Source organism: Pecten maximus, chromosome 7 (genome assembly GCF_902652985.1).
Source record: "Pecten maximus chromosome 7, xPecMax1.1, whole genome shotgun sequence".
Lineage (NCBI taxonomy): Eukaryota > Metazoa > Mollusca > Bivalvia > Pectinida > Pectinidae > Pecten > Pecten maximus.
The window spans coordinates 20,333,047-20,470,152 of record NC_047021.1 but is presented as its reverse complement, the minus strand read 5'-3'; the positions used below and the strand labels follow the sequence as shown (position 1 = coordinate 20,470,152).

The 137,106-nt window shown below is 36.2% G+C and overlaps 3 protein-coding genes and 1 pseudogene across 9 annotated transcripts; 3 read left to right on the top strand and 1 right to left on the bottom strand.

Annotated features, from left to right (window-relative positions):
- Window positions 1–6,331: 6,331 nt before the first annotated feature.
- Window positions 6,332–24,881, bottom strand: LOC117331858. Its single transcript, XM_033890812.1, has 13 exons — window positions 23,815–24,881; window positions 21,452–22,120; window positions 20,735–20,838; window positions 14,448–15,198; window positions 13,474–13,632; window positions 13,057–13,171; window positions 12,583–12,789; window positions 11,957–12,128; window positions 11,380–11,517; window positions 10,773–10,984; window positions 9,935–10,084; window positions 9,282–9,482; window positions 6,332–9,101 (listed from the first exon to the last, which is right to left on the bottom strand). Exons 2-13 carry the CDS (start codon window positions 22,087–22,089, stop codon window positions 8,931–8,933), a joined length of 3,018 nt encoding a protein of 1,005 aa, XP_033746703.1. The 5' UTR covers window positions 22,090–22,120; window positions 23,815–24,881; the 3' UTR covers window positions 6,332–8,930.
- A 1,060-nt stretch (window positions 24,882–25,941) lies between these two features.
- Window positions 25,942–33,712, top strand: LOC117331857 (annotated as a pseudogene).
- A 9,749-nt stretch (window positions 33,713–43,461) lies between these two features.
- On the top strand, window positions 43,462–86,299 carry LOC117331856 (zinc finger CCCH domain-containing protein 13-like). Of its 6 annotated transcripts, none has more exons than XM_033890808.1 (20): window positions 43,462–43,614; window positions 44,704–44,756; window positions 45,032–45,054; window positions 45,264–45,552; window positions 45,796–46,045; window positions 48,365–48,886; window positions 50,642–51,297; window positions 51,763–51,863; window positions 64,442–64,600; window positions 65,086–65,158; window positions 65,599–65,830; window positions 66,972–67,059; window positions 67,352–67,513; window positions 68,054–68,198; window positions 71,754–71,822; window positions 72,710–72,727; window positions 75,552–75,770; window positions 77,374–78,293; window positions 79,767–79,853; window positions 82,936–86,299. In XM_033890808.1, exons 1-20 carry the CDS (start codon window positions 43,604–43,606, stop codon window positions 82,990–82,992), a joined length of 4,134 nt encoding a protein of 1,377 aa, XP_033746699.1. In that variant the 5' UTR covers window positions 43,462–43,603; the 3' UTR covers window positions 82,993–86,299. The 6 variants fall into 6 exon arrangements, with proteins under 6 accessions (XP_033746699.1, XP_033746696.1, XP_033746702.1 ...); XM_033890805.1 differs by having other exon boundaries at window positions 75,552–75,842; XM_033890811.1 differs by lacking the exon at window positions 48,365–48,886 and having other exon boundaries at window positions 75,552–75,842.
- Window positions 86,300–97,128: 10,829 nt separating this feature from the next.
- On the top strand, window positions 97,129–123,446 carry LOC117331854 (coadhesin-like). 2 transcript variants are annotated; one of them, XM_033890803.1, is made up of 12 exons: window positions 97,129–97,785; window positions 107,546–107,682; window positions 107,849–107,927; window positions 108,294–108,440; window positions 108,903–109,073; window positions 111,069–111,239; window positions 111,530–111,703; window positions 112,010–112,186; window positions 113,013–113,144; window positions 121,718–121,789; window positions 122,107–122,183; window positions 122,436–123,446. In XM_033890803.1, the coding sequence occupies exons 1-12, from the start codon at window positions 97,713–97,715 to the stop codon at window positions 122,469–122,471; spliced, it is 1,446 nt and encodes a 481-aa protein (XP_033746694.1). In that variant the 5' UTR covers window positions 97,129–97,712; the 3' UTR covers window positions 122,472–123,446. The 2 variants fall into 2 exon arrangements, with proteins under 2 accessions (XP_033746694.1, XP_033746695.1); XM_033890804.1 differs by lacking the exon at window positions 113,013–113,144 and having other exon boundaries at window positions 97,133–97,785.
- The last annotated feature ends 13,660 nt before the right edge of the window (window positions 123,447–137,106 follow it).

The window sequence follows — 137,106 nt, the reverse complement described above, 5'->3', positions numbered from 1 at the left end:
TGGCTGCCGTGGCCACCATGATGAAGTTATTACGAGTGTGAAAACGTACAGACACCTTGTCGGCTCGCCTTAACATCCCTACCAATTTTCAGCTCCACAGCACCAGTTAAGAAGAGTTATAAAATATGTGATCATGATTGCGGTCACGGCGGTCATCATGGATTTCGGATCGACCCGAAAAGTAACAACTCTTGGTCAGGACCATTTCAGGATCATTGAGGCAAGATTGAGCTAAACCCCATTACATGTATGGTGGAGAAAATTAGGTTTCTATGTATTGTCAGCATTTCAAAAAAAAAATTGAAGGAAATTTTCAAAATGGCGTACCGTGGAAACGGAGGGAGCAAGTCGGTTGATTTTGATCGGGCCAAAATACTGTTAGACTGTCAAGGTACAAACCTTTGGCGGGGGGAAATGTTCGCGGCGTGGAAATTTTCGCTTATTTTGCGATCATTAAATCTCCGCGAAAGTATTTACACACGAACAAATGAACACGTGGACATATTGACATGCGAACCTTTCCATCAAATAAACTAAATACACCAAGAAAGAAGTTTCTGTTGGTAAAGCGTGTCGATATTAAAGCGTCGTGTCCTCCTGTACATAACCGGAAGTACAAAAAAGTACGCGTCGGTGTATGGTATGAACTTTATCATGATGTCAACTGTGCGAAATATCAGGACAAGGGAGATAACTCATACTCGGGAAAATATATTTTCAGCATAATATCTACACCGTTAACAGTTTGGAAGCTGACTAAGCGAAAAATACAGTAAACGAAGTCTAACTGCCATAAAATAACATGTTAAAGCAGACATAAACCTTAATAACATCGACAACTTCCAGTGAAAGGGCATGCAGTACGAAAATTTAAATCTTAATACTCAAATTATATCGCTTTACGAAGTGTATAAGCATTAGATATATAAAATAAGGAATAATGATATCAACGTGGACATCATATCAGGCCAACGTTTTGGAGTAAACCGCGGTCTACACATAGGACAACACGAAACAGTTAGAAGAAACAGAAAATACAGGATATTTCAAAAACAAAATGGCAATATATCCCCTCAACTGATGATAATCGCAACATGGGGTCGTTGCTTGGCTGATGTTTTTACAAGTGTAAAACAGTGTTGATTAAATCTGACTGAAACGGTTCATTCACCCTTATTTAGCCAACAGGTTGTTTTGCTATAGAAACATTATGCAAATTTAGGTAGCACACTACAGTAGGACAGCCTGGCCATGGGCGATTTTTTTTTGTTAAGCAAATAGCTCCTGAATTATAATATGCATAAAAAATAAAATAAATAAACAAATGTACACTATAATTGGTATATTCATTATGAAGTAGTACATACAGGCTTCACATTTGTTAAAACTAAAATAAATGAATTGGTTCCGGATTATAAATTTCCGGATTTTCCGAAAGTGTGTTTACACGGGAAATTTATTTTTGCCTACAGCGAAAAATGGAGGCTCATAATCAAGGTAAGATAGCTGGAAAACTAAATGTACAACAAATGTCAAAACAAGATTAATTGTCTTTGGTCTGTCTTTGGGATAGAGATATTTTATTTTAAATTGGTTTCGGAAAAAAAAATTGTGCAGAGAATTGTGTCATTTTCGGTCAAATATAATAATATTTTGTTAAGTTGTTACCATGGTATTCACAGCTCTAAAAAAAACATAGAAAAAAATAAGTTTACTTATCCTTCAGAGCTGTATTAAAATTGCAAATGTTGTATAGATTACAAATATATGTACTTTACTAGAGGTAATATGTAAGGTTAACTGGCCATGTTTACATATCTAAAACATGTGCCATATTTTTCAGAATTTGGCATTTTTACTGTACACTGCTAGCTTAGATATAGTCTGTTTCATTATACATGGAACTCAAATGTGACTAAGCCTAAAATAAGATTGAAAAATATTTTAGAATACTTAAAAAAGATGTATATTTATATGTATTTACATAGTATTAATATAGTACACATATATATATCTATAATGATATTACAAATATGAATTGCATACATATATTGAACTTTTAAAATAAAAAGATGAAACTATTTTCTGATTAAAAGTGTAGGCTTACAATATATCTATTATATGTATTTATTTTTTTTGTCATTTTTGTTCTTTACAGTATCTCTCAATATATCAATTAGATATGATTACTATATTATGAAGTATCAATATTGTTACAAAATATATTATTGTTTTAACAAAATAAAGGTGAATTTTGTTATGATCACAAATCTAAGAGTTACCGGCACAAACTTCAATAATAATAATATATAGTCAAAACTGTTTATGCGAGTATGTGTATATAACCAATAAAAAACAATTTTATTCCCTCAAAAATAGAGCAAGAAATATTTTGCACCATTTTTACCAATTCCATTAGTTATTTCATATTGAACACTCGCTCAACGTTCCTGCAAATAGATTGTAAAGGCAAACAGTCAGATTAGGGTTGATGTTTTGGCGAATGGTAGAGGGGGATCTTACTTGGTCCAAGATGGATTACTTCAAATACTCGGTGAAGACAAGGTGAAATGATAAATGCTATTGGAGATGTGTAGATTGTCAGTGTCCAGCTACAGTCACAACGCTGAATAACATTCCTGTCCATTACCATTCTGGAGATATAGTTTGTCTGGTTGCATATGCTTTCCTGAATGTAAGAAGCGATGTCGGGAGGAGACCGATCTGATCCCATCATTGCTTGATGAAGAACTTGCTTGGCAAACTCTGCAACCGAGAATTCTATGTTGAGGATGTTGATGAAATGATAAGAAAGATTCAAATATCTATTGGCTGTAAATCCAAACTGTACAGAAATCGTGCCAAGATAATATCCAGGCTTCCACCAAGACAATGAGATATAGACCTACAAGGAGACTGGACGGAGACAACATCAGGAGAACGGTTTCTTATGTCGGATGATACCAATCTACAAGGTGAAAGGATTATTATCATTACTACTGAAGATTAGTTGCATCAGCGACAACTCTTGGAGACCGATCATTATATTCTTGTCGAGGATTATTTTGTCAACATAACCATCCATGGTTATGGGGAAAACAGCGTTTTCCCTTTAGTGTTTACACTGCTCCCAAACAAACGTGAACACACAAACGTTAGATTGCTCCTGAAGGAGATGACACAACGGAACTTAATGTTCAACCTAGAGTGTATGCTTTTGAACTTTGAAGTGGCTGCAAAAAAACGCTTTGAGAGCTGTTTTCCAGGAGTGAATATCAGAGGATGTTTTTTTTTTCACTTTACTCAGTGCATATGGAGGAAAGTACAGGCACGTGGTCTCGCCATCAGGTATAGAGATGACGACAATCTCAATTAACTTGTTCATCGCGCAGCTGTTCTACCTTTGGTTACACTGGATAAAGTTGAGGATGTGTGGTCTGAAGCTCTCGAGGACAATGGTGATGTTGGTAATGTTGTGACCAACTTCACAGACTATGTTACTGAGATTATGGTAGAAGTTGAAAGGCAACGCTGGCATCATGATGGATCACGATGGACCACAGTCCACAAACAATATAAAGGGCTGGCACAGCAAGCTGAGCAAATTAGGTCAGCGTTCGCATCCCAACATGTTCGTCATAGTAAAACTGTTGCAGGGAATCCAAGCTACCAATAATGCGGACATCAAACAGTATCAAGCTAGAGGTAAACCTTGTGCAAATAAGAGGAAATATCGTCAGCTTGAATCCATACTTCAGACTCTCAAGATGAGACTTCAGACAACATCATGGATGTAACAGCATACGCTGATGCAGCTTTACATCTTATCCACTTTAATGTACTTTATGCAAGATCATGACAATTTCATACCCGTGTATCCTGTACTCGTGTTTCGTTAACTTAACTAATAGCAATTATATACCGATGTATCCTGTACTCGTGTTTCGTGAACTAATGACAATTATATACCAGTGCATCGTGTACTCATGTTTTGTGAACATTTTCAATTTTATGAAGTGACTGAGGGATTATGGTAAACTTTTGGATCTTAAACTTGTGTATTCTGAACATATAGAATCAAAGAAAGTGTTGTTATATATTTGCTGTGTAATAAAAAGGAACTCTATATTACTTTAATAATTTTGTATATATACTGACTTTGCATATATGTTGATATCAAAGAGACTTCGATGAAACGTTGACCTTTATCTGTGATTTCTAAGGTAAAACTATGATTAGTGTTCTATTATTCAATAAGTTTAAATGATAATGATCATGCATGGAGTGTTCTAATTGAACTATTAAAATGACATTTAAAGTATTTTGTTTACATTATATATTGTATACAGTATATGTATATAACAATTAATTAGCTGACTTTAAATTATTGATAATGTGTCATTTTGATTTAAAATTTATGTAATAAAGTTTGAATTTTAACACCAGAAAATACAGCATATTTAAGTAAGCAATAAGAAAATGAACAATAGTATTTCTTTTTTCAATTATTAAAAAGTAAACAAAGAAATGGTAATAAAAGAAACATGCAGCACAGGTAATAAAGGTAACCGGAAAATCTATAACTTCTCCCAAACAGACTATAGCCTTAGTGCCTATTATTCTCTATTGTTCCTACCCACAATGTTAAACTAGGATATGTTGGCTAAGTGGGAGGACATCGACTGAAACAAGAGTGTAATTACTGTCGAAGTGTTCAGGTACGTCTGTATCGGATAACACGCCAACTCAGTCACATTGTTTGCACATGCGCAGCTCGACTTCCTATGGTAATACACATGTAAATGGCGTGGTTAAATAAGACACAAACTATGGGGTTCGAATATCGATATATTCTCAGGAAAACCCTACAATTACAAATAAGTATATAATAGTCCAATTGGCATGGTCATTGTAGGTATATGATATAATAACGCGCGTTATAAAAAGAATATACACAATTCTATAATATATTATGTTATACGTGCATTACGCAATTAATATACAAGTCTTCTTACCAGATTCCAGCTAGCAGGTTGACACGTGTGTCATGCTCCATGCCATAGCTCTGAATGCAGGTGCGAGGGATTTGGGTGTATGGGGAGATGTGGCTGCGCATGCGCCTACGTGAGATGCATGCAAAGTCACAGGTGAATTCCAATATCACTCGGGTGACATACATATGTTCAGGTGACAGACTAGGCCGGGATTAATATTTAGAAATACCCATTATGCACACTATCTACACGTAAGTAGGCCTTTGAAACAGTATTTTATATGTCAGTGTAAGGTTATTAATCTGTTGCGTTTTATAATGTGTGATAAAATCAAACTATTATTTGATTTAACGTTAATAAATTAGTATTCGGTTGAATTCCGTTTTGTCGTTATTCTTTTTGCAAACATTACATTTACATTATATCGTTATTGAAGTGACAAAGTGAAAGAAACTCTATCGCAGTGACTGTATATCGACAAAATTACACCAAACTACGAGTGACACGTACATGTGTTGATCAGCCTTTGCACTAAACTTATGAGTGACAGAGCGGAGTTATAATAATATCATGTCGAGTTAACGAAATTCCTCTGTACTATTATAAAGAACCGGAAAATAACGAAGGGCGAAACGTTGAAAACGAAAGCACAAAGATACAGGCCATTAATTAGTCTTCTGAAAATAAGTCTGTAGGCAGCGTCAATACGCTATATCAGCCGTATATTAAAGCGGATAGTAAATTAGGCTTAATTAAACTGACTAAAACAACAGCGAACGCCGACATCAAAACAACATCGTAATTCTAGCGCATAGTACAAACAGAAAAACCATATTCACACGCAACCCTTGCAAAAGAACAAGGAGATGAAGGCCAGGTGTTTGGAGAGATTAAGCGTCTTCGGCTTGATAAAGTTTGGGTCACATTCTCAAACTGATAACTAGAGTGGTGACCACGAAATCACTAGGCGTATCGACAATTATTGAACACGTCCGACATCACATCGCACAAGGAAAAAATGAGGTCATGATAGACTAGAATTCGACAAGGTAGTACATGTACATGATAAATGCTATAAAAGAATGGACAAATGCTTCTTTCTACTTCTTTTAATTAATGTTAGCAGGTCTGCACTGAGTGCAAGTGTATAACGGTGAGTGAAAAAAATATCTACTCTGATAAACATTCATCACACATAGTGGTGTTAATATACGGGGAAGCTTGTCCACATTGAGCCACATTGTTAAAGACTGCCAAGAAACCTTAAACGGTTTTCGCTTGTTTATACCTAGGGTAGGGTAGCTATATATAAAAAAAAATTACAATACATTTCCCTCTTGCTTCATCGTATTTAATGAGAAGCCTGTGTCGATAACCTGCAGGCATTTCCATTTATGGTTAGGTATATCGAATTGATTGACCATCTTGATGACGGAACAGGAATGATTGTTGTCCGTGTTGATTGTATTTGTAACGGTCACTCTCATATACTGCATATTTCATTTTTGTTTGTAATTGTTTTTTTTTTTTTTATGTCATCAGGTAAACTGCATTGGTTGAAGTACATGTCAAAGGTTGTTTATAATGCAATGTTTAATTACTTTGGTAGTTGTCCATTCCAAGCGTAAATGTTTCAGTTGTTTATGTTAACACACTTATTTGTTGCGTGTCATAAATGAGCCGTTCGTAGATATATATTTAACTGCAGCGTGTGCACATGTAGGTAACTAGCCCGAGTTTCCTCTGGCCCTGACACCATATCTGGTGTAGGGCCAGGGCGCACTACTATGAATGCTCCGACACCGTTTAGTCTCGCTAAGATTTTGGTGCAAATACAATAAAATCGGTCGTGACACAACACCTACTTTACATATATGGATAAATGAGATATTCATTTACCCCAGAACACCCATTTAGTCCTATCTAGTTGCTTTATTCCGTCAGTATAGACCCTCGCTTTACACTAAATTATTATTTATCACGATGTCACATATATGGTTTTTTTCTGCGATATTCCGACATAAGAGACTCACTGGGTACCTTTCTCAGCTTAGCGGTGTGTGTGTGGAGTGGAAATAGGAGCTTTTGGGGTGAAACGTGATGTTCACTCACGATAACCTGTGTTACAGATCAGCGGCTATGTTTTCATATAGACCAGTCTTCTCCATTACAATTACTTTTTATATTGCCTGTTTGATATTCCAGTGAGAGATTAAGCTTGTAGAGTGTGGAAAGACGGGGGGGGGGGGGGGGGGGGAGAAAATCTCCTTGAAAACAAGCCAGTCTCAAAAGAATAAAGAAGAAATAAGTACCATGTGCTCAACCAGTATCTACAGCTTAACATTGTTATGTGAACAATGTAATTAGGCAATATATATATATATATATATCAGGAGTCTGTTAAGTTATCAATGCATTACGTATATAGCTTATATTTAATAACATTAAAGATATAAGTTTGATACGTATGGTGAACCCCACACACACTCAATCGGATTCATCGGATAACGACGCAATGAATACGTGTTGAGGTTTTTGATTTGTTAAGCTTATGATTTCAATGACCGATCTACCATGGGTTGAGATAGACAATTTTATTTCTTCGTTAACTTAAACGATAAAATGAATTGTAATATGACTATGCATTTCGTATTTAGAAGATTAGACACTCATTTCTTACTACAATAGGGATCTGGGGAACTTTTGCTGACTTGCTCGAGTTAATATAATGCTCGCAGTTATACGCTACCATTAATTCTTTATTTTACATCTCTTTTGTTGGGGGGAAGGAAATATTTCTTATTCATATCTTATTATTTAATTTGTCTAGGTTTACTGTCTGTAACATCTGATGGGCATAACTAGTACCCCAATCCTGTCACCTCACTAACACGGCTTTCATATATGGGATTTGTTGTGTTGAATCATTGATGAAGATTTGTTAAATCCCATAGTTATGAATAATCAGCAAAACAATATACATACATGTATGTTAGATGCGTTAAGCATGATTCAGCATCATAAATTGTATTTCTTACAGTAAGAAAAGAAGTCAAAATACTACTTACAACATTCGCGCATTTTATATTTGTCGCATGACACGCTTGTCATGAATTACCAAAAATAACGACTTTACACGTGAAAGTAAAAACCCCATTATAAGTACAAATAAAAAAAATGCTTTTGAGAAATAACGAGAAAACGTAAGCTATTATGAATGATAAGAACTCTTTTGGCATACACATACGAATGTCTCCTCCTGATGACAAGTTGTATGTTATTTTATGCTATTACATAATGCGTTTGATTTTCCCTAACTATAAACATAAAGTATATTTTGAACTATTGCACGGCTTAAATGTCTATAACACGGTCACGTGCGAACTATTGAGCACCTGTGACGTTTCGGAATGTCGCCTTACCCTTTCAACCGTCTAAGTCACTCAGATGTCAACACTGCCGTCGACAGTCATGGTGACTTCTAGGCCTACAGAAAATTCGAGATGACAGAGATTCTAAGTGTGTTTTAGTGATTATGTAATAAAACAAGTATATCATAGGTGTCTGTGCAATAGTCCAGAATATTTGACCGTCGGTACTGGTAATCGACCGATGTTCTATTGCACGAGGCCTGCAATAGAGCATCGGTCGATTACCAGTCACCCATGATATATTTGTATCTTATTGTCATTTGCCGACAGGGTTATCAAATGACCGATTAAATGTTTCATAAGACTGCAAATTCCAAATTCGAAAAATAGTTTTCAAATACTTTTTTTACAACATTTAACCAGGTATATATCTGGAATCATAAATCCGAATCACTTGATCTTCAATTCCCTCTAAACTAATGTCCCTGTGTTACAGTATGAGGCTTCGAGGATTATTGTCCTGTGCAAAAAGGCAGAAGTTTAAGTTTTGGCAGCATGTTTACGCTTAGCAAACATCTTTGGTGTGGGGATTGATGCCTCTTGCGTTGGCTCTTTGAATTGCAGACTGGATGAAAGAAGCGAGGTGGGGGAGTATCCGCAAGCTTCTTCCTACAGATGTACGTAGCCCATATGCCCTCCGGACGTCGTCCTTACATAGACTAGGCTGGTCCAGTATCTGTGTAAAACGACAAGTTTACGGTAAAATGTGCGTATATGCCTTTTCAGCAGTAAATAAAGAAATGTTTATAAATAGTAAATACGTCTTTTTAACATATTTTCCCAATTTTCTTTTTTTTTTTTTTCCCCTTCCTTTTTTTTCGTAAATATCGTTTTAAGAAGATAAAATGTTGCATACATGTTCCATTCTGGAGGTACAAAACTCGATATGTTCCAGAAGTCCCCGATAACGATGGATCCGTCGTGTCGTATGTGACAGCATCACGTAAATGTTCTCCAATAGTACGTGTACCTCTCTGATGAAGTCAAAGCTGGATCTGAGATCTAAGATTGCTGATGGTCCTATCGTTTCCTTCGAATTTGTCCTTAAATTCTTCATCTGAAGTCAGAAATTTATTTAAACACGTTATATCAATTGTGTTATGAGAAGGTCATGATTGTATTTATAGAACAAAATACACTCGATCGCTGTCCTGTGAAATCTGCTGAAAATTGTAAAGTTTCAGAACATATATATATTTAAATTCAATCTCTAGGAATATGCCATAAGGTAGAACATTAACTCTGGTAGGTCCGGAATATTTTCTGTTGTTACTTTGTCATTTCAACACATTGTCAGCTATATAACTACACTTGTATACCAACGGGCATCATGATAAAATAAATTAGGCCTATCTAACTCATTTCTCGACAATTAACGGTTTATAGAAACTGAAAATATCGCAATCTGTTTTCTGTCGATAACAAAAGAAGCAATATATTATTTACAAATTGTAATTTAATCCTTCTATGAGAATATTTCGCGAAAAATACAAAGATAGGTATTTGTACCTTGTAGGATATTGAATTTTCAAAGAATTTAACTCGTTGTTCAATGGCACGATTTGAAAATGTCCTTTTCCATTTGTAACGATGTACAACACATTTCTTATATAATCTTGTGTGCATCTTGAGGGATGTTGTATCGTCCAGAGACATGGTCTGAAAATATAAAAATATATTTATATATATTCATTAAAATTTGAACTACACGTATGTTATAATAATATAATATAATAATATGTAAAATAAACGTGAATTTCGCTTGAGGAAATTTTGCCTGTGTATTCATCCATTAGAATACTATACTGCCTCATGACCCCGCCCCTCTCGTATCGAGCTGTTCACCCCTTTTCAAATATTTCTTTTCAAAACCGCCGCAGAGTATTAATAAGCGTTGCCTGAATATCGTTGACACGATTTATACCTTCATTAGTTCTTGATATAGGTTGTATAACTAAGTGGTAGAAGTTTCTAGATGAACGAATCGGCAGTAAGACGAGTGTTATCCTTATTGAGGATATACGGTATCTATCGTCAAAAGTTGTTATTCACTTGTGCATCATCACTTGTCTTATCATACTGTATAATTATTAATTTTCGCTGGCCTTATATATCACGGTTGTCCCAGTTAAAACTAGTTCTTGGTTATCAAATTTCGCTTGTAAACGTTTTGCAGAGAACACTTCTATACGTTTCTGTGCATAAATATCCGCTTTGTATATCTATTTTCGCGCTTTATTTGATAATAAACTCGAGTAAGCAAAATTAAATCCCTGCGAATATTACCAACGTTGTTGTAACAGCTGTTTCCTTGTTCAAAATACCTAATAATACAGAGTAAACGTACTATAAGTCTGGTAGTAAGGTCTTTACACTCCACTCCGTCGACATGGCTGGCCCTATCACGAAGACATTCCCAACAAAAACTATGGGAACATCTGCAAATCATCTGAGGACAGCCGCCATTTTTCTCGATAGGGTGATTACAATTTGGGCATTTTTTGACGTCGACGTAATATACAGGGGGTTCAGCTGGATATCCTCCTCCATCGGTGTGGCCTATAAAGTAAGTAACGACACAAAAAAGTATGGTATCATTCATATTTCTGACGAAACACAAGATATATAATAATACAGTCACTTTCAACATGATATATAATAATACAGTTACTTTCAACATGATATATAATAATACAGTCACTTTCAACATGATATATAATAATACAGTCACTTTCAACAAACGACTTAATTATATTAAAGGAACCATGGATATTCAAATTAACGTTAATAGATCAATAACTAAACAAATACACAAGCTTTTAAGTCATCTTAAAAGAACAATAATTAGCTTCATAAAAATTATTTTACGCTGAAATCAAAAGTCATGCTATATTTGACGTATGGTCTAGTCACTTAGCAAATACAATGAGTATTGTGTACTATAATGTAGGTACCATTTTGAGCAAGTTGCTTCCTGTAGATAGAATACTGTTCACATGTGGCAGGCCAGTGTATGTCATACTGACATGCGAAACACCACGTCCTGTCACAGACACAAAGGATTGGGAAGTTGTCGTCAGTGAATCTACCGCCTGCAATTATGATATAATTATTATTGTATGTCCGATATAAGATGAGATCGTACATAATTGAAAATGAAAAATAGATTTTCAAATTAAATGAAATACAAAAACCTACCTATAAACTGCATCTATCAAGATATTTGCTTTATGACTGGTATAAATTTGGTTTGGTTTATTTTGTTTCACGTCCTATTAACAGCCAGTGTCATGTAAGGACGTGCCTGGTTTTAGAGGTGGAGGAAAGCCGGAGAACGCGAAGAAAAAAACAAAGACCTACGGTCAGTACCAGACAACTGACCAACTCGGGTTTCGAACTCTCAACTCGGAGGTGGAGGGCTAGTGACAATGTGTCGGTACACCTTAAACCACTTGGCCAACGTGGTTCGTATTAAATGGTATTAAATGCTGCAGCTTAACATTACGATGTAAGTAGTACACTGGAACTTACTGACACTTGTTACCCTGACTACTCTATCACATGACACTGACGGACACCAATGCCAGTGGTGGGAACTCTCCAACATTCGTTCTTTTTTCCTGTTCATCCATTTGTTTATCAGGTCACATGACGCAACAGTATGGATCATCACGTCATCGATGTATTCTTTACATTTGAATGCCTTTTCAGGAATAGAAAAAGAAACTTTTATAATATGATAATTTAGATACATATGTACATTTATATATTAATTTCCTTTTCATATTATAATGTAGATATATATTTTTCGTTCTAGTTTCATTCAATATCAGCACATCTTTCACTATTTGGCAACGAATACCGTATATCGGTTTAATATCGTGTGCTAATATTTCGTGAGGGACCGAGTCGGAACTAATTTACGGGAATTAAATTTTGCATAACACGGTCTAATTACTAACTACATTTTTGTATATATCAATATTCGCTGAGTATTTCTTCTTTCTTTCGCTAAAATTTGCATATTTTGATTATCACTAACGTAGCGAAATTAAATATTCATTGAATATTAAATAAAAAGGATTGGGTTTTTTTTTTTGTTAAATGCGAAGATGCTGACTTTCTTCAAAATATCGTGTATTACCAAGTCACATTACCTGACAAGGTATATCGACTGTCCCCTCTTTTATCTTTATAGTGATATGACTCCGCCAACAGTAGATGCAAAAGTAGTGCTGACAGGGGAGTATGGTACAGCCATCAGCCCGAGGATCGTCAGATCCTGATAGACAGGTTTCACAAACCCCACTTTCTGATGAAATTGGTACCATATTGACTAGTTCAAATGATTGTAAGATGTCCTCCTTTAAAGAATACGAACAGGATGACAACAATTTAATGATTATACGAAGATGAAAAGTAGTAGGTTTATATAATCATATGAATCAATAATGGACAAACTGTTTCATAAGCACAGAAATGTCTTGAAACGAAGCATTGCTTTAGGATGAATGATCAAGTTAATTCTTGAGAAAAGCCATTTGTTAAAAATATGTGAAGCCAAAGTTCCACAAAATGCTATTGCAAAACTGCAATCAATCAAATCGTACATTTAATACATGGGCACTGACCTTTTCTGTAAGTAGAGTTTGATATGCTTCGTGTACAGTCTTAACATCATAAGAAGGGTGGGCAATGGTTGTGGTCAAATGGCCGTTAGGTAGGGCACTATCTCCACCTCCATGTCTGAAAGATAAATACAATGTTATGCATCTTTTACAGAAGTGTACCGACATAATAGTAAGTCTAACTCGAAATTGACGAACCGAAACCAACATACAGATATACATGGGTATACTTGAAAGCACAAAGATGATACAACCAGGCGCTCCGGAAGGATAAGCTTTATTGTTTCATCGGTGACACCCATCATGTAATTACAACGTCATATCATATTGTTTTATACATGAGTTTCTGTTAAAACACATACAACGTTCACAAAAACGTATTTATAGGCGATCTAGCAATTTTATGAAAACACTATGTACCTGCGGAATTCCACAGTTCTGTTTGCAGCTTCTTTCTCCACTGTTGCTATTATCTGGTTCAATGATAGTGTGGTACCTTTCTCCTCGGTAAGTTTGGACTTTAAATCTTCGGTTGACATTTCAGTAACTGTCCCATTACACTCGAATTGCACTTTCGCCCTAGATTGATAAGTATTGGGATTAGATTTTATATTTCAATAGTAAATGATAAGTTACTGAGTGATATTCTATGATTTATCATAGATATTTTTCCCCGATCAAAATTTTCCTGAAACACTAATGATTGGTTAAAGCGACTATGGTGTTAAGAATTACTAGGAGAAAAAGAAATAAACAATGTTTTCCTAGAGTTTGGTTTGTATTATATTTATTCCTAAAATTGAGAGTGACTACAACAGTTTTTTGGTTGATATCTAAAATTTGAGAATTATAAGCAGAATGGTCTTGATCTAATTCATACATAAACGATCGTACCCAATCGGAAAACCACTCGGGCCTTTCCGTTATATCTTCGGGGGAAAACACTTTTTTTTCTTTTCTCCGAAGTAAATTACCTCGTTACGTGACGAACCAACTGACTTTTTCTGCTTTCTTCGTAAGAAATCGAGCATGATCATGTTTACAAGCAGCAGGACAGTGAGCAATGTTTTAATCCCGTAAAATATGTATAAAAACAGCCAAGTTGACGGTATAGGATCGTGAATCGCTTTATTATGGGTATATTCAATTATTTATTGGCCGAACTCTTCGTTTCCTGAGGGCGAAATACACACATATTTATCAATATTCACTTTTACAGAGAAAAAATCAGGTACGAATTCAGGTATATCAGTTTCGAAACAAAACATGTAACAGCTTCTGAGTGATTTGAAATTTTGATGGTCGTGAGATGGTTTGAAACACATTCGCGTATATAACATTACAAAATAGCACTTGGTGAACTGTAGATAATAATGATTTTAAAGATACAATACCAGTATTTCGCCTGATCAGAAGATGGTGACCATCCAGACCTTTGCCATAGTATCACAAGAGCACAGTGTGTTTCCCCTTTGATAGTTATACAGACTTGCTGAGGAACACAGTTGCTAACTTGAACGTCATAGTCACTGGAAGAAACTATCATGTCTTGAACGCTTTCCTTATCAATGGTACACTGACAGTATTGACTTTCGAAGTCAAAGTCACTCCAGGATAGCTCTGCCATGGCATGCTCACCGAATACACTGCTAGTGACGTCATCACCCACGTCATCCATTGATGGCACAGAATGTTGCTGATGACTGCACTCTTTTTGAACGTTTACTGGAGTATCAATATAAATGACATTGCTCTTCCTATTGTTTTGCCCTATATGAGTTTCTGTTAAAGCGTTATGTTTTGTTTGAAGGCATGCATTTGTTTTCCTTTTGTTGCTACTGGATTTAAAATTCTGCTTATATTTAGAAGACTCATTCATGGTAACGAAAAAATCACCAAAAGTGACTGATCGTCGTTGAACATCGACGTCTTTCTCGGTTTTGATCATATTGTCGTTCTTTGTATCCGTATCACTGATGTCGACGTCCAGCTCTAATTCAGTGGTATAACAAGAGGCATACATACGTTTCTCAATGCTGTCGATCCCTCGGAAATTTTTCTGAGCCCGTGGCTTTGATCGACCATTCTTCGTTTTCCATCGTTTTATTTCTTTCTTTGTATTCCCAGGAAAGTACCGACTGTGGCCTAAAATGACAAATACATGTCGATTATTTATCTATGTCATATATACATTATATAAAAAGTACCTATGTTAGGTGTGTGAAATGACACGATATAGTTTAAGACTTCTGTAGTGAGTAGTTTTGGTAGATAACCCTGTATTTTGGACATTAGTACTAATGTTTTGGTAGATAACCCTGTATTTTGGACATCAGTACTAATGTTTTGGTAGATAACCCTGTATTTTGGACACCAGTACTAATGTTTTGGCAGATAACCCTGTATTTTGGACATCAGTACTAATGTTTTGGTAGATAACCCTGTATTTTGGACATCAGTACTAATGCTTTTGTAGATAACCCTGTATTTCGGACATCAGTACTAATGTTTTGGTAGATAACCCTGTATTTTGGACATCAGTACTAATGTTTTGGTAGATAACCCTGTATTTTGGACATCAGTACTAATGTTTTGGTAGATACCCTGTATTTTGGACATCAGTACTAATGTTTTGGTAGATAACCCTGTATTTTGGACATCAGTACTAATGTTTTGGTAGATAACCCTGTATTTTGGACATTAGCACTAATGTTTTGGTAGATAACCCTGTATTTTGGACATCAGTACTAATGTTTTGGTAGATAACCCTGTATTTTGGACATCAGTACTAATGTTTTAGTAGATAACCCTGTATTTCGGACATCAGTACTAATGTTTTGGTAGATAACCCTGTATTTTGGACATCAGTACTAATGTTTTGGTAGATAACCCTGTATTTTGGACATCAGTACTAATGTTTTGGTAGATAACCCTGTATTTTGGACATCAGTACTAATGTTTTGGTAGATAACCCTGTATTTTGGACACCAGTACTAATGTTTTGGCAGATAACCCTGTATTTTGGACATCAGTACTAATGTTTTGGTAGATAACCCTGTATTTTGGACATCAGTACTAATGTTTTGGTAGATAACCCTGTATTTTGGACATTAGTACTAATGTTTTGGTAGATAACCCTGTATTTTGGACATCAGTACTAATGTTTTGGTAGATACCCTGTATTTTGGACATCAGTACTAATGTTTTGGTAGATAACCCTGTATTTTGGACATCAGTACTAATGTTTTGGTAGATAACCCTGTATTTCGGACATGAGTACTAATGTTTTGGTAGATAACCCTGTATTTCGGACATCAGTACTAATGTTTTGGTAGATAACCCTGTATTTTGGACATCAGTACTAATGTTTTGGTAGATAACCCTGTATTTCGGACATCAGTACTAATGTTTTGGTAGATAACCCTGTATTTTGGACATCAGTACTAATGTTTTGGTAGATAACCCTGTATTTCGGACATCAGTACTAATGTTTTGGTAGATAACCCTGTATTTCGGACATCAGTACTAATGTTTTGGTAGATAACCCTGTATTTCGGACATCAGTACTAATGTTTTGGTAGATACCTCTGTATTTCGGACATCAGTACTAATGTTTTGGTAGATAACCCTGTATTTTGGACATCAGTACTAATGTTTTAGTACATACCTCTATATTTCGGACATCAGTACTAATGTTTTGGTAGATAACCCTGTATTTCGGACATCAGTACTAATGTTTTGGTAGATAACCCTGTATTTCGGACATCAGTACTAATGTTTTGGTAGATAACCCTGTATTTTGGACATCAGTACTAATGTTTTGGTAGATAACCCTGTATTTTGGACATCAGTACTAATGTTTTGGTAGATAACCCTGTATTTCGGACATCAGTACTATTTTTTTGGCAGATAACCCTGAATTTTGGACATCAGTACTAATGTTTTGGTAGATAACCCTGTATTTTGGACATCAGTACTAATGTTTTGGTAGATAACCCTGTATTTCGGACATCAGTACTAATGTTTTAGGTAGATAGCCCTGTATTTCGGACATCAGTACTAATGTTTTGGTAGATAACCCTGTATTTCGGACATCAGTACTAATATTTTGGTAGATAACCCTGTATTTTGGACATCAGTACTAATGTTTTGGTAGATAACCCTGTATTTTGGACATCAGTACTAATGTTTTGGTAGATAACCCTGTATTTCGGACATCAGTACTAATGTTTTGGTAGATAACCCTGTATTTTGGACATCAGTACTAATGTTTTGGTAGATAACCCTGTATTTTGGACATCAGTACTAATGTTTAGGTAGATAACCCTGTATTTCGGACATCAGTACTAATGTTTTGGTAGATACCTCTGTATTTCGGACATCAGTACTAATGTTTTGGTAGATAACCCTGTATTTTGGACATCAGTACTAATGTTTTGGTAGATAACCCTGTATTTTGGACATCAGTACTAATGTTTTGGTAGATAACTCTGTATTTTGGACATCAGTACTAATGTTTTGGTAGATAACTCTGTATTTTGGACATCAGTACTAATGTTTTGGTAGATAACCCTGTATTTTGGACATCAGTACTAATGTTTGGTAGATAACCCTGTATTTTGGACATCAGTACTAATGTTTAGGTAGATAACCCTGTATTTCGGACATCAGTACTAATGTTTTGGTAGATACCTCTGTATTTCGGACATCAGTACTAATGTTTTGGTAGATAACTCTGTATTTCGGACATCAGTACTAATGTTTTGGTAGATAACCCTGTATTTTGGACTTCAGTACTAATGTTTTGGTAGATAACCCTGTATTTTGGACATCAGTACTAATGTTTGGTAGATAACCCTGTATTTTGGACATCAGTACTAATGTTTTGGTAGATAACCCTGTATTTTGGACATCAGTACTAATGTTTTGGTAGATAACCCTGTATTTTGGACATCAGTACTAATGTTTTGGTAGATAACCCTGTATTTCGGACATCAGTACTAATGTTTTGGTAGATAACCCTGTATTTCGGACATCAGTACTAATGTTTTGGTAGATAACCCTGTATTTCGGACATCAGTACTAATGTTTTGGTAGATAACCCTGTATTTTGGACATTAGTACTAATGTTTTGGTAGATAACCCTGTATTTTGGACATCAGTACTAATGTTTTGGTAGATACCTCTGTATTTTGGACATCAGTACTAATGTTTTGGTAGATAACCCTGTATTTTGGACATCAGTACTAATGTTTGGTAGATAACCCTGTATTTTGGACATCAGTACTAATGTTTTGGTAGATACCTCTGTATTTTGGACATCAGTACTAATGTTTTGGTAGATAACCCTGTATTTCGGACATCAGTACTAATGTTTTGGTAGATAACCCTGTATTTTGGACATCAGTACTAATGTTTTGGTAGATAACCCTGTATTTTGGACATCAGTTCTAATGTTTTGGTAGATACCTCTGTATTTCGGACATCAGTACTAATGTTTTGGTAGATAACCCTGTATTTCGGACATCAGTACTAATGTTTTGGTAGATACCTCTGTATTGCGGACATCAGTACTAATGTTTTGGTAGATAACCCTGTATTTCGGACATCAGTACTAATGTTTTGGTAGATACCTCTGTATTGCGGACATCAGTACTAATGTTTTGGTAGATAACCCTGTATTTCGGACATCAGTACTAATGTTTTGGTAGATACCTCTGTATTGCGGACATCAGTACTAATGTTTTGGTAGATAACCCTGTATTTCGGACATCAGTACTAATGTTTTGGTAGATACCTCTGTATTGCGGACATCAGTACTAATGTTTTGGTAGATACCTCTGTATTGCGGACATCAGTACTAATGTTTTGGTAGATACCTCTGTATTGCGGACATCAGTACTAATGTTTTGGTAGATAACCCTGTATTTCGGACATCAGTACTAATGTTTTGGTAGATACCTCTGTATTTCGGACATCAGTACTAATGTTTTGGTAGATACCTCTGTATTGCGGACATCAGTACTAATGTTTTGGTAGATACCTCTGTATTTTGGACATCAGTACTAATGTTTAGGTAGATACTTCTGTATTTTGGACATCAGTACTAATGTTTTGGTAGATAACCCTGTATTTTGGACATCAGTACTAATGTTTTGGTAGATAACCCTGTATTTTGGACATCAGTACTAATGTTTAGGTAGATAACCCTGTATTTCGGACATCAGTACTAATGTTTTGGTAGATACCTCTGTATTTCGGACATCAGTACTAATGTTTTGGTAGATACCTCTGTATTTCGGACATCAGTACTAATGTTTTGGTAGATAACCCTGTATTTCGGACATCAGTACTAATGTTTTGGTAGATACCTCTGTATTTAGGACATCAGTACTAATGTTTTGGTAGATACCTCTGTATTTTGGACATCAGTACTAATGTTTTGGTAGATAACCCTGTATTTCGGACATCAGTACTAATGTTTTGGTAGATAACCCTGTATTTAGGACATCAGTACTAATGTTTTGGTAGATAACCCTGTATTTTGGACATCAGTACTAATGTTTTGGTAGATAACCCTGTATTTCGGACATCAGTACTAATGTTTTGGTAGATAACCCTGTATTTTGGACATCAGTACTAATGTTTTGGTAGATAACCCTGTATTTTGGACATTAGCACTAATGTTTTGGTAGATACCCTGTATTTTGGACATCAGTACTAATGTTTTGGTAGATAACCCTGTATTTTGGACATCAGTACTAATGTTTTGGTAGATAACCCTGTATTTTGGACATCAGTACTAATGTTTTGGTAGATAACCCTGTATTTTGGACATCAGCACTAATGTTTTGGTAGATACCCTGTATTTTGGACATCAGTACTAATGTTTTGGTAGATAACCCTGTATTTTGGACATCAGTACTAATGTTTTGGTAGATAACCCTGTATTTTGGACATCAGTACTAATGTTTAGGTAGATAACCCTGTATTTCGGACATCAGTACTAATGTTTTGGTAGATACCTCTGTATTTCGGACATCAGTACTAATGTTTTGGTAGATAACTCTGTATTTTGGACATCAGTACTAATGTTTAGGTAGATAACCCTGTATTTTGGACATCAGTACTAATGTTTTGGTAGATACCTCTGTATTTTGGACATCAGTACTAATGTTTAGGTAGATACTTCTGTATTGCGGACATCAGTACTAATGTTTAGGTAGATAACCCTGTATTTCGGACATCAGTACTAATGTTTTGGTAGATACCTCTGTATTTTGGACATCAGTTATAATGTTTTGGTAGATAACCCTGTATTTCGGACATCAGTACTAATGTTTAGGTAGATAACCCTGTATTTTGGACATCAGTACTAATGTTTAGGTAGATAACCCTGTATTTCGGACATCAGTACTAATGTTTTGGTAGATAACCCGGTATTTCGGACATCAGTACTAATGTTTAGGTAGATAACCCTGTATTTCGGACATCAGTACTAATGTTTTGGTAGATACCTCTATATTTCGGACATCAGTACTAATGTTTTGGTAGATAACCCTGTATTTCGGACATCAGTACTAATGTTTTGGTAGATAACCCTGTATTTCGGACATCAGTACTAATGTTTTGGTAGATACCCCTGTATTTTGGACATCAGTACTAATGTTTTGGTAGATACCTCTGTATTTCGGACATTTACAGTATCTATTGAAGACATCAGGATAGTGAATCTCATAGCGGACCTCGGGAACTTTGACGTGGTGGAAGGTGGCCTCCATGACACTGAAACATAGGTTGTATTTTCAATAATATGTTCTCGTTACAAATTAGAAGATATGTATTGCATCAAGTTATCGCTAAAGATGTATTATAGTCTTGATTATTGATAACTTGAATCGTTCCTATATATGGGACAGTAATTATAGCTGGTTCAAACGTTCAGAGTGACTCACATAGGAAGTAAACTAATGAACTTGTCGGCTTTACATTGCTTTTTCTAATGATCAAGACACGGGTGTTTGACTAATGAATATTATGTTATCAGTACAAAACCAACATAGAAAACCGACATAGTAACAAAACCGTAATTATAAGGGCAAATTAGGAACAAAAATTCAGATTTGTGTGGAGACTCTTGACCAAGTAAAGGGGGATAAGACTTGGTGTTCAGGGAGGATGAGCGTCTTCTGCCACGTGGAAGACATGCGTCGTACAAATTTAAATCAAATGCGAAGTAGATTGTTAACAGCGGAACCACTAGACATATAGATATAATCACCGTGTCTGACATCATTACAATCTAATCATGATTATGCACGTTAATGACATTATTTCAGTCTTCGTGAAAATCATATCCACATAGCTGAGGCCCGTTCTCTGATACTCCGATACTTACTCCCTGAAGAAGTATGCATTTCGCCTCCAATAGTAATTGTGATCAGGATCAGGAGGTGGTATTTTCCTCTGTATCCCTCTGGTATGACACTTTCGGGATCGCCTGGACGAGCCCCTGGCTGAAGTAGGATCTGACTTTGGTGCGCCGTGTTTCAGATGACAATTTAATTTGAGGTCGGTCAGAGATGACACCCTACTTTTAGAGTTAGGATACATATGATGTAATGTATATTTGCTATCATGGTACGACAATGTACTGGCCTTGATTTCAGAGTCGGGATCTATCCATCCATGTCGAAACGGAACGCCAGATCGTTCGTGCATCACCAGCCTGAAATCTAAGTCTTCTAACTCTTCACTGTCGATTGCTTCAATAATTCTTGTGGGCAACGTCCATCTTTTCCTCTTGTTGAGAGAATATGTCTCGCTTGCAATGTAAAAATTTCTGTTGTTCTGCATTCCACCATCTTGTAAATACTGTTCTAGAGTTTCAATGACTTTTATTTGTTTGTCTTCATCGTGTCCATTACCAGACATAAATTTGTATATCTTTCCGGTTTCTTTAGCATTTTTATTTCGGCACAGACGGCAAAATGTGCTTCCTCTGTTGTAGTCATATCTACTTTTCTTTAGTACCATTTTGTTTGTCGCTATGGATCAGGAACAAAACCTGAAAATGATCAGAAATATGTCGTGAATCATTGTCAATAGGTCTCTGATTTAAAACATACAATGCTAACTGTTAAAGGCAATGGAATATAGACTGGTTCAAAATTACCTTTTATATCACTAAAGTTTGTACTCGTTAAACTGTTTAACGGTCCATCTATAAGGATTATAAGAACAACTTGATCCCAACAATCACCACTCCTGAGATTCAAATGGTGTTTTATATTGTACCAGTAGTTTACTAGCGAATAAAGAATTGATATGTAACAAATTATCGAAATTAATTAATATACGTTACATTTTTATTAAAAAACGTAGTTATATTCGTGTATTTGTTTGACAATTCCCTCTATGAAGTAGTAGTATTCAGAGTGGAAGAGGTAGTATTCAGAGTGGAAGAGGTAGTATTCAGAGTGGAAGAGGTAGTATTCAGAGTGGAAGAGGTAGTATTCAGAGTGGAAGAGGTAGTATTCAGAGTGGAAGAGGTAGTATTCAGAGTGGAAGAGGTAGTATTCAGAGTGGAAGAGGTAGTATTCAGAGTGGAAGAGGTAGTATTCAGAGTGGAAGAGGTAGTATTCAGAGTGGAAGAGGTAGTATTCAGAGTGGAAGAGGTAGTATTCAGAGTGGAAGAGGTAGTATTCAAAGTTGAAGTAGCAGTATCCAATGTGCAAGTAGCAAGTAGCTGTGCTCAAAGTGTATTTTTCCTAATATTTTTTTTTTTAGAACTTAGATACATTCTCACGTTTAAACCTTTCGATAGCTTCAGATTCGATTTACCAACATGATTTCTATGATCAACTAGAGGTAAAAAAAAAAAACGTTATATCAAGAATAGTTTTACAAATATTTTATATAAAATAATATTTTGTAGTTTAGAAGGAAAATCCTACTTACTGAGAAAATATCAGTGAGATGTTCTGTAACAAACACAGCATCTACTTCTATTGCTGTCATGGGTACTGTGTATTGTGCAAATCTTATTAATTATTCTATTCAGGCCATTGCAATTTCGAAAAAAAAAACCTAAAAATCCATAAAAACAAAATGTGCATTGTTTTTCTTAGCTGCAATGAAAATGTATTAACTGGGGTAAAGATATTTATAAAAATTTCCATATTTAATTGATATATCTATTAACTATATTTAATACGTCATTTTAGTTTTCATGTACATGTACATGTATGTAGTATGTATGGATGGATGGATGGATGGATGTGTTACAGGTTTACTGTAGTTAGAATACCCGTGCGCACTTATTTACAATCAAACATATACAATAAGATCATTTATCAGCTAGCAAAAACTTCAAACTTTAACTTGATATAAATTTCATATCATTTGAACTTAAAATGAGCGAATGAGTGGATGGGGTCACTAGTAATAACCTATAGTACAATATTTTGTTGTGTGAGCCCTATAAAATAACATTCCAGCATTATAGGCCCTTTAGATTTGAACCATTGGTTGAAGAAAGAGTACAGACTAGGTAGTAAATAATGTGTGATACAAACAAGATGGTCCGTTATAATGACTCGTTTATCTTCATTTAAAATGTAAATTAAGGCCCCTTAATTGAACGCCTTCTCTCGTACTTCAATAACGTATGTGGTACCATTATATCAACATATTCTATAGATACACAGCCATTTGATACGCCGAACATAAAGATGTAGGAGTAGAAGACCTTGTACATACCTGTATCCCGAATAAGTCCTGTTACATGTAGCAATATTACATATATACATGTACATACATATATGCTTGGACAAGGAAAAACCCGTTTACAGCTGATTGTGCAATCTTCACAACATGGTTTGTTTACATCACGTGACTTCTAGCCTAGCGGAAGCTAATATCCTCATGATATCAGTCAGAATATAAATATCTACACAACGGGTAAGTGGCTCTAGCTAATAAAGAACTTTGAACACAATAGGTAGAATTATTCGTGTACGAGTATTTTACTGAACAAATTAGATGGTATTATTTATTTTACAATAGCGAAATGTGGACCATGTCGACACGCTGTACATACGAGTAATGTAATATACATGTAATGTAGGGCTGAGTAATATATGAGCATGACCGCAACAAAGGGAAAGCACTGTTTCATAGTGTATAATTGTAACAGGAGCGAGACGGGACCGCTTCATTTCCATCTACGTACAGTCAGACATACTGTTGTTAAAGAATTTAAAATGCAAATTTATGTCGTTTGAACAATTGAACATTAGCACTCGTTTCTTTGTTACCATATTTGGGCACTAGTTGAGCGTTTTTCACATCATTAGAAATAAAAGTTAGCAGAGACTAACGTGTATACCGAAACATATATTGTTAGTGAACAAATATGATAAATGCAATGTATTAAAGAAAAAAACTAATCAGTGCATAATTATAGCGATCGAGAGTTAAGTATCCTTGCGGTTTCATTTCAATTTTCGTAACATTACTAGCGGTTGTAATTTCGGTTGCTACGGATTCAAAAAAGCTATAAAATGCCGTTAAAGCAAAGCTATTCTGCTAACTGTCATTTTGTGATATGGAATATCTTCTAGCATATAGATATATCTATGTGTCTATACATATATAATTCTGGGTGAACTGCACAGATGGATGTGCTACCATTCCATAGTTATGTTAGAAAAAATATAATATAAGTTATAGTCCACACATCGATTTACCACCCATATACTGTGATACATAGATTCTGTTACTGGGAGAGAAAGCTGGTAAATTTCATAATCAATCGAAACTCCATTGTGTGTTTGATACCAAGAGATATATCCTCGAAAAATATGACAATATCGTAACAGAAGACAGTGAAGCAGTAAAGCGCAAATAATGAATATACAAAAATGTATCTGTTTATTGACGCTACATGCTACGTTGTCAATACGTTCAATGATTAATCTAAAAACAAAATGCAAAAATTGCAATGAATATTCAGAATTGAATTATGACGCCATTATATCAACACAATGTATTACATCATTGCAAATGGGAGAGTGTGTTTATTTCTGGGTTTGAAGAGGATTGAAAACAAAAACAGCGTGTTGATACCTAAGCAAAAAGCGAAAAAGTGTAAAGAACAAAACTTATCAGCAGCATGCTGCGGGAAGTTCCTGTCAGTTTGGGGTTTTTTTTCTTCTTATGTTTTTTTGTTGTTTTTTTTTTTATTCATAATTTTTTATATTTTCCTGTCTTCGTTTAACTTAATATATACGAAGAAACCGCCGAAAAAAAACGGAGAATACACTTTTATGGGCATGTAATTTGAATTTTAGATTATGCAAATGTATAAATAGTATCCTAGAAAGTTGCTGTTTCAAAGCAATACGACCTCAAAAACACATGAAATTAACGGTTAACGCTAACCTCTTGAGGATGTATATACACACTATTTCTCATCCGGTTCATATAATACTCAACCGTATATAATTAACCGCGTGTGTATATATAAATCGTATGTGTAAATAATCTAATAAATCGAAATGAAACCAATTAATCGTCATATACATACAAAATTTACTAAATACATGTAGTACTTTTATTTACTGGGAAACATTTGGCTTGTAACAATACCTGTTTAGTTATGTGTCGGGTTGATACATTATGTGCCATATTCGAAATACAAATCTGATAAAAAGGTGAAGTAAAATTGTTAATAAACAATATGTAACTTAAGTCTTTTAGTGAGATTATCCGCCATTGTTTCAAAGAGATAATGGTAACGTTATTTATTTATTTGTTTATTTATTGTCATTACAGGAATATGTAACTATTTATATTTCATAGTTGCACTGAAATGTACCAGTATAATATTTCATCGTTGATACATATACACTATATTCAAGATGGCATTCCATTGGTTTATTGGAGTACTTCATCATGATAGAGTAATGTTTACACCTGTGGCTACAAACGTAATATTGTCACGTGACTAAAATCACAGGCTTACACTATCATCAAGGGACTAAGGTAACACAGACTGGAACATGTGTCACGTGTAAATGTAAACATACAGGTAAGAACATATAAGGATGATTGTTGTCAATCTGTATTGTAAGTGTTTATCAGATATAAGTAGGTCAGCTTTGACTAAGTTTTATCCGGTATAGTCATAAAACCCAATCGAAGCTTTGATAAAATATTTTAGCTGTGCCCAATTAAGAAAAGTCAGATAATTTCAGATGATCGGGTTTTTATTTTCCCCGTTTCGTTATACATACTAAGGTTAAAACCTTGAATTCAAAAATACCAGTGATTGTATATCGAGCATAGCTTCTACGTGTATAACCAAAGGCTAGAATGTGGTATCTGACGTAAATCACGGCTGATTGCATTATGGCTCCGGGTGGGACGTTAAATATGCGGAGTCCTGATTCTCGAATCGTACTCAGGTGAAATAAATGTACATGTATAATACTTATGTTTGTGTATTGGTCTATTAGTCATTTGTGTCGTCTGAATACGAGATTTTCCGCGTTTCTATGAATATAATGTTGAAATGAATTATCGTAAGGTTGCGTCTTCCAGTAGATCATTCAAATATTTTAATTGATATCACTTATGATTGTGTTTACACAAACATAAAACAGTAAATGCTATCTCTTACTTTTTCTTAGTGATATCACTTAAATATTTTCTTTATATAAGTGATATTCCTTTTAATTAAATGATTAAGTGAAATCACCTTTTCCAACTTTTAAATGATATCACTAAGTCATTTAAGTGATATTGTTTAATTGAGAATGCCCATGCCCGGTGTATGGCAGCCGAACGAGCTGTAGCTAACAATATTGTTTCGTTACATTAGTAGAGAGATGATCATTCCACTGGTAACACTAACTCTCCTGGGGAAAGTTTGTGGACTTGACAACGGATTGGCCAGGACACCTCCAATGGGTTGGTTGTCATGGCAACGATTTCGCTGTAATATAGATTGTGAAAACGATCCCAAAAATTGCATCAGGTAAATATATAATGTATGACTAATGATGTTAATTTATTGATATACAGTACTGCATGGTCCACTGTGATCGGTTACTGGGGCAAGAAGTTTAACATCTGGCACATTTTCACTAAGTGTTTATATTGTATATCTGATAGTGAGTGTTTACATTATATGTCTGACAGTGAGTGTTTACATTATAGATCTGACAGTGAGTGTTTACATTATATGTCTGACAGTGAGTGTTTACATTGTATATCTGATAGTGAGTATTTACATTATATGTCTGACAGTGAGTGTTTACATCATATGTCTGACAGTGAGTGTTTACATTATAGATCTGACAGTGAGTGTTTACATTATATGTCTGACAGTTAGTGTTTACAGTATATATCTGACAGTGAGTGTTTCTTTATATGACTGACGGTGAGTGTTTACATTATATGTCTGACAGTGAGTGTTTACATTGTATGTCTGACAGTGAGTGTTTACACTATATGACTGACAGTGAGTGTTTACATTATATGTCTGACAGTGAGTGTTTACATTATATGTCTGTCAGTGAGTGTTTACATTATATGTCTGACAGTGAGTGTTTATATTATATGTCTGACAGTGAGTGTTTACATTATATGTCTGACAGTGAGTGTTTACATTATATGTCTGACAGTGAGTGTTTACATTATATGTCTGACAGTGAGTGTTTACATTATATGTCTGACAGTGAGTGTTTACAGTATATGTCTGACAGTGAGTGTTTACATTATATGTCTGACAGTGAGTGTTTACATTATATGTCTGACAGTGAGTGTTTACAGTATATGTCTGACAGTGAGTGTTTACATTATATGTCTGACAGTGAGTGTTTACATTATATGTCTGACAGTGAGTGTTTACAGTATATGTCTGACAGTGAGTGTTTACATTGCATGTCTGACAGTGAGTGTTTACATTATATGTCTGACAGTGAGTGTTTACAGTATATGTCTGACAGTGAGTGTTTACATTATATGTCTGACAGTGAGTGTTTACATTATATGTCTGACAGTGAGTGTTTACAGTATATGTCTGACAGTGAGTGTTTACATTATATGTCTGACAGTGAGTGTTTACAGTATATGTCTGACAGTGAGTGTTTACATTATATGTCCGACAGTGAGTGTTTACATTATATGTCTGACAGTGAGTGTTTACATTATATGTCTGACAGTGAGTGTTTACATTATATGTCTGATAGTGAGTGTTTACATTGTATGTCTGATAGTTAGTGTTTACATTATATGTCTGACAGTAAGTGTTTACATTATATGTCTGACAGTGAGTGTTTACATTATATGTCTAACAGTGAGTGTTTACAGTATATGTCTAACAGTGAGTGTTTACAGTATATGTCTGACAGTGAGTGTTTACATTATATGTCTGACAGTGAGTGTTTACATTATATATCTGACAGTGAGTGTTTACAGTATATGTCTGACAGTGAGTGTTTACATTGCATGTCTGACAGTGAGTGTTTACAGTATATGTCTGACAGTGAGTGTTTACATTATATGTCTGACAGTGAGTGTTTACATTATATGTCTGACAGTGAGTGTTTACATTGTATGTCTGACAGTGAGTGTTTACATTATATGTCTGACAGTGAGTGTTTATAGTATATGTCTGACAGTGAGTGTTTACATTATATGTCTGACAGTGAGTGTTTACAGTATATGTCTGACAGTGAATGGCTGTACAAGGAAATGGCTGACAGACTGGTTGCTGACGGATATGCCGCCCTGGGATACAAGTATGTCAACATTGACGACTGTTGGTTGTCAAGGGAACGTGATGCACAAGGTCGTCTCCAGGCCGACCCGAAAAGATTTCCAAGTGGAATAAAGGCTCTCACCGATTATGTAAGTCTATAAATAAATCATTGAAGACACATTTAAACTTTTGTTGTGTTATATATATTTGATGTTTATTTACCTTTCAATTTGAATATTGCTCATTTGAAGTTCGTTGTCTTGAAAGCATCTTATTTTAAGTAAATGTACGTTCACATGTCATTAGTAGAGGATGTTGCTCGGACAATGAATTGGCGGCATAACTTTTTGTCTAAAAATCACATTCTTAACAGTGGGAAAAATAAATGTGTGTACAATATCTTAATGTAGATGCACAACAAGTCACTAAAGCTTGGGATTTACGAGGACTTTGGAACAACCACTTGTGCAGGTTATCCTGGTAGTGAGTTCTACATGCAGCAAGATGCTGAAACCTTCGCCTCGTGGGGGAGTCGACAGTCTGAAGTTTGACGGATGTAACTCGGCCAGAACGGACATACCTACAGGTAGGTAAAATTAACAACGCTGGGTTGTCTTGATTTGTCGTTGATTGACAGTTCTCTTTTCATTTTACCCTGATTTCTTATTTCCTAAAACATTAATATTTCATAACTGATTCGAATATATCTATAATTAGTTATCACGAATTCATCACGTGAAGTCATTTCAATGAGCAAGATAATATCTAACTGGACCAGGTTGTTCAAAGGTGATTAGGCTAATTACAGTTTAACAACAATTTTAGAAACCTGATAAAATCATTTCTAGTAAAACTGACTTAACAATTTCTTATGAAACTATAGCCCTCCTAAGTATCTTCCTACCTGCCTATTTTAAGGAATACACACACTCATGCTTTGAAGTAAAAGAGAAATAAGACTTCCACACTCCCCAAGTGATTAAGCTATTCACCTTTTGAACAACTGGACCCTTATGTTATTTTAACTTAAATTATGGATATCGTTATCCGATATTGTTAATTAAAGGAATATGTCGTAATAAAAGACAGTTTTGGCACTTTAATAGGACATACGACGTCATACAATAATATCTTTATTTGCGGGAATTATCGCCCCATGACGTCATACAAAACGTGTTCACGTACTTTAATTGTAATCTTCTCACAACATTTATTGATTTTTTTCGATACTGTAACACACATCATGTATGACTGTTGCAGGTTATCCCATAATGCGGAAGTACCTGAATATGACCGGAAGGCCAATTCTGTATACCTGTGAGTGGCCACTACAACTGAAGCAAGTAAGTACCGGTCATAGCTAAGGAAGTAAAATGTTTCGCTTCATATTAACGCTATTCGGTACATGGGCATTAGATTTCATGCTTGGTAAAATAAATGCTTAATTATCGGCTATAATCTTTATTGAACGGTTTCATACAACATCATCATTCTATAGTTTTTTTCTTTTTCTTTTAGTATTTTTTTTATTGATATCTTTGATAAGCTCTTACCAATTTTAACCTAATTTATAGGAAATAGTTTTGTTAAAAATGCAATAACGAAATAGATAGAAATGACACGTGCTACATTATATTCCGCTTCCTTTAACCCATTTTATTTTGTCCAATGCCGTCCATTATATTATCACGGCTAGCCGGACTACAAAGCGGTCGCCGAGAACTGTAATGTCTTCAGGATCTACGATGACATCCAGGACTCCTGGGATAGCGTTATGTCTATAATCAATTTTTACGCTGAGGATAAGTACAACTTTAGTGGCGTCGCTGGACCGGGCAGTTTCAACGACCCTGACATGGTAGGAGCTAATTGTGAAGGTCGTATGGCGTAGCTTCCCTTGTTTCCTTGTCACTTTGATCCTGTTGATGTTTTTGGCTGTAGATTTTAACCTTGTCATACACAATACAACATCAGTAATATTTTCCCATAGAGGTAATACTACGTACACTTGTATTTGATAAATACCAACAAGTTTTCAATAAATACAAATATAGCTTGAATGCGTTCTATATCTTGGAAAAAAATACACAAAATAGCAATTCGTGCCCTGTTTTGCCCGAAAGCATTATCAATGGCACAAAAGTATCTTCTCGAGAAGTCCATTCACCTTTAGTCAAAACACCATCATCATACCATCTCTAATTGGAGCAACTTTATGCTCCTTTCAGTCTGTAGTCCCTTGGTACATTTCAAACACTTTAAGATCACAATGGAGTTCATATCTCTGTGAATGTAATATAACAGTTATGGTGTTCATCAAAAGATATCAGCATGACCAATTTCTCAGGCATATGACCTTGTCCTAGTTTCATCAACGCGTCTTAACAATTAAAAATTCACATCAGGATAACATTATGAACTTTAAGGAAAGTTTCCTTAACTTGTTTTCCCCTTATCTCAAATTTCCTTAATTTAAGTGGTAAATTTAAGCATTCTCTAGCAATTGATAAGGCAATATAACTTGGTTATACCATTATCTGACCCTTTGCTGACGAGCTGAACTACGTTATACATTTTCAACCAAATAAGCAGAACCAGGTGATCATTCTTTACCACAGATTATTATCGGGGACTTTGGTTTGAGCGAGGATCAGGAACGGGTCCAGATGGCAATGTGGGCCATGTTTGCCGCTCCCCTCTTTATGTCCAACGATTTGAGGAACATACGACCGGAATCAAAGGCTATGCTACAGAACAAACGTGTCATCTCCATCAACCAGGACCCGCTAGGCATTCAAGGAACATTAATCTTGACAGTATGTTGAATCAGTAGTATACCCAGTCCTTTGAATTTCAAGAGATAATAAAATATGTATATTCATCCATTTATATTAAAACTGGCAATTTTGTGGATGCTGGGGTAAGTATTTGAAATGTCGTCAACATTTTGCATCAACCGTATTTTATTTTATGAACCTGGAGTTAGACTATGTAATCCATTTAATATTTACAAACAATAAAAAGGTCGAGAAACAACCAATTAAACTTATGCTATAACTTTTATTTACGTTATTTATCACATTATCGTTTAGTCTATTGCATATTTTATACGTTTGTTATAGTTGGGATCAGTTCAAATATGGTCCAAACCAATCACACCAAAAGGAAATTCTGCGTTTGCAATACTGAACCTTGGAAACGGTGGACCAGGATCTCAGGTGAGATTTGTATAAAACATAATAATTTGTGGAGCTGTGTTAATGATTGAAATGAAAATAAGCCGTATAATATGTTGTCACAATGTTCTTTCTCGTGTCATGAAAATGATAATTAATATGTTTAATATTTAAAGTTTAAACACAAGCATTTACATAAATTACCAAAATTGCAGACGAAGTACATTGTACAAAAATTTCTTATTGTTCTAAGTAAATTTCTTAACTGAAGACAAATGATATCATATTGTATAACGGGAGTATGTCCTATTTTAACAATATCACCCTTACACACAGATATACTCCTGACATACTTATAATTTAACAGGACACCATGGAAAACAACCCATTATAAAGTCGCTTTATTCAACATCTATTTTAGGTATCTGTAAATGGGGCTTCGCTGGGATTATTGGATGTCCGTGGGTATAACATTACTGACGCGTTCACAGGCGACTTCGTGGCCACAATCCGACCTAACACCTACCTAAAACACAGAGTGGTTCCGACTGGTGTGTTCTTGGGTATAGCACACCTCCTGGTTTGACGTTGGACAAAGGTTTAACATATCAGTAGTTAAAATAGTTGTGGAATGTTGAATCTCGTTTATCAAATATAACTATACAAGTTGCTTATTATTTGAATTCATTGCTGTAAGGGGCCGCGGTGGCCAAGTGGTTAAGGTGTCCCGACACTTTATCACTAGCCCTCCACCTCTGGGTTGCGAGTTCGAAACCTACGTGGGGCAGTTGCCAGGTACTGACCGTAGGCCGGTGGTTTTTCTCCGGGTACTCCGGCTTTCCGCCACCTCCAAATCCTGGCACGTCCTTAAATGACCCTGGCTGTTAATAGGACGTTAAACAAAAAACAAACCAATCATTGTTGTAAGCTGTGTTGGTGGGCATTTAGTTCCCGAGATTAGTCATTATGGCGCTAATGACATAATAAATAGAAAGGTTACAATCATTGAAAATTGTCAAGTGTCTAACCATTACAAAATTGATTCATTTGTTTTGGTTCATTCCTAACTCTTTTGACGGACGAAACATCCGTGTAATGTAGAGGATGTGTGAGAGTGCGAGCATTTGAAATGATATTGTACATGTCTTGTAATTACATTGCTGTGAGAGAAAAAAAACATTCTTTACTCAATTACAATTCAAAGATGTTGACTTATGATTATTTCGTACACTCTTGAGTAGGGAATACTTGATATTGAAGATTTTATGTACTTTTAACAAGTGTAAATACGGGTAAGTTGACTGTCATAAATACCATTTCCAAATCGGTTATGAAAATTGAAGCACGAGTACCTGAATTTTATGCAAAAAAATGGAGAAAATAAAGATATCTTCGGTGCTTATGCTATCATTGCGTTATTCATGCCAATTTCTAAATTCAGTATGGATACGTATATATTTGCAAAATTGCAATACAATTATTTTACACCTCCTTTGACCTGGTTGATACTAAAAGGATATTTATATAACTGATGACCTTAATGTGTTCAGTAACTTGGTATTTATCTTTGTTATTTTCTTTTTACAAGATTACATATTCTTTTGATTATATTGATGTGTCCGTGCTTTCCATTGCTCCCAAAATTACACCAGTGGTGTGAATATGGTGGTAAAATTCATGGAAACCTATGCAATAAAAACTTATTTGAAATGTTTTAGGGTGTTGTTTTTTTTAGTTGTAGGGGGCGTTTAATCCCATTACATTACTATAGAGTCAAAGGGCTATAAATAGTCCATTACTACTTTACCTGAGGATAGTATTCAACCCTAGTATTTTGTTACTTTTTGTTTGAGGATGCCATTCAAAGTGTTTTGTGAAGGATGTCATTCATACTACATTTATGTAGTATATCTCGGTATACCTGTATTATCCTTCTGGATATAATCCATAAATTTGATTTGATTTCTATTAAGAAAATGTTCTGCTTTTTACAAACTCGTTAATAACGAATGAGCTATTATATATTGATAGCGTAGGTTAGAGAATCAGGCATGTTATATTGACTACGGTATTCAGTGTGTGTTGGAGTAGTGGATTACAATGTGTATGTTCAGAGGAGCAGAAGGTGCTTATATGGACCAAACAGTGAGTGTCGGAGTAGTGGATTACAATGTGTATGTTCAGAGGAACAAGAGGTGATTATATGGACCAAACAGTGAGTGCCGGAGTAGTGGATTAAAATGCGTATAATCACAGGAACATGAGGTGTTTATATGGACCAATCAGTGAGTGTCGGACTACAATGCGTGTGGTCAGGGGATCAGAACTCATAGGAATAAAGACATATGCACTGTCAAGTATGACAATCGCCCGATTGCCATGCTCCAGAATGCTTTCTCTTGTAAGAGGTTCACGTCCAAGTAGCATGGAAAATTACTTATATCTAATGTTTTAGTAAGGAATGCGATATTTTCGATATACTAAAATCTGACAAGTTAGGAGGGTTGGAAGACTGTTTCCACGATATGTGCGTCTTCAATTTTTCCCTGAACAATATTAGCACATCCTCGTGGTTTGGAAGGTAACTGTAAAAGAATTTCTAGAAACTGTGTTCATGTCTAACCTGTTCAAGCTTTACAATCTGCATCATCCAGAGAGAAGAAATGCAGCGTAAAAGAAAACTACTGCTTTGAAAGCATGTGTAATATCTCTAAAAGATCATTTATGATTTCCTTTGATCTGGAAGGTAGCTGGGAATCAACATTTCTCTTTCATCTGCGAGAATTTCAACGCTACGGTTAGGTTCTTTCCCTATGCGATGATGTGAACAAATAGGGATTGAACGGTGTTTTTATTGCGTTTACGGTGGTATGAACGCAATGGGAATACAGACATATTCAATATATAGCGCGTATTTTTATTGCGTTTATGGTGGTATGAACGCAATGGGATATATATGTTTCCCATTGCGTTCATACCATCGTAAACGCAATAAAAACACCAGTTTCAGTCTCGAAAATATACCTAACTACATAGCTGCTATCAAACTTTGCAATATAAAAATACAACATGCAACAGTAAAATGTAATGCCTGAAATGAATGATTTCAGCAACTGCAATTTTCAACATTAGCGTACACACGTGCAAGTGAAACAGAATACCTTGTATGTTAGAGCTTGTATAATTATGACATATGGCTATTAGTGTTTACCGATACCATCATCGCTGAAATATCCATGAAAGTCTGGGATGCAGGCCCCTTTTGTCTCTTTTCATTATGAAGAACTATAACTCTAAATAAAACATTTATTAAAAAATGGCATTTCATACAGGTGATACATTACAATTGTAATTAGAATAGGATTAAACCACTGTATTAACTACAGTTTGTAAACGCCAAATAATATTCCTTTGTTTGATTAGTCATTGGTTTGGTTTCGTTTGCTTCACGTCCTATTAACAACCAGTGTCATTTAAGGACGTGCCAGGTTTTGAAGGTGGAGGAAAGCCGGAGTACCCGGAGAAAAACTACCGGCCTACGGTCATTACCTGGCAACTGTCCCACGTAGGTTTCGAACTATGAAAGACCGTTCATGTCAAAAACGAGATACATTTAACGCGTTAAACATAACATTTAACGCGTTAAAAACTAGTTTTAACGCGTTAAGATTTTTTAAAACGCGTTAAGACTTAACGCGTAAAGCTTTAATGCGTTACCATTTAACGCATTAAAGCTTAACGCGTTAAATGTTTTCTTGGAATTTTAACGCGTTAAATTTGTTACTTAGCTAGCATTTAACGTCAGGATAAACAGCTTCGTTCGTTTAACGCGTTAAAAGTTGTAGCTTTTGTTTTAACGCGCTAAAATGACTAAAATAGCAGACGAATCGAATTCCTTGTTGCATATATACAAATGTATAAGTATTTGAAGGACTAACAGTATGGCTGCCAGAGCCAGCTTTCTTGAGAGAATGCATTGACTCTACCGTCAGATATTGTTATTGTGTTGGCATGGGGTGTATTGCTGACACAAGAGACACCCTTGTACAAAGGTGACACTTGTTTCTCTCCATTTTATTATAGAGATTATATTGATAAATTTTACTAACTTTATACGATTTTTCAATATACGACGGTGCCATCTGGTTTGGTGTATTGATCCCAGTTCTTAGCCCCATAATCCATGATTATTTACATACATGATGGATCACATGGCAGCCGACCACCATAGACGAACATCTCGTTATCTGTAAACTACAGTTATAACACAGTATAATGTGTGATGTTCTGTATAATCTCATCAATTTTCAAAGATGACAAACCTACCAAATCGCTGAACAAAATGACACAACTCGGAACGTCTATTAACAATGTGACGTCATCAGAATGTACCAGTTACAGTAGTGTACAACAATGTATCTTACAGACCTACACAAATGACCAAATAATGAAGCACAGTGAAAGAGGAAAACACTGGAATCACTGGAATCACTGGAAGACATCGATATAAGTCTTATTTGACTTCTTTGGTGTATCTGGATTGGAACTCGCACATTCTACATGTACTTATTGTGTTATTTCTGATCTTTGTGTTCCAGGTTAGTTGAACGAGGGTTCAAATTTCAGGGGGTGATTACGCCAGTGCTTGTTTAACCTGTCCTTAAAGCTATTTACTGACGGGGCTGAAACCACACATTCTGGTAGCGAGTTCCACTTTAACACCACTCTGTTGCTGAAGTAGTTTTGGGTTTTCTGCTTTTTACATGTTTTTTGAATAACTTCTTTGAGTGGCCACGAGTAGCGCCATATTCGCACAGTGTGAAGAGTTTATCCTTCTCCAAGTTTTCCATGTTGTTGAGAATTTTATAGACCTGCAGCATGTCCGCTCTTCCCCTTCGATATTCAAGGGTTGGTAGTCCCAGTAATCTTAGTCTTTCCTGGTATGGTTTATCTTTTAGGGATGGCACTCGTTTGGTAGATCTTCGTTGGATGTTCTCAATTGCCCTTTTGTCCTTGATGTACATAGGAGACCACATGACGAAAGCATATTCCAGGTGGGGTCTTACCAAAGATTTATATAATTGGACGAACATGTCTTTGCTCATATAAGTAAAACTTCTAAAGATGATCCCAACTATTTGATTGGTTTTTTTCACTGTTTTTTGGACATGAACCGAAAAGTTTAGATTCTCGTCTATTATGACGCCTAGATCTTTCTCACTTGCTGTTTTTTCTATGTTGAAGGTGTTGTTGAGTTGGGTGTTGGTTCATTGCACAAATTGATTATTTTGATACGGTCTCTGTTTAAATCGGTTTTCAGAAATATCAACGTCCTCTTTAATGTGTTGATGTTCTGTCAACGCGTAATGAAATATTCTGTCATTAAACTGTTTGAAATAATAATAATAAAAAAAAAAGTTAAATTTATCAGAAAATCAAAGTATAGCAGTAGATATCGCCATTATAATATTTACACCACTAGGTCGACACACTCAAATACGAGTAAATGTAACTCTCGCAATGTCTTTTGCACTTGATTAAGAGCCAAGAAATACACTGTCACCTACAGTAAAAAACACACTTAAGTAACAAGTACTTAGGTGATAAGTATTTTTGGTATTTCATCCTAAAATGGCTGTCCATATATGCGATAGCCCGCAGATTGTTGTGCGTATTTTCAACAGAAGATTTAAAGGCCAATATTCAAAGATACTCAAATAATTCAATTACTGTAATATTACTGAAAAACCTATGCTTTTGTTTTCGAGCATTACCATAATCTGGTAAAGCACCCATAGCTTACAAATAAAGATAACACTGTAGAACCATTCAAGATTTTTAGATGTGATGAATACATTGTTTTCAAACAATAATATGAAAGCAATGCCTCACTTACATATATCAGAAAATCAAGTGCAAACACAAAATGAAATAAAAACAATAAATCTTATCAGTTTCAAAATTATCCTTTTACAATTGTATGTACATGTCATACTTTTTACATGACCAATAAGAGAGTTTGATGATTATTTCAAGGGGGTTTTGCCTAAAATAAAGGGCTTCTTGGGCGACATAAATATCACAGGGGGTAGGCGCGAACCTACGTCACAAAAAATGATTGTCAGATTATTTATCTAACAATTATTTTTTGTGACCTTGGTCCTCCCCTGCCCCCTGTGATAAATATTGTAACAGAGCGCATGCTTAATTAAATTTAAATCCGCTAGGGATCGAAGCCGGGGCCTCTAGCTTACTAGTCTTACACTCAACCAATTTAGTTAAAGAGAAGATCTCTCTAGCTGAGCAGTATATTGCGGCTAATATTATATTAATACCAGGGTTACAATATAAACAATTTCACAGCAATAAATGAATTTTGAAAGTTTTTGAATATTAATATTTATTGAAGATATTAATGATATATACTTCAAAAAATAGTATATGGTATGCAATTGGTATACATTTTGATTATCTAAAATTATTTTTCATTTTATTAATTAGCCCAATTTTACTCTGGCCCTGTCCCCACCGGAATCGGAACGCAATGGACCGAAACGACCTCATATGCTTTATTGTGTTTTTCTTCTTGCATAATTTAAATTAAGAAAACTAAGCTTATTATTTCCCAAAACCTGTGTGAATTATATTAAATTCAAAAATTCATTATTTATAAATTATAAAGGGTAATATATATATATAAAAATAAATGTTGTATTTGTGTTTCCTTTTCACTCCATCACGAGTTGATTAGGGTAATTGGCCGACTGCGACCTACATAGTTGGCAATATGGCGTCGAGTCAAGTATGAAGTCTTGACTAGCGTAAAGCGAAGGTCTATACGGATGGAATAAAACACCTAGAAGGGACTAAATGGGTGTTCTTGGGTAAATAAATATCTCATTTATCCATAAATGTAAGGTTGGTGTTATGTCACACCCGATTTTATTGTATTTGCACCAAATTCTCAGCGACACCAAACGGTGTCGGAGAATTCCATGTTTTCATATAGTAGCGCGCTCTGGCCCTACACCAGACATGGTGACAGGGCCAGAGAAAACTCGAGCTATTTATGAATATAACAAAAAGGTTTCACAGCTTTGTGTACATTACATAAAATAATTTGAAAATGTTACATTTATAGCTGAAGATCAAGACAAGCTGGTTAAATCATCAGTTGTAAAAATTGTCATGAAATGCCTTTCCAGTTGGGGTACTCCCTAATGATGGACCATTTATGGTATGAGTCTTTATTATTAATACTATAACCAACTGCAGTTAATTTTATCCCAGAAATTCCAAATTCTGTATATTCTTTGTGAGGGAAGAGTGCAGTCGGTGTAAACATCACGAATGTCGGAATGACCACTACGACTAACAGATGCGATAGTTTTGTTAGCTTTATAAGATAAACGATCGGATTTCAGCATACTATCACTGACCCATGATACATGTTTTTTTTATGAAATACTAGCTGCGATAACGTAGATCTGGACGACAACATGTCTGCCTCAGAGCAGTGTAGGAAGGGTATGACTTCGTTCTAATGATGCAGTCTGATCAGGCTCTGAATCACTAACGTTAATCGTAAACAAAGTTTAGTCCTAAGTAATTAAAGAAAATATAAGGTAGACATGCGAACAAACAGATTAACAACTTGTAAGCAACTTGCTTTTAATTGACAAACATCACACTACAGAGTTTCGGATGAAGCCCGTATCCAAAAGGCGCTCCCATTTTGACTGATTGATCATGTGATCAGACGTGAACAGACTGATCACGTGATCGTTGATTTAATTACATATTTTGATACAAAAATATGAAATATGACATCTAAAGAGATTTTGTAAGTTATTGATTTCTGATTTCGACTTTTCAACACACACAACAAAAATGAGACATATTGATACGAAACTACAAGCTAGGATAAATAGATGTTTACATAGAAAATAGCGGTAAATCAAAGTTGCGAAATCATTCTAGTAAGTGATTGAAACAACTGAACAAAATAACTGTTTCGTCAAGTTTTTTACGTCAGATTTTAATGTTTTTATTCTTGCAAATACCGGCATTTTGTGAAACGAATGACGGTACCGTACGGTTCTTGTACCGAGTATGCCGGTTGCCAACCCGTCTCGCACTTGGAACTCTGCGATGAATTTTTGATAACAGGCTACCACCAGACGTCTCAAATATATACATTTTTCGTGTAATAGCACTTTATTTGAAGTCATGATATTTTTCATAAATGCATATATAGTTTAATTACAGCATATATGAACCAAAAGAAACTGCAAACAAAAAAAACTGTGAATGGAAATATAATGAAAGCGAGAGGTTTTTACGTCACATTGTAACATGGCAGGCGTAAACGTCCCTATAGAAATATAAACACATTATGTTGCGGTTGAAATATTATCTCTTCAATAAAAACCCATCTTTATCTACTTATTTTCTCATTCATGCAGGTCGTTGGTTTTTACTTACAATCAGATACGCGTAAAATATTCGACCGTCTGTCACCTGGGTACTAGCTGGCCTACTTACTGACCGAATACTTGTGTGCCTACATTATGTGTAGATATAATGTTTTGTTATAATTAATAGACTCTGGTGGCATTCAAGGTCGATGTTAAATGAAATATATTTCTTTTGGGGGATTTTATGAGAATTATAATGAACAATTACAACATTCAAAATATAGATCTACTATCGAGATAAATGGGTTGTGTATTGTGTCGGTATGTACGAGTTGTCTCCCGTGATTAAGGAGATAGCCGCTTGTGGTACCAAACGATTGGTTCCGCAATGAAATCCTATAGCTGATGCTATAATGTGAGGCACGCCTCCAATAAACATTAAGAATTTTGCTTAAATATCCGTAAATCTACATAAGGACTCACATATGGGGCGCCGTTTTACTATTTCTTCCCATTTGGTGATATCACCTATTCAAATGAGTGATATCACCTATTCGAATAGGTGATATCACCTATTATATAGCGCCGTTTTACTATTTATTCCCATTTGGTGATATCACCTATTCAAATGAGTGATATCACCTATTCGAATAGGTGATATCACCTATTCGTTTCATTAAGTGATATCACCCATTCGAATAGGTGATATCACTTATTGAAACGAATAGGTGCTATCATCAATTCGAATTGGTGATATCACTCATTCGAATAGGTGATATCACTTAATGAAACGAATAGGTGATATCACCAATTCGAACAGGTGATATCACCAATTCGAATATCACTTAATGAAACGAATAGGTGATATCACTCATTCGAAAAGGTGATATCACTTTAATATATTCATAAGTGATATCACCTATTCGAATAGGTGATATCACTTATAAAATTCTTAAGTGATATCACCTATTCGAATGAGTGATATCACCTATTCGTTTCATTAAGAGATATTCGAATTGGTGATATCTCCTATTCGAATTGGTGATATAACCTATTCGTTTCATTAAGTGATATCAGCTATTCGAATGAGTGATATAACCCATTCGAATAGGTGATATCACTCATTCGAATAGGTGATATCACTTATTGAAACGAATAGGTGATATCACTCATTCGAATAGGTGATATCACTTAAAAAATTTATAAGTGATATCACCTATTCGAATGGGTTAAGTGATATCACCTATTCCAATTGGTGATATCACCTATTCGAATGAGTGATATCACATATTCGTTTCATTAAGTGATATCACCTATTCGAACGGGTGATATCACCTATTCGAATGAGTGATATCACCTATTCGAATATGTGATATCACCTATTCGTTTCATTAAGTGATATCACCCATTCGAATAGGTGATATCACTTATTGAAACGAATAGGTGCTATCATCAATTCGAATTGGTGATATCACTCATTCGAATAGGTGATATCACTTAATGAAACGAATAGGTGATATCACCAATTCGAACAGGTGATATCACCAATTCGAATATCACTTAATGAAACGAATAGGTGATATCACTCATTCGAATAGGTGATATCACTTTAAAATATTCATAAGTGATATCACCTATTCGAATAGGTGATATCACTTATAAAATTCTTAAGTGATATCACCTATTCGAATGAGTGATATCACCTATACGAATAGGTGATATCACTTATTATGAAATTTTATGTGATATCACCTATTCGTTTCATTAAGAGATATTCGAATGAGTGATATAACCCATTCGAATAGGTGATATCACTTATTGAAACGAATAGGTGATATCACCAATTAGAATAGGTGATCTCACTCATTCGAAGAGGTGATATCACTTAAAAATTTTATAAGTGATATCACCTATTCGAATGAGTGATATCACCTATTCCAATTGGTGATATCACCTATTCGAATGAGTGATATCACATATTCGTTTCATTAAGTGATATCACCTATTCGAACGGGTGATATCACCTATTCGAATAGGTGATATCACTTATTTGAAAAATGAATTGGTGATATCACCTATTCGAATAGGTGATATCACTGATTGAATAGGTGATATCACCAAATGGGAATAAATAGTAAAACGGCGCCCCATACTCGCACAACTAAAACAGCCAATCAGCTGGTGTTTCACCTGAACCAAGTCCCTGAGGAAAATGTGTTTCTTAGGTTTGTAGCTGTTTTCCTGAGTAAATAACATATGTGATGGGTACTTTCTATATACGAGAATAAAGTGTAGGGTATTGAGGCTTGGAAAATCAAAAATATACACTCCTAATAGAATGGCGTAGGATTCGAGGTGTAAAAAGGCGTGAATTCCCCAGGTGGGGGTACCCCAGTGTATTGTTAATGTCAGGGTTACTGTCTTTCGAGTACCCGTGTGCTCTAATATGCCATTAAACCTATACAATAACAACATTTATCCGATAGAAAAAACTTCAAACTTTAATTGGATATAAGTTTCGCATCATTTGAACTTCAAACAAGCGAATAAAGGGATGGGGTCACTAGTAATAACATTTAGTAAATCATTTAGTTGTGCGAGTCCTTAATATAAAATTAACAAAATGCCCATATATTAAAATACAGATGTTGTGCAGGAATTGGTCGAGGCTAATCAATCTATATGATGATATTCACTTCAAGACTCGAAAGTTCATCTAACAACATGGCTGTTAGCAATTTTGAACTGTAAAAATGCAACAAGCAACAGTTCAGCAACTGTAATTTTCAATATAAGCGTATACACGTGCAAGGGAAATGAAGATACCTTATATGGTAATAATCATGGCATATGGCTACTACTGGTTCCCGATGTCATGGTTACTGAAATATCCATGCGAGTCTGGGATACAGGCTCCTTATGTCTCTTATCAATTACGAAGAACTAGGCTCTAGATGGAATTGGTCGAGGCTGATCAATCTAGATGAATTGTGGTGTACAGCCATGTTCACGCTGCAGTGTTAGTTGCGTCCCTTTAAAGCACCGCGCGGAAAACGTGTATGCGCATGTCAATATTAGTTGGATTCTTGGCGACAACAAAACATGGCCAAAATACCAGGCATTGACATGGTTGTGTGCTTTTACGAATGACTGTGAAAAAATAATTCACGGAATTAAAAACAACAACAATGGATTACGGGTAAGGACAGGTTGACATTAGACAATATGAGCGAGGCCCTATTTTATACTAGATCTATTACTCCATTTTTTGGTGCAATGAACAGCTATCTACGTCAAGTGGCGAATACTGCTTCAGTAGGCTGTAGCTGTATGTTCTCTTAATCATTATATTTACACAAATAATCAGGAAGTTGGCTCACACCTTGTGAAGGTCTACTTGGATATCTTGTCTATGTTTATATGTCATTGGATTTGCGCAGCTCTAAAAGATGTCATTGGTTTGACGTTTAACCTATAGGCCTAGGCCTACTACTGTAGTTAAGTTAGCTAGCGAGTAAGCAGAAATCACCAATATTATGATATAACTATTATTACAACAGATAAATTAGGTAAAATCTTCGATTACTAAGTATTCAGACTGTCTCATGTCTGCATCCTTGTAATTATTAATTGTTCCAACAACTGCAGTAGACCACAGGCGTCTGCGTCCGGTTAATGGTTAAGATATAATAATATTGCTAGTTCTACTATACTATATTAACGTTAATATAGTATAGTAGTAGGAATATTATTATATCTTAACCATTAACCGGACGCAGACGCCTGTGAGTAGACCGAAACATTGAGCACTTCTAAGCATTAAACATACTCTAGTCTATAGTACATGAACTAAGTTTCCTCTGAACCAGACTCGAGTCATTCAATATTTTGAGAGATGGTAATACATGCCCTACTGTCTGGCCATCATGATCAAAATGTCAAATGTTTGGTGTTGGATGTTCGGGTCAGTGGAAACTAGTTTTAATATGCTACATTTTTACCAGAATTTATGAAACTTCACTGGTGTAGTGATATGCTCCTGTTACAAAAATTAAATCCGAAAAAAATAGCTGTGCAGACGACATGCCACCATGACACAATAAACTTTTCAAAACAACATTCATGTTAAATTTAGTTTTGTGGCCTCAGTCATGGACATGGTTATTTCCCTTTACACCTGCCATATGATGACATGTTATCAAAACATCATAAACATATTAAATTTAATGTTGATATTAGTTTTATATTATAGACTATATAGTTAAACTTGCATATTTGTTTATTCCAGGTACTTGAAATTCAAAGCACAAAATGGAAAATCTGGGATTTTTTGGGAACAAGGTCAGTGTATTTGCTGCACATAAATTATGAAGATAATGTTTTCAAAAGAAATCACAACTACAATTCCTAAACATGAATTTTGCCTATACTACATAGAGTTAATTATGATTTGGCATATATAGGAATAAAATGTGAGTGTATCATGTTTAAATACATTGATCTGTTTTGTAGTTCATGTAATTTTTTAATCATGCTTATAAATTAGAAAAATCTAAAGGAGACAGAATTGAAAATTCTTAAATCCTGCTTAATGAAAAATTTCTTTTATTTAACAGAGAAAAAGAAACCAGACAGAAAAGTGAGTTTTTTAAGAACAATTTATATATATATATATATCAATGACCACTGAAGATGTAATACTGTTAGAATATTATTAGAAAATATTATCAAGTTGCTTTATTATCATTCAACATTAATTTGTTTGTATCAGAATCAGAATTTCAAATCCCCATTCACCCTGATATATTGTCTAATTCACCTTTTTATTAGATGTGTTTTATATTACAGTTTGGCTATAAGCGTAAGGATCAGCGATTCTCAATTAGGACGAACCCCAACGATGTAGATCTGGAGCCAGAGCCAATTAAGGATGAAGACAGTACCCCTAAACCTAATTTCATAGAGAGGAACAGACAATTAGCTGTTTCTAAAAACAAAGGAAAGAAACCAACCCTACGCCCAATAAAGAAATCACCCACTGGTACAATGACCTTAACTCAAGATCAGCTAAATGCCATCTTAGCTTCTGTAGGGAAAGTTGCGTCAGGAGAAGAGGACAACTTGCGGATTTCCGTAGGTGAGCATCAATTAGGTTCTTATGTTTGCAAAAACATTTTTACCAATTGAAATTTCTTATGAATAATTGTAATAGTTCAGAGAAAATTAATATTTTAGAAAAATGAACATGGAAAATATAGCAAATGTACAATGTATAATGTTAAATGAAACTTCAAAAATCTTTTCTTTCGTAGTTCTTATTTATTTGATTTTTATTCTCCGTAGATGAATTTTAATTCCGAAAGAGGCTTTTATTTTCCAGATTCCAAGAAAAATTCTATAACAATTCAGTCACCAAGGAAAAGTCGTGACGATGATTATTATGATCACAACTCGGCAGAAAGTGGTTATGATGACGATGATCATAAATACAATGATGATAAAAAGGACAAAGTAGTGAAAACTAAAACAAGGAATACCTCGCCCATACAGGAAGACACAACAACAACGATCTTTTCACTGTTGGAGGAATTTAAACAAAAGGAAAAGAAACCTACAAAGTCAACTAAAAAGTAAGATATTTTTCCTCTGCAGTCTCTTGATTCACTCTGTGTAGTCCCTGTTTAGTTATCACACATCTTAGTTTGGTGAATGGTTACTCATATATATATGTACCCAGCCTGTTTATCTATGCTACATCCTTCATGAAAGCAATGCATATCTGACATTAATAAGAGCCACAGTTTTACTTCATAACATTGATTTGGAAGCATTGAAATTGAAAAGGACCCCTTTTATTTTCAGGAATACCATTCAAACTTAATAAAGAATTATAGAATATCCAGTGCATTTATTGATTCTATTACTGGACTCTAAAATTTGAAATTTTCTAAAAAATGTATAAATCATTATAATAATTGTAAAATAAAGAAATAAGCCATTGAACTAGATTTGCCTGTTTTTAGAATGACATATTCTGCCTACATTTCAACTTTTTGATTTATAGGTTAGGATCTGGTAAAGGGCTTCATGCCTAAATAAGAAAATACCCAGTTTTTGGGGTTTGTTTTTTTTTCCAAATTTTACAAGTATATTTTGTGCAGGACTCAGGAGATAAACCAGTTGTATACCAGTATTGAGATAAATTACAAATTACAAATTTATTCTTTCTCTGTGAACAGACAATTTTCATTTTTAAGAACAGATTCTGTTCTTGAGATATGTAGTGTGACTAAATAATTGCTAGCTCTGCTAGATAGGTTGTTCTGACTAGTTCACTACACAGATAATTATACTAAATGTACATAAAATTTGTGTCCAATATATACAGAAACATGATGATACATAGATCTTTATCGCGATAAACAACAGAACATTGATTTCATTTGTTGGCTTTAAATTTTGTGAACTCTTTCCTGAATCCTGTTGGAACTTAATCAAGTTACCCATTAGGATTAAAATTGATTTAAATGGTTGATATATTGGATGCATCATAAAGTTATAATGCTACATTTTAAGTTATGAGTGTCAGTTAAAACTTTTACGACCATGCAACCACACATTGTTTTGTCAGAAACTATCTGCTATTTTTCTTTTCTAATTTTTTCACCTCTAAATCAATTAGTTAGATTTTGTGCAAGTTTTTATTTTTCCAGGGTTAATATTGTCTTTAAAGTGAAATTATTGAACTCTCTATCTGAAATACACATATAAAGGTACTTCAGTATAATCATCCTGAAATCCTCTGAAGTTTATTCTTTTTCTGGAAAGTGTGTGAGGTGAGAGAAATGATTTAATGTTAATTTCTGCATACATACACAATGGTATATAGTATATATTGCCAGTGAATTTTATCTAATGTATACCAAATTTCACTGTCCATCACCAGACCAAGACATTTTGACAATGCAGAACAGTGCTTCTATATTGTATATATGGAACTAGAGTGAATTTTCAAATTAAAACTGCTGAAAAGGTCAGATGGAATATTTTTATTTTGAAAACAGGAAAGCTGCAGGGGCAGGGAAAGAATTGTAACTAAATGAGTAGATTTTGATGAGTTAGTATGTGATATATACACTGTATATGTGTAGGTATAATGTATATGTACTTACCCAGCTGGTAATCATTCATTTTTTTTTTTACTAAATTAAGAAATGCAGCTAAAAATAATAATAAAACACTCAAATAATTCCATGCTTTGATTTAATCAATATAGTTAAAATGATTAATCAGTGCATAGCAATATTCAGTGTAACTATATATATGACTTTTGACAGATGGGTGTTTGTCTTTAAAGACGTCTGAAGTTAGGTTATATTAGTGTTTGGAGCAGATCTAGATGTAATTGGAGACTTGGGCTAGCCAGTAGATCTCCATGTAGTTTACTTAATAACATAATATTAATACTGAATTTGCTAGATGAATCTATATATATATCATCATTTCAATAGATAGTTCTACCGTAGTAAATTATCCTATTTTAATCTCACTAACATGTTTTAGATTTTTAATGAATGAAAATTAAATTAAATGTTGCTCCTGCCACTATTTTCTTTTAATAAACAAAGTGTGTTTTAAAGATCAATGTATAAACAATATTACATTGCTTGTCATCATAATATAAGTAGATATACCGTACTAATGTATATTTTTACTCACTGTTCTCTCTTAATAGCATTATCAATAAAATGATCACAGTAATAAGAAGTAAAAATTTAAGTTACAGAGATTTCAAGATTATATTTTTACAGATTTGGAATCATAGTGGATTGCAATCACTTTTCATTTAAATTTATGGCAAAAAAGACCTTTTAAAATGGTTTTTCTTTTTTTCCTCTTTTTTAAAGTTTGTATTACACAATAAAGTAAATTATTTTGGTTTTCAATAGGGAACTTACAGAAGACAAAAATAGGAAAAGGGACAGAAAGAACGTAGATGATGAGAAAGATTATGATTCAGATAGAGAGAATATTAAGGAGAGGAGAGGTAGAAAAAAGGAAACAAGCAGAGAGACTAAACGTGATAAGGAAACTCACAAAGACAGAAGTAGTGAAAGAGATAAAAGTAGAAAACAAGATGGTAGTCGGAGCAGAGAACGTGATAGGAGACACAGAAGGAATGGAAGTGAAAACGAAAGACACAATAGGGATATTTCACCGGAAAGGAAAAGTAAAAATTACAGAGAAAAGAATGAATCATATGAAAACAGAAAAAATAAATCTAAAGACAGTGAAAATGATAGACATAGGGTCACCGAGAATGAGAGTGATAAGAAAGTGGAAACTGTTGAGAAAAAAGTGGTAACTCCGAGGGAGATGGCTGGTATACCCATGTCATTACCATGGAAACACATGACCTTGGGAGAACGGCGAAGGTTAATGCAAGCCAGGATAGAGGCTGAAGCTGCAATGTAAGTCATGTGGTGATCTTGATGTGTATTTTTCAGATTTTCTTTTAATGGATCAAGGGTCGAAAATAAGGGATTTTTAAAAGTAATATTGTTTAAAACGCATGTTTAGATACTCTGCATTAGATTTAACAGCAATTGATGTTTTTCACAATTCTTTTTCTTTGCTTCCTGCCAAAATTTAGTTACCAATCGTTTGCATGCTGTTGTTGTTTAATTATTCTAACCACAAGCACAATAAGTCACAGTTGTTTTCAACAAATGTTATCGGAAGTTTTTTTGTTTTTTTTTTAAAGCTACTGTTCTCGAGTAGCATATAAAATGAGCATCAGAATGGAGGTAGGAGGGGGAACACATTTGAAACAATCACGCGGAAAAGCAGGGATGGCCATGAATGTTTGAGCATTATTTCTAAAATAAACATAATCACAAATTCTTTCTCTTTAGAATAAAACAGGAAAAATAGTGAAAACATGGAAATGTAGAATTTCCCATTTAGGGTACACTGTGATGAATGTGTATGGTGGTCATAAGATGAGACATAAGCTCTTGATTATAATTTAAGTGCGATTGTAATATTGATTTAGCACAGATTCTTTAGGATGTTATTGATGATGTCCTTAGCAGTTAATGGTTTATATTTACATAATGAGATTTACATTTTTCCCTCAGACAAAGTTTACAATAGGCATATAACAAAATGCATGGTCAAGGGAAAAGAGAAGTTGATCTTATTACTTAAAATATTTTACTTACTGCAAATTTTTCATTGTAATTTAAATTGATATAATTGGTTTGCTGGTTTTAAAGCCCAGTGAACAGCCAAGGTTATCTTAAGGTGGGGTAAAGGGTTAAGTGTCTTGCTCAAGGACACAGCCACAATAGCACAGAGAGGTCTGTTTCTCAGCTTCCCAAGAACACAAACTGACACGTAGGGAGTGTCGAACCACGCACCTCAGATCTTCACCTGAGGTTACGTGGCCTGAACTCTAATTGACTGAGCTATCATGGTTCCTTGAGTTAAAATGATATAAAGCAAATTAACATTTACAAACATTTTTTGAGATGATCTATACATCTTCATTATTTAGTGATGGATTTAAAATCATTAATATCATTGTGAGTTTATGTTTCCATGAAACAGAAACTACCTAAGGGAGTTTTAGGCTGTTGGGGTGTTTTAGTATTGGGACTAACAAAGCAAACAGAACTACAACTAATTCCTAAACAACAAAATCAATACCAAGTAGGAACTATTAAATGGTAACATCAATAGGTTGATTTTCTGTAGAGATATATATATCTACAGAGTGTTGTGTGTACTAATAATATTAATGTAAGAATTTAGAAATATACAGTGTGAAATGTTTAGTAGCTGATGTCAGCTGTACTGATATTAACCCCCGATGGGACAGAATAAATAGCAGTTACAAATTTAAATGACTATTTCAGTGTTCATTTGTCACCTGGCAAAAAAAAGGGAGGAGTCAAAGGGTCAGAATTAGTGTATGCCATCATGTATACAACTAAGATAATGTTGTAGGTTTATTATATTAAGTGGTACAATTTTAACACTGGAAATGCCTTATGTCAAAGCTTTAATTGGTGGTATGGGGAAAAAGCAAGCGTTTAATTGTTATATGTCAGATGAACAAGTTTTGTGCTATACTTAAGCTTGGTGTATAGAAGACCATAAAAGTGGGTACAAAAAGCTGCCAATTAGATTCAATTCAACATATCTTTTGCTTGACCTTTCAGAAAAGAAATAGAGAAAAAGAAATATGAGTTGGAGGAGCAGAAAAAAAGAGACGATAATTATAGTGAAAGGAAAGAGCATGAAAGAAACGATCGTGAAAGGGAAAAGAAGGACCGTCATAGAAAAGATCGAAACAGATATGATCATGACAGTGAACAGAAAGACAGAAATAATCATCGTGATGATGAGGATGATTACAGCAGTAGACGAAAAGAAAGAGACAGAAATAATCATCGTGATGATGAGGATGATTACAGAGGTAGACGAAAAGAAAGAGAAAGGGACAGAAATAATCATCGTGATGATGATGACAATGATCATGATTATCGTAGCAGTAGGCATAAAAAGAAGTCGAGTCGAGAGCGAAGAAGAAGATACAGTCCAGAACAGCAAGACAGTGATGACGATTACAATGATCGCGATCGTGGGAAAAAGGACAGTCGCTCGCACAGACGGAATGATAGTCCCGAGTTACGGGAAAAGAAACACAGAGACCGCCGAAGGGAGAGAACTCCATCTGATGACGAACAGAGGAATTACAAGACAGTGGAGAAATCACCTGAAAGGGCAGATTCTAAACCACCAACAGGTCTCCCTCCAGCACCGAAAACGCTCACACTGGCTGAAAGGAAGAAACTTCAGTGGGAAAAGGACAGAAGTATGTGTATTTTTACCTTTACTGGGTAATGTAGATTCTGAATGGTGCAGAATTAGGGTTTATGCTTGGGTATAATTCAATTCTGCTTACCTTCAGGAAATTTCTTAACTTAAAATTTTCTATGAGAAGCATTTGATTGAAGGAGAAAATGTTAGTTCATGAATTTTCCTTAAATTCTGCAAATGCCTTCCTATAAAACATTTAAGTAATAAGGGATATTCATGAGACTTTATTATAAACTTTGATCCTATAAAGTTGAAGCTACTAAGAGTAAATTGTTAAATTCTTTCATAAAATTATAAAAGTTCAGGTTGTAAAATTAAAAAAAAAAACAGTACATGTACTATTGATTTTTTTCTTGCATCCTTTACATTTTGGTAATTGTCAATGATTTACATTTTTGATTTTAAAACCTTTGTTTTGATTGAGCAAAAGGTAATGAGGAAGTATATATATGTTTTGTAGTTGAGCTGGCCAAGCAGTATGACCCATGGGGAAGACCTGGAGCTGGAGCCCCGATACGGACCAGATCTGGGAATGTAGCAGCCGACTACAAAACAAGACAGGTGCCTACAAAAGTGGTCCATGATGGACATACCTTCCTGATAATGTAATGGGTTGTATTGCATGGCGTACATCGGGGCAGGGTTTAATCCTCGAGTGTACGATGCTGGGATAGGGTGTGTAGGGAATGACAGGACTATGCTGAAATAACAGGTTGAATTGCATGGAGTTGACACAGAGCTAGTGATACTCAAGGATTAGGAACAGGTATAATTGATAACACGATTTAATGGGAAGTTTTCACCACAAATTGATGATTGGGAGAGGATAGTAACACTTATTGAATGATAGTGTTATGGTTGTGCAGGTATCTGGGAGGGGATCGTTACTTGAATGATATATAGTGTTAAGATTGTGCAGGTATCTGGGAGGGGATCGTAACTTGAATGATATAGTGTTAAGATTGTGCAGGTATCTGGGAGGGGATTATAACTTGAATGATATAGTGTTACGGTTGTGCAGGTATCTGGGAGGGGATTGTAACTTGAATGATATAGTGTTATATGGTTGTGCTTGTTTTGGTAATTACAACAAATGCAGTGAAATATATAGTTAAAACATGAGATAGTAATGTACAATTAAACAGGTGGTAGTAAATGAATTAAAGTGTTATGATATTAATTAGGTATCAAGAATTCCGTCCATCAACAGTTAGGGTATTTTAGTAACCGAGATATTGTCTAACAATAGGATACTAATTCTAACAGATGAGGTGATATGATTTACGATGGCAATAATGTATTATACAAAAAACGCCATTTTATTGCCATATGAAAAATTATGTAAATAATATTTTGATTTTGAGTTAAATCAGAGAAGGGTTTTATCTAGATTCATATTTATTAGCCCACCATCATCAGATGGTGGGCTATTCAAATCGCCCTGCGTCCGTGGTCCGTCGTCCGTCCGTCCGTCCGTCCCTCCGTCCGTCCCTCCGTCCGTCCGTAAACAATTCTTGTTATCGCTAATCCTCAGAAAGTACTGAAGGGATCTTTCTCAAATTTCATATGTAGGTTTCCCTTAGTGCTAAGTTATGCATATTGCATTTCGAGACCAATCGGAAAACAACATGGCCGACAGGCAGCCATCTTGGATTTTGACAATTGAAGTTTGTTATCGCTATTTCTCAGAAAGTACTGAAGGGATCTTTCTCAAATTTTATATGTAGGTTCCCCTTAGTGCCTTGTTATGCATATTGCATTTTGGGACCAATCGGAAAACAACATGGCCGACAGGTAGCCATCTTGGATTTTGACAATTGAAGTTTGTTATCGCTATTTCTGAGAAAGTACTGAAGGGATCTTTCTCAAATTTCATATGTAGGTTTCCCTTGGTGCCTAGTTATGTATATTGCATTTTGAGACCAATAGGAAAACAACATGGCCGACAGGCAGCCATCTTAGATTTTGACAATTGAAGTTTGTTATCGCTATTTCTAAGAAAGTACTCAAGGGATCTTTCTCAAATTTCATATGTAGGTTCCCCTTGGTCCCTGGTTATGCATATTGCATTTTGAGGCCAATCGGAAAACAACATGGCCGACAGGCAGCCATCTTGGATTTTGGCAATTGAAGTTTGTTATCGCTATTTCTGAGAAAGTACTGAAGGGATCTTTCTCAAATTTCATATGTAGGTTCCCCTTGGTGCCTAGTTATGCATATTGCATTTTGAGACCAATCGGAAAACAACATGGCTGACAGGTAGCCATCTTGGATTTTGTCAATTGAAGTTTGTTATCGCTATTTCTGAGAAAGAACTGAAGGGATCTTTCTCAAATTTCATATGTAGGTTTCCCTTGGTGCCTAGTTATGCATATTGCATTTTGAGACCAATCAGAAAACAACATGGCCGACAGGCAGCCATCTTGGATTTTGACAATTGAAGTTTGTTATCGCTATTTCTGAGAAAGTACTGAAGGGATCTTTCTCAAATTTCATATGTAGGTTTCCCTTGGTGCCTAGTTATGCATATTGCATTTTGAGACCTATCAGAAAACAACATGGCCGACAGGCAGCCATCTTGGATTTTGACAATTGAAGTTTGTTATCGCTATTTCTCAGAAAGTGCTGAAGGGATCTTTCTCAAATTTCATATATAGGTTCCCCTTGGTGCCTAGTTATGCATGTTACATTTTAAGACCTATCAGAAAACAACATGGCCGACAGGCAGCCATCTTAGATTTTGACAATTGAAGTTTGTTATCGCTATTTCTCCGAAAGTAATGAAGGGATCTTTCTCAAATTTCATATTTAGGTTCCCCTCGGTGCCTAGTTATGCATATTGCATTTTGAGACTAATCGTAAAACAACATGGCCGACAGGCAGCCATCTTAGATTTTGACAATTGAAACTTATTATCGCTATTTTTCAGAAAGTACTGAAGGGATCTTTCTCAAACATTTTTATAAGTTCCCCTTGGTCTGTAGTGCTGCATATTGCATCTTGGGACCAATAGGAAAACAACATGGCCGACAGGCAGCCATCTTGTATTTTGACAATTGAAGTTTGTTATCGCTATTTTACAGAAGGTTCTGAAGGGATCTTTCTCAAATTTCATATGTAGGTTCCCCTTGGTCCCTGGTGTTGCATTTTGGGACCAATCCAAAAACAACAGACAGCCACTATTGCTAAATCTTAAATTTTATATATAGGTTCCCCTTGTTTGAAAAGTACTAGAGGGCTGTTTCTGAATTTACACAGATTAGTAAGACTTAGAGGAAGGGAAAAGTAGAGAAAAGATCAATCTGACATGGAACCTATAAAGATCATTCAATGGTGGGCGCCAAGATCCCTCTGGGATCTCTTGTTGAACTTCCAGTTGAATACTATTTAATATTTATGGTGTTTGATAAACTGTTATGTATGATGGGAAATATTTGTGGTCCTGTGTGGCTAGTTCTATTTACGATTAATGATTTCCGTCCTTGGTACCGTATAGCCAATAGATTAGTCTACTAAAATGAAGTCCACTTGCATTCAATTATATTTTGTACATAATTATAACGTAACATATACAACAGAAGACAGTTTAAGAAGTTGAATAGTTTGGAACAACTGTGGAATTTTGTGTGCTCTGTTAATTTATACCTGAGCGATATATATATGTTTACTGTAAATGATTGAAGTCTGATAATAAATTGTAATGTACTATTGGATGTTAAACATGCAGGTTACATGTTTTATCTGTTTTTGTTCTGGTGGTTCATAAACCTTCAGTGATAATTACTGTTATATATTGTAGCTGGGTTAATTTGTTAGTTGTTTACAAAATGTCTTTTATTGTGTATATTAATGTCCCAGTTTGATGTATTGGAAGCTTGTTGATCAAGCAGATTCTATAGATTGGTATAGACTGATCAGAAACATATATGTTTTCAGATTTCTTATATTCTATGATGTCTTAGGTCTAACCTTTAGACCTGGTCAAATGTCATAGGGAGTTAGGTAGGATGTGAAAATGAAGATTGGTGTGTGTAGCTAATGAACAGGAAGTTGTGGAGATATTGTTGAAACCCTGGTGGGAAAATATATAGATTTTAGGGATTAGGAATCTGTACAATGATATACTAGTTAGGGTTTGCATATTAGGGTATCTTGATATACTAGTTAGGGTTTGCATATTAGGGTATCTTGTTATACTAGTTAGGGTTTGCATATTAGGGTATCTTGATTTTGAAATAAGGAAAAACTGTTGGAGTACCAGAGGGTGGAGGTGCACTATGTACTGTAGTGTTCAGCTTTCAGGTGGAAATACATAACAGTATAGCATGTAATGGGAAGTGGTATTTAGTTCACAGACGACAAAGATACATTGAAGCTTGAGGTAAGAAACTTTAGTTTCAACCTTGTGGAGCTATGTATTAATAATATAACTTAAGTAGGAAATAATGTTACAATGTGTACAATGAATATTCATTGAATGTTGAAGAATATACTGCATACTATGAAGGTAAAATAGTGTTTTGACTGAGGTAGTGGGAAAGAAATGTTGAGCAAGGAAGAGGATCTTGAAGAGGAAGATACAGTGATCTTTGCAGCCCCCGGGCTCCAGGGAGAGGGATTAATACTCCAGGGAAGAGAATTTGGGATTGATATTTCATTGGAAATCAGGATGTCCAAACTCCAGGGATGGCAGGATAAGTTGCTATAGAGGATGAAGAAGTAATGTAGTCCTACTTATAATTTTGCTCAACCTAAGGAGAAGGGATTTACATTGTAAAAGAAAAGTATATTTCACGTTTTTGGGACATGATTAAGCGGTCGTTGGTCGGGTTAGCGGGGTACATGTAGTTGTTTAGAAGGGGTAATTTATCGTTGGAACTTGGTCGCATACAGGGAGTGGTCGTTCTTGAGAGTGGTCGTAAATAGGGGACCACTGTAACAGTTTCCAACCAAAGGGGAGTGGTATAAAGTTAATATAGAGGAAGAAGGAGATATATTGCTCAGTTCCAGGGAAAGGGATATTGTAAGGGGTAAGTGATCTCGAAAGAAACGGTGGTGTTCATTCAGAGGGGGGACAGTCAGCAAGTGTTCAGCCCTGGAAAGGGGTTGTATTTCCAAGGAAGAAGCCAAAGTGTTCACCTACAAATGAAGGTTTGGTATATAGTGTTCAGTGCTAGTGTGACTTGTAGAGTATACAGAATGGCTCACAAATGTCCCTTAATCTTAAAATCCTCCTTATATTAAATTTGATATAAGATTGGGTTGTGATGCTAATTGGTCCAGTTTTTTTATTTGATGGTGTTCTGTTAAATTCCTATTGATGAAATGGATTGTTCAAATTGTTTGCAAATCAAAATATTTTGTAACAGTATTATTTTGTTTTACATGTTTGTAAAATTAATGCGACATCAAAAGCTCAACATTTGACTACTAGTCTAAAGATAGGTACAAGTGTTATGTTATGAAAACTTTAGAACCAATAGAAGAAGAAAATGATTAATATTAAAGAAAAGATTTAGTTTATTCAGGAACAGGGACTTCAGTTTTATTTGAAAAAATATAATTTATATGTATGTATCTATCTATACATAGGTCTCATTAAAATTAGGTAGAGCACACATTTAACCAGTTATAATGACATAGATACTAATACATTTTAGAAGCAAGTTTTTTTCATGCAGATTTTCTAGTCTAGGGTATATACCATATATAGATAGCAACATATCATTTTTTTTCAATTTATTTATATATTGAAATATAATGTCACTGTTAATAATTACATGTTGGTTTTTGTATCCTTGCAGATTTTAATCCTTTAATTGTTCTTTTCATGAACATTCAAATTTTGACGAAAAAGGCCTTATGCAATTAGATAGTGCCTTCATGAAAATAGCATAATTAGATAAAATAACCTATTTTAATACTCAGTATTTAGATTTTTTTTATTATAAAGTTTCTAGATTATCAATATCTCAAGTTAGTCCTGTAAATATTGTAAATATTAACAATATGTATTGAACAAATACTTCCTGTAAATTTTCACTTATAATTTGCTCTGGTTTCCACAGCAAAGTTCATGGTAAACACCTAAAATATTAGGTTTTGTACTTTCCAAAGTTCTTCAATGAAAAATGATTATAGGTAATGTTTTTTTCACAAAATGAAAGGATCACACAGTGATGTTTCTAAAGTAGCCTACATGGTTTAGTATGATCAGTACATTTAAATATCATAAATCTCATGTACCGTATCAGATAAATTACAGATCCCTGAGTGCCCTGTACTGGTAAACATGTACCGCCTCAGATAAATTACCTGATCTCTGACTGCCAGTACTGGTATACATGTACCGTCTCAGATAAATTACCTGATCTCTGAGTGCCCTGTACTGGTATACATGTACCGTATCAGATAAATTACCTGATCTCTGAGTGCCCTGTACTGGTATACATGCATGTACCGTATCAGATAAATTACCTGATCTCTGAGTGCCCTGTACTGGTATACATACCGTCTCAGATAAATTACCTGATCTCTGAGTGCCCTGTACTGGTATACATACCGTCTCAGATAAATTACCTGATCTCTGAGTGCCCTGTACTGGTATACATGTACCGTCTCAGATAAATTACCTGATCTCTGAGTGCCCTGTACTGGTATACATGTACCGTCTCAGATAAATTACCTGATCTCTGAGTGCCCTGTACTGGTATACATGTACCGTCTCAGATAAATTACCTGATCTCTGAGTGCCCTGTACTGGTATACATGTACTGTCTCAGATAAATTACCTGATCTCTGAGTGCCCTGTACCTGTATACATGTACCGTCTCAGATAAATTACCTGATCTCTGAGTGCCCTGTACCTGTATACATGTACCGTATCAGATAAATTACCTGATCCCTGAGTGCCCTGTACTGGTATACATGTACATGTACCGTCTCAGATAAATTACCTGATCTCTGAGTGCCCTGTACTGGTATACATGTACCGTATCAGATAAATTACCTGATCCCTGAGTGCCCTGTACTGGTAAACATGTACCGTATCAGATAAATTACCTGATCTCTGAGTGCCCTGTACTGGTATACATGTACGTACCCTCTCAGATAAATTACCTGATCCCTGAGTGCCCTGTACTGGTATACATGTACCGTCTCATATAAATTACAGATCTCTGAGTGCCCTGTACTGGTATACATGTACCGTCTCATATAAATTACCTGATCTCTGAGTGCCCTGTACTGGTATACATGTACCGTCTCAGATAAATTACCTGATCTCTGAGTGCCCTGTACTGGTATACATGTACTGTCTCAGATAAATTACCTGATCTCTGAGTGCCCTGTACTGGTATACATGTACCGTATCAGATAAATTACCTGATCTCTGAGTGCCCTGTACTGGTATACATGTACATAAAGATATAGGATATTAATAGTTATAAAGGTAACATCCTACCAGTATTCCCTAATCAGTCATTATTTATCTGTGGCTCATTAATATATAGTAATTCTACCACCCGAGTCTTTGTTTATAGCGACAGATCAACCATTGTGCTGCTCCATGATATGAAATGAAATTTCAAGTATGTAGCATAGAAATCTGAAATGTATACATCAATTGAAAATTTTATTGATGATAATTATCAACTGCATGGGTACTGATGAATGGCCTTATAGTTATAGAACTGAGTACTTTCGATTTAATTTGCTTTGATGTCAATCAAAGTTCAGGTCCTTTAGTACAGTTTTCTGTTCAAAAATAGTGTACAGGTCCTGTGGGGCTCTTGGGCCTAAAATATTTTGTTGCGTTTGTATCCAAACAGATATTTTTAGTTTTTGTTTGTATATGTATAGACTAGTACAGATGATCCCATGGGGAAACCCGTGTAGGTCCTTACTTGTAATGGTTGTACATGTATCCAGTCCTTTGGTATCTCAGGGTCTTATAAACATTGTAAAGTTTTGAACAGATATCGGTACCTTGGTATGTTTTTATCAATCTTGAAGTCACTAACAACCGAAATACATATACATTGTGTATAAATGAAAGTCTGAAAATTTCGAACAGCCTGAATAGGACAGTAAGAATTACAATTGATAGAGGATAATGTAAGAAAATATTGCGTTGTTTTAAATTTTGATTTTTGATGCAGTACTGTTATTAGATTATCATGTACACATACACTTAGCACTATAAAGTTGTTTGAGTAGGGAGGTAGGATTTGTTTACCACTTACGGACAGTATATATGATATGGAAATTAATTCTAAACAAGGTAGCAATTTAAGTAGCTCTAGCCAAGTCTACACAAATATTTCCTTAGATAAAGGAGGAAGGATTTCTCTTAGTACATTACTGGTGTTCAGACTTGGGTAGTGCTTGCTTGATGTCTGGGATTTTTTTTTTTTTTTATTGGAGAATAGTTTCGACAGTTCAAACTAAATTCAACTATACTTGTATTTTTTCTACCTTTTTATTATGAAAAATTAAAAAAATATTTTAATTAAACCAAAAATATAATGACCCCCATAAATGACAATTTTAAGTGGCTGATGTTTTGAAATATTTCTGTTATGTTCTAGAAATCATAGAAATGACATTATAAGTTAGATATGAATCGTTTTGATAGAAGCTGAATCCAGAATTAAAATTAGGCAATGTGTTAGTAAAGATAAGATTTAAGTCTAGATATGTATGTTTTCAAAAAGGATGATAAATTTAATTAATGTAATGTTGTTTTTTGTGATAAATATAAAAAATATGGGAATAAATACTTGTAGATTTCCAACATTTGAAAATAAAACAGTGACCTATCTATTATAAAGGTTATTGAAGAGTTTTGCTCAATGTCAAAAACATATTTAATGTATATAATTATAAAGAGTTTTATACAATGAGATTTCAACTTTGCAGTATTAGATTGATACATTAGCAGCTATAAATAGTTACAGTCTCTCTATAGGTGTGTCCCACCATCTGATGAGTATGAATGTGATGGACCAAAGATATGATCTGTCTTGTAACGCTCAAGGTAGATTTAGGGAAAATAATGAAGTACTGTTTTAATCAGGGTACTGATAAAATATCATAATTTTTTTCCTAACACCATGTTAATTTATATGAAAATTTTGGGTTATAATAACTAAAGCATGTTGATATCGAACGCATGTTTAGATGAAGTTTTATGTTCTAATATTATGATTTTCGGTACTATATGAGTAATTGTTGTGATTCTAATAATTCTGACCTTATGGACTATGTTTGGTGAAGTGCTGTTGTAAGACATTAAAGATATTACCTGTAGGAAATGAAATATCCAGGTGTTTATATAATATCTAATATCTACCTTGTCTTTTGAATGGTTTATATGAAATCTCTCTAAGTTCCCGAAATACTTTATTCTTTGATAAATTTATCCTGTCTGCTGATATCATTAATGATGTATGAACACTTCAGATTACATAATGGGTAATGGTGTCCTTTCTGTAAAACTGTTTTATATTTTAGGGTTGGAAGTATAGCTTAATGATGAGTATTTACAGTAGTGCTAAATGATATATTACTATTTTTTTATCATTTAATTACATGCAGATTTGTTGCTGTATCTTATAATTTCTCTGTAAATACCTTTGATTACCCCACCGATTGTTCTCCATATTACTGTTGTAATTTGTTCATGTTCAGTAATAATGTGTAGTTTTGTGTGTGTTAAAGCAGTATGTGGCAAACCCAACATGTAGTCAACCTTTGCTTTTTTGAATACATATTATATAGATCATTTGTATGATCTATACCATATAAATATCTGGCAATAAAACCATGCCTGGTAATAAGCCCACCCATATTTATTGCTGCTGACAGTTCAGTAGATTTACCAATAAATACTATTCTAATGTCCTCTAATATCCCCACCCCTAATTTTGAGTCCAAGTTGATGATTTTCTCCCTGATCAGGACCAATATGTTAATATAAATTACCTTGTATATATGATGTCTGAACAGAGCTTGGTTTGGCTGTTATTTTGTCTCTGCCTTGTACCTGTACGGCTAGTTACTATGTCGTCCACCAGGTACTTACATCAATATATATCTGGTCCATATCTACACACTGTTACGACTATATGTAGGTACATGTGTATCATTATACAGATATGTTGATTAAAATATATTATCGGTTCTAATAAATAACCCTCCTCCTCATGCACACACAAACAAACCAGTCAGAGTTCACCAGGTCAAAGTTCAGAGGTCAGACTTATTAGAATCATTCACCTGTTGTCTGTTCACCATTACTTATTTATTTGTTAGAATATGATCGATTTAACTTGGAGACAATAAATCGTTAGTATCAATTTCAGGTTTACATTCAGTGACATTGAATGTTCCGTAGATAAGAGACTTTATAAATAATTCATATTTTTTTCCTGCCATGCACTTGATGGCAATTATGTCATTATAGGTCTTATCAGTCATATGATTGAAGAAGTGTTCAGATAACCATCCATACTTTAGCGTAATTTTAGTAATATCATATTTGTTTATGTTAACGCATGTCTTGATTTATATTCACGATTCTTTTCTTTTGGCATTAAAATATATTTAGGTCTTACTTATTTTGTCTGTTATTTATTCACTGTAATTAGAACAAGGTTCATGTAGTTATATAAAAAAAATCTGAACTCTGACTGGTGCATTTGTGTGTGTTGGGGACAACCTTTTCTCCCCTATATAATGGAATGGTCATTGGTCAAATACCATTGAAAGAAGATACCAACTAGAATCAGAAAGGTGGTAGACACTTCTTACCTTAAGGAATTTGAGATGTTCCATAGCTGAAGTTAAAATTCAGTGATTAGGTTCTATATCAGCTACCTGTCACTGTCACAGATTTGAAAATAAAATAAACAAAAAGGTAATCATGCATGAAGAATATGATAAAGTAATGACATATAAATCAATATTGGTTTCAGAAACAAGGTCCTTTATGTTAAGCTGTAATATTTGGTTGGCCTGCTGGATTACTGGGTAATCCACAAACAGCCAGTTTGTGTTAATTATTGAAATTGACAATAGAGTATGTACTGTATATTATGATAGCATATATATTGTCTATATTCATTAATTTTTGATGAAACAATAAATTGATTTGTTTAAAATCTATACATACCTGCAGTTAATTAGATATTTTGTTTTCATATGACCTTATGTTAAGAACTTAAACCTTAAACAACCCTAAACAAATGATCCAATGTTTAAATTTATTGATAGTTTCAATAACTCATAACACTTTTTATGTATTGCCAACAAAAAAACCCAGTTAAAAGCAGGTAAACATTGGATCATTTGTTTAGGGTTGTTTAAATTTGAGGTTTAAGTTCTTAACATAAGGTCATATGAAAACAAAATATCTAATTAACTGCAGGTACAGTTGTATGTATAGATTTCAAACACTGGTATACTATACAGTTTGGTTTTGTTTGATAATACTCTATAACTTGACCAAAGGTCACTGAGAAATAATTGTTTCATCAAAGATTAACGAATATAGACACTAAGTGAATAATTGAAAAAAATAACCCAATGGGTTTCTGACAATATTTACTATGCCATCCATGCATAACCAAAAACGTGTAATTTTTACAATTATCTACCATAACACTGTTCATATTGGGCAGGTAAAAGAAGCTTGTTTATCTATAATGATATAAAGAATATTGAGAAAAGAGATTAAGAAAAGCACAAGGTGTCAAAAATATCCCTAAATATTCTATAAATGATTGGCTTCTGTCGCCCTTGTTACCTGTAATTACAATTTTTTTTATACAAGTTCTCTTTGAGATTAATGGAAAGCTGAATTAATCTGGTCATTTAATGCTCTATATAAGACATGTTCGTTTAACTTAGAGGTTCGTAGATATATAGCCAGTCGAAGTCTACAGAATGATGGCTATCTGTTGGTTATTGGACACCAATATAGATAGTGATTACTGGATGACAACTTCACAATGCTGTTTATGTTAAATGTTACTACAAAACCAATATCAGATGAGATAACAAATATTCATAGAACATTAAAACTGCTTATTTACTTAACTTTGTGATGACATGACCAATACATCAGACATACCGTGTCACTAGACTATTGATTTGTCAGGTATGATTAGTTAAACCTAGAACACCTTCCTCCTGTCCTGTAACATTGGGTCAACACTAGCATTACCCTTGTTGTTGTCCTTGACTACACCTATATCATAGTTACTGTAACACCTATGGTAATTTTCTCCTGATTAATTATTAATAGAAAATTCCACCAGATTATACAATGTTTGTAAGGTTTCTAAGGACATTGACAGCTAGGTGTCATTGTCAATGCTATAGATAATTCAACACGGTGGCTGTTCAAAGGGAGATAACTACACATGTAAAGACAACTTAGAGTAAAGACCTAAGATGTTGATAGGTCAAAAAGCAACAGCTTTATCAGACAGAATAAGGGAATTATTTTCCACTTAAATAAAAATCTACAGGACAAACAATTCTGATATATTGTCAAATTTAGTTATATACTTAAAGACGTCAATTAGATAAAGATTGAGAGCCTCGCTCAACCCATGTTCATTTAAGCAAAAACAAAAAACAAAAGAAATATATGATATATTAGCTTAAGAACTTATTATTCATTAAACATATTATAGCTATGTCTGGTAATAAAACTACCTACCTGTAAGTTAAGTAATGACGTAGCTGGACCATAGCCTGATAGGGTGACCTGAGATCTGTTGTACTATAACATAACTATACCTGGGATGCTGTAACTAGACCAGAGTTATACTGTAAGGAGCCCAGGGGACCAGAGTTAGAGGAAAGCAGCAGCTAAAATGCAGGAACACGAAATTGAAATTTGTTAGTAATTACCAGTATCATTGAACTGCAATAGACATGAGCTTGCTTAATTATTTCTTTGTATGGGCTTATTGCTTTATAAATACACTTACATAACTTGACCTGAGACCTTTACTGCAGTATAGCTAGATCAGAATCATTTAACATAATCTATTCTGGCAAGAAATAGATTGTGTTTTGTGTTGTCATTTGGTATATTCCTGGAGCGTTAAACCTTGCACTATTATCAGGAGGAGACATTGAGGGCATCCTTTGAGGAGATTGAGAAAAAGAAACAGGAACAGAAAGAGGCCCTGATCCAGGAGATGGAAAAAGGGGAGTCCCAACCCAAAGTCAATGCCTCACAACAGAACGTCCCACACGCCATGAGGAGTTCCTTTATGTTTGGGGTAATTGTTTTAACGGAGTTCAAATTGATTTTATGATACTGATCATATTCCCTCTATACATTGATAAAATTACAAATATATCTGACGACTAGTCAAACTAAAGAATAATTGTGCTGATTACCAAGCATCCAACGCATACTATCGAATATGCAGTCAAAATAAGATGCAATCCTTAATTAATGTCTAGCAGCTGAAATCAGGTATCTATGATTACAAGCTTTCTTACATTTCGCAAGCTCTCCCACCAATGTCTGATTCACAGTTTAACTATTTTGGTAGGTTGTATGACTGTTTTGAGCAGAAAGTTCAGTATTTGATGTTAGTTGATTATTTTGCATATTCCTTCATTCCACAGTGAAAGGTTTAGTTATCTTGGTATATTGTAGATCAATGCATGTTTTACCAATTTCTGTTTATACTGATTGAATATTTAATTGAAATAATAATAATACTGGTATTTTAAAAGCCAAAACAATTTTTTGCAGCAAGCGGCTCCTGATTCTGATCAGTTTGTAAACACCAAAGAGATTGAGAGGCGGAAATGGTTAGAAGAATTAGGTAGGTTGATCAGTAAACACAGTGTGAAATAGTAGCAGCTATGTCTTTATCTTTGAGAAATAACAATATTTATATCTGTCAAAATGGAAGTTTTCAAGCTCGTCTTGAAGTGTTTTTTATTTCATCAAGGATGGAAAAAATTTCAAAAAATTCTACTCATTTAATAGAATATCATATGAAATGAAACTTATGTAAGATCCTATTTACTATTTTTTAGTTGCTAATACAGTTTTATTGAAATGATGAACAATTTCTGGTACTTTCCTTGTAGGTAAACATGATCTGTTACATTAATCCTTGACTGAAGAATTATACTTTCCACACACAAACAAGTGTGTCTACAACTTAACCATTGTAATATCTAGTAGAGATTATTGCAGTTTGTCAGCATCTCTGCATTTTGTGTAATATGTGATTACATATGGTGTATTCATTAACAGACAAACAAAATGAAGAGAAGCGTTTAAGACAGTTGAATAACAAGGGAAATAATGCCACCCAGGAAACCTGGGCAGACAAGTTCACATCAAACCACAAGCCAGCCGGGTTCCCAGATCAGCTGAAGGAGCCACCGTCTGGTTATCAAGATCCATACTCACCAAGGGACAAAACTCTAGATGGAGGAAGAGTTAACAGTGCCCCGACACATGTCCCAGATACAGAGGAAGATAAGTAAGTCCCTTTGTGTTATATAATGACAAACTTATGTGTACGAGTGTAACAGCTAATTGTATAAAACTATTGTCAAGACAGAGGGCCAGTAAACGTTCTCCTATTATCAAAGGAAGCCATGTCGAGACAGAGGGCCAGTAATGTTCTCCTATTATCGAGGGAAGCCATGTCGAGACAGAGGGCCAGTAATGTTCTCCTATTATCGAGGGAAGCCATGTCGAGACAGAGGGCAAGTAATGTTCTCCTATTATCGAGGGAAGCCATGTCGAGACAGAGGGCCAGTAATGTTCTCCTATTATCGAGGGAAGTCATGTCGAGACAGAGGGCCAGTAATGTTCTCCTATTATCGAGGGAAGTCATGTCGAGACAGAGGGCCAGTATTGTTCTCCTATTATCGAGGGAAGCCATGTCGAGACAGAGGGCCAGTAATGTTCTCCTATTATCGAGGGAAGCCATGTCGAGACAGAGGGCCAGTAATGTTCTCCTATTATCGAGGGAAGCCATGTCGAGACAGAGGGCCAGTAATGTTCTCCTATTATCGAGGGAAGCCATGTCGAGACAGAGGGCCAGTAATGTTCTCCTATTATCGAGGGAAGCCATGTCGAGACAGAGGGCCAGTAATGTTCTCCTATTATCGAGGGAAGCCATGTCGAGACAGAGGGCCAGTAATGTTCTCCTATTATCAAGGGAAGCCATGTCGAGACAGAGGGCCAGTAATGTTCTCCTATTATCAAGGGAAGCCATGTCGAGACAGAGGGCCAATAATGTTCTCCTAAAGCCAGCCAAAGACTAATCAGCTTTCTCTTGGAGACTGGCTGATTCCTATGGAAAATGGAAAAACAGGAAAAATGTATATCTAGTGCTGATTGGGGAGAAAATAATCTTGCTGATTTCAGACTTGCCTTGCTGATTCTTTTCCTGGGAGAACTTTCCAATGGGGAATAAGTAGTTGTTATAATATCTCTTCTGGTGTGTTTTTCCGGAATATCTTTGTTTTACAAAATAACTTTTTAAGTTCTTATCAAAAACATAAAGTAATGTTGAAAAAAATCAAGAGAAAAAAAAATCTCTGAAAAAGAAGAATATAGAAGAATGAAAAAAGCTCTTTTAAAGGTTTTTGTGAAATTGAAATATTTGACAGGACGCACATACGAGGCCAGAATGTGTTCATGGACCCAGTCACTAAACGTGAGTTGGAGGAGAAGAGAAAGCGCTTGCTAGAACACCAGGTAAGCTGATCAACAATATTAATGCTATTTTCTCCCGTACTTCAAAGTTTCAATTTCATTTTTGCTTCACAAAAGATAAAGTGAGTCTTTACCTACCAAGATAGAAACCTGGTTTCTTAGCATTATACTTTATTATATGTACATAAAGAGTGCTCTGTATACCACTGGTTGTCCTCCTAAAACAGATGAACCACTTCACTTTTTGGACCTTAATTCTTTGGGATTTTTCTCCAGTTTAATTTCATTCTAAAGTTGGGCCAATGATCTGTAAATTCTATTTGATTTTTGGCAGCAAGCGGTGATGGAGCAGGTTCAGCAGAAGCAGCGAGAGAAACAGCGGGAGCGTGAGCTGAAGATGAAGGAAGACATGGAGGAGGAGAGGAAACTACAGGCCGAGCGTGACCGCATACAACGACAATTCGAGCAGGAGCAAAATAAAGTCAAAATGAAAGAGGTAAGATGTTGTAGAAAATTTGTCAACTACTGTTTAAATCATAACATTGTTTTATAAATTGAAAGTTATACTTAGTAGTAAACAACCAAATAAAACTCAGCATCAATTTTTTAAACACTTATAAGGGGCCAGAGATTATTCTAAAGATACTTTAATAGAATTCTATAAAAAAAGGATATATTGACAGGTAGTATAAAAGATAAATATACATGACATTGTACAATATGGAAGTCAAAGTCTGTTTTTAAATTTAAAACTTATTAAGTACATTTATAAGGATTTCAGATCACTTAAGAGTAACACATTTCATCTTGATTTTTCAGAAATTATTTTGTTAGTACAATGTATGTACAAATATTGGTTAATGAGAAAATGTGATCAAAGTAACATTTTAGAAATGCAGTTATCTCCCTTATATTATAACATAACTGCAGCTTTAAATTTCCTTTTACAAAAGCATGTGTCTTGTAGAAAGTCGTACTAGCTGGAGTTTTTATTTTAATCGATTAATAAACCGGATGTAACTGAAAATTACCACAGGTACGAAGACAACAGGAAGTCGACAAACTAAAAATGGCTATGGATGAGGCCCATGAGTCAGCTCTCCGTGAAAAAATTTCACGCCGCCTGCAGCATTTAGATGAGGGAGGCCATGATACTTCACACCTGAAGGCTACATTACAAGGTAGGGAATACTTATGGTGTATATAGGTCATGTCAATGGACTATTCAAACTTTGATATAAATCTCACTGACACTGTACAGCTAGTGGAACAACACATAATGCTAGGTGAAACATGGAAGAAACAATCTAGAACTTCAGCATTTATGGCAGGAGAATATCAATCCTGGTCATTCATGAATTTATATCTCAGTGATTGCCAATGACATCAGTTCCTGAAAAGGTGGGGTAAAGGTCATTTCCTGAAGGAGGTGTTTAGAGATCTTGTGGATAGGACGGTAGATCTGATTGGTGGAATTTGGTTTACTATTTCTGTTAAGTCACATCTCATAGAAAAGGAAGTATGAAACCCTCAGATATCTCCTTTGTTTTACCTCTGATGTTTTGTTTGTAGGATTATATAAAGGAGAGATTCAGAATAGTATAATGGGTATAGTAATCAATGCTGTAATCATCCTACACAGTCAGAAGTAGACTATTTATTACATTTTTACCAGTGAAATATCAAAAATTATTCATTCTATAAAAGTGATATTTTTCACTAGTGACAAATATCATATTTTTCACTAGTGAAAAATATCACTTTTGCTGATTTGACCAATCAAATCAATGATTAGAAAATACCAAAATAATTGACCAATCAGAAAGCCTGACATCTATGTCAGCACCTGGACAGGGGAAACTACTTTTTTTGTTTACAAATTATCGCTGTAGTCCTAGTTAGCATACGGGGTAGGGTTTTCGTTGATAAAAAATGTAATAAACAGAATATCTAACAGTGTCTTCAGTAATACCAAATATATTTCACTCGTGTGGCTAATATTTTGATATTTTTCACTCATGTTGCGCACTCGTGAAAAATATCAAAATATTAGCGCCACTCGTGAAATATATTTGGTATTACTGAAGACACTGTTAGATATCCTCTATTTCCCCAGATCTAAAGACTTCTATGTGCATGTTTATCTGTAAATGTAGTTTGTTGTAACCTTTACATCACATTTTCAATCTCACACAAGTTTATTAGAGTTGTTAGAACAGAAACTCTATCCAGATTTTGTTGTACTTCTGTGTCTGCATGAATTATAGGCTAGGCATGGACACATCTTCTACCTGGCTGTTGTCAGTGGTAGAGCAGATATATATAAAGATAGTCTTTTTAGCATGTAGCTCCATTGTAGTTTATAATGAGACCCCTGGTGTATTGTTAGCTCACATTCCCGAAAGCAAAGTCAGCATAGTTATACTGTGGTGCAGCGTCAGTTGTCCGGCTGACGTCAACTTTTCCCCTTCAACAACTTCTTGTCAATAACTACATTTGTTCCAAAGAATTACATTTACCTTCCACGGTCACAGGGGTGATATGTTAAAATAGATGGTAGAATTCTCATTAACTGAGACTCATGGTCATGATATAGGGCAAGTTAGCGAGCATGAATAAAGGGCTACCAAGTTTTGAGACGAATTACCTTGACCTATTTTCAAGGTCAAATGTGTTAAAATCTTTAAACAATTTCTTCTAAATAACCAAGAACCCGAGGGTCATGATATTGGGCTAGTAGCATGCTGGGGAAAAGGGCAACCAAATGAATTACCTTGACCTACTTTCAAATGAGTTGCAGAGCAGGTTATTTTTTTGATGAGAGGGTACCATTGTGGTTTATCTAGATCCTCAACCCCATTAGTCCAAACTCTATAGAAGTGTTTTATAGGAATATCAAGGAAGTAAGCCAATGCTTATCTGAATCATGTGAATGAGTCTTCTCATCTCCTGCTTGGATACCGAATGACCCATTACCTTATGGCTTGGATACCGAATGACCCATTACCTTATGGCTGGGATACCCAATGACCAATTACCTTATGGCTGGGATACCCAATGACCCATTACCTTATGGCTGGGATACCCAATGACCCATTACCTTATGGCTAAGATACCCAATGACCCATTACCTTATAGCAGGTATACCTAATGACCAATTACCTTATTGCTGGTATACCCAATGACCCATTACCTTATAGCTGGGATACCCAATGACCCATCACCTTATGGCTGGGATACTCAATGACCCATTACCTTATGGCTGGGATACCCAATGACCCATTACCTTATAGCAGGTATACCCAATGACCCATCACCTTATGGCAGGTATACCCAATGACCCATTACCTTTTAGCGGGGATACCCAATGACCCATTACCTTATGGCTGGGATACCAATTGACCCATTACCTTATGGCTGGGATACCCAATGACCCATTACCTTATGGCTGGGATACCCAATGACCCATTACCTTATGGCTGGGATACCCAATGACCCATTACCTTATATCTGGAATACCCAATGACCCATTACCTTATGGCGGGGATACCCAATGACCCATTACCTTATAGCGGGGATACCCAATGACCCATCACCTTATGGCTGGGATACCCAATGACCCATTACGTTATGGCGGGGATACCCAATGACCCATTACCTTATGGCTGGGATACCCAATGACCCATTACCTTATGGCTGGGATACCCAATGACCCATTACCTTATGGCTGGGATACCCAATGACCCATTACCTTATGGCTGGGATACCCAATGACCCATTACCTTATGGCTGGGATACCCAATGACCCATTACCTTATGGCTGGGATACCCAATGACCCATTACCTTATAGCGGGGATACCCAATGACCCATTACCTTATAGCGGGGATACCCAATGACCCATTACCTTATAGCGGGGATACCCAATGACCCATTACCTTATGGCTGGGATACCCAATGACCCCATTACCTTATGGCTGGGATACCCAATGACCCATTACCTTGTAGCGGGGATACCCAATGACCCATTTCCTTATAGCAGCAATACCCAATGACCCATTACCTTATGGCTGGGATACCCAATGACCCATTACCTTATGGCTGGGATACCCAATGACCCATTACCTTATGGCTGGGATACCCAATGACCCATTACCTTATGGCTGGGATACCCAATGACCCCATTACATTATGGCTAAGATACCCAATGACCCATTACCTTATAGCAGGTATACCCAATGACCCATTACCTTATGGCTGGGATACCCAATGACCCATTACCTTATGGCTGGGATACCCAATGACCCATTACCTTATAGCAGGTATACCCAATGACCCATCACCTTATGGCTGGGATACACAATGACCCATTACCTTATGTAGACAGTGTGGATTTGGGATCTTGTGTCACTCCCCTGTGTTTTAATCAAACAAATATTTACATATTTCCTAATTGGTTTCTATCAATAAACATCAGTACATATTCAATGGATACCACATATTCAATATCAACACATGTATTTTGTCAATATTCATAATAGCAAAATATATGCATGACTCAGTATGATTAATTGATTGTTGTAGCAACCAATGTGATGTGTTTTCTTTCAGAAAGATATTTTTTTCTTTAGAAATTACCAATGTTATTGTTTCCTGATTGATAATATGCTATAGAATCATAAGGGAATATATTTTATGGTATATTTGTCGGCTGCATGACAACCTTCAATGTTCTAGACAATCCTCAAAGTGGCCGTTACCTAGCAACAGACAGAGAATCATTTCGAGATCACAACAAATCTAGGGGTATGAATCTGAAGGTGACCATCTCCATGGACACTTTGTTTTCACTTGCACACTGTTTGTTTCACTCCATCCACATGTGTTTCTTACTACTTTGCATATTCAGATGTTTAATGACATTTTCAAATTCATTGATTTCATTATTGATGAGTGATGAATGTTCATTAGAATGCTGCATATACATATTGTATTCCTCCCATACCTGTCTATGTAGTAATGACATCAAGTTTTGAAACACCTGGGTTTAAAAAAATTTGTCCCATCCTGTGACTGTGTTATCGGATGTACAGTGCATTGAAATACAGGATCCATTGGATGAGATCGATTTTAATAAATGTGGAAAAAAGAACTTTCTAGTATCTTCTGCTTAGTTATTAAAAAATCCTGGTGATTAAAAAATAAACATTTCACTCAGTAAAAATAATGCAGTTGCATTTCTTTTATGCCTTTATATAACAGGGGGATTTGGACGAGATCTGTATAATGGACATGTTTGTTTTCCAATAGATATAAAACTAAGCACAGTGTCATTTATCAGCATGGCTGATATCGGGGGACAGGTTTTTAATACAATGACATGTACGGGAGAAAAATGTCTTATCATTGTAAAAGTTGTATATAAGAATATTCCTGTCTTTGAGTATCCTACTGTTGGTGTCTGTGACTAATGTGATAAAGTCTGCTTCAGATTAGAAAATGTTAGAACACCCTGCCCACTGTGGTAACATTGATTCCTTATTCCGGGACATGTCGGTGAGGATATAATCCCACTCAATGCTTGTCCTGATGAAATTGTGTATGCAGCATTCCTCTCCGATTACCATTTCATTGCCTCTGTCGACTGTTGCATATTCATCCATTTTTCTGTTACTCCTTTTTGTTCCTATCAGATATATTGCCAAACACAGGTATGTAGATCCCATGGGTGCAGTGAGAGGGCTCAATACACTAGACAGTTTACTTAGCGAAATATATAATTTACTGGTAAATCCAAGTCTCGGTGTTGTAAATTATTGTTTGTTGTTATAGTTTTTCTTTCTTTTTCAACTAAACTTTTTTTATATACTCTGTAATTACAATTAATGTATTTTAAATTTGTTAGTCTAAATGTTGGATAATCACTGACCATTCTTTTAATTATCATTCAGAAAATTGCTGGTCTGGTGGATATAAATTCAAAATGTTCAATACCCAGTATTTTTATTCACTCTACTCTGGCTATCAAAGTGTGAACAATCTATCAATTTATAGTAAAATGGTCCACCTGAAGTTATACTTACATGGTATATAAAGTAATTAACATTGGTAGTCCCTAGGCCAGCTTTGTTTTGTATATATCTCAGAGGTGGTTACACAATACAGGACTATAAATGTACCATGGAGATTGATAAGGTTCACATTTTTTTATCACATTGATAACTAATTAGTTAATAACAGGCAACTTTTCTCTTAGTTGCGATGAACTTCAGTAAAAACATAATATTCTGGTTGAATTATTTAAAATAAACATAATGTGCTAGTTAACTTTAAACATTTTATTAGCAATTTCATTTATAAAATGCTTTGTGTACCATTTAGGAAAATGAAAATCAGCTTCTAAATTATAGCCATGATAAAGTTTTAAATGGCTTTTCCTTTTGTTCCCTTACTCATCCCTGGCTTAAATTATTTCCCCTTCACACCATCATAATCACTGCTTAATACGTTTTTGTTTATTCTGACATTTCAATTAAGACATGGAGAGTGGTAAGACCATGTTTTAGTTGATAACTATCAACATTTCAAGTCAATGTACAGACATGATTCAGCTATGGACCTTTAGATGGTTTTGTTTCTTTACCAATTAAGGACCCTATTATAAGATTGCTTGAAAAGAAAACTTAAAATAAATGTATGAAAAATACAAAAGTAATTTTTTTGAAAAAAAAGATGATAATTCAAAGTGATCTTTACATCAATCTTGAAATGTTTAGAAGTGTTTGAGTTGTGTTTTCCCTTCTGTGAGACTGAAATCATTGCTATAACATGTCTTTAATTCTTTAACAATATCATGGTGTGATAAGACTAATAAAAGCAAAGTTCTGTAGAGACACATACAGAATGCCTTTTCTTCTGGCATTGGAGAAGCAATAATGCTTCCAATTTTGAAAAAAAATTCAGTTTACAAATTCACTTAAAGCCCTGAACATTTATCATCTTGTGATTTCTTTATTGAAGAGGTGTGCAAGTCGGAATATAAGACTTAAGCTTCGCTTGTATGCTGCTAATGTCTACCAACAGTCGTTATTTAAGAAGATATACTACCTTACACAGTTATAGTTCTTCTACCTTGGTTTTCGTTTAATTTCACAAATACTATACAATATTTAGTAGATATGACTAAAACAGTGATTTGTAATGGTTTCAATACTGCAGATTTCTTCAAAAATTAATTTCCTTGCTTTGAATATTATTGTAGGTTTTATGTCTGAAACTTAAAATGTCCTGCTGTAACAACTAACAGATTGTCTTCCATTTTGTAACATGTATATATGTGTATCGTTTTTAACATCTTGACTGTAAAGAATCCCGAAGTCATATTTCAGTGATGGCATTAAATGGTTGTGTGATGTTTAGCTGTGATACAATATGATTTATATTCCGTATATATGACCTTTTGCATTCTCAACAGGCCTTATTTCATACCAATTCAGTAATATATAATACATGATACATTTAGATTTGATCAGAATATTGATTTTGGGTCTGGTGAAACTACCAGGGCCATAGAACACACCACTCTGTTATGAGACTCAAGCTATTTGACACGTAAATTGTGACAAGTTGTAAAGATTTATGGAAACACTGTATGAAGTCATGGTAGGCAGCATTTACCGGACATGATATGTGAGAAGCTTGGGTTAAATCATGTCAGGCCTGATTCACACATACAAATTTCCGTCAGATTCCATGAATTTCATTCTTGCAGATAAATGTATAGGAATTCAAGTTGATCATGATGTAGTAGACCTGCTATCCGCTTGAATTCGGTCTTATTCCATTTTTCGTTTGTGAAAGAATTATCATTATTTTGAATAATTTTCAAATAAATAGAATATACACAGCTAAAAATCAATTGGAAGCTGATGGATTTATTGTATATTACTATTGAAGATTAGATATGAAGTATTGGAAATGAACCATTCTGAAATAATATCATGTGATATATATGATGTGATATATATGATAGAAGTTTAAAAATAAACCCACTGTATATTAACTCACAAGTACATATAACAAATCCACTTTAGTTACCAGCCCTAAGTATTGACAATGAAATCCAGTTGTTATGACTTGATATTGAAATTTTGTTTTCATTAAATTCTGAGATTTTATTTATTTATAGCTGTTTATTCATAGCTGTTCACTTTAAATTGCAATAATGATTCTTAAAATTCCATCTTTTGAATCAATAACTCATTAAATCATGTAAAACAAAACAAAAATTTAAATTCATTTTGATGAAGTATTAAAGAAAACCATATCCTTAGTTTAAATATTCTACTTTCTCCTTATGATGATTGAACTGAACATTTTATTTTCTCACTATTAGATTATTTTATTTGCTTCACATATTCTGGCTTTCAGGTCTATTGCCTATCCTCTTAAAACCTGAAAAAAAATCTTTTTCATTGATGTAGTAAAACATGTATATTTTTTTTCTATCATAGCTTTAAATGTTTTTCTTTACAGCCAAGTTAACACCCCGAAATAATAATCCCAGTACTTATGTCCAGCCAGAGTACATACCAGGCCTGAACCTGGAGTTATCTCCCCGGACAGGCCCAACACACAGGTCACACAGAGAGGCCGTGATAGTGGATAACCCACCATATACAGAAAACCGGGTTCTGACCCCAAGTCAGTTTCGCCATGGTAACGATGCATCACGAGAGTTCGGCACACAAACTGGTATGGGACATTATACTCCCCCTACAGTGTCCGATGATAAAATAGTCAATGATACTGATTTATATGAGAAGGGTTGGTATAGAATTCAGTTATAGGCATGAGCATGGTCAGTATATAATATCTAGACACAGTCCTGTATAGCTGTTCACATTACTTTCATGCAACATTGTATGCTTTTAAATCTTAATTACCGTATTTATCCACAAATTAACCCCCTCACATAGTGCAAAAGTTCAGTATTAAAGTTTGGGAAGGGCTTATTTGTGAACCACTTTTAACTTATCATTTCAAAATTCATGGTTCTACATAATGAAAAGGGGTTTATTTGTTAGCAGGGGCTTATTTGTGGATTAATACGGTATTTGCATGTGTTGATGTAGTATCTAGGGGAATATCCGGCACAAACCTTACATGCAGCACTATTTTGCGGCCTCATGTTTACTCACCAGATTGATTTGATTACAGCATGTATATAGATAATGTAGTCCAAAAGTACAATGTATAATCCGATCATATACAATTACCATTGTGTTGAAATGTAGTACCTCCAGAATGTAATGAACTGTTAATCATTGATGGTGAATACAATCTAGTAACCATTTGTGTGGCTGCTGTATATGTTAGGCACCATTATTACATCAGTTCCTACAGATGTCTACTAATAAATTTGTTCAAGAGACACTTTGCTGACAAATTTTCATCACTGTTTTCCATGGGCAATTAATGGAGGACAAAGATAACATTGAGTTCTAAACCATAGACTACCTATACTGTAAAGGACTATATCAACACTACAATGTATATGGCTTACAGACTCCTCAGCTGAAAGGCCGCAAGGACGTAAAACCCTTTAAATAAATAAATAAATGGCTTACAGTGGTGAAGGGTGACGGACTAGGGAACAAGTTCACATAGTGTAATCTGTTAAAAATTAAAGGAAAAACGTCAAAATTGTTCAATACTGAAAATAACATGTACATGTCAAGCTTAATCACTGATAAATGATTGCATGCACTGTAACCATGCTCTTTTGTAATGTATGAATTTAAAACACTCACTGATATGGTATAATTTGAGAAAAAGAAAAGTTAAGATAGGACTATGTTGTAGAGAAAAAACATCAATTTACATGAAGCATGTGATATAGTTGTAAAAAATCTGTCCATATGATTTCAGTTCAGGCAAGCTTTGTTGTGTGTGAATCTATTCTTACTTGAAAATATTAGTAAATATATGTGTGTGTAAATTAGTTACAAGCATGCATGCATTATTATGAACGATTAGAACTAAATAAGTTAAACACTTCAAGACATATCAGTGATTTGCTGAGGAAGATACAGCTGCTGCGTTTTCACAAAATCAGAAAAATATATGTTAAATATTTTGTATTTAAGGTACATAGCATACGTAAACATGAAGACTAGAAATGCATATTATTTTGATAAGCAGTTTTCCTGAAGTTTATAGTTGCCTTAAAATTGAAACAATAGCATCAATTGAAAATACAAAAAGAATACAAAGAAAATAGCTTACATCTTTATTATCTTCCTGGACAAATGTCTTAAAATGACCCACTTCTATTTTACTTTCATTTGTTTTTCAGTTGAATTTGGTACGAACACTGACTTAGGTACCAACCGAGAGGAAAGCGAGGTTCAAATTATGTATAACACACAGGGAAAGAGAGTAAGGGTAAAAAGTGCTGCTAAGGAAGAGACCAAGAAATATCAACGAAAACCAGAACCTCCGGTGGAGAAGAAATCAAAACCCAGGACAAAAGAGGAAAAAGAAAAGGAGAAACCCAAATGGAATTTTCAAAACAAACGTCGCAAAAAGCCGGTGAAACAATCTGAAAAAGATCTTAATTTCGTTGAGAAAAGAAAGCAGAGTGAAATGAGAAGGCTAAAAAGAGAACAAGAATTGTTGAACTTAGTGAATATGAATCGTGATCGTATACCTACAGAGCGACCAAAAGGAGCCGCCTGTAACTCTCGTGGCCATTCACCTGTGTCTGATCATGAAGGTCACAGGTCAAGGAGTATTGAACGCTTTAATGCTAGTCGGAGGTCAAAGTCTCATTCACCTGAAAACATTAGTGCACGACGACATCAGACATATAGGACGCACTCGCCCAACTTGACGCAACGTTCGTCTTCACCTGGGCAAAAAGTTGTCGAAAGCAGTCGCATTACAGCCAGGGGGAGATCACCCCCAGTTCCAGCCCTTAGATATAAAAAAGACAATGCTTATGATGTACAATTAGCAGAGAGATCTGCTCGTAAGTATGCCGATAATGATCCGTTAGAAATACCGCTGACAGATGGAAACTTTGTGCCATTCCTGAGAACTGTGGAAGTGCTAGATCCGGCCCGTGCAAGTTCCCCACTACATATATCTAGGGAGCCCACAGCCGTTGTAAATGCTCGCAAGGCTTACATTAAGAGTTTGAAGCCTGGAGAATATGGTAGAAAGGCTGACCCCTACGAGGACAGATTGAAAGTCACAGGAGAGGAGAAATCTAAGGTAAAAAAACATATATATTGACCTAAGGTAAAGAATCATATATATTGACCTAAGGTAAACAAAAAAACATATATATTGACCTAAGGTAAACAAAAAACATATATATTGACCTTAGGTAAAGAATCATATATATTGACCTTAGGTAAAGAATCATATATATTGACCTTAGGTAAAGAAACATATATATTGACCTAAGGTAAAAAAAACATATATATTGACCTAAGGTAAAAAAAACATATATATTGACCTAAGGTAAAAAAAAACATATATATTGACCTAAGGTAAAAAAAAAACATATATATTGACCTAAGGTAAAAAAAACATATATATTGACCTTAGGTAAAGAAACATATATATTGACCTTAGGTAAAGAAACATATATATTGACTAATTTGAAACTGATGCTGAATCAGAATCTGTTATTTACCGGAGGCAAGGAAAGAATACTGTCATTCATAGATATAGGTTATAATTACTATACAGATATATATTGGAGTCTGAGATTAGCCCCATTCCCAATTGTTTATGTTCATTTTTACCAATGAAGTGCTTAGAATTAACAAAATCTTTATATCTTGTATATTTCATGTGAAGACACAGTGTCAAGCTACCTATCTTCCCCCCCCCTAATTTGCACAAAGGTTTCCCAATTTCCATCAGGCATCAATATCCCAAAATTGTCCAGGAAAACCCTGATGTTTATGTTGACAAAATGTGAGATTACATTTCCATTAAAGCTGCATTGAGTCAGTTTTTGTCAATTTACAGGAGAAAAATTCATCACAGTTATCAAAGATCAACCTGTATCATTTGAAAACTGAAAATGATTCTTATTTGAGCTATTCTACTAAACCATTTAACATAGACATTATACCCTGACCCCCATTATTGATATTGGAAGTTTTCCTGTAGCTAACAATCATTGTCTCTGAGAACTTTTCTCAGTGAAACAAAAACACTGGACACTTTTTACAGTGTCTTTATAGCTAAACGTTTGTTACAGTTAAATCCAAACAGCTCTTGTTTAGTAAAATGTATTTATAAGTAATTAAGTACAGTGTCCTAATAACGTCGGTTACGGTAATAAGTACAGTGCCATTGTACAAATGATTACGGTAATTAAGTACAGTGCCATTATATGGTTAATTACGGTAATAAGTACAGTGCCATTGTACGAATGATTACGGTAATTAAGTACAGTGCCATTATATGGTTGATTACGGTAATTAAGTACAGTGCCATTATATGGTTGATTACAGTAATTAAGTACAGTGCCATTATACAGTTGATTAGGGTATTTATTAATTAAGTACAGTGCCATTATACGGTTGATTATGGTAATTAAGTACAGTGCCATTATATGGTTGATTACGGTAATTAAGTACAGTGCCTTAATAATGTTGGTTACGGTAATTTAATTGCTACCTTTATAATGATGATACACTAATTAAGTAATCTATTTGGTGTTTCTAGGACCCTATCATTAACCCTGCCCTAGTTACAGACCATCCGACCAACAGACAGGATGCTATCCTTCAACAGCTCTCCTCTCTAAAAATGGTAAGTTCGCACTGATTTTTCCTGTTAAAATACTCTTCAAATGTCTAAAGTTTTCTTCTCTATTGGTCAAATACTTGTAGTTGACTTTTTCCTTAACCTAGATCTCTAAATGAAATTTTCTTAATTTTAGTGACCTCAACCTTCATTCAAGGTTTCTGGGGGTCACATATTGTTAAAAATTTCAAATAGCATTTTGTGAAAAATCTTGGTTTTTATAAGAGTATTTTGCCATAATAGTGTTACTTATAAATGTCACTGTGACTCCTACAGGCCCTCTAGGCCAAAATTTACGAGAGAGTTAGGAGAACGTTGAGGTGAAAATTATTGAGAGTACAACAGGTCATGCTGTATGAAGTACACACATCAACATGTGATTTTGATAAATTGTCCAAGCATTGTTGATGTACTCCGTAGGATCTAGTGATACTGTGGTATGATGGTATTTAAGTGGTTTGTATATCAGCCTTTAGTGGAATCAATTTACAAATTATTTACAAAAAAAATAGTTCTAAAGGAACACCAAATTAAGGAGCATGGCAATCATTTTAACAAAGAGAGATACAAGATGTACTTGTGTTCTGTGTGGTTTGAAGGTTTAAAGATGTCTGTAAGATAAAATATAGCAATCACTTCACAGACTGGCTTCAGTTTTGTTATTGTTCAGTTTAAATTGTCGTTATACTCATATCTTCTCTACATACCGTATATAGAATTTGATGATTGAAGTGAGCTATTGATTTCTAGTGTTTATGGGGACAGTTTATCATTACAGAGGGAATATGTTTTAGTTGGAGATTTTGTTATATTGTTTCGTGACTACATGTAAGTCCCTTGTGTGCTTTTCTCCTCTGTGTTCTGATATGGCTTTATTGCTTGGAGTTGCTACATTCTACTTTTGTCACAATAGACTGAGCTTCATCAGACATCATACACCAGCCTATCGCTGATAGTTACCACTATTTATTACATGGAACTAGAAATTGTTTAGGTTAATAATAGACAACATTTTCTGTTCAACTTGTTTTTGCAGTTAACTACAATAGAGAGATGTTTCACAAAATTGATGATGTAATTCACTTCCCACAGAAAATTTTGCAACATTTATTTTAATTTAGCTTTATAATTATGCAACTTTGGTGTCAGATAGATACGTCTTGAGGCAATTTTACAGTAACACCAATTCTAAAATTGCAGCAACTAGCTGCAGAAAATATCACCCAATCGTTACCATTGAAATATCACATATTTCTCAGAAATAAACTAGAATAGCTATATATTCTGTCATGTAAGTGAAATATATATGATATTCTACGGGAACCCAGTCAATTTTCTTCTATTATTTGCCACATTTGTACGATGAAAAACTCTTAAGAATATATGCGCTGAGAAAGTGTGGGAATCAGTGGCATAATCTTTGTTGTCAAATTCTTATAAGGTCACGCTTTACGACAGTACAGTATCGTTCTGAATGGGCTACTCAACTCAATAGTACTTCAGGGTTTTCTGTTCTTACCTGGAAAGTTATCTAATGATTTTATGATGATACAATTAAAACCTAATGTATACTGCAGAGATGCAGCAAAATAACCTCTTACTCTACTCTTGCTTCATTTTGACCTGCACCAAAAACTAGGCGGGTTTCCATTTAGGTAAGCAATGAAATATCTCAAGCCAATCTACATTTACTTTGTCAGTCATAATGAAAATAGGAATGATAACTTTTAAGTGAATCAGGCCCTTGACATGTGTTGTGTGGATATTTCAAGAATTATGTAATTTGAACTGACTTTCAGTTATTTGGTTCAATGAGAGAGAAATCATTCAGATCTCGAAGCTCACGATGTAGGAAACAAGATTTTATACCTGGACTTCTACTGGAGTTGCGGGACTATTCCCGTGGAACACGATTTCAAAGTTGAAGGAGTATGGTATTGATTGGAAATATAGCTTATACACATGTTGTCTTGAAAGAGAGTTTATATTTGGGTGGTCAGGTAGCACAGTGGTAACAGATGCCTTTTACCTAAGCAGCTGGGGTTTGATTTCCCGATCGGAGGTGAAAAGATATGGGGTCACCTGCCCGACCACATGGGTTTTCTGCGAGTACTCCTGTTTCCTCCCACACTGAGACCCCTCGCGGGCTTTCATAAGTTGATATAATTGTAGCAAAGTAAATCTTTTTTCAAATCTCATATGTAGTTTTTCTTGTATATCTTTGATGTTGAGTTCGATTCTGAGAGAGATTGTTTCCAGGTGACCATCTTTCATTAGTACAGGACAGGTGTTTCCAGGTGACCATCTTTCATTATTACAGGACAGGTCTTTTGGGGAAATTTCCTACATGTACAGGTTCTTTTCTATCCTGCTCTTATTTCGGTTCATCCCTGTACAGCCTTTGTTATTTCTATTTGAGTCTGATCCTGAGAACCAAATGACACAGGTGACCATTTATTATTGCTACCAGTATTTCTTGGAGGTCCAACTACCAGTAAACACATTGGTTGTCCTTGGTCTTTAGTTGGGCCCATTAAAGACAGTAGCATTAATCTTTTTCTGGGCCAAAGTAGATTCTTCTGTTGCTGATTTTAATAATGTAATTAAGGAGCAAATGGATATGTCCAATTTGAATAGCTCCCGAAGTTGGCAGGGGATCTTATAAAAAAGATATGGGTAAAAATATGTCTTGTTTTCAGTTTTTTCACATAAGTCAATATGTCAAAGGCACAATCTCACTTTGAAAGGACAATGTCAAACACAACATAAGGATATATTGATCAAAAGCACTGTTGACATGGCTATATAACTGTAGTGGGACTGGACTGGGTCGATCATCGGTGACCATGTAGCTCAATTGGCCTGGTAGAGTATCCGGCTAGTGTTCGGAGGTCCCAGGGTTCGAACGCCGGTCTGGCCGCTACATTTTCTCCTCTCCTGTTACATAACCAAGCATCTGATGAAAGAAAAGATTTAATCAAACTATGATCCTTTCTACATGGCTACAAAAATCTCTTTGGATATCTTTGTTACAAAGTTTGGATTTGAACAGAGAAATCATTTTGAAGTATGTTTTGTGTAATTTCAGAACCTGATGCAGAGACGGAGGGAGCTAGAAACGTTTTCTCCGACAGACTTTGAGTAGTGAACGGCTATCAGTGGTGAATTTAGTCTTACCTTGATTGGACATGCATTCTGTGATAATTCTTCAAACACATGACAACTGTTAATGGACAAAGAATGGGGCCCAGTTTTAGCAAGTTTATTCTGTGTAAAGACATAATATTTTAACATGTGAAAGATTCATGTCGATTAATCTTAAAACAAAATTTGAACTTAAAAATTCAAAAATATGTTTTTAACCAAAACATTTTCTGCAAACTGTTTTGATATTTAAAAAAAAATAATAAATATCAAATGTGTTTTTGTCAGTAAGATAGTAACACTAATTAGTTATATAAATTCAATTTTGTTGATCAGCCTCGGAAACATTTCTCAAAAAGTTTTGAAGTTACACACTTGAGTGGTTTTTTTTGGCTTCCAAAGCGATGGCTGACATGATACATGTATATAAATCTTATATCAAACTATGATGTTGATTTAAACATTGTGTCCACATTTCCTTTAGGATAACCTAAATGATAATGGAGCTTGTCTTCCCAAGACCCCATTGTATTGATCGAATCTTCTTCGTTTTACCAAAAAATGGCTGTTGGTGCTTGGCTTTTGCAGGCTCAAATAACTCATATTATCACATTAGGTTGTGAAGCCACTAGCAATGTTTACTGTCCAATGATGTTTTCACATCAACCATGTTTTTTTAAGTCAAAATGTATACCAAACAATAAGAAATTATTTGTTTAAAAACAAAATATGCAGTAAGATAGCTTGTAGCAAATTGTTGTCCCTGTTGCAAAGGACGGGTCTTCCTTTCGATCCAAGGGTTCTCAGGTTTTTACCTTGCCTTGACTTAATAGTCAATATTTACATCCTCATTTTTTAATGTGTCATAAAAATAGAATAACAAAAAATGATAACATATTGAGTTAATTCACCTATACATGCCATGGTCCAAAGCTAAGTAAGAAAACATTGCTTTCTTAGTTTGGGATTTGGTTCGGGACTAGACTGTCCTGATGGTATTTATGAGAAGTCAATAACTTCTTTGACACTGGAATTCTTTATATCTTGTGAATGGTGAAGTAATGCTGATTATCAGCAGAATCTTTGAATACTGAAGTGGCCAAATTTGTGTTTGTTGATTGTTGGTTTAAGGTATGAAGACATGTGACACATGTATAATGATAATCTCCACGTAGAACATTGTCAAACATGTTATACAGTAGCTCTCAATTAATAATCTGTTACATATCATTGCTATACATCTTGTTGCATTTGATTGTTGTTTATCTATTTATTGTACATATGTATTGAAGAATCAGATCTAATGTATAAGATAATTTCATGTTTTTACCTTTGATATGATAGTCTTGTAAGTTTCTAATTTATACCCATCATATGTCTCGCCTATTTTACATTAACATACTTGCATTACGCTGGTGCTATATATAATCTCTCTACTTAGAACTCCAAACCAACAAAGTTTTTACCTGACTGCAGTCCATTATACATTGGCTGTAAATCTATAGTTAACCATACCTGTAATTATTCTCGTTAATTCCATGATTTAAGACCTGACATCAAACAGAAATCTCCCATTCTCATATTGGTGCCTAAATTTTTGCACCTTAAACATTTTACAGGAAATAAAATCTCAAACTGGATGGCAAATTCAAAATGTTAATAGCATTTATAAAACCCTTGGTGTTTGGCAGAACAAAACAAAACAGTACTGTAAACTTTTGAAAGAAACATATTTCTCTTCAAAGTTTCAGGGAGATATCTGAGTAGTCATCGAGTGATTCTTTTTGTCAGTTTGTTAATTCTGAAAGGAGTAGATTGTTTTGTTGTTTGAAGCTAGCCTTAGAGAACTTGGGCGAGGTGTTATATAAAGACTTGTGGTTATTTATGATAGAACGTCTGTTGTGCTACTTTGGTGAGTTGATATTTGTATGTGTTATATACATATAAGGTATTTCTTTTATTTCCATTCTCTATGTTGTATTATAGGGGAGCATTTTGTTCATATTCCATTACGCATATACGTTCAGTAGGGGAAGACATTTGATGGGTGACTTATAAACAGGATGTCCTTTCTAATGGAAGGCAAACAGTTACATTTATATAATACAGTTAGATCAACTACCTGTACCACTGTACCCGAATTGTTATGTATGGCAAGCAATGGGTCTCCCTTATGTTGTCCAATGAAGTGGTCACAAACTACTACAAGGAGACCCTGCCTCAAAATGACCCTGGCTGTTCACGGGACAATAAACCCAACAAATAAACAAACAAACTTTTCTAATGGTAGGCAAGCAATTAGATTTTAAACTGCCAGACAGACTATTGTCATCAATGACAGACATACAGGTTGTCCTTTACTAATGGTAGGCAAGCAATTAGATTTTAAACTGCCAGACAGACTATTGTCATCAATGACAGACATACAGGTTGTCCTTTACTAATGGTAGGCAAGCAATTAGATTTTAAACTGCCAGACAGACTATTGTCATCAATGACAGACATACAGGTTGTCCTTTACTAATGGTAGGCAAGCTTTTCTAACGTTTGTTGATATGACCGACTTTTTCATAGACATTTGAGTCAAATGGTTAAAGTGTTAAAATTTCATTTTGTTAAAGGATAAAAATTGTTTGCAAATTCGAGTTGATTTGTAGTGATATCCAATTAGACAGAGAGCACATCTAAGTTGATTTTAATTGCATGAAATTGTTGCGAATGGAATGCTGATAGAAAGAGAATCTCATTCATTTGATAATTTAAACAAGTACTATTGATATTGGTTTCTCTAGGGAAATACATTTCTGTGATATATATACCCAACTCAATAACAAACCTTATTTATTCTAAAGGAAGCTCTTGCCAATGAGGGTTTTATTATATATATAAATTATTCATATGAAAATCAAATATTTACATTCAAAAATGTACACAGCAACTGAAAATTCTGAGGAACAAAATGTGATTGCATTTCCGGACATTATCTATAAGTTATAGTTTAGCTAGAACTAAAATATCAAAACCCTTTATTTCTGTATTATAGACTTTATAAGTTATTGGGAGGTTGGGGTTGAATGCATTATCTCCCAAGGTTCCGTGCTATATAGGGTTACTCTCTGGGAGGTAATAGGGGACAGGGGTATTACTGATGTGATATTAAATTTAATTAGAATCTTTATGGTCATTTGTCTGATTAACCTTGAGCTAGCCTAATTAATTAGATTATATCATCGATGTGATTAATTGTACACTGGACATCAACTTTGTACCAAAGACATCAACAATGAATTAAATTTCTATCAAAATAATTGTGTTGTCTTCTAAGTTTGAACAAGGATGTGACATCATTGCAACACCATGGTAATATTTGACAGCAGAGGAATACCATAACCACAGTCAGTAGACCTAATTAATGGGGACTGTATACCGTAACAACAGTCAGTAGACCTAATTAATGGGGACTGTAAACCGTAACAACAGTCAGTAGACCTAATTAATGGGGGCTGTATATCATCACAACAGTCGGTAGACCTAATTAATGGGGACTGTATACCATCACAACAGTCAGTAGACCTAATTAATGGGGACTGTATATCATCACAACAGTCAGTAGACCTAATTAATAGGGACTGTAAACCCTAACAACAGTCAGTAGACCTAATTAATGGGGACTGTATACCATCACAACAGTCAGTAGACCTAATTAATGGGGACTGTATACCATCACAACAGTCAGTAGACCTAATTAATGGGGACTGTATACCATCACAACAGTCAGTTGACCTAATTAATGGGGACTGTATACCATCACAACAGTCAGTAGACCTAATTAATGGAGACTGTATATCATCACAACAGTCGGTAGACCTAATTAATGGGGACTGTATACCATCACAACAGTCAGTTGACCTAATTAATGGGGACTGTATACCGTAACAACAGTCAGTAGACCTAATTAATGGGGAATGTATATCATCACAACAGTCAGTAGACCTAATTAATGAGGACTGTATACCATCACAACAGTCAGTAGACCTAATTAATGGGGACTGTATACCATCACAACAGTCAGTAGACCTAATTAATGGGGATTGTATACCGTAACAACAGTCAGTAGACCTAATTAATGGGGACTGTATACCATCACAACAGTCAGTAGACCTAATTAATGGGGACTGTATACCATCACAACAGTCAGTAGACCTAATTAATGGGGACTGTATACCATCACAACAGTCAGTTGACCTAATTAATGGGGACTGTATACCGTAACAACAGTCAGTAGACCTAATTAATGGGGACTGTATATCATCACAACAGTCAGTAGACCTAATTAATGGGGACTGTATACCATCACAACAGTCAGTAGACCTAATTAATGGGGACTGTATACCATCACAACAGTCAGTAGACCTAATTAATGGGGACTGTATACCATCACAACAGTCAGTTGACCTAATTAATGGGGACTGTATACCGTAACAACAGTCAGTAGACCTAATTAATGGGGACTGTATACCATCCCAACAGTCAGTAGACCTAATTAATGGGGACTGTATACCATCACAACAGTCAGTATACCTAATTAATGGGTCTGTAAACCATAACAACAGTCAGTAGACCTAATTAATGGGGACTGTATATCATCACAACAGTCAATAGACCTAATTAATGGGGACTGTATACCATCACAACAGTCAGTTGACCTAATTAATGGGGACTGTATATCATCACAACAGTCAGTAGACCTAATTAATAGGGACTGTAAACCATCACAACAGTCAGTAGACCTAATTAATGGGGACTGTATACCATCACAACAGTCAGTAGACCTAATTAATGGGGGCTGTATACCATCACAACAGTCGGTAGACCTCATTAATGGGGACTGTAAACCATCACAACAGTCGGTAGACCTAATTAATGGGGACTGTATACCATCACAACAGTCAGTAGACCTAATTAATGGGGGCTGTATACCATCACAACAGTCGGTAGACCTAATTAATGGGGACTGTAAACCATCACAACAGTCGGTAGACCTAATTAATGGGGACTGTATACCATCACAACAGTCAGTAGACCTAATTAATGGGGACTGTATATCATCACAACAGTCAGTAGACCTAATTAATGGGGACTGTATACCATCACAACAGTCAGTAGACCTAATTAATGGGGACTGTATATCATCACAACAGTCAGTAGACCTAATTAATGGGGGCTGTATACCATCACAACAGTCGGTAGACCTAATTAATGGGGACTGTAAACCATCACAACAGTCAGTAGACCTAATTAATGGGGACTGTAAACCATCACAACAGTCAGTAGACCTAATTAATGGGGACTGTATACCACCACAACAGTCAGTAGTCCTAATTAATGGGGACTGTATACCATCACAACAGTCAGTAGACCTAATTAATGAGGGCTGTATATCATCACAACAGTCAGTAGACCTAATTAATGGGGACTATATACCATAACAACAGTCAGTAGACCTAATTAATGGGGACTGTAAACCATAACAACAGTCAGTAGACCTAATCAATGGGGACTGTACACCATCACAACAGTCAGTAGACCTAATTAATGGGGGCTGTATATCATAACAACAGTCAGTAGACCTAATTAATGGGGACTGTATACCATCACAACAGTCAGTAGACCTAATTAATGGGGACTGTATACCATAACCACAGTCAGTAGACCTAATTAATAGGGACTGTATATCATAACAACAGTCAGTAGACCTAATTAATCGGGACTGTACACCATCACAACAGTCGGTAGACCTAATTAATGGGGACTGTATATCGTCACAACAGTCGGTAGACATAATTAATGGGGACTGTATACCATAACAACAGTCAGAAGACCTAATTACTGGGGACTGTATATCATCACAACAGTCAGTAGTCGTAATTAATGGGGACTGTATCACAACAGTCAATAGATCTAATTAATGGGAACTGTAAACCGTAACAACAGTCAATAGATCTAATTAATGGGGACTGTATATCATCACAACAGTCAATAGACCTAATTAATGGGAACTGTAAACCGTAACAACAGTCAATAGACCTAATTAATGGGGACTGTATACCATCACAACAGTCAGTAGACCTAATTAATGGGGACTGTAAACCATAACAACAGTCAGTAGACCTAATTAATAGGGACTGTATATCATCATAACAGTCAGTAGACCTAATTACTGGGGACTGTATACCATCACAACAGTCAGTAGGCCTACTTAATGGGGACTGTAAACCATAACAACAGTCAGTAGACCTAATTAATGGGGACTGTATACCATCACAACAGTTGGTAGACCTAATTAATGGGGACTGTATATCATCACAACAGTCAGTAGACCTAATTAATGGGGACTAAACCATAACAACAGTCAGTAGACCTAATTAATGGGGACTGTATATCATCACAACAGTCAGTAGACCTTATTACTGGGGACTGTATATCATCACAACAGTCAGTAGACCTAATTAATGGGGTCTGTATACCATCACAACAGTCAGTAGACCTAATTAATAGGGACTGTATATCATCACAACAGTCAGTAGACCTAATTACTGGGGACTGTATACCATCACAACAGTCAGTAGGCCTACTTAATGGGGACTGTAAACCATAACAACAGTCAGTAGACCTAATTAATGGGGACTGTATACCATCACAACAGTCAGTAGACCTAATTAATGGGGACTGTATACCATCACAACAGTCAGTAGACCTAATTAATGGAGACTGTATATCATCACAACAGTCAGTAGACCTAATTAATGGGGACTGTATACCATCACAACAGTCAGTAGACCTAATTAATGGGGACTGTATATCATAACAACAGTCGGTAGACCTAATTAATGGGGACTGTATACCATCACAACAGTCAGTTGACCTAATTAATGGGGACTGTATACCGTAACAACAGTCGGTAGACCTAATTAATGGGGACTGTATACCATCCCAACAGTCAGTAGACCTAATTAATGGGGACTGTATACCATCACAACAGTCAGTATACCTAATTAATGGGTCTGTAAACCATAACAACAGTCAGTAGACCTAATTAATGGGGACTGTATATCATCACAACAGTCAATAGACCTAATTAATGGGGACTGTATACCATCACAACAGTCAGTTGACCTAATTAATGGGGACTGTATACCGTAACAACAGTCGGTAGACCTAATTAATGGGGACTGTATACCATCCCAACAGTCAGTAGATCTAATTAATGGGGACTGTATACCATCACAACAGTCAGTAGACCTAATTAATGGGGACTGTATACCATCACAACAGTCGGTAGACCTAATTAATGGGGACTGTAAACCATCACAACAGTCGGTAGACCAAATAATGGGGACTGTATACCATCACAACAGTCAGTAGACCTAATTAATGGGGGCTGTATACCATCACAACAGTCGGTAGACCTAATTAATGGGGACTGTAAACCATCACAACAGTCGGTAGACCTAATTAATGGGGACTGTATACCATCACAACAGTCAGTAGACCTAATTAATGGGGACTGTATATCATCACAACAGTCAGTAGACCTAATTAATGGGGACTGTATACCGTAACAACAGTCGGTAGACCTAATTAATGGGGACTGTATACCATCCCAACAGTCAGTAGATCTAATTAATGGGGACTGTATACCATCACAACAGTCAGTAGACCTAATTAATGGGGGCTGTATACCATCACAACAGTCGGTAGACCTAATTAATGGGGACTGTAAACCATCACAACAGTCGGTAGACCAAATAATGGGGACTGTATACCATCACAACAGTCAGTAGACCTAATTAATGGGGGCTGTATACCATCACAACAGTCGGTAGACCTAATTAATGGGGACTGTAAACCATCACAACAGTCGGTAGACCTAATTAATGGGGACTGTATACCATCACAACAGTCAGTAGACCTAATTAATGAGGACTGTATATCATCACAACAGTCAGTAGACCTAATTAATGGGACTGTATACCATCACAACAGTCAGTAGACCTAATTAATGGGGACTGTATACCATCACAACAGTCAGTAGACCTAATTAATGGGGGTTGTATACCATCACAACAGTCGGTAGACCTAATTAATGGGGACTGTAAACCATCACAACAGTCAGTAGACCTAATTAATGGGGACTGTAAACCATCACAACAGTCAGTAGACCTAATTAATGGGGACTGTATACCATCACAACAGTCAGTAGTCCTAATTAATGGGGACTGTATACCATCACAACAGTCAGTAGACCTAATTAATGAGGGCTGTATATCATCACAACAGTCAGTAGACCTAATTAATGGGGACTATATACCATAACAACAGTCAGTAGACCTAATTAATGGGGACTGTAAACCATAACAACAGTCAGTAGACCTAATTAATGGGGACTGTATACCATCACAACAGTCAGTAGACCTAATTAATGGGGACTGTATACCATAACCACAGTCAGTAGACCTAATTAATAGGGACTGTATATCATAACAACAGTCAGTAGACCTAATTAATGGGGACTGTACACCATCACAACAGTCGGTAGACCTAATTAATGGGGACTGTATATCGTCACAACAGTCGGTAGACCTAATTAATGGGGACTGTATATCGTCACAACAGTCGGTAGACCTAATTAATGGGGACTGTATATCATCACAACAGTCGGTAGACCTAATTAATGGGGACTGTATATCATCACAACAGTCAGTAGACCTAATTAATGGGGACTGTATGCCATCACAACAGTCAGTAGACCTTATTAATGGGGACTGTATACCATAACAACAGTCAGTAGACCTAATTAATGGGGACTGTATACCGTAACAACAGTCAGTAGACCTAATTAATGGGGACTGTATATCATCACAGCAGTCAGTAGACCTAATTAATGGGGACAGTGTACCATCACAACAGTCAGTAGACCTAATTAATGGGAACTGTATACCATCACAACAGTCAGTAGACCTAATTAATGGGGACTGTATATCATCACAGCAGTCAGTAGACCTAATTAATGGGGACAGTGTACCATCACAACAGTCAGTAGACCTAATTAATGGGGACTGTATACCATCACAACAGTCAGTAGACCTAATTAATGGAGACTGTATATCATAACAACAGTCAGTAGACCTAATTAATGGGGGCTGTAAACCATCACAACAGTCAGTAGACCTAATAAATGGGGACTGTATACCATCACAACAGTCAGTAGACCTAATTAATGGGGACTGTAAACCATAACAACAGTCAGTAGACCTAATTAATGGGGACTGTATACCATCACAGCAGTCAGTAGACCTAATTAATGGGGACAGTGTACCATCACAACAGTCAGTAGACCTAATTAATGGGGACTGTATACCATCACAACAGTCAGTAGACCTAATTAATGGAGACTGTATATCATAACAACAGTCAGTAGACCTAATTAATGGGGACTGTTAACCATCCCAACAGTCAGTAGACCTAATTAATGGGGACTGTATACCATCACAACAGTCAGTAGACCTAATTAATGGGGGCTGTATATCATCACAACAGTCAGTAGACCTAATTAATGGGGGCTGTATATCATCACAACAGTCAGTAGACCTAATTAATAGAGACTGTATATCATCACAACAGTCAGTAGACCTTATTAATGGGGACTGTATGCCATCACAACAGTCAGTAGACCTAATTAATGGGGACTGTATACCATAACAACAGTCAGTAGACCTAATTAATGGGGGCTGTATATCATCACAACAGTCAGTAGACCTAATTAATGGGGGCTGTATATCATCACAACAGTCAGTAGACCTAATTAATGGGGGCTGTATATCATCACAACAGTCAGTAGACCTAATTAATGGGGACTGTATACCATCACAACAGTCAGTAGACCTAATTAATGGGGGCTGTATATCATCACAACAGTCAGTAGACCTAATTAATGGGGGCTGTATATCATCACAACAGTCAGTAGACCTAATTAATAGAGACTGTATATCATCACAACAGTCAGTAGACCTTATTAATGGGGACTGTATACCATCACAACAGTCAGTAGACCTAATTAATGGGGACTGTATACCATAACAACAGTCAGTAGACCTAATTAATGGGGGCTGTATATCATCACAACAGTCAGTAGACCTAATTAATGGGGGCTGTATATCATCACAACAGTCAGTAGACCTAATTAATGGGGGCTGTATATCATCACAACAGTCAGTAGACCTAATTAATAGAGACTGTATATCATCACAACAGTCAGTAGACCTAATTAATGGGGGCTGTATATCATCACAACAGTCAATAGACCTAATTAATGGGGACTGTAAACCGTAACAACAGTCAGTTGACCTAATTAATGGGGACTGTATACCATCACAACAGTCAGTAGACCTTATTAATGGGGGCTGTATATCATCACAACATTCAGGAGACCTAATTAATGGGGACTGTATACCATCACAACAGTCGGTAGACCTAATTAATGGGGACTGTATATCATCACAACAGTCAGTAGACCTAATTAATGGGGACTGTATACCATCACAACAGTCGGTAGACCTAATTAATGGGGACTGTATACCATAACAACAGTCGGTAGACCTAATTAATGGGGACTGTATACCATAACAACAGTCGGTAGACCTAATTAATGGGGACTGTATACCATAACAACAGTCAGTAGACCTAATTAATGGGGACTGTAAACCATAACCACAGTCAGTATTAAGACATAATTATGTAGAGTTTCATATAAGATGACGATCAATCATGAAGGTCGATGTTTCCAGCTTGAGACAAATGAAAGTGTTTCTAATATTGCGTTCAAAATGTACTAAATCGCAAAGTTTTCTTGGATACTCCATTGAATTACTGTATATTTCTGTATATTCCTTTGTTTTCTGATTGGATTTTGTCCGGCTATGTGTTGTACCGGGAGACCTTGTGATGTATTCGTCACAGTTAGGGCCATATGTGTTCTATAATCAAACTTGGCACATCTATGTGTTAAGGGAGGGGAACAAACCATTGTTTGGCGTCACGCCACAACAAAAATATCTCGGAAACGGAACTACACACACAGAAAGGTTATCTGTTGTAATTTACAGGAAAATATAGGCGTATGTATACTAAATAGTTGTTAATGTCAACTTACTGTAAAATCCTCTCATATAATTGCATCAGAATTTCACTAACAGATGGAGACTCGCAATCTGTGACATAGTCTAGATCGCTTTACACATACCACAGCGATATAATATCATGTCACAGGTCACAGATATTTTGTATTAAAGCAAATGTGATAATTACATGATATTTGATTAAAGTTGAGATACCAGACACTTCGTCACGTGACCTGTTTGTTCTACCATGGAAAAACGCCAATGTAATAAATATTGTAAAACAATATCGTGACATCAAAAATAAATGACGTCACACGATTATCTCGATGGAGAAAATGCCAGAGTGTAAATAAATCATTTTATAGGGAAACAGAAATTGAGAGTTTTTTCCTGTTTTATTTTTTATATTCTCTGAATAGGCGGTGAATGGAATCTTAAACTCGTCTGGACGTAATGTAGAATTCCTTAAAGTTGTTTGAAACTATCCTTCAAATCAGTGAACAATCATGTAAGAGTCTCCATTTAATTAATCCACAAATGTGTGTATATATATACTGTTTAGTTATGATCGAATGCAGTTTCTGTTGGTATATTTCCGACCCATTTAACACCTGCTGTTTCTGTTACGTCAGTGTTGTGGGGAACTAAGGGTCATTCATCGTGACGAGAGAACAATTGGAATATTCACCACTGACATACGTAGAAATGCTGATTGTAAAGCCGATTTCGGTATCATTCGGTTTCAGTAGTGTCAGAACAATGTACAAAGCTCGACATTCGATATCTGAGGGGTCACAGGGAGTAGTTGTGCTTCACCGCTAGAATCGTTCTACTGACAGTTGATACATAGATTAAGTCGCGTTTTCTTTATATAGATGGAATTATGTAAAGAGGGATGGCAGTTTTAATTCAAGTTCTACAGTTCAAACGGGGGAGGAGGAAAATGAGTAATCGGTCCTGTTTTTATCTTTTGATTGACAAATTCTGATTTATACCTATCCTATGTAAACAAACAAAATTCATGAATAACAAATCTTGTAAATACAGAGTGATTCAGTGTTCTGAATCCTTTAGGTTGTGCTAACTCAATACACACGATGAAATAGTTATACAGATAAAACTTGATATATCCTCCATGTTCTAGTCTATATGGTTAGCCTTTCTGCTAAAATGACAATTAAATATTTAACAAGTACTCTCTCTAAAACAGATAAACATATAACTATAATTGGGTTGTTTTAACGTAAATTAGCAAACCGGAAGTTTTTCTTCGTTTTGTTCACGTCGCTGGTTACTGTGTTCAATTCAGTGTAAATGAATATCTTAGATTAACTACATAACATTTATCTTTAAGAAATTGGAAAATACATTCTCTTACTCTAGTCAAATGAAGTCCTGTCGGTTATCAGAAAACCAAGTGTGTCCCCAATCCCTGTAGGTTTTGTTGATAACCAGACACACGTGTCTATTCCAGCATCATTTCGTAAGAAAGGCGGAACAGTGGTGGGTGATGATGAACGTTTTCCCTCGGCCAGAGAGACATTGCACGGCCATCACTTTAACCAACTGTATATTGTTATCAGCGTTAATGCGTAGTTACGACACCTCACTACTGGGGTCGCATGTACTACATCAACAACTTGCTATTTTAGTATATTTTGTACAACAATGTACAACAAACAGTGTATAACTTCGTAACTTTGTATAACATTGTACAACTAAGTACAACTTAGTACATTGTATAACATTGTACAACTAAGTACAACTTAGAACAGTGTTTAACTTTGTACAGATCGTACAACTACGAACAGCATTGTACAACAGTGTATAACTTTGTTACTTTGTACGACCACCATAATATCAAAGATAATTAGATAAAACTAAATATGGCAAGTATAATTATGTATGATAAGTATAATTATGTATGGCAAGTATTTTATGGTAAATAGGCAAAACATTTACCTGTCGACATGCATTATCATTTATTTTTCCGTAATTATATACGTGTCATCAGTATGAGTAAAAAGGAAAGGAAAGATGTAGATTTCGAAGGCGAAAACGCGTTCACTGTCACATAAATGATTATAAACCGCTGTAGTCCTCACGAGTTTAGTTCTTCGTCCGATATAATTTCGTGTTACGACAAAGACAGATAACTATGAATGAATTCATATAAATTATTCCTACTAATTTCATCATATATTTATGTTTGATATTGATTAAAATCAGTGACGTTTTACGACGGTTAATCACACGATACTTGTGTCTTTCTGTCTATTGCGGCAATTGTAGAGAAGCAATCGTACAAAATCATCTACTTTTACTTCCATAGGATTAATGAAAGACAAGATATATTAACACCTTTCAAACGATTTGAGCAGTAACAGTACAGCAAAGATAAATAACTGATAATACAACTGCATCATATACATTTGTAGCCGTTTCGGTCTTCTTGGATTGGTCGTGGTGCTAGGGACGAAAAGTGTTGATACCTAGAGGCGCATAGAATAGTTATTTGAAATCAATTTTCAGTTACAGAATAGTTTGAAAAGACATTTCGTGTCACTTTAAAGAGCAGGGTATTCATGTTTTGGAAATATGCCTTTGTAGGAACTCTTGTCGATGTTGTTGATGTAGCTTAATTGTTCTGACAGTTGTAAATTGTTGATCGTTTTATGGCTTTTTGATGAGTCACGTCGGATACGGCACAAGACGTTGATGACCTTATTTAGGTTTATGCCTCCTCTGTAGTCAGCCCAAGCACCTGTTCTGTAACAAACCCTAATTGATATGTATATACCGGGGTCGTATTGTGTGATTACATCAAATAGATTGTGGTCTCAGGGGTCATAAATGCATAAAGACCTCGTACGGCCGTTATGGTTAGAAAATTAGTATCTGGATAGCGCTACTGAGTGTAAATCGATTTTTGTTAAACCGCACCGCGGAAATATCGCAGTTTATTACTCGATGTCGCTTTCCATAAGGACGTGTCGGACATATAAGAACAAATATAATCGAATCAGCGAGGATTGGAAACGGTCAGAAATGAACAGGTGGATTAAATGGAAATCTGTGGAAACGGCCAGAGATTAAGACGATGAATGTAAACACATGAGGGAAATCTACATTACCCGTGTCTGTTAAAATTAAGAAATCAAATTGAAATTGATTATAGAATAGACTAGGCAATACGTTTAGTAGATGGGAAGGAGTTTCTAACAAGATAGAAGATATCTAAATACAACAGAGACGTGTAGGTATAAGTGAACCGGATGACCGATCTTTGACAAAACAAACCAGCTCTGACTAAAACTCCATCCCCGGTAACAGGCACTGTTGGCGCGGGTGTGACAGATTGTGGAGGCGTCCTGTTTACTACAAATTATACCGACTGTGTTAATGAGGATCAGTTTAAGAAATAGCCATCGGTCAGCAGACGTCTCCCGGGCCGTAAGCGGTTAACAGTGTTTGTGGTGAACAGATTTACTACTGTGGCTAGCCGCTCTCTTTTAATACCGTCCACGTTACATATCAGACCATGCAGTTTACACATAGCCATGTGATAACAGTGATTTTAATTGTCATTATTATGGAAGTAATACTCGTTGAAGGTAAGTGGATTTTCATTTGTCAATTTACATGTGGATAAACTATTGTCCCACTGATAAAATCGCATCTAATATACAATAATAACAAAAGACGAAAAGTGGTTAGACTTTCGGGGAGGGATGGGGTGGGGGTCCAGATGTCCTAATGGTTGTCAGGGTGGGGTATATACACTTGGCTGATGGATTCTGAAAGGGGTGGACGATGAGGCCTAATGGGCATTAAGGGGGTGGGGGCTAACTCTGGAAGAAGACGATGATGACGATGACGACGACGATGATGACGTTTAATTTTCAAATTATTAATTTGATGGCCATAAATTGTACGGCGAGAACCAACAACCGTTAAAAGTATGATTCTTAAGAAAGTGATAATTTATCATCACTAACCATACAACGAGGCTATAGACGTATATAGCAGATCTTAGATTGTATACGAGATATATATATCAGATCTATCCTAGCTATACAAGTCTATAAAATGTATTCCGTGATAGTGATAGACAATATAGTCAGTGTGTTACTAACATAAACGTCTCGTGTCGGGTATTTTTATGTCTCCACGGCAATGAAAGTCGACTTAAATATTCAGACTTTACACTAACTTGTGTTAAAATCTGACTAGATTTAAACTTGCTTGCTAAACAAACTCGATTTGATACGCATATACATAGTAAAGTATATACGTAGTGTAGCCAATATCTTAGCTTGCTACTTCATTTATTTGCAAAAGATTCCAGTTGTGCTGGGCATTGTAAATTGCTATTCATGTTGATTCTAAAGACATATTTGCATATATTCATTGTGACCTGCACTGCGACACACAATGGGATTATCATTATTTTATATTATTTGGGAGCATATTTTTTTCGGGAGTTGTGTAACCTTACCTGTTTAGTTAGTTTAACATGTACATGAATAGATACAAGATGTATTTTCCATGACCGAATACTGATCGTTAAGATGAAAAACAATAATAACTACAGATAGTCATGCATGTTGTCACTATACCAGGTATGATGGTCATACACGACACAGAAATGTGGATGAGTGTATCATACAGAGAGAAACCCTAACCCTAGCGGACTTTCGTGGGATTAGCACCGAGATTTTGTGGGTAGGTGTTTGTGGTAATCTCGAGTCACATTTCTATTAAATGTGATGATAAGAGGAAAAGGATTATTCCGTCAACAACACGGGCTCACAACGGACAATCTCCTGAGTTATGGATAAGATAACAAATGGGGTGCGTGAAGATAGCTAAAGATGGCCTACTGGAAAAGAAGTTGTTTCGATTTATGTCACAATATAAAACCGTGTCATTTGGCATGACTTGTTACGTTATAATCACAAATGCTGTCAGATCATCACGTCTGGAAAACTACAGTTGACAGATATCAATATCGCGGTACAGCCATCAGACAGCAATGTCGCGGTACAACAATCAGAGTGTAGTCTCGCGGTACAACCATCAGACGGCAGTGTCGCGGTACAGCCATCAGACGGCAGTGTCGCGATACAGCCATCAGACAGCAATGTCGCGGTAAAGCCATCAGACGGCAGTCTCGCGGTACAACCATCAGACGGCAGTGTCGCGGTACAGCCATCAGACGGCAGTGTCGCGATACAGCCATCAGACAGCAATGTCGCGGTACAGCCATCAGACGGCAATGTCGCGGTACAGCCATCAGACGGCAATGTCGCGGTACTACCATCAGACGGCAATGTCGTGGTACAGCCATCAGACAGCAATGTCGCGGTACAGCCATCAGACAGCAATGTCGCGGTACAGCCATCAGACGGCAATGTCGCGGTACTACCATCAGACGGCAATGTTGCGGTACAGCCATCAGACGGCAGTGTCGCGATACAGCCATCAGACGGCAATGTCGCGGTACTACCATCAGACGGCAATGTCGCGGTACAGCCATCAGACAGCAATGTCGCGGTACAGCCATCAGACAGCAATGTCGCGGTACAGCCATCAGACGGCAATGTCGCGGTACAGCCATCAGACAGCAATGTCTCGGTACAGCAATCAGACAGCAATGTCGCGGTACAGCCATCAGACAGCAATGTCGCGGTACAGCCATCAGACGGCAATGTCGCGGTAAAGCCATCAGACGGCAATGTCGCGGTACAGCCATCAGACGGCAATGTCGCGGAACAGCCATCAGACGGCAATGTCGCGGTAAAACGATCAGACGGCAGTCTCGCGGTACAGCCATCAGACGGCAATGTCGCGGTACAGCCATCAGACAACAATGTCGCGGTACAGCCATCAGACAACAGTGTCGCGGTACAGCCATCAGACGGCAATGTCGCGGTACAGCCATCAGACAGCAATGTCGCGGTACAGCCATCAGACGGCAATGTCGCGGTAAAGCCATCAGACGGCAGTCTCGCGGTACAGCCATCAGACGGCAATGTCGCGGTACAGCCATCAGACAACAATGTCGCGGTACAGCCATCAGACAACAATGTCGCGGTACAGCCATCAGACAACAATGTCGCGGTACAGCCATCAGACGGCAATGTCGCGGTACAGCCATCAGAGAGCAATGTCGCGATACAGCCATCAGACAGCAATGTCGCGGTACAATCATCAGACAACAATGTCGCGGTACAGCCATCAGACGGCAATGTCGCGGTACTGCCATCAGACAGTAATGTCGCGGTACAATCATCATAGGGCAATGTCGCGGTATAGCCATCAGACGGCAATGTCGCGGTACAGCCATCAGACAACAATGTCGCGGTACAGCCATCAGACAACAATGTCGCGGTACTGCCATCAGACAGTAATGTCGCGGTACAATCATCGTAGGGCAATGTCGCGGTATAGCCATCAGACGGCAATGTCGCGGTACAGCCATCAGACAACAATGTCGCGGTACAGCCATCAGAAATCAATGTCGCGGTACAGCCATCAGACAGCAATGTTGCGGTACAGCCATCAGACAGCAATGTCGCGGTACAGCCATCAGTCGTCAATGTCGCGGTACAGCCATCAGACGGCAGTCTCGCGGTACAGCCATCAGACAGCAATGTCGCGGTACAGTCATCAGTCGTCAATGTCGCGGTACAGTCATCAGTCGTCAATGTCGCGGTACAGCCATCAGACGGCAATGCCGCGGTACAGCCATCAGTCGTCAATGTCGCGGTAAAGCCATCAGTCGTCAATGTCGCGGTACAGCCATCAGACGGCAGTCTCGCGGTACAGCCATCAGTCGTCAATGTCGCGGTACAGCCATCAGACGGCAGTCTCGCGGTACAGCCATCAGACAGCAATGCCGCGGTACAGCCATCAGTCGTCAATGTCGCGGTAAAGCCATCAGACGGCAATGTCGCGGTACAGCCATCAGACGGCAATGTCGTGGTAATGCCATCAGACAGCAATGCCGCGGTACAGCCATCAGACGGCAATGTCGCGGTAGAGCCATCAGACAGCAATGTCGCGGTACAGCCATCAGTCGTCAATGTCGCGGTAAAGCCATCAGTCGTCAATGTCGCGGTACAGCCATCAGACGGCAGTCTCGCGGTACAGCCATCAGTCGTCAATGTCGCGGTACAGCCATCAGACGGCAGTCTCGCGGTACAGCCATCAGACAGCAATGCCGCGGTACAGCCATCAGTCGTCAATGTCGCGGTAAAGCCATCAGACGGCAATGTCGCGGTACAGCCATCAGACGGCAATGTCGTGGTAATGCCATCAGACAGCAATGCCGCGGTACAGCCATCAGACGGCAATGTCGCGGTAGAGCCATCAGACAGCAATGTCGCGGTACAGCCATCAGTCGTCAATGTCGTGGTAATGCCATCAGACGGCAATGTCGCGGTACTGTTTTCAGGCGGAAATATCGCGGTACAGAATCAATATTACAATAAAGCTAACAAAGGTTCTCCTTATCGAACCAGCCAAAGTGAATTTAGTGTTTTCCTATAACAAACGAGCTCCAAATTACGCCGCCTGTACACAAGTCTGTTGATTTACTAGCAGGGATTCGTTGCATCACAACTTTACTTTGATGCGTATAGCATGAAAATGATCCCTTATCGATTTGATAAACGTTTGTTTCTACAAGAGCTTGTCATTCATTAGAATTCTAACCGAACCTAGGACCCGTTTGTCGTCTGCTTGTATCATAATTATTAGCGTCTGGTTGTCCCAAGAACACAGTACAGGACTTAACAGTAATCGCCGGAGCTAATGTCATATTGACGTACCATAAACATGTTTAAAACCAAGAGAGCACGCGCGATAGAGATTCGCCTAATAGGGATAAAACGTTGCTACAGCGTCTATATTTATGTATACCAGATCGAACTTGGCTGTCTGAGAACTCAATTAGACGCAAATATATTGCTCAATCGCCGTTTAATAACCATTTTAAAAAAGCGTGCCCAGTCCTCTGATCTATATCTATTCGCACTGCGTAATCCTATACAGATTCATTGATTTGTATGTCGTGGAATCATTAAATGAAACACAATGAAAGCAATATCTTTCATTGTTACATACCCTCCATAACATGAACCAATCTAATTAAAATCTAGATGGTCAAACAAAATCCCATAAGGAGTCACGTCAGGGTGACCTTTTGGATTAGCCAATCAAATGACTACCTCCAGAATGTTGGAAGTGACTTTTATATGTCCGAGTTAGCATGACTAGAGTGCATAGCTTGCATAATCTTGCAAGTCATTCCGTCCCACAAAGCATATAGCTATATACATGATGGGCCGAAATGGTTTGCTTCAGATACATGCTGTGATGAAATGTTTTGCTCCGATGATATCGAAAAATTGACAATTCGCCCTGAAAGTGAAATACACACATCTCAGAGGTCATCAGAACGTGACCCCTTATGCGATGTTGTTAGATGTTCCTGTAACGTAGTGAGAATGACCATCTAGATTTTAATTAGATTTAACATGAATGTAGCTTGCGCAGGAATCCATGCAAAACTAAGGGAGATGACGCCACAGAAACCGTTTTGGTGTAAACAGTCCTTCCGCCAACTCAATGACCGTAACAGGAATTGTAAAAGAAGGACAATTAAGAGTATGAACAAAATGAACGATTGATGTATAAATGGATTTCCCGAAAGTATCAAGTATTACAAAATTCATAAAATCATACACGACAGTCCGAAATATCATTGGACTTCACATAAGTGTAGCGAGAACTATGTCGCTGAATGCTGTATCCAAAATCGGATGTAAGAGTTGTCGACACAGGAAGGCGATTAGTAGTTCGATTCCCCGATCGAACGTGAAAAGGTATAGGGTAACCTGACAGGTCACGTGGGTTTCCCCCGGTACTCCGGATTCCTCCCATAACAAGATCTATCACGCGCTCCATCTGGGTCAACAAAGTTGATGTAACTAATTTCAACAGTAACAAGCATATATCTTATTTTAATTGGTATAACTTTTTAAGCAACTGATGTAAAATAGATAAAATTTACAATAAATCGGCATCTGTGCACACATCATGCCACGTAGCAAAACTGTCTTATTGGCTAGAATAATTTTTTTTTGTATTTTTTGTATTTTTAAAGCATTTTCATCAACAACATATGATGTACATAATAAAATAATTAATTTAAATTCCCTTCCGTTCATCATCATCATCATCATCATCATCATCATCATCATCATCATCCATCCGGACACATCATCATCATCATCATCATCATCATCATCCAGCAAACACATTATCCATGTCATCCGGACACATCATCATCATCATGATGATATCATCATCATCATCATCATCATCATCATCATGTCATCCGGACACATCATCATCATCATCATCATCATCATCATCATCATCATGTCATCCGGACACATCGATATCATCATCATCCAAAAAACACATCATCATCATTATCCAAATACATCATCATCATCATCATCATCATCATCATCTTTCATCCGGACACATCATCATCATCATCCAAAAGACACATCATCATCATCATTATCATATTGGCTAGAATAATGTCAGAGTGGTTGATGTGGAGAAATGTTTGGTTAAAGAAGTCATCTCAATGAGCCTGGCGGATCAGTTCAGAATCGAGATAAGGGGGCTGATACTTGCGCAAAATCACAAGTAGATAATTATATAGTAAAAACCGCTCTTTGCAAAAGGTTTTATTTTCGATATTTAAGATTTTAAGTGAAGTATTCCAATAAGAATCTACAGAAATCATTTAGACCTTACTAATGCCAGGGTAGTTTAAGTTTTCCAAACCGTTATGATTGGAGTGGTAGTCAGTTCACGCTGGCGAGGTGTCAGATAACGTGTATGTTGTTTTATTGTCCGAACCAATTATACAGATTGCTAGAATGTATGGAGGTCCCACGTGTATCGTCTCGGACTTTCCCATCCGGTGTCAATAAACCACGGCAAGGCGATACAGTATACCAATTGTCCATGATGGCGACCAAGCTGTCTCGTCATTGCAAAACGTCCGTGATTATAAAGGATGTCGGCTTCATTTTCACACGAAACAAATATGAAAATGGCATCTGGATCCTGAAACCGTTCCAAATATCCCTTGTGGCAATCAAGCTGTCGAAATACATCCAAATCTAGCGGAAGGGCCAGAGTATTTCGATACAGCAACTTTTTTACATGAATACAGACATTCAAATCTAATTGAATCCGTCGTATGAATGTGTGTTTGTGATTTGGTTCCCCTCAACATTAACAAATGATAAGTTTACAAATTTCTCACTTTTTCATTCTTTGCCCTACCAGCTATTTTCTGACGTGTTGGTAACATGTGCATAATTCTCACTTAACGTTTGCAAACAAAAAACAAACGTAAATTAATACGCTTCCGTGCAATAGAAAACTCAAATACTCGAGATACTAACTTGAACCATTTGGACGATAAGTCGAAAATTTCAGATAAGTCGAAATTTTGATATACTAGCACTAATAATAAATTTTGAGATAATGACTCGAAATTTTGATATCCCAACTAGAAATGTCGAGATAATCTATCATAATTTCGAGATACCAGCTCGAGAAATTTTGAGATGGAAGAGCAACAATACGCTTTCGTAGCGTGTAATGTTAAGTGTTCAGTATACATCAGGATCAGGCCACTGGGCCGACGGGGAGGGGGTATCGAATGTTGAAATAGCCGATATGTTGTACATACACTCGATATATGTCTTGTTAGGTGTGTAAAGGTACATTATCATTGGGAACAAAATACCACAGCAAAAGTCCATGTATTCTTCTATGTAGATTAAAAAGGATAGTTGACATAACTCAAACCACAAAGGAAGTTTAAAATGATTCATATATCATTTACTTACCTACAGACCATCAAAGTAAAACATGCTGGTAAATAATGATCGTGTCATATATAACAGGTTGGTTTTAACAACAATTTAAAAGGAAAACAACAACAGGGTTTGACACGCAGGTATAGGTGTTGGACACAAAAATCATATGTATATATATAGGCCATGCTGTTCGGTTTGATAAAAAATCTGAGTCGAGTTGAGGAACATTTGACATATTGTGTTAAAATTTTATCAATAATCTGAACCTCTTGATTAAGATTCCGAGGCCTCTTCTTTACTTACATATTTCGTAATAATTTGTGTTTAATCATCATTTGTGTTTAATCATTCTTTGTGTTTAATCATTCTTTGTGTTTAATCATTCGTTGTGTTTAATCATTCTTTGTGTTTAATTATTCGTGTTTAATCATTCTTTGTATTTAATCAGTCTTTGTGTTTAATCATTATCTCTGTTTAATCATTCTTTGTGTTTAATCATTCGTGTTTAATCATTCGTTGTGTTTAATCATTCGTTGTGTTTAATCATTATTTTTGTTTAATCATTATTTTTGTTTAATCATTCTTTGATTTTAATCATTCGTGTTTAATCAGTCTTTGTGTTTAATCATTATTTCTGTTTAATCATTATTTCTGTTAAATCATTCGTATTTAATTATTCTTTGTGTTTAATCTTTTTTTTTTTTTTAATTATTCTTTGTGCAGGAGAATTTTTTTGTTAATTTTTCACGATGTCTAGATAAGTTAAAAAGAATATATATATATATATATGCCAAGTCAATATAAGAGCAACATTCATCTTACTCTTATATCTCTAGACCTTTCTTTCTTCCTGTCATTCTTCTTTGCTTTTCTTTTTAATCATTTTAAGTATACTGTGTCGCTATCACAATCTTTGCAATATGTAATTGTGGAGAGGGCTTTTATAAGTTGTTAAAACTTGTGCCCAAACTAATTTTGTCTTAACAATAAAATATGTTCAAATGAAATCAAACCACAGGAACTCGCCTCGTCTGTTAATACAACAAATATGTATTTGATATATATGGTGGCATGGATCTGCCATCACATAACGAGATAATTTTGTCAACATAGCGAGATAAATATACCATATAGCGAGATAATAAAACGACATAGCGAGATAAAACCACCGACATAGCGAGATAATTTAATGCGTTTATGAAGTCGCTATCTCGACATCTTTTTGGATTTTTTTCTTGTCAACGTCACGTGACCCCATCCATGTCAGTAGTAGCATCTAATGCGGCGAGATGTCGAGATAGCGACTTCGTAAACGCATTAAATTATCTCGCTATGTCGGTGGTTTTATCTCGCTATGTCGTTTTATTATCTCGCTATATGGCATATTTATCTCGCTATGTTGACAAAATTATCTCGTTATGTGATGGCAGATCCATGCCACCATAGATATATTAACAGACGAGGCGAATCCTGTGATAAGACATCTATAATAATGTGGAATAGTATGCATGTGCAAGCAGGTAAAACGAATGGGATGTTTTAATTTTTAGGAAAATATGCCCGTTTTTAAAAATCGAATCTGATATGAAAATAATTGTTCCTACACTGGTTCGTCACCTAACCACACATTTCCTATGTTGTCGCCTCAGACATCATATATGTCAAACATATGACCAGGTCCCATACGAATCGAGTGTCGAGTTTCATATCGCCATCACCGGATAACAGTGTTCTCGCTTGACAGGGTTACCAAAGAATCAGATGGAGGAGTACGATAAAAATGAGAGAAGTTAGCACTAATAGTATGTTTAGACATCGGTGTTAAGTTGCAAGCACTCGCGTTGGTCCATGATTAAAAGTTCGTGGAGAGTTCCACCTGGTCCCCTAATAATAAAGTCTTAGTTTGTGGTTTTCTAAATTTAACACTATGTCCAGGATATGTTGTCTTGCGGTCAAACTAGTGGTAAACATGCAGACGTAATTTGCATATATAATACAAAAATAAAACGTTTATTTCACGGGTCATATTAGTACGTCAGGTCTAGGTAGCGAGTTTTTGTTCACAGATTTGCAGTGTTTTTGCTCACATCACAAGCGCAGGGACATAGCATATAAATGTACAGTGTATTTTCAAGGTTTGTGAATTGATGCCAAGTTAATGTGTTTATATAATATGGATCATGGAGGTGGAAAATTTGTGTCATTCCCTGTACCATACCGATGCCTTATAATTACTTCATTCCTAAGAAACACGAAAGTTATCGTATGCGTCAACAAACTGGCTATTCATATCTCCGGTTTTTACTGTTTCTAATCTTTGTTCAGCGAGATTACTGTTCCATCAAAAATAAGTGTTTTAGAAAAAACAATGTTATATATATTTTCTCAAATTATTTTTACGTACATATTTTTATGATTACATTCATGTTTCGTCATTTGAATTGCTTCTTCCCAGGAAACTTCCAATGTTTCCGGAAACATCGAAAAGGAAGAAGAAAGGAGTATTGTAAAGGACCAATGAAGAATAAGCGGAAGTACGGGTCACCAGAAAAATGCTGCGCAAAAAGGGGACAGGGGTTCGTCACAAGATTAGTAAGTTCAATTAATAATTTAAATAACAATACATCACAGACAATTAAAATTATGTATGTTGTACCTACAGTCGGTTTTAAGATTCTAAAACAGAACATAAACTGATCATTTGTATTTTCGTTGAAATACGGACATACCCGTTTCATTTTTTTTTTTTTTTTTTCAGAAAAGGATAGGAAAGAATAAGTACAAGTGTACTCCATGTAGCCTTCTTCTGACCACCACCACCACACCCGTCACTACACGTAAGTAACGGGGCAAAGAACAAACGGGACCACCACCACCAATATCGGTGTTACAGTATATTACCGGACTTACTCAGCGCGTTAGTAAACATTAAATGTGTAAACTTGTATCTTTTAAAAATATATAGAGCTTTCACACGTGATCTTAGTTTAAGTATTCCTGATAAGCAGAAATAAAATCTAGGTTAAATCGCCAGTATCATCATGGCCGTGCAACCTAACGTCATGTAAATGTTTGCGTCTTACGATACAGGAAGCGAGACGAAAAGAATTAAAATGACACTGATCCAGTTGCGTTCATAGCCGCATGTATAGAGGTTTACATGTAATAATCAATGGTTACGAGTTTAATGATTATTATCCTAGCGATGCCAGACTGGGGTGAGTGGGGCGAGTGCAGCACCTCATGTGGAGCCGGATGGAGGTCGAGGTATCGGATGTGTTCCGATTGTGACAAGAACCACTTCAACAACGTACACTCTGAGCCGTGCATGTTAAATTTCTACTGTCCAGGTATTGTAAAAGTATTCTGAAATCATTCTGTCAAGTTTCGAAAAATAAAGTACTCCTTATTACCTAGATCAAAGACAAAAGTAAAATGACCACACAGATACTAGATCAATAGAACTAGAATTTTACAGGCACGTGTAGTGAATATACAGTATGCCACATAAGGATGACTTTTGGCTTCAAAGTAAATTCCGAACAAAAATTGCACGTGAAATATTATTCTTTTTGAAGAAACGCATGACTTTATATTGTTTCTTTCAGGACCATGGCACATTTGACAATATTACACATAAAGTTCAATTTGAGCAAAACGGACAAGACAAGACGACACAAAATAATGGTTGAAGAATTAACGGGGACTTGTTCCTCCGGATTCTGAAAATCCCGATGTTTCTAATCACCAATATATGTCTCAGCAATTGAGCTTTTCGTCACAGGTTATTTTAATGTTTGTTTCTGTTCTAGTGGACGGTAACTGGGGTCCTTGGTTTGGCTGGACCTCGTGTTCCGAATCCTGTGGGGGAGGGATTAGGACAAGGGAAAGGACATGTAATTATCCCCCTCCCACCCACGGGGGCCGGGACTGTCCCGGGGGCACAGGCGAGGAACAAGAATGTAACGAGGATCCGTGTCCAAGTAGGTAAACTGGTGGTGGGAGGGCGAGTGGATGGTCAAACTTCTCAAATATCGTACCAAATTGATACAAGTGTTTCTCTTTTGAGATATTCCATGATAGATGGCATTTCATAAGTGAATGTTGCTGTTTAATTATTTATTTAAATATTGAATTTTATTCGAAGAGTACTATATTATGATTTGATTGCATTTAACAATCGTTGGTGACCCAGTCTCCATGCAGCACGAATGTGGCATTGCCTACAGTAAACGACAGTATACGTGATCAGTTGAAATTGTATACAAACTTCCAGGTAAAGAATCGGTTTTGAGTCGTCATTTCACGTCGGTAAACGCCACATATTTCACCGTCATTATGTAAAAACACCAAAACTATTTGTTTATTGATCTGCATTTCTTCATCCACAAATTTTCCTGAAATCTGTATTCGTTCCGGAGAACATTCGGTGACTATGGCGCCTACGGTAGAGTAGAGCTTTCTCCAATTGCGACCGCTATTAACATTTTCCTTGCATTGATATCGCCTTGGAATATGCAGTTTTTCTTGTAGGGTGAATTTCACGAGTCGTATATCTCTCTGCTTAATACCTCCTTTGCCGACGTTAGGAAGAATGTCAACTTGTAGTTTTGAATTTGCCAGCTCCCGATGTTCCGGTAAACAATGGTCTGGCTGTGCATATAACTTTGGCTTTAATTTGATTGTTAGCTTTTGTCTGGAGAAGAAAATCTCAAGGAACCAAATCGGGAAATGTTCGATCTTTTCTACGTACGTTCGTTGCAAAGATTGCAGTTTTTGAAACATGGCAACTTTGACGGGATCAACATATCTCGGAGTAGCGTCTCTCCCGTGATGCCTCTCCAACATCTTCTGGAAATCTTGTTCCGTAAAGAAATCTTTTGGCACCAATACCTCGGACGGTTCATGTGGATGTTTAACATCCTCTGGTGCACGTTCTGTTTCCTCCTTCTTTATTTGCACATTCGCGCGAATTCTGTGCAGGACAGACATGAAATCTTGTTCCAGAGAGTCAGTAGACTCTGTATCTGATCCGGCATCAACATGTTGCTTTATGAATATATCATACGAATCTTCTGAACCAGGACAACATGAAGTGTCACTTCTGCTTTCGGCGGCCATTTGAGAATCGGGTTTGTCCTCTCTTTTCAACGTCAACGCCTGTTTAGATAAACTTTCATTACTTTTCGAACATTCATCTAATACCATTTTCGTGTTTTCAACTAAAAAGCGGCTTCTTTCCAGTAGTCTCCGTAGTTCTTTACCAAGGTCTTGTTCTTCTGTATCAAGATTTTGACCACATTCGTAGAAGCTTTGTACCTGCCCATTGCTACCTTGAGGTAGCCATTGTTTACAGTCTGTTTTGCTGGAACACGATTCGTCATATGGATGTAATATATTGTTGTTTTGTCGGGGTGTATCGCTTCTGGATTGGTCCTTGACTTCTTTAAAAGCACCACGTGAGTTATTCGGCATGAATCTGTGTCGGAAACTCCAAGGAACCGCTCGGTCGAGGTCTGTGTAATCTATCTGACTATATAGATCCGCCAAGGCTTTGAAGCACTGCGGATCCATCCCTTTCAGCTTCCTGGGTTTGCCGAAATGATGGAATTGTAGAACAATGCTGTTCATTTTGGATTTGGTTCCAGTATATGGATCACTAGCGAGCGACAACAACAGTGTCCCACAGTGACTACATTCGTTCCCGTAATCTAATCAATCTTATGACGTAACAAATGCTCATCGGACTGTGACGTCACAATGATTATGATATTATTTGTTCGGGAACCTTTTCCGCCTGAAAGTCACGACCGATGTAACGGTGAAAATGGAACCGCGTTGAAAATAGTCCATTTCTATAAGTCTGGTCGTAATTCTTAACCGGTTTTGATCCCATTTGATGTAATAAATCATATATATTCAGTTTACAGTGACATTCATAAATACATTCAACGATTCTTTCTCCTTCATTATGACAGTTGACGGTAGCTGGGGGGCGTGGTCCCATTACAGCCTGTGCAGTGTGACGTGTGGGACGGGCACGATGACTAGAGCACGAGAGTGTGACAACCCGACCCCCCTGCACGGGGGGAAGTCCTGTCCCGGATCGAGCAGAGACTCTAGGAGATGTACCAACCGACAATGTCCACGTGAGTCAGCAGAACGATAGGTCAAGTTAGAATAATGATGTAGAGCAGAGATCACTTCTCGTGTACAGCAAATGGAAAATTACATCTAGCGTGTACATTGGGTGTACGGTTAGAGATTAGGAAGTGGTCTCTAGTTCGAGTCCCGGCGTGGGCAAGAGTTTTCATTATTTTTTCCTTTTACAAATAGTTGTATGGAAACAGCATCGGCAATAGAAGTACATGTATTTTGCCTTTTGCAGAAAACATGAAATATGTGAAACGCTGGTTAAGTATTAACATTTCTTTTACAGAACACGGAGGTTGGTCACTATGGGGATCGTGGAACAACTGTCCAGTCATGTGTGGGATTGGTCAGAGGACCAGAACACGGGAGTGTAATAGTCCACGCCCCTTGTTCGGCGGACGCATGTGTCAGGGGCAGTCGGAGGAGGCGCTGCGCTGTGACGCTGGTCGACCGTGTCCAAGTACGTTCATATGAGGAATAATTTTGAAACATACAGCCAACATGTATTAATGGCCAAGACATGAAATTGCCACAGAACGACGCAATACTTTTCTATTCAATACTAGAATAATCTAAAATATCAATACTAGTTGACTTTTAACGCATAGTGGTATTTTACAGGAGCCAAATACCGGGTCCCTGTATGTAATGTAATACCTGTTAATTATTTGAATGTGACTATGACAGTACATCTTATCAATCACAAATTCTCTGCTTTATACTATCCGCAATACAATTTCAGTGTGATTAAAATAATGATTTACAGGAAATGGAGGCTGGTCATCGTGGACTGACTTCGGTCGGTGTCGTGCAGCAAGATGTCAGGAAGGTATACAACTTCGGTCCAGGAGTTGTACAAGTCCCCGCCCCAAATTCGGTGGGAGGCCCTGTGTGGGCCGACACAAGGAAGAGCAGAGGTGTGTCAACACTATCAACTGCCCTAGTAAGTACTGATTCCTTTATAACATACCGTGTGTGATGTACTATAACATACCGTGTGCGATGTACTATAACATACCGTGTGTGATGTACTATAACATACCGTGTGTGATGTACTGAATCCTCTATAACATACCGTCTGTGATGTACTATAACATACCGTGTGTGATGTACTATAACATACCGTGTGTGATGTACTGAATCCTCTATAACATACCGTGTGTGATGTACTAAATACCTATGACTATAACATACCGTGTGTGATGTACTGAATCCTCTATAACATACCGTGTGTGATGTACTGAATCCTTTATAACATACCGTGTGTGATGTACTATAACATACCGTGTGTGATGTACCGAATCCTTTATAACATACCGTGTGTGATGTACTGAATCCTATATAACATACCGTGTTTGATGTACTGAATCCTCTATAACATACCGTGTGTGATGTACTATAACATACCGTGTGTGATGTACTGAATCCTTTATAACATACCGTGTGTGATGTACTGAATCCTTTATAACATACCGTGTGTGATGTACTATAACATACCGTGTGTGATGTACTATAACATACCGTGTGTGATGTACTATAACATACCGTGTGTGATGTACTGAATCCTCTATAACATACCGTGTGTGATGTACTGAATCCTCTATAACATACCGTGTGTGAAGTACTGAATCCTTTATAACATACCGTGTGTGATGTACTATAACATACCGTGTGTGATGTACCGAATCCTTTATTTCATATCGTGTGTGATGTACTGAATCTTTCATAATATACAAGACAAATTCTCCATTGTTTTACCTGTTATTCAGTTCAAGGTAATTGGTGTAATTGGCTCAGCTGGTCCGCGTGCACTGCTACATGTACAGGTTTGAGTTCCATGCAGGTGCGGCAGCGGAAATGCGAATGTCCCGTGCCCAACACGGGAGGGCAGGGCTGCTCAGGTAAGGAGCGTCATATCGCCATTGTAGAAGAGGTGGGGTTGTGCTAGTGTGATCAATCTGGGGTAAGGACAGAGGTTGATAGTAAATATTTTCCGGGTTAAGATGGGTGTTGTAGTACGCCGTTTCGTGCTGTGATGCTTAATACATTTCTAAACTTACTCTAAATTGGTTTTGATTTAAAGACGTCCACACTAATGCGATTGAAGAATTTGTGAAAATGGGATGTTTATTTCAATCCGTGTCCTCTCACACGCAACATGAAGATTCATTACATTTGGGGAAACTTAGGACTCTCGCCCACCCACGTATTGATGTGGTAGCTCGTCATTGTGCCCCGGCCCCGCTTTCACGAAACTTCTTAAGTCCGTTCTCAATGCTTAACTCTGAGTACATGCTTAACTTTAAGCATATGCTCAAAACTTCGGCTTTCACAAAACTTCTTAATTCTCAATTCTCAGATTTTAAGTTGAGAACGGGCCGATATTTGAGAACGGTCCTAAGCATGCTTAAGTCTGTGATCTCGTTCTTAAATATGGCGAACGTACGTAAACTTCCTCGTCGTCTGCGGCGGCGACTGACCCATCGTCGTGCATAGATATATTCCGTTGTCTGCATATACATTGAAAACATTGCCATACTAGGGCATATATATATATACGACAGGAATCGATTTCAGCCTGTAAAAACATGTATTTTGTTACTCATTCGACAAATGCTGGAGTGAGCAATGCCCGTCCCTTCGCAACAAGCTTTCTTTACTTGCATTGGCCGATAATCTTTGGGTGTCGTAGTCGACCGTGTCAAGGTGCATCATTGAGGTTGTATTTATCCTTGCCACATTTCAGACTTTCCATCATCTTCCCGTCAACACAAATACTTACTAACAAACTTTCAAACTGCAAGAGCCGTCTACCGGCGACCTACATATCGCTGTAGTAACAAGAGATCCCAGAGGGATCTTGGCGCCCACCATTGAATGATCTTTATAGGTTCTATGTCAGATTGATCTTTTCTCTACTTTTCCCTTCCTCTAAGTCTTACTAATCTGTGTAAGTTCAGAAACAGCCCTCTAGTACTTTTCAAACAAGGGGAACCTATATATAAAATTTAAGATTTAGCGATAATGGCTGTCTGTTGTTTTCGGATTGGTCCCAAAATGCTACACCAGGGACCAAGGGGAACCTACATATGAAATTTGAGAAAGATCCCTTCAGTACCTTCTGTAAAATAGCGATAACAAACTTTAATTGTCAAAATACAAGATGGCTGCCTGTCGGGCAGGTTGTTTTCTGACTGGTCTCAAAATCCAATATGCACAACTAGGCACAGAGGGCAACCTACAAATGAAATTTCAGAAAGATCCCTTCAGCAATGCAATATGCATAACAAGGCACCGAGGGGAACCTACATATGAAATTTGAGAAAGATCCCTTCAGCACTTTCTTAGAAATAGCGATAACAAACTTCAATTGTCAAAATCTAAGATGGCTGCCTGTCGGCCATGTTGTTTTCCGATAGGTCACAAAATGTAATATGCATAACTAGGCACCAAGGGGAACCTATATATGAAATTTGAGAAAGATCCCTTCAGTACTTTCTGAGAAATAGCGATAACAAACTTCAATTGTCAAAATCGAAGATGGCTGCCAGTTGGCCATGTTGTTTTCCGATTGGTCTCAAAATGCAATAAGCATAACTAGGCACAAAGGGGAACCTACATATGAAATTTGAGAAAGATCCCTTCAGCACTTTCTCAGAAATAGCGATAACAAACTTCAATTGTCAAAATCCAAGATGGCTGCCTGTCGGCCATGTTATTTTCCGATTGGTCTCAAAATGCAATATGCATAACTAGGCACCAAGAGGAACCTACATATGAAATTTGAGAAAGATCCCTTCAGCACTTTCTCAGAAATAGCGATAACAAACTTCAATTGTCAAAATCCAAGATGGCTGCCTGTCGGCCATGTTGTTTTCCGATTGGTCTCAAAATGCAATATGCATAACTAGGCACCAAGGGGAACCCACATATGAAATCTGAGAAAGATCCCTTCAGTGCTTTCTCAGAAATAGTGATAACAAACTTCAATTATCAAAATCCAAGATGGCTGCCTGTCGGCCATGTTGTTTTCCGATTGGTCTCAAAATGCAATATGCATAACTAGGCACCAAGGGGAGCTTACATATGAAATTTGAGAAAGATCCCTTCAGTGTTTTCTCAGAAATAGCGATAACAAACTTCAATTGTCAAAATACAAGATGGCTGCCTGTCGGCCATGTTGTTTTCCAATTGGTCTCAAAATGCAATATGCATAACTAGGCACCAAGAGGAACCTTTATATGAAATTTGAGAAAGATCCCTTCAGTGTTTTCTCAGAAATAGCGATAACAAACTTCAATTGTCAAAATCCAAGATGGCTGCCTGTCGGCCATGTTGTTTTCCGATTGGTCTCAAAATGCAATATGCATAACTAGGCACCAAGGGGAACCCACATATGAAATTTGAGAAAGATCCCTAAAGTACTTTCTGAGGATTAGCGATAACAAGAATTGTTTACGGACGGACGGAGGGACGGACGACGGACCACGGACGCAGGGCGATTTGAATAGCCCACCATCTGATGATGGTGGGCTAATAAATGCGGTAGTGGACAACACAGCTCCAACATCCACCTTCACAATCGTAAAGTAGGCTAGCGCGACTACGACATCAAACACCACAGTTAGTTGTTACTACATCAACACGTACTGTCAATAAAACATGTTTCGTAACTAAAATAAAACATTTCAAGACAATATAGGTACGGAAATATTCACATAAATTCACTTCAAAGAAGGAAAGAATGTCAGGTTTCGTAAGAGTTACTTTCCATCTATATGGCTAAATTAAACTTGTATTTATTAAATTGTATATTTTCAATAATATACGTAGTAGCGGGAAATTTAAAGTATTTCCAAATCTATCCTTTAAATTACTTATAAAAAAGTTACTTCTAGGTTACGATCAGGCGTGTTAGTAACGTAGCATGTAAACGATTTACAATGCTATTTTAAAACCCTGGGGGAAAAATTTTCTATAACATACCGTGTGTGATGTACTATAACATACCGTGTGTGATGTACTGAATCCTTTATAACATACCGTGTGTGATGTACTGAATCCCTTTATAACATACCGTGTGTGATGTACTGACTTTAACATACCGTGTGTGATGTACTATAACATACCGTGTGTGATGTACTATAACATACCGTGTGTGTACTGATCCTCTATAACATACCGTGTGTGATGTACTATAACAGACCGTGTGTCGATGTACTATAACATACCGTTGTGATGTACTATAACATACCGTGTGTGATGTACTGAATTCCTTTATACATACCGTGTGTGATGTACTGAATCCTCTATAACATACGTGTGTGATGTACTATAACATACCGTGTGTGATGTACTATAACATACCGTGTGTGATGTACTATAACATACCGTGTGTGATGTACTGAATCCTTTATAACATACCGTGTGTGATGTACTGAATCCTTTATAACATACCGTGTGTGATGTACTATAACATACCGTGTGTGATGTACTATAACATACCGTGTGTGATGTACTATAGCATACCGTGTGTGATGTACTGAATCCTCTATAGCATACCGTGTGTGATGTACTGAATCCTTTATAACATACCGTGTGTGATGTACTATAACATACCGTGTGTGATGTACTATAACATACCGTGTGTGATGTACTATAACATACCGTGTGTGATGTACTATAACATACCGTGTGTGATGTACCGAATCCTTTATAACATACCGTGTGTGATGTACTGAATCCTCTATAACATACCGTGTGTGATGTACTATAACATACCGTGTGTGATGTACTGAATCCTTTATAACATACCGTGTGTGATGTACTGAATCCTTTATAACATACCGTGTGTGATGTACTATAACATACCGTGTGTGATGTACTATAACATACCGTGTGTGATGTACTATAACATACCGTGTGTGATGTACTGAATCCTTTATAACATACCGTGTGTGATGTACTATAACATACCGTGTGTGATGTACTATAACATACCGTGTGTGATGTACTATAACATACCGTGTGTGATGTACTGAATCCTTTATAACATACCGTGTGTGATGTACTATAACATACCGTGTGTGATGTACTGAATCCTTTATAACATACCGTGTGTGATGTACTATAACATACCGTGTGATGTACTATAACATACCGTGTGTGATGTACTGAATCCTCTATAACATACCGTGTGTGATGTACTGAATCCTCTATAACATACCGTGTGTGAAGTACTGAATCCTTTATAACATACCGTGTGTGATGTACTATAACATACCGTGTGTGATGTACCGAATCCTTTATTTCATATCGTGTGTGATGTACTGAATCTTTCATAATATACAAGACAAATTCTCCATTGTTTTACCTGTTATTCAGTTCAAGGTAATTGGTGTAATTGGCTCAGCTGGTCCGCGTGCACTGCTACATGTACAGGTTTGAGTTCCATGCAGGTGCGGCAGCGGAAATGCGAATGTCCCGTGCCCAACACGGGAGGGCAGGGCTGCTCAGGTAAGGAGCGTCATATCGCCATTGTAGAAGAGGTGGGGTTGTGCTAGTGTGATCAATCTGGGGTAAGGACAGAGGTTGATAGTAAATATTTTCCGGGTTAAGATGGGTGTTGTAGTACGCCGTTTCGTGCTGTGATGCTTAATACATTTCTAAACTTACTCTAAATTGGTTTTGATTTAAAGACGTCCACACTAATGCGATTGAAGAATTTGTGAAAATGGGATGTTTATTTCAATCCGTGTCCTCTCACACGCAACATGAAGATTCATTACATTTGGGGAAACTTGGACTCTCGCCCACCCACGTATTGATGTGGTAGCTCGTCATTGTGCCCCGGCCCCGCTTTCACGAAACTTCTTAAGTCCGTTCTCAATGCTTAACTCTGAGTACATGCTTAACTTTAAGCATATGCTCAAAACTCGGCTTTCACAAAACTTCTTAATTCTCAATTCTCAGATTTTAAGTTGAGAACGGGCCGATATTTGAGAACGGTCCTAAGCATGCTTAAGTCTGTGATCTCGTTCTTAAATATGGCGAACGTACGTAAACTTCCTCGTCGTCTGCGGCGGCGACTGACCCATCGTCGTGCATAGATATATTCCGTTGTCTGCATATACATTGAAAACATTGCCATACTAGGGCATATATATATATACGACAGGAATCGATTTCAGCCTGTAAAAACATGTATTTTGTTACTCATTCGACAAATGCTGGAGTGAGCAATGCCCGTCCCTTCGCAACAAGCTTTCTTTACTTGCATTGGCCGATAATCTTTGGGTGTCGTAGTCGACCGTGTCAAGGTGCATCATTGAGGTTGTATTTATCCTTGCCACATTTCAGACTTTCCATCATCTTCCCGTCAACACAAATACTAAGGGCGAATTTGTTCTCCTAAAACCAGTTTTAGTTTCGAACCGGTTCTGTAAACTTTCCATTTGTTGAGTAAACCAGTTTCAAACCACATTTAAACTGAAACCGGTTCATTCATTTGTTTCTGATAAACCTAAACTAGTTTATTAAACCATTCAAACCACCACCGGTTGTGGTTTGGAAGGTTTCGTTTCTGAAAACAAGATGGCGAATGTTGTCAACATGCAGAATGTGCTCTTGAAGTGCGCTACGTACTCCAAACTTGCCAGCTATGGCTTGTAGTGTCATTTCACTGGACAAATAAAATATAAATTATAAATATTAATAATTGTTTTCCCATTGGTATGACAGTGTTCCCTTGTGTTTGTCATTGCATTGAATTGTGGAAGTATGTCTTCAACATAATTTGGGATTCGGGGATTTTTTGTGCGTTCAGGAGGTATTAACGTTTCAAATACTGCTCTGAAGCTTTTTCTCCCAAAGACACCATATTGAAAACTAGAATTTCGCATTTGTTTCTCGAGAGCAAACCAGTTTTAGTTTACAAACCGTTTTGAAAACCAGGTTTAAACCATAAACCCAAACCTAAACCAGTTTATTTGCAACAAATTTGCCCTTACTAACAAACTTTCAAACTGCAAGAGCCGTCTACCGGCGACCTACATATCGCTGTAGTAATAAATGCGGTAGTGGACAACACAGCTCCAACATCCACCTTCACAATCGTAAAGTAGGCTAGCGCGACTACGACATCAAACACCACAGTTAGTTGTTACTACATCAACACGTACTGTCAATAAAATATGTTTCGTAACTAAAATAAAACATTTCAAGACAATATAGGTACGGAAATATTCACATAAATTCACTTCAAAGAAGGAAAGAATGTCAGGTTTCGTAAGAGTTACTTTCCATCTATATGGCTAAATTAAACTTGTATTTATTAAATTGTATATTTTTCAATTGAATTACTGTATACATTTATTACATTATATGCCTAAATATTTCAAAAAATATATATATATATCTTCAGTGTATTGTAAGCCTTATGTACGAGTGATAAAATTTTAAATGCTATTTCCAAATATATTCCATATTTCAAATTTGACAATCTGATTAAAATCAGCTGTTACATGGCTACGTTTACGGATCAGGCGTAGTGCATAGTAAACGTAGCCATGTAACAGCTGATTTTAATCAGATTGCAAATTTGAGTGCAAACCTTAAATTCTTTGTTTCATATTTCATTGCTACATTATTTACCCATTTGATATCTTTTACCCATTTAGTTCAGATATCCTTATCTGAACTATATATCTATGTAGTTAAAATTAAAGGTGTATCTAATTAAACTAAAAATAACTGTACACTGTATTTAAAACAGGTTATAATCTCCATTTCTAAATGCATCTACATAATTCTGAATTTTAAATAGAGATATCTCTATTTTGTGTTAAATAAAGCTGTATTTTAATAAATTATATAAAGATACATCATGTATCTGTACTTTAATACAGAAGTCTCTAATTATGAAAAATATATGTATTTGAATGGATCTATCTCAATTGAAATATATACCCAAATTAAAATAGGTAAAACCCACATGGCTTAATTGCCATAAAGTCATTTTAGTTTTTACCCATGTATTTCAGATATCTCTATTTGTTGACAAAATACAGAAATCTGTATTGAAATAAATATCAATATTTAAGAGTACAGATATGTATTTAAATACATGTAGGCCTACAGGAATTAAATAAGTGAAAACACAAATGGCTTTGCATATAGTTGCATGCATGAATGGAACATTTATCAGAATACATGACCAAAAAAAGTCTTTGTCACAAAAAATGGGTATTATGCCCTAAAATGCAAGAAATTAGAGTTTTCTTATCTTTTTAAAATTGAAAATTAGCCAAAAACAAACCAAATTAACATTACATATACTGGCCTATAACTTATGTATCATAGTAAAAATTTAAATTTCTATTGATACTTTTGAATTTGTTATGTTATCAATATACAGTAACTAGAGTGTATCTTTATTTGTGTTTATCAACTTTTTTCATAAAAGAAATTAACAGATATCCACTGTCATGCAATTCTTTATTCAGACAACATGTGATGCCAATTTTCATATAACCAGCTATGTAGCAAGGTGGCCTGGGATCTGCCACAATGAAATAATCCACTGCAGATGCATGAAGGCTGTACACCTGAAAAAGATAAAAGGAAAAGTTTTAAGTTAATGCCATGTCCTATTAACCAACTACAGTAGTTATATAACAGGTTCACTGTACCTGTTTATCATGTAAGAGGAGCTTCTCTATACAAATACAGGTGCCCACTGTACAGTACAGTACATGTGTATCATATACAGGTGTCCACTGTACAGTACAGTACATGTGTATCATATACATGTACAGGTGTCCACTGTACAGTACAGTACAGTACATCCTCACTCATCAAAACGTCTTCCACGAGATCGAGTGGTATTTCTGCATTCCGTCCAGTTTACCCCTACATGCCAACCCCGTTCCGCGCTATACGCACTGGAAGCGATTCCTGTACGCCATAGCTCTATTATTTGATATGTACCAAGTAGACAAAATACAATTGCGTGTATGTAATGCATGTGTAGGCCTAAATATTAAGACACTTACCTCCGAATCGTTATACCATTGCTCCCGTAGTTTTTTTTAACAATCGCGTCTTCTTTCACAAAAGAGTTCCCTGCGAAGCCGCTTACGGACCAAATAATACGTTCTTAGCTGAGAACGTTCTCAAATATTTAAGAACGTGTTTGTGAAAGCCATTTTTAAGAACTTCTCAGCTAAGTACGTACTTAGCTTGAGAATTGAGAATTAAGAATTGAGAATTGAGAATTGAGAAGTTTCGTGAAAGCGGGGCCCGATCCTTACATAACTCACTGCGTGTGATGTGGCGAATTTATAATACTGGTGCATATCTTTCATCCTTACTCCAAATTTCCGGTTTTCGCATAATCCCGTGATTTTATACATGTTTATGTCCGTAATAAATAGGATGTTAATAAAAGAGATAAAAATGTTTATTTTCTTTACAGGGGAGAGTTTTGAGGTTCGGGAATGTGTCAACGTTCCACCATGTAGGGGATTGTCAGAGTTTTTTCCAGGAGGTAATATATCAATGCCAGAAAGTAACGGCACAGTATTTATGCTTAATCTGACGTACATCAATTATGTGGATACCAGGTATTTATCTTCAGACAACAAAATATCATAGTTTTATAAAAAAAAAACAAAAAAAAAACACTGCGCATGTCATTTTCTTCAGAAATGGAAACGCTAGGTTTAGTATAAGCGAATTCGTATTCTAAATCTAGAACATCCGCATCCGTTTGGTTTTACTCGCCCTAAATCCAAGAAATTTGATGAATTAGTGTTCGTCGTCCTGTAAGCACGTACACGTAACTCCCAATTTGTTTATGTCCAGGTGATGGTGGCCGGACAGGGAGTAGCGGAGCGGACCTTTTCGGCTCGGGCGATGGAAGTAAACCAAACGGTGACCAGGTAAGTTTCCATGGCAATAAAACGGTTATTTTTACGTCTTTTCTTAATTTCATTGAAAGCGAAACTCAAGTGTAATTATTTCTAGTTAACGGCTACGTTTTAATCAGCAATGTCAAACAGTAATCGATGATTTTGTAAAATGATTAAGCAGTCCAATATTTGCAGTAATGTGTTTTGAAACCATCTACAGAGGAGAGGAAGGGTTATGAGCTATTATGTCCAATTAAAACAAGTGGAGGTTTTTCGCTTCAGGAAGAAGATCCGAAGACTGTGACGACGGACCTGTAAGTCCCTTTTAATGGACATTCGGATTAATAGACCATTTCTACCTGAATGGTTCTTTAGAACATACCATTTCCAAGAAGAGGCAGTAATATACATATAAATCACAGTGTGTCGTGACATGCTCCAGAGCAGAAGCATATGGAATGCTGATATAAAAGATTCAATGGGAAGAATAAGGGCGGTGGTCTTCATATCCATGGCGCAAACTTGTTTTCTACCGCCAGGGAACTACTAGTGCAATCGTACAAGAGCATTCCAGTGCAAACATTTCAAAATACCACAACCTGCACGAACCAGGGGAACCGGTGGTCGGTAATAGGACATTCCTGGTCTGTAGATAGTAGTATTGTATGTTTTAAATACTATCTGTATAAATGTTTCATACCCCGATAATGTGTTTGAAACCGGAACATTACCATGGACAAGTTATATTGTTGTGATATGTAATTTCATTTTGTAATATATATAATAATTAACATTTAGTTCAAATGCCTTGTTTTAATTTTTTGTCTTACTTGAAGTTATCAGTTAGTGTTATTTGTGTAATGTTCGTTATCCAGTTGACAAAGCTTCTTGGCAGTCTCGCTCCAAAATATATATTGAAGGGAGACAACTCTAGCAAAACCAAAAGCTTTCTGTTATGAACGCTCTGTGTAAAATCCTCATAGAATATGAATAATCATTACATGGTCTTCTGGAGATTTTTCATAAAGTTTCAGTCCTAGTGTTAATCATCTTTGGGAAACACAAGCATGTCAATAAAAAGTCATATTGATCCCCTTAAATCCAGCTTTGGATTTGGCTGCTGTACCAGTGCTGTAGACAAAAATGCCTAGGCTATTATCGATTTAAAAATAACTTTGTTACTTAAACAACATATATAACCTATGTGTGTAATGGTTATTATTGCCAATGTATTGTGAGAGATACCAGTACTTGACGGAAGATTTGAAAAAAATAAAGTATGCTAAAAGTCGATTTTGTGTTATACATTTTTCAGCAGATGGGTGATACCAATGTGTTGATCCAAGTTTGCTTATGAAGCATTCCATCAATTCAAGTAGCTCAGTTTTGCTGCATAAACTCATTTGAAACATTTTTTTCAAAAATTGACTATATCTTCAAAACACTACATCATAAAGGAACTGTAGCCGTGCCATTCATAATTTCATACTATGCTTTAGTGTAATTTGCAATGTGGTTTCCAGGCAATGTATAAACTTATGTTCAAGGAAAGCAGCAGTTACCATGAGTTTCCAAGATGGTCACTATAACATTCATTTTGAATGTCATAAAGGCCAGAATTTTCATTAGAACCAACCATGACTCAAAGGAATATCATGTTTTTGTTCCATCATCTCATCTAGTAAAGCACCATTACAGATGGTGTAGGTCTAAGACACAACTCATAAAAGTAAATGATGTGTTTTCATACTATTAATTGTAAAGTAGCTATATATTGAGATAAAATGTTTCCATTTTCCCAAGAGGGTGACCATCTGGTCTGAATTTCTGGAAGGATAAACCATGGTTCATGCCTTATTACAAGATATTGTTTGCAGACACGACTAATATGGACAGAGCACAATAACGAAGTAATTTGAGTAAAAAGATCCAACACTTTTTAACAGTTGAAGTTAATTTTAATAGCATAAATGTTAAACAAGTAGTTTACTTTTGTTCCTCAAAAGAAATATCACAATCAAATGATGCTGCATCTAATTCAAATATTGAGAAAAATAGCAATATATACCATGTCTATTGACAAGTTGTTCCAAAATGATCATTTGTATTTGAAAGCTTGTGATATCTGATGATTACATTGATGGTTCCAGTGCATACTTCTTGCCTTAAGGGTGTATACTACCCGATACATATATGTATTATACATTTGTTACCTGAGAGTTATCTCCCTTTAACAAACGTGTATAGTGCAATTAGTAGTAACATATATTGGAAAGTAGCATATCATCAGCTGCAAGTTTATCACTTTTTTTGTCATGATTACTTGTATTCGGCAGTTTAAAACACATCATCAAACATTTTATTATGTAACACAATTATGCATTCACACCACATAGTACTTGAAAGAAAACCATAAATGTACATGTATAAAGAAAAATATGAACATTTAACAGAAACAGTCAGTACTCCATTAACAACTAAATAGAACACAGCCAAGATGTTAGCATCATGATTGATAATATTCAAAGTGAAAAAGTAAGTCCTTGTTTTATTTGATTACAAAGTTCTATTGAATGGTTCAGAATGGCTCCCCTCCCTTCAACTGTGAAAAAAGTACCAATATTGGTATCAAGCAAAATATATGCATACATTGATAATAAGATTTTTCAAACACTATTTTGGTTCTTAAAATAAATACATGTTGATACATATTGCCAGTTTTTGTCAATATTTGTTCCTCCTATCTGGATGAAACGGTATGTGAATTACACTAATATCACCAAAATACCTCAATGGAATGTTTTGATAATTACAAGATTCAAAAACAGTATTTTCTTAATCAAATGAATTTGTTACATGAAAAATTGGTAAAGCAGTAAAGACCCAAATTGACATATTTGAACTCTTCTTTTACATAACAGGTTCTTGCTGGTTAAAGACTAACATTATCTTTTGATAAATATTGTGCTAACTGTAATTGCTTGAAATAGGCATCACTTCATTAAAGATGAATCACTTAAACATGAATGTTTAACCAATGCAGATTGATATTGATAATATGTATTTGTCTAGACCTAAAACAAAACTAACATCCAAATACATAAATTAAGTTTGGTGGATACTTGGGATAGAATTTCTAAAAAGGCAGGCTCCATAAATACACGGTTAGTACCATTACTTGCCAAAATTGAAAGACATCATTCTGATCATTGCTGTATTCCAGCTTAATGAGACAGTAAAAAAAAAAACCAAAAAAAAAACCCCAAAAAACACACCTTTCAGTCAAAGATCCAAAATAGGAATATAGAGATTCATTCTTACCCACCCACCATGTTTGTAGACACCCAACATAATTGTATCCTTCACACAAACAATCTACAAGTACTCCAATAAATATTTTACCAGGATACTTGATAAATCACAAACTTTCATTAAGCATTACACATGAGAAAAACATTTGCTGATCAAAGTTCAAAAATGGAATCATTTTTTTATTTTTAGCAGTACAATAAGGTTATGTATGACTAATGTAGAACAAACTCAAGGAAAAAGTATAAAAAATATTAAAACTTTTAATAGTATATACAGTCCCTGTCCCTCTGAGGAACACAGGAGACAAGGTGGAAACAAAGAAAACATAATGGAAGTAAATTGTAAAAATTACAAAAACAGAACAAAAACTTTATATATAGAAGCAAGACAATTTGACAAGATATCGCATATCACAAATAAAATCACAAAAACTTTGTTAAGTATTTGACAATCCAAAAGTATAAGTAGTAGATAATAGATATATCTATAAAATATCTCTTTTCAAAAGTCACCTGTTAAAGTAACATTCTATAAGATTTGTTATAATATACAAGGTTCTAAATGCAAGCCATGAAAGTACAACTCCATGTGAAGGATTGTGAAGTGGAATATTTGCAATACAGATACTCTATAAACCAAGGTTCAAGGATAACTAGTTATATTTTTTTCACTGGTACAGTAACTATCTCACTTTTACAACAATGGACTTCTCAAATCTGAATATTAAGTAAAAATACTTGATCTACATCACTGACTTAATCAACCTACATCATTAAGCTTCACTGTAACATCAAAACTACCCCACAATTGTAAAAGGGTTTGGAAGATCTACAGAACAAAATCACTCTGATGTGATTCAGTTGTTACCGAGAAATCACCATCTTTTGAATAATATATGAAGTCCAGCATGTATTCATTATTTATAGTAACCTTTATTGCAATGATCTTCAAAAACACTGCCATTTGGTTTGAGACTTCTCCATCTCACAGGAGTGATAATTATCCTCCAGCACTTTCCTACTGACTTCTCAGTATCACACAATATGGGGTTGCCACAATGAATAAAATCATGTTTCCAAAAAAAGGCACCTGCATGGTTCATACAGACTGAGTCATCAAATTCGGTGACTTTTCCAGAACTTTCTGTCATCAAATTCAAGGACTTTCACAAGACTTTTTTCATGGGAACGCTTTTGTCACAAAATTCTGACATTCTTATAATCCTGTCACATTAACAATGTTGTAATTGTACAATTATAAACACATTCAATTGGTTGCACAAAACAATCCCAACAAAGACTTAGAACTCCGACACTCAATTGTTTTTATGAAAATTTTAGAAAAATGTTGTCTATTTAGTTTATTTCAACACCAAAGCCATGAAGTTAAGGATTTTCAAGACATTTATGCAAAATTTCAAGACTTTCAAGGCATGACACTGAATTCCAAGACTTTCCAGGCAAGTTCTGAAATTCAAAGACTTTTTATATTTGTAGGAACCATGACATGGTAGTGCCAGTGTCTTGGCCTTAGCTAAAGTAGATCAAACACACAATATCCAGGTTTATTGATGGATAAAAAGACAAATAATAATAATAATAATAATAAAAAAACCCAAAAAGAAACAAAAATCAAAAAAATCTTCAATCAATCATTTTGTTTCTTAATCATGCAAGCGCAAGGGAGAAGCTGAATTTCCTGTCAACTTTCTGTGATAATTAAGAAAATCGGCATTTTCATGTTTTAAATAAAATACAAGAGGCCCAATGGGCCTGTATCGCTCACCTGGCTCTACAGCAAATTTGCAGTTGATTGAGGTCATTTCTACAGATACTATGCCGATAACCAATTTATTCAAATATCAGAGTAAGCTAGATTTATTCATGTCAATAAATATTCTAGTCCTTCATTCCAGCATACTATTTGCCTAATATCAGGTCTTGGTGACTCTTGGCTATGGCAAGATTTTAAAATATTTCAACCCTGTGACCTTGAATGTAGGTCAATGTCATTCAGTTGAACAAACTTGGTAGCCCTACAACCCAGCATGCTACAGACAGGCCCAACCTCAAGTACCTGAGCCTCTTGGTGTTTGAGAATTTGTTTAAAGATTTTAGCCTATTTGACTTTGAAAACATGTGACTTTGAATGAAGGTCAAGGTCATTTATTTGAACAAACTTGGTAGCCCTTCACCCCAGCATGCCACAGGCCATATATCAGGTCCCTGGGCCTCTTGGTTATTGAGAGGAAGTCTTTTGAAGATTATAGCCTATTTGACCCATGTGACCTTGAATGAAAGTCAAGGTAATTTATTTGAACAAACTTGGTAGCCCTTCACCCCAGCATGCTACAGGCCTAATATCAAGTCCCTTGGACTCTTAGTTATCAAGAAGAAGTCGTTTGAAGATTATAGCCTATTTGATCCATGTGACCTGGATTGAAGGTCAAGGTCATTTATTTGAACAAACTTGGTAGCCCTTCACCTAAGCATGCTACAGGCCTAATATCAGGTCCCTGGGCTTCTTAGTTATCAAGAAGAAGTCGTTTGAAGATTATAGCCTATTTGATCCATGTGACCTTGAATGAAGGTCAAGGTCATTTATTTGAACAAACTTTGTAGCCCTTCACCCCAACATGCTACAGGCCTAATATCAGGTCCCTGGGCCTCTTGGTTATTGAGAAGAAGTTGTTTGATGATTAGAGACTTTTTGACCGATGTGACCTTGAATGAAGGTCAAGGTCATTTATTTGAACAAACTTGGTAGCCCTTCACCCCAGCATGCTACAGGCCTGATATCAGGTCCCTGGGCCTCTTGGTTATTGAGAAGAAGTCGTTTGAAGATTATAGCTTTTTTAACCCATGTGACCTTGAATGAAGGTCAAGGTCATTTATTTGAACAACTTGGTAGCCCTTCACCCCAGCATGCTACAGGTTCGATATCAAGTCCCTAGGCCTTTTGGTTATTGAGAAGAAGTTGTTTAAATGAAAAATTGACGCCGGACGGCTGGACAGACGGCCGGACGACGGACGCCGCACCATGGCATAAGCTCACTTGCCCTTCGGGCAGGTGAGCTAAAAATAATGGAAAAAAAATAAAAGTAATTAAATAACATATAAAATGACTATGAAATGTGGTACTGATTGCAAAGCTTTACACACCGGTAATATTACACCAAGAAAGGAAATATATACCCTTTCATATTAATAAAGTTATTATTCTTATCACTAAATATTGCCTTTGCTGTTATATAAGTATAATGCAATTATATATTCTACAATGATATCAATGTAAAGTTGTTTATATGTTTCTGAGTGAAACCAAAATATATACTGGTTTCTCAAAGGTTTATACAAACAAAACATACTTAGCTGCTGATCTATGTTAAGTGGTTGAGTTTATACAAACTGTTTGTAAACATACACTTGAAGAAATTTCTAACTACATAGCACCATTAAATATATAGAACCACACATTTAATGAAATAAAGTTAACACTTATTTTTTCATGTTTATTGGAATAAAAAGCAAAATCAAATAATCTCAAAATGAGTAGCGACTATTACAGTTAGGTATCTTTCCACAAACCCCATAACGATATTTTTTCCTGAGGTTTTTATATTGCTCAACAGAATTTCTTGATACTAATTACCACAGAATATATGATCTTTCTAGTGCACGTAATTATGGATTTTAAACAGGATTTGGATGTAAAATTTGAAGTGATGGAAAGGTTTTTTTTATATTTAAAATAGTTAGCTTGAATTAACAATAACTTTACAATCCTCATTATTGAAATTGTAAAGATTTAAAAAGACAATTTAAGGATCAAATTTTCAGCTTCCAAAAAATAAAACCAAAGGACTATAACAGATCACCATTAAGAAATACCAACAGGATTTCTAGAAATATCTATTAACTTGAATGACAGTTGATACAGGATACATTACCTACAGAACAGAATACATTTGACATTTTCAACAGAATTAGACATCTGCTGAACAGTATATTTTGTACCAGTAGCTGTGGTTGTTGAATGCACCCTGTTATAAATTATACCATTGTTGAAACCAGACAGTCATATTTAAGTAACTCTTGTACCCCTATCAAGCGGGAATGGTTATATCATAACAGAAATGATGGATGTTGGAAATCCTACTAAGCACTAACAAATAAATGCTGTACACATGATTAGCTTTAATTAATGTGTTAAAACATTTGTATTAGTTTTGAATAAGCAACTGCAAGACTAGATTTTTATGCATTTTATATTAATGAATTCAACATAAAAAGTGCACCATACATTTAGATACCAAAGAGGAGTATACTTAAAACCATTTACAGGGAAAAGCTTCAATATTTTTTAGAATCAAAATTTCTCTCTGGCTCCGGAAAAAGTCCTATAATTTTTAGAATTTAAATTTCTCCCGAGCTCTGGAACCGAGTTTTCAGTTTAACAACTGAAGATTGTATTGGATGATCAGTGAGGTAAGCGACAAATCTATGGGCTTTACCTCATTACTGCCGTTGAACCCTATCTGTGGACTATGAAAGTACTTCACTACCTGGACGAGTGTTGATTGTATTGAATGAACCGACACAAACAGTAATCAACATCATTTACCTCATGGACACGGCTGTTATGTGTTTATATGTAATTTCAATCAATCACCACATCCATAGGGCACAAATTCCCTTTCTATAATCAGATTTACCATTGTATGGGTGTGCTAGGCGTTAACATAAAGTTTGTCACTATTTAAACCAAAGTGATGTAGCCAGGAGTATTCATTCGTCATCTTGGTCAAGCTTGTTTCGAATGAGCAACAATGGGTTTTTTTTTCTAACCTGATAAAACCTTTGATAACTAATCAACCACCAGTATAAACTATCATTGTATTTTGCATTTGATCATAGATATTGTAATTTATGCAAATACTGCAAGTTTGAATTCTCCCTGCATGAGGAACCCCTGTTCACAGCCTTGAAAGCCTGCCGACTTAAAGTGAACTAACTGTCCAATGAGGAAACACCTGAGGACAGTTTATTTTAGTTGGATAATGTGCTATTGATATTGAGGCTGCGCAATAGTGTTATACTTTTAACTTCCATGAATCAGGTTCAATGGCAGTAAGAACACTCCTCTACTTTCCTACAAAAAAGTAGGGTTATGCTTATATGGGCAGGTGCACTTTTTCAATATTACATTTATTATGGTTAAGTTACTAAGTTAATATATAAATAAACACTTGATATGAAAACACTATGTCCATTTACCCCTTCCTCAAAAAATAGCCAGTACACAGACACATGAAATTGATTGAAACAAGAGGCCCATGGGGCCTGTATCACTCACCTGGTTGGATTAGACCAAATGTTGAAATAATGTTCATATTCAAATTGTTTTATTTGTATAACTCTAACAATGCTATATATGGTTATAGTGTGGGAATCCGAACTGCTTTAAAGATTAATGAAGTCCAGACTCTCTAAGGTCTGAAAGACCTCAAGAATTGTTTATAGAACATGCATTCATCACTTTATGACTAGTAGCGATTTAAAGGAATTACCTCTATTTCCCCCAATGGGCCCCTCCCCTTTGGCCCCTCAGGGGTCAGAATCACCATTTATGTAAAATCTGTTCCCCTTCCCCCAAGGATATTTCTGACCAAATTGGGTTCAAATCCCTTCACAACTTTATGACTAGTAGAGATTTAGAGGAATTACCTCTATTTCCTATATTTGGCCCCGCCCCTTTGGCCCCTCGGGGTCAGAATCACCATTTATGCAAAATCTGTTCCCCTTTCCCCAAGGATGTTTCTGACCAAATTGGGTTCAAATCCATTCATAACTTTATGACTAGTAGTGATTTAAAGGAATTACCTGTATTACCCCTATTGGGCCCCGCCCCTTTGGCCCCTCAGGGGTCAGAGCCACCATTTATGCAAAATCTCTTCCCCTTCCCCCAAGGATGTTTCTGACCACATTGGGTTGAAATCCATTCATAACTTTATGACAAGTAGAGATTTAGAGGAATTACCTCTATTTTCCATATTTGGCCCCGCCCCTTTGGCCCCTCAGGGGTCAGAATCACCATTTATGCAAAATCTGTTCCCCTTCCCCCAAGGATGTTTCTGACCAAGTTGGGCTCAAATCCATTCATAACTTTATGACTAGTAGCGATTTAGAGGAATTACCTCTATTTCCCATATTTGGCCCCGCCCCTTTAGCCCCTTTGGGGTCAGAGCAACCATTTATGCAAAATCTGTTCCCCTTCCCCCAAGGATGTTTCTGACCAAATTGGGTTCAAATCCATTCATAACTTCATGACTAGTAGTGATTTAAAGGAATTACCTCTATTTCCCCTATTGGGCCCTGCCCCTTTGGCCCCTTGAGGGTCAGAGCCACCATTTATGCAAAATCTCTTCTTCTTCCCCCAAGGATGTTTCTGACCAAATTGGGTTCAAATCCAATAAGAACTTTATGACTAGTAGCGATTTGAAGCAAATGTTGACGGACGGACGACGGACGCTGCGCCATGGCATAAGCTCACCGGACCTTCGGTCCAGGTGAGCTAAAAATGAAGCTGAACTTGTTTGTGACCATGTATAAAAATACGAGACAAAAATATTAACTAGTATATCCAGTTCAACTCTTTTTTGATCCACTACATCAATGAATAAAGAGACATTATGCACTAATTATAAGGTTCCCAGTGTAACTCATTAGATTTGAATACAACTGATGTCTAACAATACACTAAAGAGACTTTCTGCAAAGATCACTTCTTTCCTTATAGGTTATAGAAGCTAACATTCAATTACAGACAAATTGGCACAAACATTAGATAATATATAAAATGAATATTGAAGTAGTTTAACTGCACCAAAATACTTATTTACCTCCTTTTACTACAAAGTGAAAAACTCAACAAAAGTACCTAGGGATGGACAAATATTATTATGCTCATTCCACACGGACATTACAGGAATTTTAATTCAAGATCAGAAAAAATGCCAAATGAAAATGCTGCTTTGAGCTACACTAACATGTCATGATATAATAAAAGATTTGTCAGAAGTTGACAGAGGATATCTCAACAAGACATGTACAATATTACTGAAAATAATTGTACATGTAGTGGCATCATAATGCTCAGTAAAGCACAACTTTGTGTCATTATTATAAAGGTATGTCACTGTACTTGCGCCCAGCCAAAATTCAAAAGACACTGCACACACTTCATATTGAATGCCAGGTCATAATACAGTAAAAACAGAACCAGGTGTATGGAATTATCAACAATAGGCTATTTCCTTACCAGTCAGTGTAAAACAATGAACAAATGGATTATTTGTGGGAAAATATTCTACAAATGACTACAATACAGACTACAGCAAAAATCTCAAATCAAACATGTCAATATATAAGAGTCTAAAATTAAACATATTGGAGTATAAGTATCATATTTTATCACAAAAATTATCACTCAAATTTGCATACATTTGACATTTAATCTCTTCATTAATTAGTCCTGTTCTATTTACTATAATGTTAGAAATCTAGACTGAGTATTTTCAGTACAATTATGTAAATTCACAGAAATGAAACAACTCCTGATTGAAATATTGGACCCTGTATTTCCTTATTATATCAACTGATTGACAACATAACTGACCAACTGGTTTGTCCTCATTAACGAACAGGCCCAAGAGAACCAACAACTGTAAGTCAAACACACAAACTTTTTTCTCCTAGAATAATGTTAAAGGGGAATAACTCCTATTAAACCTAAGAACTGGAGACATTGGTGATAGGACTGACCCTTAACATGTCTCAATTAGTTTAAAATACAAAGTAAGGCCAAAAATACTTTTGTCTCCTTTAACTTATTGTCGCTCATTTTTTTCCTTCCTACCCTTAATATTTTCATAGCCATTTTCTAGGAATCACTAGTTATGTCATGATTTATATATATATACGCACTGGGAACTGTTTACCTACGTACCAACACTTATTTTTGTACACATCAACATTTTAATGATAGTAGTTTTCTAGGATACACTGCTGATGTCATGATTACCTCCCTTATATAAAAAGTTTTCAAACATGAAATGTGCCATACATAAGTATTTGATTCCCTTAAAATCAAAGTAATGATATGCTGTCTTCCCATTATAAATGTCTGGTGACCAGCTGGTGTTTGTAATAAAGAACTATCTAGCTCAAATCCTGCTCAGGTTCATCATGCATCAAATTATTTGACCCATCAGATTTTCTGTCCACCTCTGGCTTCCTGGCAAAAGTAGAGATAGGTGGCAGGGTGGCAGGTGTTTCTGGTACAGTTTGAGGGGAAGTGATGGGAGGAGAATAATCGGGTAGTGGAATATTTTCAGGAGCTACCAAACACGGATTAGATTCTGTTGTGTTTTTGGAACAATTCACAGCAACAGAACACATGTTACTTGTTAACTTTGATGCTGCTGGCCCATCAGGAGTGGAGATGGAAGGTAAGGCTGCCGGTGCTTCCACCACTGGTAATTGAGCTGCTGCATGTGGAGTGAGCGTAAGTGAGGTGGTGGTCATAGATACTGATGATTGTGGTATGGCATCCGAGGGAGAAGTCACGTTGGTGTCATTGGTTAGAACTGGTCGTTTGTGTACCACATACTGCATGAAAACATTGGAATAATGGGGAAGATTTCTTTCATGATCAGGAGACACTGCAGTGTGCAGGTTTGAATTAGGATACAGAGTGTTATCAAGTTTCTCCGATGATGTTCCTTGTTCATGACTTCCATAATTTGTGTCCGATCTACTGTACGTGTATGAACTGTACAGGGGAAGTCTAGTGTCAAACATTGGTATTGGACAAAGACCTGTGATGTTGGCCTGGAGCTGTTGTCTCACAGCACCTGTCCAGCGGAGGATACGAGGATCCAAGGATGACATGATACCATGCTGCTGTAGTGGAATAGTCCTGTGATCCGAGTAGTGGTAGAATGGTGGTCGCCAGGTTCTGTAGTTGTGCATCGGATGCTGTAGCAGCGGAGGTCGGTATGAAAAGTATGCATTTGGTGGATAGCCTAGCGGTGGCGAGTACGGCCAGAAGTTTGGACCATATTGTGGTGGCGATGTTACCCAAGGCTGGGGAGAAGTGTAGTTCATAGGGGTACATGGATGACTATCCTCAATGTTGCCAACTTCTGTGCCCTGTTCTGTTTGTGGATCAAATTCATGTTTGAATGCCGATGCTGGGACATCTACTTCAGTTGATGTTGGAGTAGGATTCAACTGTTCTGCACATGATGTAGCTTGTCCCTGAACTATTTTACACTGATCTGAACTTTGTTGCTGTATATCACTATCCAAATCTTGAGAAGGCACAGAGTCTTGAGAATCCTCAGTCAAGTCACCTTCCAGGGGTGAAGCTATACAACAATCACTATCACATTGTTTTGGTTGTAGACGGAAATCCTCTACCTTGGTTGATAATATTTCATCGCTGTATGGCTGTAGTATGGGGGCCTCTATTTCTGTTGTTAAAGACTTCTGTTCTGCAATACTTGAAATATCTTTTGAAATTATATTTTGATCCTCACTCTTTCCCACCAAAAAGATTGCATGTGTATGTTTAACAGGACACAATTTCTCAGGTGTAATATTTAATGGGGTTGATGAATCAAAATTACCACAAGTAGGGTTATTTAAAGATGCATTCGTCAAAGTAACAGGCTGGATATTAGTCCCACAATGGCTTGCAACTTCCTCATCAGCCAGATCAGAGCAGTCTGGGCTTACATAGCTATTCATTCCTGGGATCCCTTCACTCGTCCTTGTTTTTGATGAGACACTCAAATTAAGTGGACTGTTTTGAACAAACAGCGGAAATTTTGTACCCATATTACCAACTGATTCGTGTTCACAGGTTTCTTCTAAAGTACCCTCCATTGGTATTTCACTTCCAGGTTCAGGTGCATTTTTATACATCCCATAAACATAGTCTGTACATGGTTGAGCAATAGACTGTATTGTTGGAGTGTGACACTGCAGTCCAAAGAAATCTGCTACTGGAGAGACCCGGGGTGTAGTTACTTTCACGTGAGATTCGACAAAAGGTATTTTATCAGAGAATTTGGATTTTGAAGCTATGCTGTCAGGTTGTAATAGCTGTATTTCTGTCACATTTTTATCAACCACAAGGCAATGATTGTCATTGTGTGAATCATCCAATGTAAGAAAGTTACTTATGTTGACCATCTTTGCTTCATCTCCATCTGATTCTTCTTGGCTGTCAGGAACAAATTCTTCCTCATCACAGATGGCCACAAAACCTTTTGTGTTGTTAAGACCAGATTCCTCTTGACTAAATACAGTAAATTTTCCAAGGACCAAGGATTTTGGATCATTGTTCACTTCAATATTCTGGTCTACTGAAGAAAGCATAACTTTATCTGGTGACTCTCTTTGTGCTTCTAAGGATATCCTATCAAAATTAGAATTGGAATATATATCCTCATCTACCGAGGTGGAAGACTTCTTAACAACATTACCAAGTTCAGGACAGCTATCCTTTGGTTTAGGGAAGCTCTCTTCACTAGCCATAGACTTCAGTTTTGATTGTAAAACTTTCCAATGATGCTTTTCAATGGATACGTCATGACTGTCTGTTTTCTCTACTTCTTCAAACTGCTCACAAGTAATTGAAATATCATTGTCATCTTTCCCTTCCTCCAATTGACAAATGATGCTCTCAACTTCCATGTCATGACCTAAATCCATGTCCCTATCTAATCTGTAAGTCAAGTCGGCACAGTACTCTCCAAGTTCAAACAGCTCGTTCTCATTGTTTTCTCTGTACTCTGCTTCAAAACTCAAATTGCACTTGTTGGTAGAGTCCTGGGAACTTTCCTGCCCCGAGCTGCTAGTTTCGTCCCTCCCAGTGACAGATGTGAACATGTCTCCGTGACATAGAAGAGCACAGGTGTTGGTAGCCTGCAGGAGCTCATCCTCAGCATCAATGTAAGTTCCTGTTTCTTCCTCAGCTCCTATGCAGGGGACAGTCTCTTCCTCCACACTGGGTACGTTTAGTTTAAGTATTGTCATGGATTCATCTGGATATTTTACAGGTTCTATTCCTTGATGAATGCTAACTTCATGCATTTGATATGTACCAAGTTTGGAAGTCGTATTTCTTTCACTTCTTTGATTAACTGATTCAGTCATGTTCATGCTGGTGGAATTTTCACAAAAACTCAAGCTCACATTGTCTATGGTAGGTTTTTCCTCATGTAAATGATTGTTACATGAATCAATGTCACCATTTGAGCATTGTTCTGCCTGTTCAACAGTTCCGTCAGTCAATTCCTTACATACAGAGGCAAACGTTACATTTTTAACCTCAACGTCACTAACAATGTCAACTTTGCTGTTCTTCAGTATCTGTAATTTAGCAGCAGTGTAATATTCTCCGTAAACAGACTCAGAGGAATCCTCGTCCTGCTTGACTGTAAAATCCCACGAACAATCCAATCTTGTCGAGCTAACACTGGTATTGACTAAATTTTCTTCCTCATAGCCATACAAACTTTTATTATAACTCCTTGAACTTGTCATATCTTGGCTATCTTCCGAAGCATCTA

What these genes read in the sequence shown, in the direction of transcription:
- LOC117331858 (XM_033890812.1), bottom strand. Translation starts at nt 22,089, where the DNA reads ATGGTACTAAAGAAAAGTAGATATGACTACAACAGAGGAAGCACATTT. An exon ending in AATGCATACTTCTTCAGGGA is followed by an intron (nt 20,839 to 21,451) that starts GTAAGTATCGGA and finishes CCTATGTTTCAG; the next exon opens with TGTCATGGAGGCCACCTTCC. An exon ending in TCTGATCAGGCGAAATACTG is followed by an intron (nt 13,633 to 14,447) that starts GTATTGTATCTT and finishes TTATCAATCTAG; the next exon opens with GGCGAAAGTGCAATTCGAGT.
- LOC117331856 (XM_033890805.1), top strand. An exon ending in CCTGAAGGCTACATTACAAG is followed by an intron (nt 68,199 to 71,753) that starts GTAGGGAATACT and finishes TCAATGTTCTAG; the next exon opens with ACAATCCTCAAAGTGGCCGT. An exon ending in AGCTCTCCTCTCTAAAAATG is followed by an intron (nt 79,854 to 82,935) that starts GTAAGTTCGCAC and finishes GTGTAATTTCAG; the next exon opens with AACCTGATGCAGAGACGGAG.
- LOC117331854 (XM_033890803.1), top strand. Translation starts at nt 97,713, where the DNA reads ATGCAGTTTACACATAGCCATGTGATAACAGTGATTTTAATTGTCATT. An exon ending in AGGGGTTCGTCACAAGATTA is followed by an intron (nt 107,683 to 107,848) that starts GTAAGTTCAATT and finishes TTTTTTTTTCAG; the next exon opens with AAAAGGATAGGAAAGAATAA. An exon ending in GTTAAATTTCTACTGTCCAG is followed by an intron (nt 108,441 to 108,902) that starts GTATTGTAAAAG and finishes TTTCTGTTCTAG; the next exon opens with TGGACGGTAACTGGGGTCCT.